The sequence below is a fragment of the Oncorhynchus gorbuscha genome, linkage group LG13 (assembly GCF_021184085.1).
Source record: "Oncorhynchus gorbuscha isolate QuinsamMale2020 ecotype Even-year linkage group LG13, OgorEven_v1.0, whole genome shotgun sequence".
NCBI lineage: Eukaryota > Metazoa > Chordata > Actinopteri > Salmoniformes > Salmonidae > Oncorhynchus > Oncorhynchus gorbuscha.
In genome coordinates this window covers 60594546-60738724 of record NC_060185.1, presented here as the reverse complement: position 1 = coordinate 60738724, position 144179 = coordinate 60594546, and the positions used below count along the sequence as shown (strand labels likewise).

At 44.7% G+C, this 144179-nt stretch overlaps 6 protein-coding genes and 2 long non-coding RNA genes across 14 annotated transcripts; 7 read left to right on the top strand and 1 right to left on the bottom strand.

Annotated features, from left to right (window-relative positions):
* The first annotated feature begins 12723 nt into the window (after window positions 1-12723).
* On the top strand, window positions 12724-16367 carry LOC123993241 (guanine nucleotide-binding protein subunit beta-2-like 1). Its single transcript, XM_046295158.1, has 7 exons — window positions 12724-12943; window positions 13535-13706; window positions 14264-14507; window positions 14829-14939; window positions 15388-15528; window positions 15816-15926; window positions 16259-16367. The coding sequence occupies exons 1-7, from the start codon at window positions 12835-12837 to the stop codon at window positions 16322-16324; spliced, it is 954 nt and encodes a 317-aa protein (XP_046151114.1). The 5' UTR covers window positions 12724-12834; the 3' UTR covers window positions 16325-16367.
* A 23427-nt stretch (window positions 16368-39794) lies between these two features.
* LOC123993240 (heterogeneous nuclear ribonucleoprotein A/B-like) lies at window positions 39795-44190 on the top strand. 3 transcript variants are annotated; one of them, XM_046295156.1, is made up of 10 exons: window positions 39795-39937; window positions 40346-40464; window positions 40495-40613; window positions 41459-41627; window positions 41794-41952; window positions 42041-42172; window positions 42421-42526; window positions 42678-42848; window positions 42943-43028; window positions 43475-44190. In XM_046295156.1, exons 2-9 carry the CDS (start codon window positions 40372-40374, stop codon window positions 43011-43013), a joined length of 1020 nt encoding a protein of 339 aa, XP_046151112.1. In that variant the 5' UTR covers window positions 39795-39937; window positions 40346-40371; the 3' UTR covers window positions 43014-43028; window positions 43475-44190. The 3 variants fall into 3 exon arrangements, with proteins under 3 accessions (XP_046151112.1, XP_046151111.1, XP_046151113.1); XM_046295155.1 differs by having other exon boundaries at window positions 40346-40613; XM_046295157.1 differs by lacking the exon at window positions 42943-43028 and having other exon boundaries at window positions 40346-40613.
* Window positions 44191-50190: 6000 nt separating this feature from the next.
* Window positions 50191-56853, top strand: LOC123993239. Its single transcript, XR_006831405.1, has 4 exons — window positions 50191-51276; window positions 51851-51921; window positions 52076-52217; window positions 55855-56853. It is a non-coding gene; the product is annotated as an uncharacterized LOC123993239 (long non-coding RNA).
* Window positions 56854-57350: 497 nt separating this feature from the next.
* Window positions 57351-69494, bottom strand: phykpl (5-phosphohydroxy-L-lysine phospho-lyase). 2 transcript variants are annotated; one of them, XM_046295152.1, is made up of 13 exons: window positions 69318-69494; window positions 69089-69207; window positions 62134-62293; window positions 61953-62027; window positions 61765-61852; window positions 61557-61673; window positions 61303-61385; window positions 60911-61136; window positions 60633-60787; window positions 60378-60467; window positions 60065-60195; window positions 58507-58549; window positions 57351-57754 (listed from the first exon to the last, which is right to left on the bottom strand). In XM_046295152.1, exons 1-12 carry the CDS (start codon window positions 69374-69376, stop codon window positions 58527-58529), a joined length of 1326 nt encoding a protein of 441 aa, XP_046151108.1. In that variant the 5' UTR covers window positions 69377-69494; the 3' UTR covers window positions 57351-57754; window positions 58507-58526. The 2 variants fall into 2 exon arrangements, with proteins under 2 accessions (XP_046151108.1, XP_046151109.1); XM_046295153.1 differs by lacking the exon at window positions 69318-69494 and adding an exon at window positions 62444-62539.
* Window positions 63695-68433, top strand: LOC123993238. Its single transcript, XR_006831404.1, has 4 exons — window positions 63695-64021; window positions 65094-65172; window positions 65310-65432; window positions 68298-68433. It is a non-coding gene; the product is annotated as an uncharacterized LOC123993238 (long non-coding RNA).
* Window positions 69495-69955: 461 nt separating the features above from the next.
* Window positions 69956-76346, top strand: LOC123993236 (protein FAM53C-like). The gene is given in 7 exon segments (XM_046295150.1): window positions 69956-70091; window positions 72517-72745; window positions 72845-72905; window positions 73022-73161; window positions 73163-73318; window positions 73320-73817; window positions 74866-76346. Coding segments are annotated over 6 exon segments (1179 nt in total). The 5' UTR covers window positions 69956-70091; window positions 72517-72664; the 3' UTR covers window positions 75109-76346.
* Window positions 76347-84995: 8649 nt separating this feature from the next.
* LOC123993235 (C-terminal-binding protein 2-like) lies at window positions 84996-120033 on the top strand. 3 transcript variants are annotated; one of them, XM_046295147.1, is made up of 11 exons: window positions 84996-85194; window positions 86606-86644; window positions 87410-87576; window positions 92913-93067; window positions 93898-94042; window positions 94364-94570; window positions 94996-95210; window positions 98357-98487; window positions 114935-115062; window positions 115440-115560; window positions 115762-120033. In XM_046295147.1, exons 3-11 carry the CDS (start codon window positions 87519-87521, stop codon window positions 115928-115930), a joined length of 1329 nt encoding a protein of 442 aa, XP_046151103.1. In that variant the 5' UTR covers window positions 84996-85194; window positions 86606-86644; window positions 87410-87518; the 3' UTR covers window positions 115931-120033. The 3 variants fall into 3 exon arrangements, with proteins under 3 accessions (XP_046151103.1, XP_046151105.1, XP_046151104.1); XM_046295149.1 differs by having other exon boundaries at window positions 115440-115581; window positions 115762-115904; XM_046295148.1 differs by lacking the exons at window positions 84996-85194; window positions 86606-86644; window positions 87410-87576 and adding an exon at window positions 90462-90590.
* A 12923-nt stretch (window positions 120034-132956) lies between these two features.
* spon2a (spondin 2a, extracellular matrix protein) lies at window positions 132957-143895 on the top strand. 2 transcript variants are annotated; one of them, XM_046295146.1, is made up of 6 exons: window positions 132957-133184; window positions 136894-137113; window positions 139172-139392; window positions 142039-142230; window positions 142555-142726; window positions 142869-143895. In XM_046295146.1, the coding sequence occupies exons 2-6, from the start codon at window positions 136894-136896 to the stop codon at window positions 143054-143056; spliced, it is 993 nt and encodes a 330-aa protein (XP_046151102.1). In that variant the 5' UTR covers window positions 132957-133184; the 3' UTR covers window positions 143057-143895. The 2 variants fall into 2 exon arrangements, with proteins under 2 accessions (XP_046151102.1, XP_046151101.1); XM_046295145.1 differs by having other exon boundaries at window positions 132958-133184; window positions 136889-137113.
* Window positions 143896-144179: the final 284 nt, after the last annotated feature.

Genomic DNA, 144179 nt, shown 5'->3' with positions numbered 1-144179 from the left:
ACATGCATTATTGAGCATTTCACACGTATAGTCCAAAATACTGACCTTTCACACTCGGTGGTCTATAGCATCTTCCCACAAGAATAGATTTTAGGTGAGGCAGATGAATCTGTAGTCATATTACTTCTACGTCTTCTGACTTGAGATCTTTCTCTCAGCCTAACAGGAATATGACTCTGGACATACATACAAACACCTCCTCCATTTGCATTTCTATCTCTCCAATGTATTCTATAACCATGTACAGCTACTACTGCATCGTCGAAGTAATTATCGAAGTGTGTTTCAGAGATGGACAGAATATGTGTGCTTTCTGATGTTCGTAAGTTCTACATTTTATGAACCTTGTTTCTCAGGCTACATATGTTAATATGGGAATTGTTTTTGTCCTTTTCTGGGTTGCTATTTTTAGTGATATTCTGAGAGGCTGATCCGAGGGAGACATGTCAGAGTAGTGTTGGGTTAGGTACTCTGAAAATATAGTTTTATCAAGCCACCAACTACGTCACACTGGAAGAAGTTGAGCTACAGTAAAGCTACCCTTAAAGGAAAATATAGTTGGTTAGCTGAAGTTGCTTTGAAATCTACCTCGTGAAAAATTATCATATCGAAATCTGAAATGTCATATAATAAAAATGTTTTGGGGGTTTTGCGAGAAAAGCCTATATTTTTTGGTTGAAAATATAGTGTTTAGTTCCAGTAGTTCCCTTCGCCATTGCAGGCAACAACAAAAAATGATAGACAACTGAAAACACTACAAAGATTATAATTTAGTTCAACTTCAACCAAGGTATTGCAACATGTCGTTGAATTACTAGTTGAATTTAATTTAGTGGAACTACTCCCCAACACTGCATGTCTGACCTCTCTCTCTCTCTCTCTCTCTCTCTCTACACAGGGTGACCGGGGGACGGTGGGGAAGAGAGGTCTGAAGGGTGGTAAGGGGGAACAGGGTCCTCCTGGACTGGACCAGCCCTGTCCTGTGGTATGTCACACTCAACTGTGACCTTTCGTCCATGAGCCTATGGACATTTAGCTCCTTTGACCCAGGCTTGATCAAATATGTAACAACTCTATGTAATTACATTTGTAGATACTTCACTATTGACTTTTTTCATTTCCATCTCTATTTCTATGATTTCTTACTACAGTGCCTTCAGACAGTAATCACACCCCTTGACCTTTTCCACATGTTGTTGTGTTACAGCCTGAATTTAAAAGCATTATTAAATTGCGATTTTTATTTTATTTTCTCCACTGGCATACAGTACACAAAATACCCCAAAATGTCAAAGTGGAACATTACGTTTTGGAATTTTTTTAAACAAATTAATCAAAAATGAAAAGGTGAAAAGTCTTGAGTCTCTAAGTATTCAACCCCTTTGTTATGGCAAGCCTAAATAAGGCCAGGAGTAAAAATGTGCTAAACAAATCACACTCAAGTCACACTCTGTGTGCAATAATAGTGTTTAACATGCTTTTTGAATGACTACCTCATCTCTGAACCCCACACATACAATTATCTGTAAGGTCCGTCAGTCGAGCAGTGAATTTTAAACACAGATTCAACCACAAAGACCAGGGAGATTTTCCAATGCCTCACAAAAAAGGGAACCTATTGCTAGATGGGTAAGGAAAGTTATTAATTACACTTTGGATGGTGTATCAATACACCCAGTCACTACAAAGACACAGCTGTCCTTCTTAACTCAGTTGCCGTAGAGATGAAGGAACCGCTCAGGGATTTCAACATAGGCCAATGAAACAGTTATAGAGTGTAATGGATGTGATAAGAGAAAACTGAGGATGGGATCAACAACATCGTAGTTACTCCACAATCATAACCTAATTGACCGAGTGAAAAGAAGGACGCAAATCCAATACAACACATTACTGAGTACCAATCTCTATGTTTTCAAGCATAGTGGTCGCTGCATCATGTTATGGGTATGCTTGAAATTGTTAAGGACTGGGGAGTTTTTAGGATAAAAAATAAATGGAATGGAGCTAAGCACAGGCACAATCCTAGAGGATTGGCAAACAGTTGCAATGTAGTACGCTACTCGTGTGTTTTCCACCAGACACTGGGAGATGAATTCAACTTTCAGCAGGATAATAACCTAAAACACAAGGCCAAATCTACGCTGGAGTTTTCTTACAAGGAAGACATTGAATGTTCCCGAGTGGCCGAGTTACAGTTTGTACTTAAAACTACTTGGAAATCATTTTCGCAATGCCTGAAAATGGTTGTCTAGAAATGATCAACAACCAATTTGAAAGAGCTTGAAGAATTTTGAAAAGATTAGTGGGCAAATGTTGCACAATCCAGAGGTAGAAAGCTCTTACAGACTGACCCAGAAAGACTCACAGATGTAATCACTGCCAAATGTGCATCTACAAAGTATTGACTCATGGTTGTGAATACTTATGAAAATGAGATATTTATGTATTACATTTTTATTTTTTGTTGCAGTATGTATATAAAAAATATATAAAAATATGTTTTCACTTTGTCATTATCATGTAGTGTGTGTATATATATATATTTAATCAATTTTGAATTCAGGCTGTATAATACAACAGAATGTGGAGTAAGTCAAGGGGTTTGACTACTTTCTGAAGGCACTGTATATGGTATTCTGTGTCTATGGGGCGAATGCACATTCAGAGTGTGTGTAACACTAGGTTGGCTCTTGCTGACAGGGTTCTAGTGGGACTAAAGGACTTTCTGATGAGGAGGTACAGTCCGCTCCTCCTCCTCTTCCTCCTTCTGGCCCTGAGGCCTCCTGTCCTTTGGTACAGTATCTCTACCTGTTTCTACCTTTCCACCTCTTGTGTGTCTGCCTTTTTTCCCCTTTTCTATCCCATGCACTATGTCCCTTAGTCCGCTGTCCCATTCCATTGTGTGTTTGCAATCTGAATTCTGTCTTCTTTTTTTTTACATCAGTAGGCAGGATGGTCACAGGAATCCATAGATCAGTATAATTCCAGCTCCATATTGTTGTTTTTCTTATAAAGATTGTGCTGAGTTGCGTTGTGGTCTCGGTGTGGTTGCCGGTTGTTTAATGTGCTGACTTGCATGTGGGATGGTATTGTGCTTTTAGAAGCTAAAATAACTATGCATGCTGGTGATTGCACACTCTACACATCAGCACCTACAGCCAGTGAGCTCACTGAGACTCTTGGCAAGGGGTTACAGTCAGTGTTCGAATGGGTAAGAACCAATCAAAACTGGTCTTAAACACATCCAAAAACCAAAAGCATTGTATTTGGTTCAAAGAATTCTCTTAGACCTAAACCTCAACTGGAGTGGTTCCATGAAGGGTGTGACATTGGATAGTCAGCTACCATGGTCAAGACATATTGACCAAGTTGTTGTGATGGGGTGAGGTATGTCTGTTTTTTACACAAACACCACCTGTACTAGTTGTTCTTGATCACTATCCGGTAATATGGTCAAGTGCAGCAAGGAAAGACCTAGCAAAGTTGCAGCTGCCTCACAATAAAGCAGCACGCCTTGGCCTTAACTGCACACATAGATCTAACATCGACAACGCATGATGGTCTTTCATGGCTGACGGTTGAGGAGAAATGGACTACCTTTCTTCTAGTCTTTTTAAGACACATTTGTGTGTTGAAAATGCCGAACCACTTGCAGTACACCTATTTGCATACACCTCAAACAGACATGCATACCTCACCAGACACGCCACTATGGGTTGCTTCACTGTACCCAAACCATAAACAGATTTAATGTGTCACTCAGTTATCTATAGCCATGTCATCGTGGAATGCTCTGCCATAAGAGGCAAAAAGCAGGTTTAGCTTTAAAAAAAACGGATAAAAAAAAAAATGTATCACAGCAGCTCTCCAAATATCTCATTTAACTGTATATAAGAATATGAATATGTACAGTATGAACAGTGTGTAAATAGTATTTTTGTTATTTCTTGGCAAAAATGTTGTTATTTCTTTCCAATATATAACTCTTATTTAATTATATGTGTTATTATTATTATTTGCTCCTATGCTATATATATACAGAGTATATACAGTATACTGTATATTGAATTTAATGTCCTTGGCTATAACTGTTCTGTACTTTGTCATGTTATTTGTATGTTTTATGTGGACCCCAGGAAGAGTAGCTGCTGCATGTGTAGTAACTAATGGGGATCCTAATAAACCAAACTAAAATGTAGTGTTTTCACCCTACATTACGTGAAACTGCCCCACTGACCATACCTGTCTCTTGTTCTCTTATCCCCAGGGGCAGGATGGACTGCCCATACCAGGATGCTGGCACAAGGTGAATGGTGGTAGATTCTAACACCCAGGGTTTCTTAATACCTGCCTGAGTAATATGTAGTACATTCATTCACAACCACATGCACTGTGATGAGGCGACATTCTCTATCAAACCAGAGCTTCGAGATAACAAACAATGAACAACGCAATGTTCATTGCCCAACTTAGATTATTTTTACTGTGCCAATAAGCATGTATTAAACCCAATGTATAAATGTTATTGGGGTGTGAGTATGATTATAATATGTATGTTATATAATCATCATCTTATGAGTGTGATTATAAGATGAGGAATGAAGCATGTATTATAGAGCTGTAGTGATTTGCTAACATTAGTGTTGTTCTTGACCTGTGACCCCCACTAATCCCTACTCTCCTTCTCTTGCAGTGATGACTAACATCAAGCATGGCCGCTGTACATATTGATATGGTATATATTGCAACTGAATACTACATCGCCTCTATGTTATTTTTTGCCTTTTTATGGGAACGTTTTATATAATATATAGAGATTTTTTGTTCATTATTTTGAGTCAACAATATTAACCAGACCGCATATATCGATCGATACAGATATTTTTTGTACACATAGACTCTGGATATAAAGTAAAATGGAGTCACTGAGACACAGACATCTTTGAGAAACATCAAGACAGAGAAATAAAGCAGCAAACAGACTCCAAACCTGACGGACATACAGACACATGCTGGAAAGTAGATGGATAGGGAGAGTGGTCTTACTAATGGAGTCTCGTCTGCCATATTGCTGCCTGGCCGTTCATTTTGCATGGGAGTGTGTGTGTGCTCGCGCCCCCCTGCTCAAACCCACGGATGGACAGACCCCCTGGTGTGGTAAATGGAGGAGTGTAGGTCAGTGCTCTCTTCTCCGCTCTCTGTTTTATAAAGGAGGAGAAGGACGAGGAGAGGAGGAGACAGAAACTCAAACGCAAGCGTCTCGCTCTCTCTCAGCCCAGAGGGGAGAGCAGGCCTGGAGGACAGAGGGAAGACACTGGAGAAACAGACAGTCATGGGAGCAAAGAGGACAGACAACCTCTATTGAGAGAGTCATGAAACAGTTCCGTGCAATTCAGTTCACTGAAGAATAGTGAGATCCTGCATTATGGAAAGATACCAGTAGAGGGCGACACAGAACACTACATTTACACTTTCACCTGAAGAGGAATCTCACCCATTGGCTGTTGTCGTTTTTTACCACACTCACAGTTGGTTCTGGGCTACAGAGGCAAGAATTTTCCTATGATTACATAATAATAATAATAATATATGTCTGTGGATTCAGCCGACGGATATGATGAAAGTGTTTTTATGATATGAAGTATGACAATTTAATTTGTTGCTCTTCTTTACTTTAGTGTTTCCATTTAATAAAGTGCATGATCAACACAAGTCACAGCATTATATAAAGTAGCTTCCCCCATACCAGCACACTAAGGCAATACGTTACTGAGGTATTTACTTTGCAAAGAACAATCTCTAACAGTCTTTCCATGTAAAAATGCCACAAGGCATCGTTTCTTTATGCAGATGGGTTTTTTTTTTTGTGTGCGTGGGTGACACTACCGGGAGTGATGACAAGTGTGATGTTTTATTTGATTTTGATCTAGTTCAGTTACATTTGCATTCCTGTGCATGGACGTGTTTGTATAATATACAGATGCATACTAAGTTCACTGTGTTAAATTCAACGTCAGAATTGAAGGAGCCATTTGCAGTATTAACAAATATGGAGTGATCCATCAATGAAGATGAATATGAAGTTCATTTGAATATTAAGTCACTTTGTGATTTTATATGGCATTCATCAGATGCCAAATAGAAATATCACATCAGTATTTTCTGACAGTGTTGACAGTACAGTGTTGAAGACACGTTTTATTTAAGTATTATCACTTAACCTTAGCTAAAGAGACATTTAGATGAAATACTGTTCTCTCAACAACAGTATGAATTCTTGCTGCTGACTTAAAATTGTATTGTTTGTTTTTCTTAACCAATGAGTTTAGTTATATAAGACAAGAGTTCACAGACTGAAGTACAATAATGTACCTAAAGTCATTGATTTAATCATAGTTATACTCGTTGATCTACATTGACAAAAAGGTAATCATTGACGGTTGGTTTCACTATACCTACTTGTTTGTTTTTTTATACATTATCACATCATGAATGACATTTTTTCATTTTTTTCTGATTTACATGTTTCTTTTCTGACTTTATGGATTGTCTTTTGGAGATGTATCTTCTTGGTGCTCGATCACTCTTTCTAACTTTATGAATTCTCTTTTAGAAATCTATCTACTTGGTGCTCGATCACTCTGCGTTTCTGTTTTTCTCAAGTCTTCCTGTATGACAACAACAACTGTACACACCACACACACACACACACACACACACACACACACACACACACACACACACACACACACACACACACACACACACACACACACACACACACACACACACACACACACACACACACACACACACACACAATCACACACACAAACACAACAAACACACACACACACAATCACACACACACACACAATCACACACACACACACACACACCTCAATTTCAATGTCAAGAGCACATGGCATATATAAGTAACTTGTCTTGTGGGTTTCACTATGCCACATTTATGCTATTAGGATAAGATAATAAACAACTAGTTCATTATATTGTACTTTATTAATGTACCATTTCCAGTATTTTTATTCACAAAGTGTTATATTTGAAACTGGGATGTAGTGCACAATCATATTTGTTGTTTTCTTCAACCCTGTCATTTAAAGGCCCAGTGCAGTCACTGTGAAAGTGTGAACAAATGTTATCAGTGTTATTTCCTAATAGTTCCTGATTGAAAATACAATCTACACAGGACCTTTCTATTCAACAGGTTTTCATGGGCGGGAGGTTGGTAAAATTGGTTAATAGACCAATATAAAGTAGACTTTAAACCTCTCCCCATTTTAATCCAAATCTATTACAGTAAGAGAATTAATTGTTACCAAGAAATTATTTGATATTGATATAAAAAAAAACGTCTGCATTGGGCCTTTGATGTTGGATATATGCAGTAATGTGTGTGGTAAATGTAAATGTAAATGTACACTACCTTAACAAACTGGTGTTTCTCTGCAATATTACAGGTTTATTTCTTTGGCAGATATCCTCAGTTTCTCATTTTTTAAGGAATAATTGCCATCCATTGGTGACACAATGTCTCAGTACAGTTTAGCGTGTTTTATAACAAAAATATTACAGTATTAGGTCGATTTTATGAGTTTGTTTATTTGGTTGTGTATTTGGTTGTAAAAATAATTAAGCTATTTTTGTAACTGCTATCTTTATCTTTGTATTATGTTACATCTGTTCAACTCAACATGTAGACTGAAATAAACTCCATAAAATATACTGTTACCTTCTTGCACCTCTTCCGGTCATTTGTTCTTAACAATCCTCACTCATATTTAAAAAATTGTAGGAAAAATAAAGTTATATAATTAAGAGGAAAATGTATTTTGCATTAGGAATAGTAGGCCTACTGCGTAATTCAGAGCAAAGGACCATAATGCATTCTGACTACAATCATTAGGCCACATTAGGCTACAATCTTGATCTGCTTGCAAACCCAAATTGACCCCCAAAAATATAGGGGATCCCACTTGAAATGTTTTCTTGCCTTTTTATTTAATCAAGTGACCCCATTTACATTTACATTTACATTTAAGTCATTTAGCAGACGCTCTTATCCAGAGCGACTTACAAATTGGTGCATTCACCTTATGACATCCAGTGGAACAGCCACTTTACAATAGTGCATCTAAATATTTTAAGGGGGGGGTGAGAAGGATTACTTTATCCTATCCTAGGTATTCCTTAAAGAGGTGGGGTTTCAGGTGTCTCCGGAAGGTGGTGATTGACTCCGCTGTCCTGGCGTCGTGAGGGAGTTTGTTCCACCATTGGGGAGCCAGAGCAGCGAACAGTTTTGACTGGGCTGAGCGGGAACTGTACTTCCTCAGTGGTAGGGAGGCGAGCAGGCCAGAGGTGGATGAACGCAGTGCCCTTATTTGGGTGTAGGGCCTGATCAGAGCCTGGAGGTACTGAGGTGCCGTTCCCCTCACAGCTCCGTAGGCAAGCACCATGGTCTTGTAACTGGAAGCCAGTGGAGAGAGCGGAGGAGCGGGGTGACGTGAGAGAACTTGGGAAGGTTGAACACTAGACGGGCTGCGGCGTTCTGGATGAGTTGTAGGGGTTTAATGGCACAGGCAGGGAGTCCAGCCAACAGCGAGTTGCAGTAATCCAGACGGGAGATGACAAGTGCCTGGATTAGGACCTGCGCCGCTTCCTGTGTGAGGCAGGGTCGTACTCTGCGGATGTTGTAGAGCATGAACCTACAGGAACGGGCCACCGCCTTGATGTTAGTTGAGAACGACAGGGTGTTGTCCAGGATCACGCCAAGGTTCTTAGCGCTCTGGGAGGAGGACACAATGGAGTTGTCAACCGTGATGGCGAGATCATGGAACGGGCAGTCCTTCCCCGGGAGGAAGAGCAGCTCCGTCTTGCCGAAGTTCAGCTTGAGGTGGTGATCCGTCATCCACACTGATATGTCTGCCAGACATGCAGAGATGCGATTCGCCACCTGGTCATCAGAAGGGGGAAAGGAGAAGATTAATTGTGTGTCGTCTGCATAGCAATGATAGGAGAGACCATGTGAGGTTATGACAGAGCCAAGTGACTTGGTGTATAGCGAGAATAGGAGAGGGCCTAGAACAGAGCCCTGGGGGACACCAGTGGTGAGAGCGCGTGGTGAGGAGACAGATTCTCGCCACGCCACCTGGTAGGAGCGACCTGTCAGGTAGGACGCAATCCAAGCGTGGGCCGCGCCGGAGATGCCCAACTCGGAGAGGGTGGAGAGGAGGATCTGATGGTTCACAGTATCGAAGGCAGCCGATAGGTCTAGAAGGATGAGAGCAGAGGAGAGAGAGTTAGCTTTAGCGGTGCGGAGCGCCTCCGTGATACAGAGAAGAGCAGTCTCAGTTGAATGACTAGTCTTGAAACCTGACTGATTTGGATCAAGAAGGTCATTCTGAGAGAGATAGCGGGAGAGCTGACCAAGGACGGCACGTTCAAGAGTTTTGGAGAGAAAAGAAAGAAGGGATACTGGTTTGTAGTTGTTGACATCGGAGGGATCGAGTGTAGGTTTTTTCAGAAGGGGTGCAACTCTCGGTCTCTTGAAGACGGAAGGGACGTAGCCAGCGGTCAGGGATAAGTTGATGAGCGAGGTGAGGTAAGGGAGAAGGTCTCCGGAAATGGTCTGGAGAAGAGAGGAGGGGATAGGGTCGAGCGGGCAGGTTGTTGGGCGGCCGGCCGTCACAAGACGCGAGATTTCATCTGGAGAGAGAGGGGAGAAAGAGGTCAGAGCACAGGGTAGGGCACTGTGAGCAGAACCAGCGGTGTCGTTTGACTTAGCAAACGAGGATCGGATGTCGTCGACCTTCTTTTCAAAATGGTTGACGAAGTCATCTGCAGAGAGGGAGGAGGGGGGAGGGGGAGGAGGATTCAGGAGGGAGGAGAAGGTGGCAAAGAGCTTCCTAGGGTTAGAGGCAGATGCTTGGAATTTAGAGTGGTAGAAAGTGGCTTTAGCAGCAGAGACAGAGGAGGAAAATGTAGAGAGGAGGGAGTGAAAGGATGCCAGGTCCGCAGGGAGGCGAGTTTTCCTCCATTTCCGCTCGGCTGCCCGGAGCCCTGTTCTGTGAGCTCGCAATGAGTCGTCAAGCCACGGAGCGGGAGGGGAGGACCGAGCCGGCCTGGAAGATAGGGGACATAGAGAGTCAAAGGATGCAGAAAGGGAGGAGAGGAGGGTTGAGGAGGCAGAATCAGGAGATAGGTTGGAGAAGGTTTGAGCAGAGGGAAGAGATGATAGGATGGAAGAGGAGAGAGTAGCGGGGGAGAGAGAGCGAAGGTTGGGACGGCGCGATACCATCCGAGTAGGGGCAGTGTGGGAAGTGTTGGATGAGAGCGAGAGGGAAAAGGATACAAGGTAGTGGTTGGAGACTTGGAGGGGAGTTGCAATGAAGTTAGTGGAAATACAGCATCTAGTAAAGATGAGGTCGAGCGTATTGCCTGCCTTGTGAGTAGGGGGGGAAGGTGAGAGGGTGAGGTCAAAAGAGGAGAGGAGTGTAAAGAAGGAGGCAGAGAGGAATGAGTCAAAGGTAGACGTGGGGAGGTTAAAGTCGCCCAGAACTGTGAGAGGTGAGCCGTCCTCAGGAAAGGAGCTTATCAAGGCATCAAGCTCATTGATGAACTCTCCGAGGGGACCTGGAGGGCGAAAAAATGATAAGGATGTTAAGCTTGAAAGGGCTGGTAACTGTGACAGCATGAAATTCAAAGGAGGCGATAGACAGATGGGTAAGGGGAGAAAGAGAGAATGACCACTTGGGAGAGATAAGGATCCCGATGCCACCACCCCGCTGACCAGAAGCTCTCGGGGTGTGCGAGAACACGTGAGCGGACGAAGAGAGAGCAGTAGGAGTAGCAGTGTTATCTGTGGTGATCCATGTTTCTGTCAGTGCCAAGAAGTCGAGGGACTGGAGGGAGGCATAGGCTGAGATGAACTCTGCCTTGTTGGCTGCAGATAGGCAGTTCCAGATGCTACCGGAGACCTGGAACTCCACGTGGGTCGTGCGCGCTGGGACCACCAGATTAGGGTGGCAGCGGCCACGCGGTGTGGAGCGTTTGTATGGTCTGTGCAGAGAGGAGAGAACAGGGATAGACAGACACATAGTTGACAGGCTACAGAAGAGGCTACGCTAATGCAAGGAGATTGGAATGACAAGTGGACTACACGTCTCAAATGTTCAGAAAGTTAAGCTTACGTAGCAAGAATCTTATTGACTAAAATGATTAAAATGATACAGTACTGCTGAAGTAGGCTAGCTGGCAGTGGCTGCGTTGTTGACTTTGTAGGCTAGCTGGCAGTGGCTGCGTTGTTGACACTACACTAATCAAGTCGTTCCGTTGAGTGTAATAGTTTCTACAGTGCTGCTATTCGGGGGCTAGCTGGCTAGCTAGCAGTGTTGATTACGTTACGTTGCGTTAAAAGAACGACAATAGCTGGCTAGCTAACCTAGAAAATCGCTCTAGACTACACAATTATCTTTGATACACAGACGGCTATGTAGCTAGCTATGTAGCTAGCTACGATCAAACAAATCAAACCGTTGTGCTGTAATGAAATGAAATGAAAAATGTGATACTACCTGTGGAGCGAAGCGGAATGCGACCGGGTTGTTGAGTGCGGAAGTTCTATTCAGTAGACGTTGGCTAGCCGTTGGCTAGCTAGCAGTGTCTCCTACATTAAGGACGACAAATAGCTGGCTAGCTAACCTCGGTAAATTAAGATAATCACTCTAAGACTACACGCTCTAAACTACACAATTATCTTGGATACGAAGACAGCAAAGACAACTATGTAGCTAGCTAACACTACACTAATCAAGTCGTTCAGTTGAGTGTAATAGTTTCTACAGTGCTGCTATTCGGTAGACGGTGGACGTATGCTAGCTGGCTAGCTGCTGGGCAGATAGCAGTGTAGACTACGTTAGGATGACGAAATACAAGTTGCAATAGAAGTGCTGACTGTTTCACTTTGTTGTCCTCTTTCTTTTCCTTTTTCTTCTGTCCTTCTTTTGTCCTTATTTTGTCTTCCTTTCTTCTGTTAACTAGATATTTTTTGTTGTTATTCTTTGTAAGCTAGCTAGCTTCTTCCAGGAGAGTCCCTAGCAACTGCTTAGCAACAAGTAAACAATTCTGCTAGCAATTCAGCTAGCTAAGATAACTGTACAATTTTATGAAAAATAGTTAATTTTTCAAAAGCCTGTCTTTTTTGGTTTGTTCCTTGTTTTGTCTTCTATTGAGTCTTGCAGTTTTCTCTTGATTTTTTTGATGTACTTCACTCTAAAAAAACATTTAAATCTCAATATATACAGGAGCTCATTTTTCAGCAGCTGCTCAATTTAGAACTCCGGAACTTTTTTCAATATAAGGGACCCCAAGTTTGAGAACCTCTGCATTAGGCCTACTAATAATTCCAGAATGCATTAGAATGAAAGACCTGTGGCCTATTTTCATGGCCACCTATAAAGCACTTACATTTATGAAACTGTAATACAATTTTGGAATCCATTTTTGGGGATTACCACATGATTGCTACAATTATAAATTTGCAATGGTCTCTTTAATCTTTCTAATAATATTATGTTTGACATGGAAGAAGAGTCAAATCCAAGTAAAAATAATAATAAAAACACACGGGCATGTAAGAGTTAAACATGTTCTTCCCAGTGTACTCCGCGCGCGATCGACCCCTCAAAGGTTCTGCATCCGGGTCTGAACTTCCTTTTTCTCTGTGCCTAAATGTGAGAGGACCTAGGGAAACCTAGCCCTCAAACTAATCTATATCCATCCTTGAAAAGGGCACACTAAAACTTCGCCGAAATGACTGAGCAGATGACAGTAAGGGGCACCCTGAAGGGGCACAATGGTTGGGTCACCCAGATCGCGACTACCCCTCAGTTTCCCGATATGATTCTGTCTGCGTCCCGAGGTAAGAGCTTCTCAGCCCGCTACAAATGGTCGGAGATATGGCTAACCCCAAGCATGTTACATTGCTAAATTGATGTGTAGCCGCGACGGCTTAAACAATGTAAATCATGAAAGTGAGCTCAATCAATGTAGGGGGCAAGTCTTGCGTCAAGCGCCATGTCTAGTGGACAAACTACTCTACAAGTAAGTTATATCTGAATGCTAGCCCTTGAGAACAGACGTCGCCTGCTATGCCGACACACATCCACGTGCACCGCCAAGTGGACAAAATGTTCATTAGGCTCGCAATGAGAAATGAATTTCTAGACTTGACAATTGAATTGTAACTACCATAGCATTCTATTAAAAGTTTCTGTTTTGAGGACGCCATGACTGTGCTAGTCTCTCGGTAATTGTTGAAGGAAACATACCGGTAGTTGGCTGGCTAACTTACCATACTTAACGCGTCGATAGTTGGACAGATTGCATGGCAATGCATTTTTGCTTCTGTCAATCGTCCATGTTAACTAGGCCAACCTTTGGTTGTTCAACTGCAATCTACCGAATCATTTATATTTTTATTTTAAATATATAATCAGCATTTCTCTTTCAGATAAGTCTATCATTATGTGGAAGCTGACTCGTGACGAGACCAACTATGGCATCCCCCAGCGTGCCCTGAAGGGACACTCTCACTTTGTGAGCGATGTAGTCATCTCCTCAGACGGACAGTTTGCCCTGTCCGGGTCCTGGGATGGGACGCTCCGCCTGTGGGATCTCACCACGTAAGTCTAGGGTTGTGGGGTGATGTAGTACCATACAGAGGTCTAAATTGTGTGCAGGCATCTGTACATCTGATTCTGGTCTGAACTGAAGACTAGGATCAGTTGCCTCATTTTGTCCTGGGTGATTCATTGCTGAGCTGGAACAAAAGCCTACAGACATTCTAGGACCAGAGTTATCTGCCTCTGCCAACCTGTTTACACCCCTCCAGTCATATCAGGTCAGTGAGGATGAGGTTATCAATCCAACCATTTGGGTAAAGGGGGTTCACCCCTGGTGCATAAGCCCAGGAAGGAAATGTTGTTAGTTTCATATCATGCTGCAGTCAAAATGCTGGTTCTAAAGTGATGAAACTTCCGATGCCATCTGTATCCTTGTGATGATAAAGAGGCTGTTTCTGAATGCAACCTGCGCTTACCTGTGAAAGATGAGACGTGGATATCAGAATCATGTGCTGCCCGGGTTTCAATGTTGACTTGAACAACGCAATTACACCGGTTATTAGTCATCATTAGTATGAAGATTTACACATGGACTCAACGGTTCTCTTCCTCTCCAGTGGCACCACCACCCGTCGCTTTGTGGGCCACACCAAGGACGTCCTGAGTGTGGCTTTCTCTGCTGACAACCGGCAGATCGTGTCTGGGTCTCGGGACAAGACCATCAAGCTGTGGAACACCCTGGGAGTCTGCAAGTACACCATCCAGGATGAGAGTCACTCTGAGTGGGTGTCCTGTGTGCGCTTTTCCCCCAACAGCAGCAACCCCATCATTGTCTCCTGTGGTTGGGACAAGATGGTCAAGGTACGGACAACGCTGCATACAGCACAAGTGACTCGCTAGGACAGTTGGCTGCGTAGATTATTAAACGAAGCAGAAGTCTTTTTAAATGGTTTGGTTACTGTAGATATAATAAAATCAAGCTCTCTGGTGTTTTCCTGCTTTGCCCTGTGATTACAATGTGACATAATCACCCTGAGCCTCGGCTCTGACGACAAGTCCTGCAATGATGATGGGTACAGGAACCAGGCTGCAAATGTGTTAGACATTGCACACTTGAAATTGTTCACCTCCAGCGGGTATTTTTCTAATCAGTGTACCCTAACGCATGGCCTTCCCCGCTAGGTGTGGAACCTGGCCAACTGCAAGCTGAAGACTAACCACATTGGCCACACTGGCTACCTGAATACAGTGACAGTCTCTCCCGATGGCTCTCTCTGTGCGTCTGGTGGAAAGGTATGATGAAAGCACTCCTAATAAATCTATAACGTAATAGCAAATAAGGTTGTCACTGTTTACCTGCAGTTTCTGCCTTTATTGAATTTGACCGGATTAGATTAAGGTCACTGGATGGGTCTGTGGTTGATGTAATAACTTGGGGCTAGTTCTTTGTGTTAAATTTGGTGTTGCAAAGTTGTGATGGAAATTCAAATGCCTTCTGTTTCACTATGATGATAAAGAGGCTGTTTCTGAACGCAACCGGCACTTTTGAAACGTAATTTAGTGTACTCAAACCTGCTTACTGAGATTTGCCATTTAGGGTTATTGTTGATGGTTTGTATCCCTGGTGAACGGCCATGGACTACACTTAATTGCATGCCCAAGTTGCCCTGCAAAGCAAGCGTGTTCGTTTGCATTGTCCATTGGCTGACCTTTGACCCTGAATCCCATTCTCCTCCCATAGGACGGTCAGGCCATGCTGTGGGACTTGAACGAGGGCAAGCACCTGTACACCCTAGACAGTGGTGACAACATAAACGCCCTCTGCTTCAGCCCCAACCGCTACTGGCTCTGTGCTGCCACTGGCCCCAGCATCAAGATCTGGGTAAGACTCCTACTCTCAGAATACATCAGCACAGTCGGTTGGAAAGACTGGTGTTGTAATCTGTAATCAAACTACATTAGTCAAGGAGCAATGATGGAAAATTCCAATGCCATCTTATTTCTATGATGATAAAGAGGCTGTTTCTGAGCTCTGCTAACTGCGTCTTCTGAAGCCATCTGTTGGACCTGAGAATGTGATTGTCATGTCCACATCAGAGTAGTTCCAATTTCATCACAACCCATTGTTTCTCAAAGCTATGCTCATCAGTCCCCTTCTCCCCCCTTCAGGATCTGGAGGGCAAGATCATTGTGGATGAGCTGAGACAGGAGGTTATCAGCACCAACAGTAAGGCCGAGCCCCCACAGTGCACCTCTCTGGCCTGGTCTGCTGACGGACAGGTACGTCCCACAGAGCTACGCTAGAACCCTGGGTTTACTTCTAGAACAGGGTTGTGTAATTTCAGTCTGCTCTCAGAAGATGGTGTCTCTGCTGGATTGTTTGTTGCCTTGCCCTGTGATTACAAAGTGACATTTATTGCCTGAGCTTTGGCTCTGATGAGAAGTCCTGCAATGATGATGGGTATAGAAGCAACAGTAGTACATGTTCATGCAATGTCTAGCACTTAGAGTCAAACCTAGTGGGAGCATTATACTTTAATATATTGTCAACAGCTTATTTTTTGCAACTTTTGCAACTTTCTTATTCTTCCCTTATTTTTCTCTCTTAACAGACTCTGTTTGCTGGCTACACGGATAACCTGATCAGGGTGTGGCAGGTTACCATCGGAACCCGATAAGGACCTTTTCAGATTTGATGAATAAAATACAGTTTTAAATGAACTTTTTTAGTGTCTTGTTTGTTCGAATACGTTTGCACTGTGTGGCACAATTTTAATGCATATTTTGTTGACCTTTTGTTATAATTGGGTTGTGATTCTGTAATAAAAGGGTGCGACATATTTTCACATTTGAGATGTTTTGCAATTGTCAGTCAACATGTTACTGAGCTTCTGCGTTTCTCCACTTGCGGTCAAGAGGTCTAAATCTCTTGCCAGTAATCTATCCTAGCAACAGTGCGAACGTCGATGGGACTGAGTAAACCTCTTTCGAAAAGGTTTGTAGCTAGGAAGCGGACACTTTATTAAACTTTGGCAGCTTTACTATGGGTCTTCCTCGTCAGCCTGTAATGTGGTAAACGCTATTCCATTATCAATTTGAACATGTTGCAAACTGGCGTTATATTCGCGTCATCAGATTTTGTGATGGCGCCGTATTACTCTGGCCCAGGCGAGAGCGAACGTTATGACAAACGCGTAAGAAATGTTTTATTTTGCCTTTATCTAACTAGGCAAGTCAGTGAAGAGAATTCTTATATTCCATGATTGCCTGTACAGGGGCAGAACGACATTTGTGCCTTGTCAGCTCCGGGGTTTGAATTTGTAACCTTCCGGTCAAACGCTCTAACCACTAGGCTACCATGCCGCCCCAAATCAGACGCCCCTCGGATTTAAGTGGAGAGAACTCTTGGTATTGCACAAACCTGACGCTATACACCACTGAATATATCATTCTCAGCTCTGGGTTCACTTTTACAGGTTGTACAACGTTAATTCACACATCTGTTGAACAAACATTCGTGCATTCATCGCCACTAGCCAGGTCCTGAACAGTTTGGCATCAGTGGCGGTCATCTGTAAATACAAAGGGGGTGTTGCCAAAGTAGAGGCTACGACAAAATAATGTGTGTCTATGCAATAAAAACGAACGATGCCAGAGTAATGAACCAAAAGGAATAGATGGACATGGGCAAATTTGAATGATTGTGTGCAGCGCTTTGGTTTGATCCACAGACGTCAGGAAAACTCAACATCATCCATGTACCCTTGTCATTAATCATAATGTGATCGTGTGTCTTGTCTGTGCAATTGCTCTTTGACAAACTGCAGCTGAGTCCGGAGCAGTGCAGTGACTGAGCAGTAAGCTGTTCTTCCCAAGCCAAACGGCCTTCATGAGCTCTGAATTTATCACCCTGTCCAACTGCACCAAGGCCAGGGAAAAACCCAGAAATGGTCAGTCACAAGGCAGAGCATTGGGTTTCCAGCCCTCTTCTCACCCCAAATGGAAGATATTCACTGGGCTTTTAGGTGTGGTTTGGGATTTGTCTTTAGAGACCTTGACAACTGTCTGAATCTTTACTGATTTCACCCAAGCAAATATTTATCCATATGCAACAAAATGTTGTCCATCCAGTTCAAATACCGGTAGGCCGAGTTATTTTATTACCTCCGCATACCTACTGCATATATGAGTTATTGCCCATTTGATCAATCAATACTGTATGACAGCACTTTTACTGTAGGCTACATGTGCATGTCACCTCTCCCCCAGCCTGTGAGCCAAGTACGGCACCTCTGACCTAAGGAATGCAATGTATGGCAGCATCTCGTTCTCAGTCGAGCGAGAGATTAAGTTCCTGTTCCCCAAATGTATGTTAAACACACACACATTAAATATTTAGTGCCTTCAGAAAGTATTCACAACCCTTTAATTTTTCAACATTTTCTGACAAAGTGTGATTAAAATGAATTTAATTGTAATACCAAAGTTGAAGAAAAATTATAAAATTTGTAAAAACATTTTTTTTTAAATAATATTTATCTTTGTAGTGACCGGGTGTATTGATACACCATCCAAAGTGTAATTAATAACTTCACCATGCTCAACGGGATATTTAACATCTGCTTTTTGTATTTTTATTGCACAGAGAGTGAGTCCATGCAACTTGTGACTTGTTAGCACATTTTTATTCCTGAACGTATTTAGGCTTGCCATAACAAAGGGGTTGAGTACTTGACAAAAGACATTTCAGCTTCTAATTGTTTTTATTCATTTGTAAACATTTTGAAAAACAGAATTCCACTTAGACATTATGGGGTATTGTGTGTAGGCCAGTGACCAACATCTACATTTAATTCATTTTAAATGAGAGGCTGTAACACAACAAAATGTGGAAAAAGTCTATGGGTTTCAATACTTTGAAGGCATTGTTCCTTTCTTCAGCACTTTTTTTAATCAAAGGTAAGCTATCCATTTAATGCAAGTTCAACCTGACCTATATTGCAAAGAGTACCATACACCAAGTACAACAGGTTTACATTGACATAGAAGTTGGAGGGGTTTTTCCTGTAGTCAGTGTGTTATACCCCTGTGATTTTCTCTCTGATACACCCGGGTGTCTCGCTCTTTGTTCAGCTGTGATCGAGCCCATCCCCGTGGGAGAGGCATCCAAAGACTACCTGGGCAGGTTTGTGAGACCCACATTGCTCAGGGGATTCACTGAGCTCTGCAAACAGAAGCCTGTTGCCCCCTGCCTAAGTAACAGGGTGTAATGAGAAATGTGGATGTACAAATATGCACCTTCAACAGTACATGTTACATTTGCTTTTAGTTTTTTTTTTCCTGAATAAACTAATTCAGTTATTTGTGTTTTTCTCCGAAGACTTGGCTGGCTGATTGGCTGGTCAGAAATAATAACAATAACAAACCTCAAATATTTGATGGTGCAACTGGGGAGGAAGCAGCATAAGCATAGAGATGGGGAAAATACCCAGCTTAGGTAGCCGATATTGGCGCTAGATCTGCACTATCGTCTAGGATTGATGAACCCAGCCGGTAATACATTCTTGTCACCCGTGGACTGGCTCGTACATAAAGCATCATCCATTTAGGCTGCAAACGCATCATTTTCCTCAACTAGCTTTAATGGCGGACCGTCGGTCCTAGCCGATAGCGTAGATCTAGTGCCCACTTTCGGCTAGAGAGGTCCGGCCGCCTGACAAACTGCCCGCTCAAACCCATCCCCTCCCCCTTCTCCAAACCATCTCTGGAGACCTTCTCCCATTCCTTACTTCCCTCATCAACTCATCCCTGATCACTGGCTGCCTCCACCCTGACTTCAAAATGGCCCGGGTTGCTCCCCTCCAAGAAAACAACCCAAATCAAATTTTATTTGTCACATCCACGTGGTTAGCAGATGTTAATGCGAGTGTAGCGAAATGCTTGTGCTTCTAGTTCCGACAATGCAGTGATAACCAACAAGTAATCTAACTAACAATTCCAAAACTACTGTCTTATACACAGTGTAAGGGGATAAAGAATATGTGCATAAGGATATATGAATGAGTGATGGTACAGAGCAGCATACAGTAGATGGTATCGAGTACAGTATATACATATGAGATGAGTATGTAGACAAAGTAAACAAAGTGGCATAGTTAAAGTGGCTAGAGATACATGTATCACATAAGGATGCAGTCGATGATGTAGAGTACAGTATATACGTATGCATATGAGATGAATAATGTAGGGTAAGTAACATTATATAAGGTAGCATTGTTTAAAGTGGCTAGTGATATATTTACAACAATTCCCATAAATTCCCATTATTAGAGTGGCTGGAGTTGGGTCAGTGTCAATGACAGTGTGTTGGCAGCAGCCACTCAATGTTAGTGGTGGCTGTTTAACAGTCTGATGGCCTTGAGATAGAAGCTGTTTTTCAGTCTCTCGGTCCCAGCTTTGATGCACCTGTACTGACCTCGCCTTCTGGATGGTAGCGGGGTGAACAGGTAGTGGCTCGGGTGGTTGATGTCCTTGATGATCTTTATGGCCTTCCTGTAACATCGGGTGGTGTAGGTGTCCTGGAGGGCAGGTAGTTTGCCCCCGGTGATGCGTTGTGCAGACCTCACTACCCTCTGGAGAGCCTTACGGTTGAGGGCGGAGCAGTTGCCGTACCAGGCGGTGATACAGCCCGCCAGGATGCTCTCGATTGTGCATCTGTAGAAGTTTGTGAGTGCTTTTGGTGACAAGCCAAATTTCTTCAGCCTCCTGAGGTTGAAGAGGCGCTGCTGCGCCTTCTACACGACGCTGTCTGTGTGAGTGGACCAATTCAGTTTGTCTGTGATGTGTATGCCGAGGAACTTAAAACTTGCTACCCTCTCCACTACTGTTCCATCAATGTGGATAGGGGGGTGTTCCCTCAAGTCCACAATCATCTCCTTAGTTTTGTTGACGTTGAGTGTGAGGTTATTTTCCTGACACCACACTCCGAGGGCCCTCACCTCCTCCCTGTAGGCCGTCTCGTCGTTGTTGGTAATCAAGCCTACCACTGTTGTGTCGTCCGCAAACTTGATGATTGAGTTGGAGGCGTGCGTGGCCACGCAGTCGTGGGTGAACAGGGAGTACAGGAGAGGGCTCAGAACGCACCCTTGTGGGGCCCCCGTGTTGAGGATCAGCGGGGAGGAGATGTTGTTGCCTACCCTCACCACCTGGGGGCGGCCCGTCAGGAAGTCCAGTACCCAGTTGCACAGGGCGGGGTCGAGACTCAGGGTCTCGAGCTTGATGACGAGCTTGGAGGGTACTATGGTGTTGAATGCCGAGCTGTAGTCGATGAACAGCATTCTCACATAGGTATTCCTCTTGTCCAGGTGGTTTAGGGCAGTGTGCAGTGTGGTTGAGATTGCATCGTCTGTGGACCTATTTGGGCGGTAAGCAAATTGGAGTGGGTCTAGGGTGTCAGGTAGGGTGGAGGTGATATGGTCCTTGACTAGTCTCTCAAAGCACTTCATGATGACGGAAGTGAGTGCTACGGGGCGGTAGTCGTTTAGCTCAGTTACCTTAGCTTTCTTGGGAACAGGAACAATGGTGGCCCTCTTGAAGCATGTGGGAACAGAAGACTGGTATAGGGATTGATTGAATATGTCCGTAAACACACCGGCCAGCTGGTCTGTGCATGCTCTGAGGGCGCGGCTGGGGATGCCGTCTGGGTCTGCAGCCTTGCGAGGGTTAACACCTTTAAATGTCTTACTCACCTCGGCTGCAGTGAAGGAGAGACCGCATGTTTTCGTTGCAGGCCGTGTCAGTGGCACTGTATTGTCCTCAAAGCGGGCAAAAAAGTTATTTAGTCTGCCTGGGAGCAAGACATCCTGGTCCGTGACTGGGCTGGGTTTCTTCTTGTAGTCCGTGATTGACTGTAGACCTTGCAACATGCCTCTTGTGTCTGAGCCGTTGAATTGAGATTCTACTTTGTCTCTGTACTGATGCTTAGCTTGTTTAATAGCCTTGCGGAGGGAATAGCTGCACTGTTTGTATTCGGTCATGTTGCCAGACACCTTGCCCTGATTAAAAGCAGTGGTTCGCGCTTTCAGTTTCACGCGAATGCTGCCATCAATCCACGGTTTCTGGTTAGGGAATGTTTTTATCGTTGCTATGGGAACGACATCTTCAACGCACGTTCTAATGAACTCGCACACCGAATCAGCGTATTCGTCAATATTTTTATCTGACGCAATACGAAACATGTCCCAGTCCACGTGATGGAAGCAGTCTTGGAGTGTGGAGTCCGCTAGGTCGGACCAGCATTGGACAGACCTCAGCGTGGGAGCCTCTTGTTTAAGTTTCTGCCTGTAGGCAGGGATCAACAAAATGGAGTCGTGGTCAGCTTTTCCGAAAGGGGGGCGGGGCAGGGCCTTATATGCGTCGCGGAAGTTAGAGTAACAATGATCCAAGGTTTTACCACCCCTGGTTGCACAATCGATATGCTGATAAAATTTAGGGAGTCTTGTTTTCAGATTAGCTTTGTTAAAATCCCCAGCTACAATGAATGCAGCCTCCGGATAAATGGTTTCCAGTTTGCAAAGAGTTAAATAAAGTTCGTTCAGAGCCATCGATGTGTCTGCTTGGGGGGGGATATATACGGCTGTGATTATAATCGAAGAGAATTCTCTTGGAAGACAATGCGGTCTACATTTGATTGTGAGGAATTCTAAATCAGGTGAACAGAAGGATTTGAGTTCCTGTATGTTTCTTTCATCACACCATGTCTCGTTAGTCATGAGACATACGCCCCCGCCACTCTTCTTACCAGAAATATGTTTGTTTCTGTCGGCGCGATGCGTGGAGAAACCCGTTGGCTGCACCGGATCGGATAGCGTCTTCCCAGTAAGCCATGTTTCCGTGAAGCAGAGAACGTTGCAGTCTCTGATGTCCCTCTGGAATGCTACCCTTGCTCGGATTTCATCAACCTTGTTGTCAAGAGACTGGACATTGGCAAGAAGAATGCTGGGGAGTGGTGCGCGATGTGCCCTTGTCCGGAGTCTGACCAGAAGACCGCTACGTTTCCCTCTTTTTCGGAGTCGTTTTTTTTGGGTCGCTGCATGCGATCCATTCCGTTGTCCTGTTTGTAAGGCAAAACACAGGATCCGCGTCGCGGAAAACATATTCTTGGTCGTACTGATGGTGAGTTGACGCTGATCTTATATTCAGTAGTTCTTCTCGACAGTATGTAATGAAACCTAAGATGACCTGGGGTACTAATGTAAGAAATAACACGTAAAAAAAACAAAGAACTCCATAGTTTCCTAGGAACGCGAAGCGAGGCGGCCATCTCTGTCGGCGCCGGAAGTCACCCTCAACTCCTCTGATGCCAAACACTACAAACCACTGTCCTTTTGTTTTCTTTCCAAAACATTTGAGTGTGCTGTCTGACCAATTTTCTCGCTATCTCTCACAGAATGATCTTGACACTAACCTGTCAGGTTTCAAGATGTATCATTCAACCAAGACTGCTGTTCTCTGTCACAGAGGCTCTCCGCACTCCCAAAGCTGACTCTTATGTTCTTATACTCCTTGATCTATCCGCTGCCTTCGACACCGTGAACTATCAGATCCTCCTCTCCGCCCTCTGAGGGCTGGGCGTCTCTAGCCCTCTCCTCTTCTCTCTATTTACCAAGTCAATCGGCTCCATCATATCCTCACATTGTCTCTCCTATCATTGCTATGCAGACGACACTACTACTTTTCTTCTTACCCACTTCTGACACCCAGGTGGCAACACACATCTCAAGCTCAACCTTGACAAGAGGGAGCCGCTCTTCCTCCCGGCAAGGCCAGCCCGCTAGGGTTGGGTGATATATCAAAATAATTAGAATTTATGTTTTAGCCCATTTTGGTCTCGGCTCCTTCTGTGCTGTGTGCACTGTGCACCTTCCCACTTGCACACAGAAACCTAGCACCTCCCCCTGCCACTCACAACAATGACAAAAGAGAACTTCAATCTTCTCTGACAAAAACTCGCTATTTGCATTTGAGGTTTGGTCCAACAAAATCGTTAATTTGCACACCGAAACGCTTAGAGACATTATTTTACTGTAATAGAACTTAACCTTTCTAACGCTACCCTTATTATGTCTCAACTCCCTAAAGGTAGAACAGAGCAGACCCAACTGAAGCGAGAGTATCAATGAACATGTTTAAAATGAATGCTCAGTTTCTGTCGCGCGCGGCATTGTGGTAAGAGAGAATATAGGAGACGGCACGGGTCAAAATGATTGATTGATGACCGTAAGTCATGATGACGTGTACATGTCTGAATATGGGCCTCCGGCCTCTCCCCCCTGTTCATGTGTTCATGTGTTAGAGGGTGTGTGTTATTTTATATATCTATGGTATGCTTTGAAGTAGTCCTGTTGTTTGATTTTGATGTCTAGGAGGCTGGTTGAACTGGGGAGGGTGGGGGTTGAGTGTTTGAACTTTTGGGACCGTGTATGTCCCCCCCACCCCCAGTTTTATCTCCCTTATTGTTGTTATCTATGAAGTAGGAATGTCCAGGGTTATGTATCTGGGGCCTAGGCTTTATAAATGTCCAGAACAAGCCATTTTTAAGACCTGAATATTAAACATCTAAAATATGTCTACAAGGGGAATTCTCGGAGTGCTCTGTAGCTCATGTCATGAATCCAACACCAAAATCCTGGAGGATATTTTGCTTGAGGCTCCAGAATGTTTTAAAGGATTTTTGTGTACAAGCGAGGGACATATTTCGTACATATTCAACCCAGGGGAATCTACGGTTAAGATATTCACAGACAGCGTGTCCCAACCCTTTTATCGTGCAGAACCCGAGCCTTTTTCTCCAGCGCTAAGGATGCGAGAATGGCTTAAAATAAGGCTAGCTTTGTGTCAAATGGAACGCACCCTGAGTGCTTCAAGGCTGCCCGGATATGCGTTGGAAGAACAAGTCTGTGGACGAAATGATCTAATGGCTCTGAGAGTCACCTCCATGGCTTATACCCTGGACTCCAGAGTGACAATTTTAGCATGTGAACAATTTGATAGGGAAAATGCTACGAAAACGGTCAGTTCATATGTATCCTCCAAAGCATGCAAGGATGTACATTTTTTTCAAATAATGTTCAGTTTTAAATGGCGCGATTACCACATTTTCCGAACCCTGATGAATAAGCTGGACAGTCATTTCGAAAATTGTGAACAATTACGGCGATGGCCGAGGTTATCGTTGAGACATACCCCGGAAAAACAACAAGGTCGAAGGCGGATCTTTCCCTGGCTGGAAAGTGGACAGAGCTTCGACGGAGCGCGGAAAAGACTTTGCGATGGGGAATTGGAAACGGATTATGTTCAGGGCTAACAGGACCCCTATATCTGGAAGAAATAGTAAAAAAAATGTTGAATTATAACGTGTGTTAAAATGTAGGTGTTAATTTTGAAAATGTATAGCCCCCATTTAACTAAGGGGTAGCGCTCTTTTCTCTCACGCTAGGGTCTGGCGCAGACAACTGTAAGATCTGAAAAAACATGTATTATTTTATAGTCTATTCCTACATGGGTATGTTATGAACATTACGTTTTATTAAAGTTTGTAATAATGTACAAAGACCAGCCTCCAAGGTTTTTATTTTTACATAAAACACGTGTGATGCATGTTTAAATATTATTCAAATGTGTTACTTAATTCAAACATGTCTTAAAGGTTGTACGAAATATTTTGGAATTCAATAAAAGGAATTTTAAAAACGGTATCTCACCCTTTAACTATGGGAAAAGCCTATTTAACAACGTCTTCCAGCTCTGTCGCGAAGTAAAATAGAATCAGAGTGTGTGTGTGTGTGTGTGAGTGGTCTTGGGGCGTAGCAACAGGCGTGTGTGTGTGTGTGTGTGGTTGTGTGTGTGTTACATAAATCCTAAGGTGGGGGGTTCAACCCGGGGTCCCAGAGCTCTATCTGTAGAGAATCGTTTGAATCCAAGGTTTACATTATCCGTCATATGGCCTGTCAAGATATAGGCCTACAGCCCGGGTTAAACACTGATATCTAATCAACACACAGGGATTCTACCAAACCCAATGCAGACAGAACGGTACTTTGAATTCAAAGCCTTGGTTGTTTTGTGGGAGCATGAATGGACAGCCCTCAAAAAGTCTGATCCTCATGTTCAAGCATTCCTTTCTAGCTTTGACACCCTAGAACCTCTGGAGCCAAGACAGGCCTTGTATGGCGGCCGTACCAATGCTTTGACATTGAGGTATGTAGCGCAACCCGATGAGACAATAGGCTATGTAGATTTTACATCCCTTTATTCGCATGTAATGAGTTCCTAATGCTATCCTATAGGTCATCCTGAAATTATTCATCGTGATTTTGACTTACCTCAAAACTATTTTGGTCTGATCAAAGCAACAGTCTACCCTCCAAGGGGTTTGTTTATACCTGTGTTGCCTTACAGGGGCCCTCAAGGAAAACTTTTCTTTCCCCTTTGTCGCACCTGCAGTGAAAACATACAACAAACCCCATGTGATCACACTGATCAAGAAAGAACACTGACAGGTGTATGGGTCACAGCTGAATTCTCTAAGGCTTTAGAGATGGGGTATCGTGTGGCCAAAATCTTTGAAGTATGGAACTTTTCAAAGAAATCAGACACTCTTTTTAAAGAGTACATCAAGACCTTCTTGAGATGTAAGCAAATGGCTTCAGGCTATCCTGCATCGGTCACAGATCAAGAGAGTAAAGACAGGTACATTCAAGACTATCATGACAGAGAAGGCATCCTTCTTGACCCTGACAGAAGAGGTCAACAAAACCAAATGAAATGTGTCGAAATTGTACTTAAATTCGCTTTGGGGCAAATTAGCGCAGAGGTGTAATATGCTAACAACGTCGATTATTAAAAACCCTGAAGAATTTTGGGAATTCGTTTTTTCGGACCAATACGAAATTTCACATTTTTCATTCTTGAGTCAAGACATTGCCTTGGTGCAATGGTGACGTAACAAGAAGTGGGTTCTACCCCCGGGTAATGTAAATGTATTTCTTGCAGCATTTACCACGGCCTATGGCCGACTTGAACTGTACAAGCTCATGGAGCAGCTTCAGAGGCGGATACTTTACCATGACACAGACTCTGTGGCCTATGTAAGCAAACCGGTGGATTGGAGCCCCCCACTCTGCAACTATCTGGTTGGCTTAACGAGTGAACTCGCAGAGGGTGACCATATCACAGAATGGTCATCCTGTGGGCCCAAAAGCTATGCTTTTAGAACTCTAAAGAATCACGTGGTATTGAAAGCCAAAGGAGTGACTCAAAACTATGAAAATGCCCAGCGTGTAAACTTGGAATCAATCATACGCTTGGTCGAGGGGTTCCTAAATGACAGGAATAGTGACTTGGATATTTTGAGCTCCTACAAAAAGATTGTTAGGGATAAAAATGGCTTCCATCTGAGGAATGCCCCACTCATTAAAAGATTCAGTGTTGTGTATGACAAGAGAGTGCTTTTGCCCGACGGGACCACATTGCCCTATGGCTACTGACTTATGCTACAAGCTACAGGGGTCTTAAAGCTTAAGATATAATGACTGCTGTAGAAGGTTTTGACCCCCGGTTGCAACTACCATTTTCGGCCTTAATCGCAGGGCCTTCGAATAGTGGTAAAACTTGTTTTGTAAAAAGTATTTTAGAGAATTCTGAACATGTATTATCTCAAAAGCCTGATAATGTTGTGTGGTGTTATTCATGTTATCAACCTCTGTATGATGAATTGTTGAAGACAATAAAAATCAAGTTTGTTGAAGGAATACCTGATACCTTGTCTGATGATGAACTTTTACCTCCTCATAAAAACAATCTGTTGGTTTTGGACGATATGCTATTTGCAGGTAGCGAACATCCCGAAATTGCCCGTGCGTTTACCCAATATACTCATCATAGAAACCTGTCCGTGCTTTACTTGGTGCAGAATGTGTTTCACCAAGGTAAAAATATCCGCACCATCAGTTTGAACGCCAATTACATGGTTTTGTTCAAAAATCCTAGAGACAAACTACAAATTAACACTCTAGCTCAGCAGATGTACCCGGGAAGGAAATCCTACTTTATGGAGAGCTACGAGGACGCTACCCAAGCGCCATTTTCTTATTTAATCTTGGATTTAAAAGCAAATACTCCAGAACACCTGAGGCTACGAACCGGTCTGTTCCCGTGGGAGTGGCCGGCTGCGTACATTCCTAACAATAAAGTAGCCGCTATGTCTCTGCGTTTAAAAAGAAACTTGCCCCTCTTGAGAAGCCTAGTTGGGGCTTCATCTAATGAACGGAAGGCCATCTTGGGTCACTGTTCTTCAGATCTCATATTATCCCTATGTGAGATTGCTTTGAATCTTCTCAAAGGACGCATTCCACTCACCCTGACACAATTGAAAGAATTAAAGAGACAAAAGACCTCGATCAAGCTCTTTGCCAATAAAAGGGTCAGTCTTCAAAAGAAACGACATAGCATACAACAGTCTGGCGGTTTTATTCTACCTTTACTAAGTATAGCCGTGCCCTTCATCACCAGCCTTATTGCAGCCCGACGTGGTGGTTGAACACATAGGGTGATGGCCAATAAAATGTATCTGGTGCCACAACAAGAGTTGGATAGACTTTAAAAAAACAAGTGCAGGGGCCTCCGAAAATATCAGACAAACAGCGGAAAATGATTTGGATACGGCCATGAAGGATATTTTGAATCAAAAAGGATTGAACCCCTATGATAAGGTCCAAAAATACACAAACCTCTTGCAAAGGTATTTGTCCTTGGTGAAACAAGGGGAGAGAGAGACAGGCCATTTAACTATTTCCCTACAGGACCCTTTCTTTAAAAGATGATGAGCCTCGCGAGAGCCACGCCCCTGTAATGCCTGTACCTGCGAGCTTACCGTCTGAAGATCAAATGCCTGTTGAAGATAAAGTTATGCATGACTTGTTAACCCATGTTCCGGCACGTAACAGGAAAAATGTTAGCTACATTATGAACAAGCTAAAAGACTCAAATGGGGCAGCTACTTGGAACGAAAAAGGAGAGTTTATCCTTCAGGGTGCGGTTGTCAAGGGTTCACATATACTTGACTTGCTTAAAAGTACCACATCTGCCCACAAGGTTGCTGATGACCGAAGACCTCCAGGGTGGCTTCAGTTTCTTAAGGCCCCGGCCATCCTCAACATACCCCTCTCGGGTGTACCCAACTATAAGATTCGGCAACAGATTCACTCTTTAAAACACAAACCTTCACCGAGATACAGCACCCCTAAAGATGCCCCAAAAATGAATGACAATAACCCATTTACCCCACTGAACGCCTCTGGACCTTTCCCTAATCCCGATCTCTCTGGGTGGTTAGCCTTTTGAATGACTTTTGAATGACTATGATTAAATTCAATAAATTTTATTTGAAAAAAATAAGCAATTTAACATTTGTGGCATTCTTGAAACATTTGGCGTGAGCATACGCCTTGATTACACGTTCTTAAAGGATACACATTTGAACACTTTTGATATTTTCTAATAAAACAAGCTACAACTTTATCATTACTTCTTAAATCATCCTTATAAAGAGACATAACATCTTCAAAAGAAACTCCCCGGCTCTTTGGCATAGGTAGAATACACAGTGTTGACCGCATGTCGTTGAACAGGGTATCTTGCACCTGTTTGATGTTATAGTATATCTTTGAGCCGTTTTTGGTCAGAAATTCTTTAATAGATTTGGGGAATTGTGAAAAACCGGGGGCAAAGCCAGAGGAATCAAAAAAAGTTTAGATTTTTCTTCCTCCTTCCTCTTCTAATGTCACAGCTAGCCAATGTTCACCCGGCATGTTTTTAGGATGGGTATTGACAATAAACATTGCAGGCCGCACCTTCCATTTCTCCATAGGTAATTCATCACAAGCCAACACTCCGCAAAATTGTTTTCCAATCAGTCGGCTCATCAGCCCTTCCAACTCTTGGGTATTTATGTCTTTGCTCAACGATCCTTAATAATAATCTACTAAAACCTGTCTTCGGCTATTCACCTCCAAGATTGAATCAGAGCAGGCATAAGCAATCATGCTAACGGTACAGGCTAAAGGTGTACGGAAACGCATTTCCAGCCTGAGGTTACATTGGGACACCACAGAAAGATTTCCTGAGGTGTCATCATCTGGGGATAAATTGAAAGCATACATTCTGTAACCCTCTGCAAAATCATTTCTGTCAATAGGTAAAGAGAGATCTTTTAGATGCCTCCCGGTAGCCAGGAATAGATTGTAAAATTCTCGCACAGATATGTTGTTATTAAATTGCGGTTGGAAAGCCTTAGCAGGGACCTGACGTCCGTCCTGACACAGAGCGACATACTCTGCATTGAAGTGTTGAAAATTAAATGGGTTTTTATTTAAGCTGCCCGTATTGGAGGCATGATCAACCAAACCTATAACCACGTATCGCGGTAAAGGGCCTAGAAATAGGTTTTCTTGACTGCAGATTCTGCTGCCCACAGGTATGCTAAAGGTTTTCATGGTAATTCTTTGGAGAGGGTAAAGGGCATTTTCCTTTCAGCAAAGCCTGTGAGTGACCCAGACGAACTGCCGGAGATACCGATACTTTTTAAATAAAAAGCGTGGCCCCCAACACTTTTAAGCTAAAGTCCCCATCCGTTGCAGACATTAGGCCAAACTCATCCTTGGCCCTGGTTAATTTTAGTCTTAAATCAACCGCATTTAAGAGTAAACGTTCTTGAAAGAAAATGTCAGAGTGTATAGGGCCTAGCAGATGAAACTCTCGAGATTCTGCACAGTAGCGAGCCCGTGCGGCCAGGCATTTATTTGCACCTGTGGATGGGTCTGTCGATTCCATAGAGCCTCCTGCAGTATCCTTGCTAAAAAGCCCTGCGCTGAATTGGGTCTTGAGAGTGTCTTCAGTAGTAGTTGAGTAAGCATTCCATGATGGCACGGTAGGGGTATGTGGCACTGCTTTGACTTATTAGACGTTCCCCCAAAGTCACATCCACTTGGGAGAAGATGGTGGCCACTGGGTAATTAATGAGACTCACTTTGGCATTGTTTGCAATATCAGTACCATCTCTTTTGGTCACTTTTAGATGCAAATGCACCAAGGTGTTGTTGAGGTCCAGATAGTTGTCACCGTGGCCTGGTATGAAAAACTCTATGGGGCCGTTGTCTGTAATGGCAGAGAGTGGGGCTATCTCCACATAACTGGACCTCTCTACTGAATGTTGGGTTAAGGGGGCCGTGAAAAGATCGAGCTCTGTTTGTATAGCTTCAGAGGACATGCGGTGTAAAAGAGCCATGGTGCTTGTTCTTTTAGAAAATACTTCCGAGTATTCTTTTTACCGTTTTTGGTCCAGACCTCCTCACTTTACCCCGTCTTTGACTAACTGAGTTTCTTTTAACCGTTAACCTCCGTTTTTTAGGCGCAAGCCTTCGCCTTATACCGGGAGGTCTCTTTTTAGGTCTTCGAGACAACATCATCAACCCCGAGCCTTCTTGACTCTCGACATCTGGTGACGCCCTTCTGGTTATCGCATTGGCGACAACCTCACTTACTATATTTTTTGCTGCTGATTTTAAATGCGGTTTGGCTATGCTGAAGCCTCTCTTCATAAACGGTAAAACCATCCTAAAGAGGTTACGAAATATCCCTCCGATCCCCGAACCATACATGGTGGGCGACCCATAATAGCCGGGTAACCCATTACCCACTTGATCCACATAGTATGTGACATACCGGTTAGGGTCGAGATGTCGGTGTTCCATCATTTTAATTTAGATGTATTATGTATATAAAATATATAATACTAATATTATATATGTAGAGAGGTTTTGGTGGGTCTAAAGTGGAGTTTTACAATCGTTTTACCATAAGTAAATTCAATGTTTTCGTTCTGATCCGTTTTAAGCTGAACAAGAATGTTTTCAATATATTTCTTGCTTACAGGTACGTAGTGTGGCTTGTCGTAGGTGACAGGGACTATGTCGCCGTCCTTTCCGTCTATATGAACCGTTCTCAGGAGTGGCACACAGCTGTCTCCGATCCTTTGATAGGATATGATGTCGGTATACACAAATATGTTGTAAAATCCTGCATGTATATCCGCGGGGAATGGGAATAATTTATCTCCCACATGCGTCCATTTATTGGGCCCCATCCCTAACATGTAGGCTAAATTACCTCCGGTCTTTATCCCCCCGGAAGCATCTCCTGAGATTTGTACCCTTTTATGTATAGGGTTGTACATCAGGAATATTTCCATACTGTTCTGCGATAGACGTTCATTCAACTCGGAGACGAGCCTGTCGACGGTTCTATAGAACCCTTTTTTAACCTTAATCAATTTCGCAGGTTCCGATAACTTTTTGAAATAAAATTCCCGGTCCTTATCTGTGATATTATACAAGCTATGGGGGTATGCAATCTCGCTGAGACCTACTTCCCAGGCCTCTGATAACTCTATAGGCTTTGGAATATTTGTTGTATAATTAGAACTGTGATTATTACGATATATATGTGCGGACGCATTACTGGGGAGAGTCAGGTAGAAGCCGCTGTGTTCCATTATGCCCTCCGGTGTACACCCGAATGAGGATGTATTTTATCATGCATGGGGGTTTAAATTAACCCCTGATGCCTCCACTACATCCTTCTCTAATACCCAGCTGTTGAATTTTAGCGGCCAGTTTTTCCAGCGGACCAGCACCCATTTTTGACCGTTCTCTCTCTTTTAATCTAGAATCTCCTCTACGTGAAACACCTTGTCTTTACCAACCTTCTGTAATTCCTGCTCATAAAAAGATCCCATTAAAAGTTCCCCGTCATAATCTTTTAATATGTTGACCGGGGGTATGCGCGGCAAACATTCTGTAACCGTGAAAAGCTCGTCACTGTATCCTTGCACATATTTTTTTATCGAAAACACCCCTCAACTTGGATATACGAACCAAGTCTCCCACAATACATTTAAAATGTATTTTTTTCTTACGGCGAAGGGGGAGCAAACCATACAGATTTTTAAAGACTTGAAAAGAGTTTTCCGAAGAGACCTCGGAGGGTTTCATCCTTATACTTTTATGATAACTATTGTTATACCCAATTACTAAATCTTGAACTATATCGATATATCTATGCGTGTTGTGAGCTGTAAAATAGCGCCACATCCGCTCCTTCAGAGTTCGGTTAAAGCGTTCAACCACAGAAGCTTTCAAATCCGATCCTGTAGCAAAATGTACTATATTGTGCTTTTTCATGAGTTTCTGGAAAGTATTATTAAAAAATTATTTTCCGCCATCGGTCTGCACTTTCTTGGGGGCGCCTCCTTCCTTCAAGATAGAATCAAATGCCCGGGTCACCTCAGCGTCGCTCTTATTCTTTAAGACCCGGACAAAAGCTATTTTAGAGAAAATATCTATGACCGTTAGCATGTAGCGATTTCCTTCATTTTTATCTGCAAGGGCCTGCATGTCACATAGATCAGCCTGAAATTGGGACTATGGGTGTGTAGAAAAAACTATATTTCTAGGAAAATGTTTTCTTACGGGCTTATGTAGAGTGTGAGCATCCTGTTCGGATAGCCACTCATTGACTTTAGCCTCGCTTAACCTGTGACCTGTTTCTTCGGCTAAAGCTCGCTGTAAACGTTCCTTACCCCCATAAGACCCTGGGTTAGAGGGATTATAATAAATGTTTTTCAAAATCTGCTCTGCCATGCTTCTTGCCTCTCTGAGGTACAATAGCATTAATGAGCCACTTTCAAATAACAACAACATTTCATTTTCATTTTTGGGATTTTTATTTTCATGAAAACATTAGGTATTACGTATACAGACAATCCATAATTCGTTGCAGGATACATGCCCCCCCTTTCTCTATGATCGAATCATGTAAAACCTTGTATATTTGGTTTAGATTAACAGATTTGTTTCGCTGAATTTTTACAACAGACACATCAGCTATAAAAGTATATAAACAACAAATATGATACATGATACAATTAAAGGGTGTTTCAAACAAATAAAGTAAAATCTTAGACAAGGTTGTTTCTAGTTCTTCAGAATCACCACCAAGCCGGGTTACCATTTGTGTCCATTGTAGACACTCGCCCGCATGTCGTACATGATTCATGATTTGGTCCATTTTCAAAACACGCTCTACATTAGCCCCGGAATTGGGGGTTGTGTAGAACGAGACATTGTTCACTTTATTTTCAATAATTTGATGCATAACACTTGTAAGTTCTCTCAAAAGAAAAAATGTATTTATTCTCTCTAACATCGTATACACATAGTTACCCATTGCTCTACATCTAAATTACAAAAATGTCACTCGGGCTCTTGGGGTTTATTGAGCCAGAAAGTCATCACATCAGACACCACCGCCTCCCTGTATTTGTTATCCTCCACCAGGGTGTGTCGGATTTCTTTGAGTTTCTCGTGTATGTGAATCGCCTCCTTCAGCTCGTGTAGGAATGCCTCGGTTACCCCGTAAACTCTGGGGATAGACGGCACAAGGCCCATAGCCTCCAGGGCTCTGACCAGCGATGGCATAAACCGGCAGGACCAAAGTCTTTTCACCAGCGCCTCAAAATTGTTGAAGAAATAGTATCTTGGGGAGTCGTATAGGTATGGATGCCTGCGCTGGCTGGGGTGATTAATCTCACAACCGATGCATTTTTCTCGTATATATTCTCCAATCACCACGTCTAAAAGCGTGGCTACTGAGGCCTTGATTGTGTCCACAAAAATAGTACTGACCAACCCATCAAACACGTCCTCAGGTTGTGTACATGTAGGGGGTGTCGAGGGTCTTGCCAGGGGGGAGTAGAATGGAGGGCTGCGGGACATACAATCCTTAGTGTCGGGAGCCCAGGCCGTTTCGGAGATTGGGTATGCGTTAGGAATATCCATGGTCAATGCGTAGGTTAAGAACTGTAGGTTTTAAGAACACTCCTTTTATTGTTGAACCAGCCCTCTGGGTATCTGGGCGGGGTTAACAACATTTATAAAGCCTAGGCCCCAGATACATAACCCTGGACATTCCTACTTCATAGATAACAACAATAAGGGAGATAAAACTGGGGGTGGGGGGGACATAGACGGTCCCAAAAGTTCAAACACTCAACCCCCACCCTCCCCAGTTCAACCAGCCCCCTAGACATCAAAATCAAACAACAGGACTACTTCAAAGCATACCATAGATATATAAAATAACACACACCCTCTAACACGTGAACACATGAACAGGGGGGACAGGCCGGAGGCCTATATTCAGACATGTACATGTCATCATGACGTACGGTCATCAATCAATCATTTTGACCCGTGCCGTCTCCTATATTCTCTCTGTGGTAACCCGAATGGCTAGCAGCATTTTAGCCACAGACCAACAGTACGTGCTAGTTGTCTAGTTTGTGTGATAAATGTGCAGTGAGTATAAAAATATTTATTTATGTAAGGAATTGGCAACTCATTCTCATTCTGAGAAATAAGCATTTTCTTGTCCAGGTTTGCCAGTTGGTTTCAATATCTAAACAAATTGAACAGGCAGTTGTTCTAACACTGTTAAACAACCATCACTGACAGAGAGGCAGCTGCCTACATACAGCCTTGAAATCATTGGCCACTTTAATAAATGGAACACTAGTCACTTTAATAATGTTTACATATCTGGCATTTCTCATCTCATATGTATATACTGTATTTTATACCATCTTGCATCTTGCCTATGCTGCTCGGTCATCCATATATTTATATGTACATATTCTTATTCCATCCCTTTAGATTTGTGTGTATTAGGTAGTGGTTGTGGAATTGTTATATTAATTGTTAGATATTACTGCACAGTCGGAACTAGAAGCACAAGCATTTTGCTACACTCACATTAACATCTGCTATGTGTATCTTACCAATAAAATGTGATTTTTAAACAGTTGGAGACAGGACACGGGGGTCTATTCATAACTGTTCTACCTTGTTAGCAAAGAAATGGATCCAAGTTGGCTAGACTTTTAATGTAAAGATCAGCTGGCTACTCACTACCATGTGAGCTTGTGCTTGAGAGATTGTTTGAGACCTGTGTTCATTTTCTAATTAAATGATTAGTGGGTCTTACATGCTGATCAGACCACTCGTGAGCGTGCGCAATAGGGCGCATGTTGATTTTGTCCACCCGCACCAGACGAGATCAGGACACGCAGGTTGAAATATCTAACAAACTCTGAACAAACTATATTAATTTGGGGACAGGCTGAAAAGCATGAAACATTTATGACAATTTAGCTAGCTTGCTGTTGCTAGCTAATTTGTCCTGGGATATAATCATTGGGTTGTTATTTGACCTGAAATGCACAAGGTCCGCTACTCCGACAATTAATCCACAGATAAAAGTGTCAACTGAGTTAGTTTCTATTAATCTTTCCTTCAGGCTTCTTCTTCATTGGACTTTATATGGCGGTTGGCAACCAACTTGAAGGTGCATTACCACCACCAACTGGACAAGAGACCTCAGTTCATCTTTCAATCACCCACGTGGGTTTATGCTCCTAAAAACCAATGAGGTGGGAGAGGCAGGACTTGCAACACGTAAAGTGTCACAAATAGAACCAAGTTCTATTTTAGCGCCTGGCTACGCAGACATGCGCAGGCAGTGTGGGTGCAATGATTGAATAACATGTATGTGTACATTTATTTTTCAATGCTCATGCTCGCAACATGAGCGGTGTGGTCAGCATGTTATGGTTGTGGAAGGCTTATATTTAGCCTAGGTATAATTTTACAAGCCCTGAATTCATTAGATTATTCATAACTGTTTGAAATGCAGTGTATTGACCTAATTGTGCAACAATGTTTTGTTTATATATATATATATCATGAATTGCCCATAGATGAAAAAAAAGAGATATGGTTTTTAGGCCAAATCACCCAGCCCTACTGCCCGTTCCAAGACCTCTCCATCATGGTTGACACTGCAAGTTGTCCCCCTCCAACATTAAAGAACCTTGGCGTGACCCTGGACAACACCCTGACCTCTTCTGAAACTATTAAAGCAATGACTCGCACTTGCAGGTTCATGCTCAACATCTGTAGTGTACGACCCTACCTCACACAGGAAGCAGCGCAGGTCCTAATCCATGCACTTGTCATCTCCCATTTGGACTACTGCAACTCGCTGTTGGTTGGGCTCCCGGCTTGTGCCATCAAACCCTTGCAACTCCAGAATGCTGCAGCCCGCATGGTGTTCAACTTTCCCCAAGTTCTCCCATGTCATCCAGTTTCTCTGCACACTCAACTCAGGGACGGATTAAGAAATCATAGACCCTGAGGCTATTTCCCCCTTCCCGTCACACCATCATCTGTAAAATCCATGCACCAAGATGCAATTTGAGGCATGATAAATTTAATTTCTAATAAAGCCATAACGTTTGCCATGCGGCATAGGTTACAGTTAAGTAGAGGTGTTTTTTGTGGTTCCACACATGGGATTTTTTTTTTTCTCCCACGGTCCGAAAAAAAAACACCTTTTTTAAAAACGCATGCAATTCTACATCATTTACATGATAGAAGACATTAGCTGAATATTTTTTAATACCGCACAAATTAACAAAATGAGTGGCTACTCTGTCCTTCTGTAGCTCAGTTGGTAGAGCATGGCGCTTGTAACGCCAGGGTAGTGGGTTCGATTCCCGGGACCACCCATACGTAGAATGTATGCACACATGACTGTAAGTCGCTTTGGATAAAAGCGTCTGCTAAATGGCATATATTATTATTATTATTATTATAAACGGCGATCAATCTGGTCTTGAATTCAAACAAACAATAGCCCAGGCCAATGAAATGACACACAGAATGTACTATATTAGGAGGCAATATTTAAGCAATAAGGCACAGGGTGGTGTGGTATATGACCAAAATACCACGGCTAAGGGCTGTTCTTATGCATGATGAAACGAGGAGTGCCTGGATACAGCCCTTAGCCGTGCTATATTGGCTATATACCACAAACCTTATTGCTATTATAAACTGGTTACCAACGTAATTAGAGCAGTAAAAATACATTTTGGTCATACCTGTGGTATACGGTCTGATATACCACAGCTGTCAGCCAATCAGCATTCAGGGCTCGACACACCCAGGTTATAAATGCATATATATCGTAGGCGATTAACTAAAATTTCCAGTGCCAACTGACTCACCTAATGATGAAGCCATAGGCTACTCACGGTGATGGTCGATGCGCTTGTCATGAGCCTATCTCAAGATGAGGTACTTTGAAAAAGAGTGCTGCTGTTAGCTACAAATTGGGAGTTGTTAATAAAAAGTGTTTGTAATGGTTCTACAGACAGATTACTCTTCTCTTTTCAGCAGTAGGCATTGACTTTCCAAACTGTACGTTTTTCCCACAATTGTATTTTAAAATCTGCAAAAGGCAAACCTAGAGCCACAAATAACCATAGAAATATAATCCATAGATGGTATATATATACCATATATGTATTTTCCTGTCATGGTTTGGTGAATCTATGTCAAATTGCATTGAAGCTGTTCTGGCAGCTCGTGGCACAACACCCTTTTAAAGACACTTTATGTTGGTGTTTCCTTAATTTTGGCAGATGCCTGTATGTGCTTGTGATAAAACTTAATCCACAGTTATTTTTAATGAACTATTGATCCTTTATGGCAAAATTATGCTCTCTGGCGTATTTTCAACATTGAGGGCGGTGGTTGGATAAAAAGTAATTTAGATTAGTATTTTTTGCCTCTTGGGCACACTACAGGTGTGGGCCCAGCCCCTGACTCACACAATTGACCAGTCACATTTATCTATCATGCAGTTTTTGTTTTTATTAATCAGTTACCCAATCAAGGCAGGGGCCCCCAATGAACCGTGAGGTCCCCCTACCACCTTTTCTCCCCCCATCTGATGATTGGCAGAGCGGCAGCAGACTGTCTATACTCATCGAGAGCAGACTCCTGAGCCTTCCTGTGGTTGGCAGTTGCAGAGAAAATATATCAAATATACACTACATTAAACAGTGTATAATATATTCAGAATGGCGCCGGAGGAGATGGTTGTCGTTTTATGGTCTCCTAACCAATTGTGTAATTGTGTTTTTTTTTGTTGCTTTATTTGTAACTTATTTTGTGCATAATGTTTTTGGCACCCGTCTCTTATAACCGAAAAGAGCTTATACTCACCTCGTACTGGATGAAGATTTTTTCTTTAACGAGTTGGACACAAAGGATTTACTTCAGACACCCGACAAGGCCCTAAAAATGGTCAGACTCCAGCCACCCTAGTCATAGAATGTGCGGTGGCAAGTGGTACCGGAGCTTCAAGTCTAGATCCAAAAGGCTTAACAGCTTCTACCCCCAAGCCATAAGACTCCTGAAAAGCTCATCAAATGGCTACCCAGACTATTTGTATTGCCGTCCACCCCACCCCGACATTGACTCTGTGCCGGTACCCCCTGTACAGTTTATAGCCTCACTACTGTTATTTTACAGTTGCTCTTTAATCATTTTTTACTTACTTATTTTTCTTAGCTGCATTGTTGGTTATGGGCTTGTAAGTAAACATTTCACTGTAAGGTCTACACCTGTTGTATTCGGCACATGTGACAAATACGATTTGATATACTGTATATATACTTATTTGTTTTTCCTGGCTTTTAGGCCCCCCACGGCATGGGCCAAGGGGCTTCAGCCACAGTAAGCCCCTGCATTATTCTGGCCCTGACTCCACTGGCTTCCAGTCCAAGCTTGCATCCACTACAAGACCATGGTACTTGCCTATGGAGCAGCGAGAGGAACTGCCCCTCCCTACTTTCAGGCTATGCTCAAACCCAACACCCCAACCCGAGCACTCCGTTCTGCCACCTCTGGTCTCTTGGCCACAGCTCCCCCTCCCTCCTCCCCTCATTTTGTTTGATTGTTTTGTAGTTTGCAGACTGGTTTCTTCAAGAATGTACCTAAAATAATAAAATGTACTGCAAGTTCTTACGTGTAGTGGGCGTGTACACTGAATCGGGGTACATAATTGGCCATGGCCATGATAGACAGCTTTAGGGATCAAATCAGAGGCCCCTAAATGAAAGGTCGTTTTTTGTTTAACGGGTACTATAAAACCAACCACGAGTTGGCGTTGTATGGGAGAATCCATCTTGGAGAGTATTTTCTGATTGTGTGATCACTAAGAGGCTTTAGGGGATTATTTTCCATCTATTCATCTTATTTTGTATTTGTGTAAGTACCATAAGAATAACTATTTTCGTTATTTCGGTGTCAGGTATAAATGTGGCTGTAATATTTGAGTAGTAAAACAGCTCGCATGGCCTTCGCATTACGTAACGGAGTGGTGTGGTTCATGCTAACGGTTTATCCGCGTGATACAGTTACATTGACGATATTTGGTTGTTACATTCAGTCCGTGCAAAAAAAATCTTTTGTTATACCCTCATTCGATGAGTCGATTGCCATGTCTCGCTGTCATTCCGGGAACATTGTCTCCCATACATTTACAAAAAACAATGTTGCCAGCCAAAATGGTGGGGAGTGTAAATTCACTGGCATAGCATAAATGGCGAAGCATGTACGGCGTGTGGGTTACATAACTGTGCAGGTCCTTTGGTAACAATGTTTCATTTTGTGCAGGAAAAGGGGAACCTAACAATTACAAAATGTCTGACACCGAGCAACAGTTTATGGAAACATCAGAAAACGGCCACGAAGGCGAGGATGATTTTAACGGCGCAAAGACAGCCGATGAAACGGAAGAGACCGAAACCCTGAATAAAGGCGAGGAAGAGACCGAAGCCTGCATAGAAGACGAGGCGGCAGTAGAGGGAGAAGATTCGCAAAATGGTGCCACTGAAGGCGAAGGTGGACAGATCAACGCCAGCAAAGGCGAGGAGGATGCAGGGTGAGTACAGAAATGTTTTCGATCTCGGCAGAGTGTTAATGTATTGTATCGCTCCTTTGTTCGGTCTGGCTTTGTTGGCGCCATGTGGGGAGCGAGGGGGGGGGCACTTCCAGCAGCGATTAAATGTAACACAATCGCTGGAGAGGGAGTATCTTTTTGCAGGGCTAGGTTGTTTATTCTGTTTAGGGCACACACCCGACTTTCTGGTCAGATATTTGGGGTTTGATGTCGTTTTGGCCATACAGTAGTAGGACCAGCCGATCTTCAACAATAATGGCCACTGATTTGTGGAGTACTAGATTCAGCCGCGGGGACAATTTTTGTTTTTCGGAGCGGTTGGCAAGTGGGCCAGAACGTAATTACACATTTATGGACTGCAAAAAGGTCAAAACAATTAAATATATTGTAACGACCCTGGGTTTTTAAGCGCGGAAATCGACTCTGCCGCACGAGCATGCTTTTGCGGCACAGTCGATAGCGCGCCGGACCTCGGGCTGCTGTTTCATTACAATATATGTGTGTTGACTAAAACATCATTTCAAACCTTGATTATATTTCTATACGATTATGTTTGGGAATATTTGGGAACAGATGTCTTACATCAATCACTTGAAGCTGGTCTCCTTGTGTTAGTCGTATGTCTAACAATGGAAAATTCACCCACTCAACAAAAAAAGATATGAACATTTTCTCTCAGCATTTGGGGGACAAATAAAACCAACCACAGGCCAGATTCGTCCCACTGGCTGCCAGTTGGGGAACCCTATACTATTGTTCTCCAACACTTTTAGAGCGGTTGTTACCCAACCATCATATTTAGTCAGTTATCCTTTTTTCTTTGCTAGGAAAATGTTTGTTGGAGGACTTAGCTGGGACACAAGTAAGAAAGATCTTAAAGATTATTTCTCTAAATTCGGTGAAGTGACGGACTGCACCATAAAGATGGACCAGCAGACAGGCCGGTCAAGAGGCTTTGGCTTTATTCTATTCAAAGAAGCAGTCAGTGTAGACAAGGTAAGAGAACATGTTTTTGGGGATTGTTACTTTTATCTAAGAACTGTAATGCATATTGAATGTCGGTGTTCCCATGTGGAATATTACAACTTGGCAACATCCCTGCAGTACTACAACTATTTGCTATTCTTCATTCTCTGGCTGCTTTTTCTTCCTCCTTGTCTAGGTTTTGGAACAGAAGGAACACCGACTTGACGGACGACAGATCGACCCCAAGAAGGCCATGGCTATGAAGAAGGAGCCCGTAAAGAAAATCTTTGTTGGTGGCCTCAACCCAGATACAGACAAGGAAGTTATCCAGGAGTACTTTGGAACCTTTGGCGAGGTACAGTATCAACATCTATCTCTGGGGGTAACACTGACTTAGTGGTAAGGTGGTGTTTTAACAGTAATTATTTACCTTTGATCTGCAGATCGAGACAATCGAGCTTCCACAGGACCCAAAGACTGAAAAGAGAAGGGGGTTCGTGTTCATCACGTATAAGGATGAAACTCCTGTCAAAAAAGTGCTAGAAAAGAAATTCCATAACGTCAGTGGAAGCAAGGTAACAATTGTAATGCAGTCAATGCATTGCAGGGTTGTGTGTGTGTGTGCACGGTCTCTTTTTGTACATATGATTGCAGAGTTGTGATTTCCTCCTCCTTTCAAATTAAGCTTTAGATTTCTGTATATAACAAATTCTGTGGTTTCTTCAGGTAACATCTATCCCTCACATTGAAGATCCATGCAGTGGGTGTGGCAAAGGTTTTTCCCATGTCAAACTTAAGTCTTCATGTTACTGATCTGTTCCAGTGTGAGATTAAAATAGCACAGCCCAAAGAGGTGTACCAGCAGCAGCAATATGGCGGCCGTGGCGGTGGTGGCGGTGGAGGTGGTGGAAGAGGCAGGGGCCGTGGAGGTAAGTAATCTACACAAAACACTTTGTGTGGATTTAACCTGACGAAATGGGTTCTAAAGTAGGCTCCTCTCACCCCAGTCCCAAGATCAAAGTGGTTGCTTATATAACTCTGCTCTATGTGCTTCTAATCACTGTAACGTAATCTTCTCAGGTCAGGGCCAGAATTGGAACCAAGGTGGCGGATACAACAACTACTGGAACCAGGGCTATGGGAACCAGGGCTACGGCTACGGTGGACAGCAAGGCTACGGTGGATATGGAGGCTATGGCAACTACGACTACTCCGCTGGATACTATGGCTATGGGGGTGGCTACGACTACAGTAAGCGATAACTACCCAAAAACGCAAATGTGAGAAACTTTGTTGGTCCTTGTCGTACGGAAGACACTCAGTCCCTTTCTTTCTTGTCCTCCAGACCAGGGCAATGCAGGCTATGGGAAAACTCCAAGACGTGGAGGCCACCAGAGTAGCTACAAGCCATACTGATCACATGTAGTGCAGGTATGCATTTTTGCATCATCTATGGTGATATGACAATCTAGCTGTAACCATTTGTGCCCTTTGACTCCAAAATTTCTCCCATCTAGTCTGATCCCATTCAAACGTTTGTTAACGGGGGGGAGTGGGTGGGGAGGGTCTGCAATTCATTAATAATGGTCTCATTCCATGTGCCAACCATTTTAAGATGCATCCCTACAAACACTACTTGATCAATAAGGGTTGAGGTGGTGGTTGACCCAGTATAAGCATTAGGGCCTTTGCGATGGGGTGCTAGGTATGGCAGCTAGGTGTCATGTCCCCTTTGACGTTCTCCCTACTCCGAGTGTTCATTTTTAATAGAAGTACACAACTGTTAAGTCATTCATAAACATCATGGTGTCCATGTGTAATACAAAATGCCATTTGGTTATGCTCAGTAACTGTAAGCACCATGTTTCTCTCTTAAGGTCTTAAGTAAATCAGAAAAAAGAAACCCATGGTCCGGCCACAGCGAACATGGGCTTTGGCTTTTCCTTTGGAGTTGGCAGAAATTTGGACTCATGCTCCATATGTACAGATCAAGTGAGGAACTGGGGAAGCAAATGTCACTTTTCCACCTTTTTATTTTTTATTTTATATGGTTTTGTCCATTTACATTTCCAGAGATGGAAGTGTTATTTTTACTGTACTTTTTGGTACCTTTTTGAATCTAATGTATTGTGTGGTTGTATTTTACATGTCTACTGGATTTGCCAACAAACCGGAGCAGAGCTTTCAGAAGCTTTTGAAATAAAACAATTACCTTTTTTTTGTTATTTCTAGGATTAGTAAAACATTTTCCCGTGCTGAGTGTTTGACGCGAGTTGCATGGCTTCAGATGTGGGGTGAGGTGAAATAAGAGATTTAAAAACTAATCAAAGATTTCATTGTAAGCTTGTCTAGTGAATGCTTGCATTTGGCTAGTAGACAAGGACAACCAGCATTAGTTTTTTGGCTTTTAAGGAGGTCCCCCTTGCTCTTCTCTGTAATTTTTTAAAAAGTGGCTTTACTAGTGTTACATACGATACAGTACAACTGAGCGCAAGCCTGTTAATGTAAGTAGAGGGCCTTCCCTTTCTCTCTGGAAACTCATTCCTCTAGTGTCTTGGGCAAATTGGTAGAAATAAACTTTTGGTTTATATTACACGTGGATCCTTTTGTTATCATTTATAAACCCTCCCCCTAATGCTGTTTTGGTTACTGTTAACTGCTTTGTACTGTTAAATGGATTACTTGTCCTGTCTTGGGGTAAGGTTAAAATCGTGCCATACAGATGGATGCCTCTCTGGGATGCGGTGGCAGATACTTTGCTGGCAGAGGGATAACTGGCTCAGTCAATGGGTTGAAAGCTGTCCTACGTAGCCTCCGCATCATTTTACTTTTCCGAGCTAGCTGATCTTACCCCACTATGGATCTGACGTTAAACTACAGTATTTGGTATGTTTTTATAAGTGGATAAGTCAAGGTAATAACTGTAGTCCTCTGGTAAGTGCACGCCCACCCCATCGTCTGTAATCTACACAGTCATGTGTACAAAGTCACTGTTGCCATGCAATGTTGCAGTTATCAAGATCAGCTGGAAGTGACCTCATCAGTCTGCCTGGGCCGGTGTCCATTTCACATCAAGTAGGCTGTTTACACAGGCAGCCCAATTCTGTTATTTTTCCCACTAATTAATTGGTCAAAAGACCAGTCCCAGATTGTTTCACAGAGCTGATCTGATGGGTGAACACCAATTTAGTGGGGAATAAGATATCAGAATTGAACTGCCTGTGTAAATGCAGCTTAACATACACTTTTCTACTGTATCAGTAGACCTTTGTGACTACTTCTTGATCCAGTAGTTGCTATGTGATTATCTATTTCCACAGGGAAGTATAAATGTGAGGATCACGACTTTTGTGTTTTATAGTAGAAATGTATTGCCTTTCCGTTGCATATGTCACCGTTTCTCTTATCCCTCATGCAGAATCAAAAGCAGTCACTAATTCCACTTCATGAACTGTCACAAAACATTCTTGTGTTGGTAGATCTAGTAGTGTAGTCTTAATGTCTTAACAATTTGGCTTTTTATCCTTAATTGTGGTATGGATCCTTGAGATTGGCTGTGTTGAATAAGTCTGCGTTCCTTCCCTTTTATTTTTCACCATGAGGACTGCAGTTTGTATGAAAAGCAAAATACCCAAGTTCTGGGACCATATCCACAAAGAACCTCAAAGTAGGAATGCTGATATAGGATAAGTTTAGCCTTTTTAGATCATAAATACCATTTCTATGGACAGATCCAAGATGAGCACTTCTACTTTGAGATGATTTGTAGATACGGGCCCCGGTGCTCTGCCCTATGAAATCCAATGTCTGAGAAATGCACTTTTAACGGTTAGTGAAATTTCCTGGAGGAGTACATCACACTACCTCTGACTCCTGATTGTGACCAATTCTTACTGTCTGATGCAATTAAATCTTTCTACAGGTTTGTACAAACCTTAGAAATCTCCACTGTCCAGTTTTTGATGACTGCGCTCCATGTCTGAAAAGGAAAAGTAGAATTGTCAACAGGTCCCTACACACCTGCTTAGGTGGTGTGTAGTATGGATCCTTCAAGACTGTTGTGTAAGTGCCATTGGCCTGGTTCAGAAATGGTCCCCCAACACTTCTGTGTCAGCAGATATAAGGAATCAGGTCAGTGTAAGCTCTCTGAAATTTAAGTTCTGCAAACACGGCATTTCTGGAGGCCAAGTCGACTTGGGTTTAAATGTTTTGTTGAGACTGGGTATCCTGTCTCAAGTATAATAAACGTATACTATACAACTGTAAATGTATTGTACTAAGTCAGGGCTATAGGGTAAGTGTTCCAGTCACCTGTGAGAATGTGGTGTATCCTGTCTGCCACCAAGTCTGTGTCTTCCATACTGAAGCACATGGGAGGTTTAAACTTGATAATGTTCTCCCAGGGGCCGTCTGTACTGACACAGATATACTCCTCTTTCAGTCTGGAAAGGGACACGAGACCAAATGATATTTCTGCTTAAAGGTTCTCTTTTAAAAAATAATGCAAAGATTTATACCAAAATAAGAATAGTGTTAACTCTTCACCGAATTGTGACTGCAGCAAACACTGACACACTTTGATATGATTGTATAGTTGTTGCTTCACAAGGCCTCGCAGCAGTGAATGACCAGTCTGACTACTCATCTGAAAACATCACCCTGCAGCTGGAAGACCCAGAAATGGCTCCCCACACGCCCAAAACCTGTTTGCACCTCGTCTGCCACAAACACTCCCCCTGCAGAGGGCCCATATCAGAGAAATACCAACACTCACTGTCGCATGTCAACGATAAAAGCAATAGCTTTTACGATCACAATGGCCTCAATCTTCACTCAAATGAGGTTCTGGCTCTTTATCCTTTTCTTCACCGATAAGAAAATGGTACAGTATAATAGTGCACTAATATTGTATGCTCAGAGGCAGTACCTACTCTGCTACTTTAGTTGAGTACCCCTTGGGCAAGAGTTTTGGCCTCCAGCACTGGGTGACAACTCGACAAAAAATATATATTTAGAGAAAAAATCTACTGAGACATGCATGTGAAAAGGAAGCGGAACAGTAGTTTTTGTGTGATGTGAGAAACCTTACTGGTCAAGCGCAATGTCTTCATGTTTGGGGTACTGGTGGGCAAGTGTAGTGCTATATCATTGGCCTCTGAACTGTTGGAGACATTACATTATTCTTATCTTAAGCGAATGCCATTGGGGCTGTGCTTCAGGAGGAAGTCATAGGTTGTAGGACATGGTGTCTTACCCTGAGTTGACAAAATAGAAAACAGCTTGTCGGGCAGAGTGGCAGTGAGGTCGGCGGCACACTGAATGATATTGTCATTCAGAAGCTCCATCTGCGTTGTGGCTGCTTGTGTGATGCTGGGATGACAGTGACCCACTCTAGGTGCGTAGGTGCAACAACAATCCAACGTTGTCAAAGTTTCATTACATACACTTACCACTAGGAGGTACTATCATGTTGATTATGTTGTATTACTAATGTTCAAAGGGCTTTGAACTGTGTCCTTTGCTCTCTCAAAATATTATTTGAATACAACATATTTATCAAGCCATGCACGAGCTGCACAGTGACGTGAGCCTACCAGATGGGCTAATTAATTTTATGCTCGTTTTGAGGCAAGCAACACTGAAGCGTGCATGAGAACCCCAGCAGTTCCAGACGACTGTGACCACACTCCATAGCTGATGTAAGATCTTTACAGGTCAACATTGACAAGTCCATGGGGCCAGACGTATTACCAGAACAGGTAACCAGAGCGTGCGCGGACCAACTGGCAAGTGTCTTCACTGACATTTTAAATCTCCCTGACCAAGTATGTAATATATTTTCAAGCAGACCACCATCGTCTCTGTGCCCAAGAACGCCAAGATAACCTTCCTAAATGACTACTGCCCCGTAGAATTCACGTCTGTACCCATGAAGTGCTTTGAAAGGCTGGTCATGGCTCACATCCACACCATCATCCCGGAAACCCTAGATCCACTCCAATTCGCATACTGCCCCTACAGATCCACAGAAGACAAAATCTCTTTCACTCCAAACTGCCCTTTTCCACTGGGACAAAAGAAACGCCTATGTGAGAATGCTGTTCATGCTCATTTCTGTGGACTACAGAAAAAGGAGGACCGAACATACCCCCATTCACATTGACGTGGGTCGTGAGCTTCAAGTTCCTTGGTGTCCACATCACCAGCAAACTATCATGGTCCAAACACACCAACACAAGTCATGAAGAAGGCACAGCTGCACCATCGAGAGCATCCTGACCGGTTGTATCACCGCCTGGTATGGCAACTGCTCAGCATCCGACTGGAAGATGCTACAGAGGGTAGTGCGTATGGCCCAGTACATCACGGGCCAAGCTTCCTGTCATCCAGGACCACTGACACCGCCTAGTATAAAGGAAGGTCCATAAAATTGTCAAACTCCAGCCACCCAAGTCATAGCCTGTTCTTTCTGCTACCGCATGGCAATCGGTACCCGAGAGCCACGTCTTAGCATGAGGTTGTAAGTAACATTTCCCAGGACATAGACATATCTGATCTTGGCAGAAATCTTAAATTCTTGTTAATCTAACTGCACTGTCCAATTTACAGTAGCTATATTACAGTGAATGAATACCATGCTATTGTTTGAGGAGAGTGCACAGTTATAAACCTAAAGTTATTAATAAACCAATTAGGCACATTTGGACAATCTAAAACTTTGCACATACACTGCCACCTAATGGCCAAAATCTAAATTGCACCTGGGCTGGAATAATACATTATGGCATTTCTCTTGAATTTCAAAGATGGTATTTTCTTTTACCAGATCTAAAGTGTTATATTCTCCTACATTCATTTCACATTTCCACAAACTTCAAAGTGTTTCCTTTCAAATAGTATCAAGAATATGCATATCCTTGCTTCAATCCCTAAGCTACAGGCAGTTAGATTTGGATATGTTATTTTAGGCAGAAATTGAAAAGGGTGGATCCTTAAGAGGGTTAACAACTTCTACCCCCAAGCCATAAAACTGCGGAACAATTAAGCAAATGGCTACAGACTTTTTTTTTGTACACTACTGCTACTCGCTGTTTATTTTTGCATTGTCACTTTACCCCTACCTACAGTTGAAGTCGGAAGTTTACATACACCTTAGCCAAATACATTTAAACTCAGTTTCACAATTCCTGACATTTTAATCCGAGTAAAAGTTCCCTGTTTTAGGGCAGTTAGGATCACCACTTTATTTTAAGAATGTGAAATGTCAGAATAATAGTAGTGAGAATTTCAGCTTTTATTTCTTTCATCACATTCCCAGTGGGTCAAAGTTTACATACACTCAATTAGTATTTGGTAGCATTGCCTTTATTTAAAAAAAACTTGGATCAAACCCTTACACAAGCTTCCCACAATAAGTTGGGTTAATTTTGGCCCATTCCTCCTGATTTGTTTGTAGGCCTCCTTGCTCGCACACGCTTTTTCAGTTCTGCCCACAAATTTTCTATAGGATTGTGGTCAGGGCTTTGATGGCCACTCCAATACCTTGACTTTGTTGTCCATAAGTCATTTTGCCACAACTTTGTTGTCCATAAGCCATTTTGCCACAACTTTGGAAGTATGCATGGGGTCATTGTCCATTTGGAAGACCCATTTGTGACCAAGCTTTAACTTCCTGACTGATGTCTTGAGATGTTGCTTCAATATATCCACACAATTTCCTCCCACATTATGCCATCTATTTTGAAGTGCACCAGGCCCTCCTGCAGCAAAGCACCCCCACAACATGCTGCCACCCCCGTGCTTCATGGTTGGGATGGTTTTCTTCGGCTTGCAAGCCTTCCTGTTTCATCAGACCAGAGGACATTTCTCCAAAAGGTACGATCTTTGTCCCCATGTGCAGTTGCAAACCAGTCTGTCTTTTTTATGGCGGTTTTAGAGCAGTGGCTTCTTCTTTGCTGAGCGGCCTTTCAGGTTATGTTGATGTAGGACTCATTTTACTGTGGAGATAGATGCTTTTGTACCCGTTTCCTCCAGAATCTTCACCAATCCTTTGCTGCTACTCTGTGATTGATTTGCACTTTTCACACCAAAGTACGTTCATCTATAGGAGACAGAACGCATTTCCTTCCTGAGCAGTATGACTGCTGCGTGGTCCCATGGTGTTTACACTTGCGTACTATTGTTTGTACAGACGAACATGGTACCTTCAGGCGTTTGGAAATTGCTCCCAAGGATGAACTAGACTTGTGGAGGTCTACAAAAAAAACATCTTAGGTCTGGGCTGATTTTCCCATGATGTCAAGCAAAGAGGCACTGAGTTTGAAGGTAGGCCTTGAAATACATCCACAGGTACACCTCCAATTGACTCAAATTATGTCAATTAGCCTATCAGAAGCTTCTAAAGCCATGACACCATTTTCTGGAAGCTGTTTTAAAGGCACAATCAATTTAGTGTATGTACACTTCTGACCCACTGGAATTGTGAGTGAAATAATCTGTCTGTAAACAATTGTTGGAAAAATGACTTGTGTCATGCACAAAGTAGATGTCCTAACCGACTTGCCAAAACTATAGTTTGTTAACAAGAAATTTGTGGAGTGGTTGAAAAATGAGTTTTAATGAATCCAACCTAAGTGTATGTAAACTTCCAACTTCAACTGTACATGCAGGCTGGCAGAATCATATTACTCTCGGCTCCGGGTAATGGTACCCGGGCCAAGTCCACTTAAATTTATCCGGACCGATTAACTTTTTCAGGAGAAAGGCCATTTGAGGATTTTATTCGGCAGGTGTTGAAACACCAAAGGGGGGAAAGTGATTTTATTTCACCCCAAAGTCATGGAATTTGCTTGGTCATTAAAAGTTCAAATTGGTGATGGTCTCTGCGATCCTATAGCTATCAGGGATGATTCCTAATTTTAGAGAATCTCTGATGCTATAAATGCTTTTGGTTTTAATACAGGCTATGGCAGTGTTTTTCGTAGTTACAGTCCACCAAATTGAAAAGTGTATATTCACTTCCATAATATTTGTTCTAGGCAATAAACATACATGATAGCCATACTAAAATGCAGTAAAATGGCAGTACCATGAAATAATGGTTGTTTAATTAATTATATCTGGTAGCTTGCTGTATGTGTTGGCTTCTAATGGTCATTTTTCATCTGTGTTAGCTAATTGCACTGTTTATTGTGCTGCACATTTTCTTCTGTTCCACTGAATTCTGTTTGGAAGTTTTATGACTAACTATTTATTTAAGAAATAACACAAGCATGTCTTATTTCAATATTTCATTTATTTCATGCTTCAATCCACTAGGGTTTTCAAAACCCTATTTTTATCGCATTTATTTCCATACGTAATTTGTCAAAATGTATTGCACCTGAATTTGACCCTGAAAATATTACTATTATATTTTCCCTTAGCTTTTAACCAATTAACAGAATCCGTGCAGTCATTTAATTTTCATTTCTGTAGCTAAATATGGAGGTAACCATATTAGTTCTAGCTATAAATAAATAAAAGATCTCTGCATGCAGCCTGCTTGCTCGAGCACATTGGTCAACAGCAAGTTTTTCAAAATGTACACAACTTCTAAAAGTGGTAGTCCCTGTTCACCTGAATTCTTGTTTTACTTTTGTAAGTAAAGCGGCAGTTTGTTGGGGAGACTAAAGTCAAGGTAAGATTAGCTAGCTAACTAACTAATTCAGCTGGCTAATGCTAGCTCTCTGGCTAATCCACTATGGACATGGTACATTTGAATTTCTTCCTGTTGAAGCTAGCTAGATACCATTTGAATATCTGAGTTAATGATTGTAAAGGGGTGTGTGTGTGTGTGTATATATTCTCTACAGGTGTGTGAGAGAGGAGATGATCACAATAATTTTAGAAAACATTCATGTCAACGTAGTCATGCTAGCTATGTGTGTTCAGTGTGAAAGGGAGAGAGAGAGAGATGATTGTGATGATAATCTATAAAAAATATATCAACATTGTCATGCTAGCTGTGTGTGTGAGAGAGATTGTACATGAATACACACATACATTGATTGTGTGTGAGACAGTAAGGTAGCCTACTGTAAAATTCTTGAAATGTGTACCTCCCCACACTGGATGTGAAGATTTTTCTTGATTAATCAGAGATCTTTTGTATTTGACAATAGGATACATTTTGCCTATCCCTGCTCCCCCTCAAAATTCTAACATTACACCTCTCAACTGCCCTTTTCAATTCTTTCTCCTTTTTTTTGCAGGAATCTTCTAGCTTGGATGGAGGAAACAAAGGGAGGAGTACATAATTTATCTAGCCTGTTGACTAAGAAATGTAAATAGCCTGTTTTGCTTTCTGTCTATCTATATCTCTTCATCCGTCTGCCTCACTGCCAGGTTGCTGAGGGGCAACATAATCAATGTACTTGCTAGGCTAACTTAGTGAAGATCTTAGGTAATGGTGACTCATGATTCATCTGTCTTTACAGTTCCTGAAACATGTCAATGACCTGATGCATGGCCTCTACAGCAGTGCTTCGGCACCCACTCAGTTACCAGTGACCTATTTTGGCACATCCCAGTGAAAGGAGAGAGCAGAAGCACCCTTCCTTAAATCTATAGTCATTGACAGTAAGTTGATGCCAAAATGTTATTTTCTCTTCTGTTTGATACTTTTTTCCCCATATGCATCACGTCTCACAGACTGGATTCCCCAAGAGACATGCTATTCAGCTTCCCATGATTGCCTGATCATACACGCTTTAAAAAAAAGTGGTATCTAGAACCTAAAATGGTTCATCGGCTGTTCCCATAGGAAAACCCTTTGAATAATATTTTTTGGTTCTAGGTTCCATTTAAAACCCTTTCTACAGAGGGTTCTACATGGAACTCAAAATAGTTCTACCTCAAACCAAAAATGGTTATCGTATGGGTGCATTACCATCAAACGCTCAAAAGTATCTGGAGCGCTGCACAGGCCGAAGCACAGGACCTTGAACTGCCAGTGTCCTTGGTTAGTGGAGAATGCAGTTTTGGCTCTGGCCTCTGGGGAGTGGCACCTGCCAGTAGCCACTGCGGAGGTCTAGTGAGGAGAACCAGGAGGACTCCCCAAACCAGGTCCAGCGACACTTCGATACGTGGTATGGGATACGAGTCCTTCCTGGTTACCTCATTCAGCCGCCTGTAGTCCACACAGAACCTCAGCTCGCCCCCCTTCTTAGGAGCCATGATGACTTGTGCCACCCAGAGGCTATCTGAGGGCTCGGTGAAGTCTGTCCGCTGTATCTCCAACACTGCCTTGTCTGCCGCCTCCTGGCGTGCCAGCAGGATACGGCAGGATGCATCTTGATGGGTCGAGCATCACCTGTGTCGATCTCATGCTGCACCAGATGAGTCTGACCCTCCTCTTCCTCACTCAGCGCAAAGCTGTCTCTGAATTCAAACAGCAACTGCCATAACCGTTCCTGAGGCTCGGGGTCAAGACCAACACAGTTCATTCCCCATATCTCCCTCACTGCAGACAGTGTCCTGTCCTTTCCCATCTGGGTAGCTGGGTTGGGGGGGCACGGCCCGGGCTCACGGAGGGATGTGTCGTGGAGGTAGCTGGGGGAATGTAACACACAGCCGTAGGTGACAGGGAGGCTGGGGAAATGTCACAGACAGATGTGGAGGAAGGGGGCAGCCATGAGTCTCTGCTGCTTTAACTATTGGAGTGAAGGGTTTCTTGGGTTGAGTGAATGTGACATTGGGGGGGGGTCATGGTGACTTCCGGCCCTCCCTGGAAGCTCAGTGTGCCCCCATTTAGGTCTAACTGGCAGCCTGTGCTCCTAAGAAAATCCAACCCCAGGATCCAATTTGTAAGTCGCTCTGGATAAGAGCGTCTGCTAAATGACTTAAATGTAAATGTAATGTAAATTAGAAGTGTAGTGTAAGGAAATCCAATTGAAATAGCACTGCTTCTAATAATAGAAGTTAGTAAAGTAAACCAATTCCTATTTTATCTCGCAAAACTCTCGTCCTAATTGGTGAGTCATGTAAAGTTTCCCCCATTTCTCTCTTGCTCATTCTCTGTTGCTCACTCAAACTCACACATGTGCACAGTTACAGAGAAGAGGAAGATATTTTCCAATTACACCCATTTCTAACAATGTTTGTTGCAGTAATGATATGATATACTATTTTTGTCTCTTTATTGCCTGTTTACGCATACTTTAATGGTAGCATTTAGCTTTCTATTTTTAAGAATGCCAAGCTGTCTTCAATGTGGGGGAACCTCTGTACGGGACAATGTCCTCAGGATTATGGAGCAGTGTGTTTTATAAAAAGTTTGAATATAACATGTATTAGGATTAAACAAAACTTTACCATTTAGAGATTCGTTACACATTTATCTAACTATTTAATTTTGATATCCCCTTTCTTAGAATGTTTCAGATTGATGACCAATTTAATTAATGTTCCACTTCAATATGAAGGGACAGAGGACCATTGCTACCACTTTTAGTAGATTCTGACTGTTAAAGATATTTTACTGTGTTACATTTACATTTTAGTTATTTAACAGACTCTTATCTAGTGACTTAGTTAGTGCATTCATCCTAAGATAGCTAGGTGGGACAACCACAGACATAAAAAGTCAAATGTTTATCAAAGTAGCTAGCAGTTGAGTCAGAGCTAGAGGAGGGAGGGGTGAAGTGCAAGTGCTGGTTCAGTTGTTTAAAAAAACAAATATTGGGGGAGGAGGGGTCCGAGGTGAGGTTTATTTAAGATACTGTTTAAAGAGGTAGGGTTTCAGATGTCTTGGGAAGATTGAGTGTAATCATGGAGGCTTCCCCCCAAAATCTACCGGGAAAAAAACATCCAAAATAATGTATCTTTCGTCTCTGTGTTTCACAAATGTCCTTTTAATTCGCAAGAGGCTGACTGTATCTCACCGGCGAGAAAGCATCCGAGCGAACGAAACAGTGCCCCTCTGTCTCAGTATGTGTAGCAAATCTATCTGATGCTGTCTGGTCAGAAAGAGTATGACATTGTTGCAGCCCGTAGCATTGAATGCAAAAGAAGCCAGCAAGCATTTGGCCCCCATTGATAATTTTTTTAATTAAATAGCCAATCAGAGTTAGCTCAGCTGTGAATGGTCCCAGCTCACCAAAAAAGGTGTAAAGGGAAGCCAGTTTGGATTTGGCTTCAGACCATTCACATCACAAAGTTAAACATGTAGCTAGAAGTAGTATGCTAATGTTAACTAGCTGGCCTGGTGTATCATTGCCTATGAAAGGAAGTTAAGCTAGTAAGCAAGTATTTTAACCAGGTACCCTGGATTCAAAACTAAAAGCGTGTACTGTACGACGGAGTCATAGACCGTTTAGGCAACATGAAAGAGGAGGATGGCATTGGCGTTTTTCTAAGTAGGTTGAATCAATTTTTTCTATTTGCATGCATGCAAATACGTACATACACACAGAAATCAGAACCATGGACAACCACATATTTAGCTTACGTTGATTGGACTAAATTGTTTTTGGTTTCTTTTAGTCACTGTATTAGACTAAGCATAGGTGATTTAGATGTTGAAATGGTGCTGGAATACTGGAGGCAGCTCCTGTTTTCTTTGTGACTTGGTAACTCTCCATGGTTCTAAATCAATAGTTTAGTAGTCTGAAAATGTAGGACACTTTATTTTTTTTATTTTTTTTTACGTTGCTTGACCATGCTGTAGGTCATGTAACTGTTTGTTACATGCAATGTGTTTTGTGGACTTTACCGGAAGGATGTTGCTCTCTGGCTTTGTAGTGAAACAACATGTGGTTGAATTTATTTTGTCAATGTTTCTTCTTATTGTCTCGGCCTTAGGCCTATATCACGGTGTCAAGGCATATGAACGACTAGGTTACAGAGCAAACAATTTATCACAACACATAGGTTGTAATATGGCTTCCCCATTGATTTTACCCATGCACCGCTACTGTGTTTACAGTTCTGTCATGTCCTGCATGCCCACATTATGCCAATCAATTTATTTTATTTGTATGCTTAAGTAAGTTTCATGAAAAGCCAGAAAATAAATCAGGAGGTTGGTGTGTTGCAGAACCTCTGGAAAGCCCTTAAATATGCCCCTGACCGCCATGGTGAAAATTCTTCAACTAGTACTTTGGAAATACTTTTAGCCAGCTGAGTCCACAAAGTTTCTTCAGGAATGACCTTTTCTAGTTGTCTTTTAAAATCTCAAATGTATAAAGTTGTAATGCACCGATTCTCTTCACTGCAGATCTGACCCATCGCATGACTCTTGAAGAGGGCCATGAGAATCTCCAGTACCCCATAACACTCTTAATCATTCATTGCCTTTATATATTCTGTGTCCCTGTCTTTCTATGCATGTAGTCTGTGGGTGAATTATAAAACAATTATTGTATGCAGATGTGCAGAAACTTGTGCTTTAGATTTGTTTTTGCCGTTGCTTGATCCATTTTAAATGTAAGAATATTTTGCAGATTAACTTAGCATGTGCAGTTCTTTATGATAGCTACATTAGCAGCGAATTATGATTTAATTTTGGTATTCAGGCGAATATACTGATAGGTCACCTTTGTCCTAGAGAGATTTACAGTTTTCAAAACATCACGCCAGGGTAAGCCTACACAACACCTTATTTGAAGTGTTTCGGAAAATCCCCTATGGGAAAACTTAGTTGCAATGGATTGCATTCGAAAACTATTCAGACCCCTAGACTTTTCTACATTTTGTCACTTTACAGCCTTATTCAAAAATGTTAAAATAAAAAATAAAATATCCCTCAATATAAACACAATATCCCATAATAACAAAGCAAAAGCAGGTTTTTATACATTTTTGTAAATGTATAAAAATACAGAAATTAATTATTGGGTATGACGCGACAAGCTTGGCACACCTGTATTTGGAGATTCTCCCATTTTTCTCTGCAGATCCTCTCAAGCTCTGTCAGGTTAGATGGGGAGCACTGCTGCACAGCTATTTCCTGGGATGCTTGAATGGGTTTAAGTCCGGGCCACTCAAGGACATTCAGAGACTTGTCCCGAAGCCACTCCTGTGTTGTCTTGGCTGTGTGCTTAGGGTTGTTGTCCTGTTGAAAGGTTAACCTTCGCCCAAGTCTGAGAACCTGCGCCAGAGCGCTCAGGACTTCATCAAATATCTCTCTGTACTTTGCACCATTCATCTTTCCCTCAATCCTGACTAGTTTCCCAATCCCTACCGCTGAAAAACATCCCCACAGCATGATGCTGCCACCACCTTCACCGTAGGGATGGTGCTCTTTCAGAGTGACTAATGGGTTCTTGGTCACCTCCATGAGGCTAGCTCTAGGAAGAGTCTTTGTGGTTCCAAACTTCTTCCATTTAAAAATGATGGAGGCCACTGTGTTCTTGGGGACCTTCAATGCTGCAGAAATCTCTTCCGCAGATCTGTGCCTCGACACAATCCTGTCTCGGAGCTCTACAGACAACTCCTTTGACCTCAGGGCTTGGTTTTTGCTCTGACATGCACTGTCAACTGTGGGACCTCATATAGACAGGTGTGTGTGTGTGTGTGTGTGCATTTCCAAATCATGTCCAATCATTTTAATTTACCACAGGTGGACTCCAAGTGGTAGAAACATCAAGGTTTATTCATGGAAACAGGATGCACATGAGCTCAATTTCGAGTCTCATAGCAAAGGGTATGAATACATATGTAAAAGTATTTCTGGTTTTAATTTTCTTTAAATTATCAAAATGGGATATTGTATGTAGATTGAGGATTTCATCCATTGTAAAAAGGCTGTTACGTAACAAAATGTGGAAAAAGTCAAAGGGTCTGAATACTTTCCGAATGCACTGTATTTCCACAGGGAAGTATAAATGCGAGGAGGATAAAAATTCATATGTACATTGTGTTATAGTACAAATGTATTGCCTTTCTGTTGTATATGTCACCGTTTCTCTTATCCCTCATGCAGAATCAAAAGCAGTCACTAATTCCACTTCATGAATTGTCACAAACCATTCTTGTGTTGTTAGATCTAGTAGTGTAATCTTAATGATAAAAAAATAAATATATATCCTTAATTGTGGTATGGATCTGTGAGATTGGTTGTGTTGAATACTTCTGCATTCCTTCCCTTGTCTTCCTCCAAGATGACTCCAGTTCGTCTGTAAAGCGAAAGATGCAAGTTCTAGGACCGTATCCACAAAATGCCACAAAGTAGGAATGCCAATATTGGATCAGTGTAGCCTTTTTGTTTTTGTTCTTTAAAAATAATGTTTTACTCCCTTTTCTCCCCAATTTCGTGGTATCCAATTGTTAGTAGCTACTATCTTGTCTCATCGCTACAACTCCAGTATGGGCTCGGGAGAGACGAAGATTGAAAGTCATGCGTCCTCATATACACAACCCAACCAAGCCGCACTGCTTCTTAACACAGCGCGCATCCAACCCGGAAGCCAGCCGCACCAATGTGTCGGAGGAAACACCTGGCAACCTTGGTTAGCGTGCCTTGTGCCCGGCCTGCCACGGAGTTGCTGGTGCGCGATGAGACAAGGATATCCCTACCGGCCAAACCCTCCCTAAACCGGACGACGCTAGGCCAATTGTGCGTCGCCCCATGGACCTCCCGGTCGCAGCCGGTGACGACAGAGCCTGGGCGCGAACCCAGAGTCTCTGGTGGCACAGCTGGCGCTGCAGTACAGTCCCCTTAACTATTGCGCCTAGATAAGCACTTCTACTCTGACATGTGTAGATACGGGCCTCAATGCTCTGCCCTATGAAATCCAATGTCTGAGAAATGCACTTTTAACGGTTAGTGAAATCTCCTGGAGGAGTAAATCACACTACCTCTGACTCCTGATTGTGACCAATTCTTACTGTCTGATGCAATTAAATCTTTCTACAGGTTTGTACAAACCTTAAATCTCCACTGTCCAGTTATTGATGACTGCGCTCCATGTCTGAAAAGGAAAAGTAGAATTGTCAAACAGGTCCCTACACACCTGCTTAGGTGGTGTGTAGTATGGATGTGTTAAGACTTGTGTAATTGCCATTGGCCCAGTTCAGAAGTCGGCAGATATACGAATTGGGTCGGTGCAGGCTCCCTGAACCTTCAGTTCAGCAAACACTGCAGTGGTAGAGTCTAAGTTGGGTTAAAAAGACTGGGTATTCTTGTCTCCTTAAAGGAAAAATCCACCCAAAATCACTCATTCTTTTAATTTACAGTGTTAAATATCACTATGTGAGAACAATGTTTTTTGTGAACAAATGTTTAATTTTGGCGTTAAAATAAGGTTGGCAGCAACATGGAAAATCGTTGTGGAAATCTTTTGCAGCTCCAGTCGACTACAAAATCCACAATGCTTTCTATGGGCTAGCTGGCTAGCTAGCTACATAGCAAACGTAGCTACCCACAGTACCAAAAACAATATCAGCATGTAAAGTAGCTAGTTCGCTGTAAAATCGACTATACTGCACTATCAATTTAGGAGTCTACAATTTCATGTTCAACCTGCAGATTGTTGTGCTTCAGCGGTCTGAGGCACTGCATCTCAAACTAGAGGTGTCACTACAGACCCAGGTTCGATTCCAGGCTGTATCACAATCTGCCATGATTGGGAGTCCCATAGAGCGGCGCACAATTGGCCCAGCGTCGTTAACTGACTTGCATAGTTAAAGGTGAAATAAAAAAACAGAGTGGAGTCTAACATTTGCAACGGCAAAATACTTTTGATCAGATAGCATGGGCAACGTTTTCCATGTCAATAAGCCGCACGGGACAAGGGGCGCTTTCCTTCAAGGAGTGAATGGGAGTTTGAGATAGAAAGTTAATTATCTAATATTGTATAGCTTTGGAATCGTGACAGTATGTACTTTCTAGGAAAATAGACACGTTTCTCGACATATATACTGACTTTGAGAAGGGATTACGTGATGATTATCTTAGTATCCGCGTGATGCAGCATGACAACGGGAACGCAATTGGGCGACAGTCTGTTGGGTGTTATACGTTCTTTCATTCATTGGATTCCTATCTCCTTTCTATAATATCTCTGGCAACTGCACTATGCAATGCACCCTGGACTAAAGAGGCAGACAAATAGAAGAATTTGCTAGGCTCTGTTAAATTACATATTTCTCGAGGTAGGAATATGGCAAAAATATAATCAATGGCTCACTTGACACTTGTATGATAGATGTTTTCGCGATCCAAAAGTCGTATTCCTATGAACTTCCAATGAGAGACTATCACAGTGTTACGTCATACAGGATGGATTTCTGCCTGCTTGAATGCCCATAACTCAGATAAACATGAAATGACCCAGGGAATCGATAGAACATCACTCACAGACGCACAAAAACAATATAATATTCAAAATGGGTGAACCTTTACTTTAAGTATAATAAATGTATACTATAGAACTGTGTAAATGTATTGTATTAAGTCAGGGCTATAGGGTAAGTGTTCCAGTCACCTGTGAGAATGTGGTGTATCCTGTCTGCCACCAAGTCTGCGTCCTCCATACTGAAGCACATGGGAGGTTTAAACTTGACAATGTTCTCCCAGGGGCCGTCTGTACTGACACAGATATACTCCTCTTTCAGTCTGGAATGGGAGACAAGACCAAAGGATATTTCTGCTTAAAGGTACTCTTCTAAAAAATAATGCTAAGATTTATACCAAAATAAGAACTGTGACTGCAGCAAACACTGACACACTTTGATATGATTGTATAGTTGTTGCTTCACAAGGCCTCGCAGCAGTGAATGACCAGTCTGACCCCATACCTTCTGACAACTTGCGCTGCTGCGTCTGTAGCTGGGGTCCTCTGTTCTTTGTCGGTGACCATCTCCAAGCCCACAAACAGACCCACTCCACTGCCAAGAGTAAACACAAAGCCAGTTATTGTATACTGTCTTCAGACAGTATCTCCGAATGGATCATGCTGTAGACTAGAGAGTATGAGGTTGACGGCAAGGTCATATGTGAGTAGTTATTATAGAGATATTCCCTTCACATAATCCACGTCGTAGGCACCCTACCGGACGTCTCCAATGATTGGATGTTTGGTCTGTAGCTGTCTCAGCCGGTCCAATAGGTGTCCTCCTACTCTTGACGAGTTCCCCCTCAGGTCCTCCTTCTCAATCACGTCCAGGACAGCCAGGCCAATGGCACACGACACTGGGTTACCGCCAAACTGCGCAGTCACAGGAGAACCACAAACCATGATTAGGGATGAGACTCCTAATATGAACGTTTGTGCACAGTTAACATGATTTAATAGGCAGAATATAGGTTGTAACAGCCACCAGTTTCTCACTGTATTGAAGTACTCCACTCCGTTGGCTGTGAAGGCCCCAGCGATCTCCGCTGTGGTTGCTACACATGACAGGGGATGTCCGTTGCCCATCGGCTTGCCCATTGTCACTATGTCAGGGCTAAAATCATCACCCTGCAGCTGGAAGGCCCAGAAATGGCTCCCCACACGCCCAAAACCTGTTTGCACCTCGTCTGCCACAAACACTCCCCCTGCAGAGCGCACGTATCTGTCGAGACAGAGAGATACCAACACTCACTGTCACATGACAAAGATAAAAGCAATAACTTTTACTATCATTATGACGATTTGGCTCTTCGTCCTTTTCTTCACCGATGAGAAAATGGTACAGTATAATAGTGCACTAATATTTTATGCTCAGAGGCAGTACCTACTCTGCTACTTTAGTTGAGTATCCTTTGGGCAAGAGGATTTGGCCTCCAACACTGGGCAATGATTCAGAAAAAAATGCAGAAACCTGTAGGTTACAAGTCAGTTTTGAGTTATTAGATCCATATAATTAGTACAATACTGAACATTGTTATTACACTGTTACTACACTAATCAGCATTACACCCCGCTCGGTGTCCAAATTGAGACTATTTTCGAACTTCCCTTCTCCATGCAAAACCTATTGTATTTACTGTACCTTGCGACCTTTTTGGTGCACCTTGTCTATCACATCCTTCACAGTATCTGCATATGCCTGGGCTGGGTTGGGATGGTCCTCTCTGAATATACCTCTATAGATGTCTGGTATGGGTGCCTGTAAGGATTAAACAGGAAAATTACAATTTTAGCTTTTTGTAGCACACGTCAAAAAAATAGAGGCATGCTATATCTATCCTCTTACACACCACGTGAACCCACTCTTTCTGTCCTGTCAGTTTCTGGAACTTGTATGGACTGATATCGATGAGCGAAGTCAGGTGCCCATGATATGCACTAGTATGGAGGAAGAGGGGGGAAAAGAGGAAGAAGTACATTTTAGAGAAGAAATCCACTGAGATTAGTAGTAGTTTTTGTGTGATGTGAGAAACCTTACTGGTCAAGCACAATGACATCTTCATGTTGGGTGTACTGGTGGGCCAAGCGTAGTGCCAGATCATTGGCCTCTGAGCTGTTGGGAGACATACATATTACATTATTCTTCCTATATCTTACGTGGATGTCATTGGGGCTGTGTTTCAGGAGGAAGTCATAGGTTGTAGGACATGGTGTCTTACCCTGAGTTGACAAAATAGAAGACACGCAGCTTGTCGGGCAGAGTGGCAGCGAGGCGGTCGGCATACTGAACTATATTGTCGTGAAGGAAGCGCGAATTGGCATTCAGAAGCTCCATCTGCGTTGTGGCTGCTTGTGTGATGCTGGGATGACAGTGACCCACTGTAGGTGCAACAACAATCCAACGTTCCCAACGTTTCGTTACATACAATTACCACTAGGAGGTACTGTCATGTTGATTATATTGTGGTACTACTGTAATGTTCAAAGGGCTTTGGACTGTGACCTTTGCCCTCACAAAATATTACTCACCAAATCAGATGCATTAAAATAATGTCACCAATAGAGAGCAACAGTAACGGCATCTTTTTGTAGGCACTAACTCCGCCATGGTTTGTTGAACAAAGCCTATGGGGAAAAAGTATGGAGTTGTTGGATAAATGCCGAAAATAAGGTATTTTGTAAATACAGGCTTAGGAAATCTTAAACGTTTTGTTCTATTGGATCATCTTTATCAGGTCACTTTTGGTGAATTTTGAAGCATTTACCCAGAGGGCATACGACATAATAAAGACGGCTTATAGACCAGATCACAACCAGATTAAGATGTATTTTTGACGTATGAACAAAAAGAAATAAGTCTTATGTTGGTTGAGATCTGGTTTTTGGTTGAAATCTGATTGAAATACTGACCAGTTATCTATATGCTACTCAATGAAAAGACATCAATCTATATAAACATGGGCATAGTGTTTGTGGGCCATGCACCCATTGAATATAAGACACTAGAAGCATTACAATTATTACAGTTAGAGTAATGTTCTTTTTCAGCAGGGTTTGCATGATTCAGACCGGGCAGAATAATATTACTCTGGGCTCCGGATATTGCTACCCTGGCCGAGTCCAATTCAGCTTATCCGGACCAATTAACTTTTTCAGGAGCAGGGCCATTTAAGGTTTTTATTTGGCAGGTGTTGAAATGAAAATTTGACAAAAAAACTAAAATGTGATCTATTTCACCCCCAAGTCATTAAAGTTGGTAGGTCATTAAAGCAAACATTCGAGATGGCGTTTTTTGTAGTTACAGTTCACCCAATTGAAAAGTGTATATGCACAATATTTGATCTAGGTGATAAACATGCACAATAATACAGGATGCCCATACAAAAATGCACTGCTGTTAAAATGCAGTAAAATGGCAGTACTGTGAAATAATGGTTGTTTAATGAATGATATCTGGTAGCTTGCTGGGTATTGTACTGTTTATTGTGCTGCACATTTTTCTTCTGTTCTCTGAATTCTATTTGGAAGTTCTGTTATGACTAACTATTTATTTAAGAAATAAAACCTAGGCCTGTCTTTTATTTCAAAAGCATACTACAATCCACCAGGATTTATAAAACCCTACTTTTAATCGCAATTATTTCCACAACTAATTAGTCTAAAATTATTGCACCTGAATTTGACCCTGAAAATATGGCTATTATATTTTTCCTTAAAGGCTTTAAGCAATTCACATAATGCGTGCAGTAATTTAACATTTAATTTCAGCTAAATAAGGAGGTAGGCATATCAGTTCCAGTTAAAAGTTGGATGGGAATCTGTGCCTCGCGCGCAGTAATAGATCTCTGCGTGCAGGCAGCCTGCTTGCACGAGCACTTCAGTCAACAACAACAGTTTCTAAAAATGTACACAAAAAACTTCTAAAATATTTTACTGCTAAGTGGTAGTCCCTGTTCTCCTGCATTATTGTTTTAACTTTTGTAGGTAAAGGGGCATTTTGTTGGGGAGAAAAACGTCAAGGAATAAATATTTAGCTTGCTAACTAACTCAGCAGGGCTAATTTTAACTAGCTAACATTAGCTCTCTGACTAATCCATCATGGATATGGTAAGTCTTCATTTTTACCTGTTGTAGATGTCTGTTGTAGCTAGCTTGCAAACAGATTGACATTTGAATATCTGTTCAGTTAATAATAGCAAATGTGTGTGTGTGAGTGAGAAAGATGATCACAATAACTTTAGAAAACATTGTCATGTCAAAGTTGTCATGCTAGCAATGTGTGTGTGTATGAGAGATGATGATTGCTATCACAATCACGTATACAAAAGATTGTCGTCATATCAACATTTTGTCATGCTAGCTGTGTGACTGTGTGTGAGAGAGATTGGTACTGTGTGTCAAATCAAATCAAATTGTATTTGTCACATACGCATGGTTAGCAGATGTTAATGCGAGTGTAGCGAAATGCTTGTGCTTCTAGTTTCGACAATGCAGTAATAACCAACAAGTAATCTAGCTAACAATTCCAAAACTACTACCTTATAGACACAAGTGTAAGGGGATAAAGATATGAGTCAGTGATGGTACAGAGCGTCATAGGCAAGATACAGTAGATGGTATTGAGTGCAGTATATACATATGAGATGAGTATGTAAACAAAGTGGCATAGTTAAAGTGGCTAGTGATACATGTAATTACATAAAGATGCAGTAGATGATATAGAGTACAGTATAGTGTGTGAGAGATGGTACATGAATACACATATAGGAAACATTGATTGTGTGGGACAGTAAGGTAGTTTAATTCTTTAAATGTGTACCAAAATATATGGTTGTGAAGATTTTCTTGATTCATTTTTATTTAACCTTTTATTTAACTAAGCAAGTCAGTTAAAGAACAAATTCTTATTTTACCTACCCTGGCCAAACCCTCCCATAAACCAGACAACGCTGAGCCAATTGTGCACCACCCTAATGGACTCCCGATCACGGCCGGTTATGATACAGCCTCATGCTTGAACCAGGGTCACTCGGGAGCCCATTCATCAGAGATCCTTCTATTTTTGTGTATTTTGTATTTGACAATACAATTCATTTTGCCTATCCCTGCTCCCCCCCTCTACACTCATTCTAATGTTACACCTCTCAACTGCCTTTTCAATTCTTTATTTTTTTTGCAGGAATCTTCTAGCTTGGAAGGATCGAGGAGTGAACAAAGGGAAGGAGTACTGAAGTTACATTTCTTAGTCAGCAGGCTGGGTAATTAGCCTATCACTCTCTCCATCTGCCTCACTGCCAGATTGCTGAAGAACATGGTCGATGTACTTGCTAGGCTAAGTCTAACTTAGTGAAGAGCTTAGGCAATAGTTAATCATGATTCGTCTTTGTCTTTACAGCTCCTGAAACATGTCAATGACTTAATGCATGGGGTCTACAACAGTTACCAGTGACCTATTCTGCCACATCCCAGCGAAAGGAGAGAGCAGAACCACCCCTCCTTAAACCCATAGTCATTGACAGTAAGTTGTGTGCTAGATGTTATTTTGTCTTTTGTTTGATATATTTTGTCTTCTGTTTGATACTTTTTTACTCTGGATTAGGTCTCACTGAGACTGGATTACCCAAGAGACATGTTATTCAGCTTCCCATGATTGCCTAATCTTACACTTTTGAAAAAATAGGTAGTATCTAGAACCTAAAACGGTTCATCGGCTGTCCCTATAGGAAAACCTTTTGAAGAACACTTTTTGGTTCCAGGTAGAACCCTTTGGTTCCATATAGAACTATGTTGGATTCCATGTAGAACACTTTCCTCAGAGGGTTATACCTGAAACGCAAAATGGTTCTACCTGGAACCAAACAGAGTTCTCCTATGGGGACAGCAGAAGAACTCTTTGGAAAGCCGAAGAACCCTTTTGGAACCTTTTTTCCCCCTAAGAGTGTAGTGTAAGTAAATCCAATTGAAATAGCACTGCTTCTAATAACATGTGTTTGTAAAGCAAATAAAATACAATTTTAACTCCCCCTTTTTTTCAGTTGCAAAACCTGTGTCCTGATCAACAGACACCTCCCTTGCTGAGTCATGTATAGTTTCTCACATTTCTCTCTTGCTCATTCTCCTCGCTCACTCAAACAACATTACAGTGCATTCGGAAAGTATTCAGACACCTTGACTTGTTCCACGTTTTTTTTACCTTACAGCCTTATTCTAAAATGGATTAAACCATTTTTTCCCTCCCTCAATCTACACACAATACCCCATAATGACAAAGCAAACACTGGTTTTTAGATTATTATTTTTTTCTTCATTTTATTCAAAAAAAAAAAAAAACAGATAGCAGATTTACATAAGTATTCAGACCCTTTACTCAGTAAAGGCAGTGATTACAGCCTCGCTGTAATCACTACAAGCTTGGCACACTTGTATTTGTGGAGTTTCTCCCATTTTTCTCTGCAGATCTGCTCATGCTCTGTCAGGTTGGATGGGGAGTGTTGCTGCACAGCTATTTTCAGGTCTCTCCAGAGATATTCTATTGGGTTCAAGTTCGGGCTCTGGTTGGGCAACTCAAGGACATTCAGAGACTTGCTCTGAAGCCACTTCTGCATTGTCTTGGCTGTGTGCTCAGGGTCATTGTCCTGTTGGAAGTTGAACCTTTGCCCCGGTCTGAGGTCCTGAGCGCTTTATAGCAGGTTATCATCAAGGATCTCTTTGTACTTTGCTCCGTTCATCTTTCCCTCGATTCTGACTAGTCTCCCAGTCCCATAAAGGCCTGATAGGTAGAGTGCTGTAGAGATGGTTGTCCTTCTGGAAGGCTCTCCCATCTCCACAGAGGAACTCTGGAGCTCTGTCAGAGTGACCATTGGCTTCTTGGTCACCTCCCTGACCAAGGCCCTTTTCCCCCGATTGCTCTGTTTGGCCGGGTGGCCAGCTATAGGAAGAGTCTTGGTGGTTCCAAACTTCTTCCATATAAGAATGATGGGAGGCCACTGTGTTCTTGGGAACCTTCAATGCTGTAGAATTATTTTGGTACCCTTCCCCAGATCTTGAGTTCTACATACAATTCCTTTGACCCCATGGCTTGGTTTCTGCTCTGACATATACACTGTCAACTGTGGGACCTTATATAAACAGGTGTGTGCCTTTCCAAATCATGTCCAATCAATTGAATTTACCACAGGTGGACTCCCAATAAAGTTGTAGAAACATCAAGGATGATCACTGGAAACAGGATGCATCTGAGCTCAATGTTGAGTCTCATAGCAAAGGGTCTGAATACTTATGTAAATAAGGTATGTCTGTTTTTTACTTGCAATAAATGTGCAAAACATTCTAGAAACCTGTTTTCACTTTGTGATTTTGGGGTATTTGTGTGTAAATTGATGAGGAAAATGTTTTATTTAATCAATTTTAGAATAAGGCTGTAATGTAACAAAACTTGGAAAAAGTCAAGGGGTCTGAATACTTTCCGAATGCACTGTACACCCATTTCTAACAATGTTACAATGGCGATTCTGATCCAACCATAAATGCATACATTGTGCCCCTGGCCTGATAGGATGGAAGTTCAACATGTAGCTAGATTTGCCAATTGCACCCATTTCTAACAATGTTTGTTGCAGGAATGATATGACAGACATAACTTTTGAACAAGATAATATTTGATTGTCTCTTTAAACATACTTGAATTGTTGCATTTGGCATTCTTTTTTTAAGACTGCCAAGCTGTCTTCAATTGGGGGAACCTTTGTCTGGGACAATGTCCTCAGGATTACGGAGCGGTGTGTTTATGTAAAGTTGTTTGAATATTAAACATGTATTAGGATTAAGCAAAACTTTATCATTTGGAGATGAGTTAAAAATTGTAATTATACAACTACTGTGTAATTTTGATATCCTCTTTCTTAAAATGTTTCAGATTGATGACCAAGAAAGTAATGTCCCACTTCAATATGAAGGAACAGAGGAGCAAACATGCCTTTGCTACCACTTTTAGTACATTCAGACTGTTAAATATATTTTTCTGTGTGTTATGTACTGTCCTGCATGCCCACATTATGCCAATCATTAATTTATTTTATTTTTGGAAAATGGAAAGGCTTTAGAAGGCTTTAAATAGGCCCTCACTCACCAGCCTTCTGGAAAGGCTTTAAATATTCCCCTGAACGCCGTGGTGGAGAAGGACGCAAAGTATGTGCATGAGCAAGTTGCTCTTTTTTTGAAGACATCTCTAAGATAGAACTGCCACAAAATCGTTTTAACTAGTACCATGGAAATATTTTTAGCCAGCTGAGTCCACAAAGTTACATCAAGAATGTCCTTTTCTAGTTGTCTTTTAAAATCTCAAATGTATAAAGTTATGATGCACTGATTCTCTTCACTGCAGATCTGACCCATCGCATGACTCTGGAAGAGGGCCACTACGCTCCAGATCGCCTTCTGTGCTCAGAGGTCCTTGATGACAACCTACCCCATCGCACCACTCGTATGAATCACTAATCAAATAAAACAATGGGCCTTTATATAGTCCGTGTCCCAGTCTTTCTATGCATGTAATTAATGTCTGTGGGTGAATTATGAAACAATTACGGTATGCAGATGTGCAAAATATTGTGATAATAGATTTGTTTTTGCCATTGCTTGATTGATTTTAAAATGTAAGAATATGTTGCAGATTAACTTTAATTGGTGACTATGGAAACAAGTAGAAATGTAATGAACAATGTTTTCAATATCCTACTTTATCCTCTGCAATACTTTTTACAGTAAACTTAGAAACAAAGGTGCTATCTAGAACCTAAAAGGGTTATTCGGCTGTCCCCATAGGATAACCTTTTGTTTCAGGCAAGTAGGACCCTTTCCACGGTTCTACATGGAGCCCAAAAGGGTTATACGTGGAACCAACAAGCCTTCTCCCTAGAACCAAGAAGAGTACAGCCGAAGAACTCTTTAGGAACCTATTTTTCTAAGAGTATAAGTAATAAATTGTAGTCAGGTGGTCATTACCAGGTTATGATGCGGTGTTAACCTCAGACTTTATTTTCGGCGTTTAACTTTATTCCAAAACTATTCATTTCCCATTAATTTTGCACATAGGATCGTTCAGCCATTCCTGAGGTATATCATTTCCGATTTGTTGTACTACAAGTTGGCGAGCTCTATAGATGTGTGTCTTACCGTGCTGAACGTTGCTGATACAGTCCAAGTACCGCTTGCCATTTTCGTCATACAAATACTGTCCTCTGGCTCTGACTATCTTCACGGGATCGTCTGAATAGAAGAGTCTGCAAGACTGCCTAGAAGAGACATAATTTAAACCATTTTATGTCAGTGCATAATTTCATACGAGGGCCAAGCGTTGTTGCTGCCAGCTTGAGTTTCTTCCAAGTCAAACACAGTTACATACCCAATCAGTTTCTTTCTCATTGCAAGAGTCTCTTCTTTCTTGAACATTTCCAACGCCATTTTCACTGCGTTTCTCTTAGTTTGTATTACTAAATTAAACTCCAGTTTCTAGTTGTCTTTCCCGTCATAACAACTTTCTGAAGAAATCACGTGGATTTTCATAACTGCGCATGCGTCTGTCTGAATGACGTAGGCGCATTCTGGATTATAATATATATATATATTTTAACGAATGATGTGTCTGTCTTTTTGTGTGTTTCTTTCCCATTCAAAAACTTGTAATTAATTCACAGCACCTCATCGTCACAAAAAATTGACAAACTACACTAAACATATTTTTGTAGAGAGCTGGAATCTCGCCGGGCACATTCATTTTCAAAAGGACGAATTAAAACTGGTAGTGGCAAAGACCAACCCAACCGACACATTGCTGACTATTATCGCAGAAGAATGCTGTACAGTACTCGATGCGTTTTTCTTTAGAATACTTTCTGTCTGTTTTTTTTTCTACTTTCAGAACAATAGGGGGGTGATTTTAAAGAATTAAAAAGCAAAACGTTTTTCACATTTAAGATTTACATTGAATTTCGGAGACAATATATAGTTAATTCCTAGATGGATTGTGATATAAATAGATTTTGTATAATAAAGATACAAGCATGTTAGACGTTTCAACCACCCCTTTTTAATGGTTTGTTCCGATGGCTATATATTCAGTGCAAGGCCATCAACTACCCCGTGCTGCTTTCGGTTGCTAAGGAGACAAGGTGGGCAGGTAAATGAATCATCGAGCTAGCTACGAAGCAGTCTTGTGTTGCTGTCAATAATCAACGTCATTTTAAGCTACATTTCTTATACCGATATGTAAATTAATTCCGTTACGCTGACAATTAGATGCGTAAGCATGACAACATAGCAAACTAGCTAATAATTGCTAGCGGAGTGATGAGCCAGACTGTCAGTTCCCACGGGCTGAATGTTCATGCTAGCTAAAGTTAGCTAGACTTGAGTCGGCTTGCTAGCTAACTAGGTGGCTGTCAAGTTAACGTTATCTGACCTGAACAGCTAATGTAGGCCAAATGAATAACCGCTAGCTTAGCTGGATATGCTTGTGGTGATACTGCAATTTGTTAGTCAAGACTGACCGGCTAGTTTGTCAGAACTTGCAAACTGTTACGTTTAATTACAAGCCAGCTGCCTGGTTGGCCCACCGCACAGACCGTATTGCTGCTGGCTAACGGTAACTAGCTAATTGCTTTCGTAGCTATCATTAGCCTCTAAGCCTCGTATTTGGGATGATGACCAAATTTAATGTCATACATTTGTAAGTTGCTTGCTAGCTGGCACCATGCCATATTGCTACTAGTTAGCCTATTCATATTAGCATGCAACAATCCAATTGGTCAAGATCACATAATTTGTTGTAGTGTTGGTAGGCTAGCTTGCCTACTACTAGGTAAGTAGTTACTAGCTGGTAACTAGCTAGATCAGAAGATGGAGACCTCAGAGTTGACCACAAATATCTCGGTTTACCAAGCACTCCTATTATTGATTTGAGACTTTGCTTTGTTAACTTCCAAAAAGAGTTGCCTGCTAAGTTGCAAGCAAACTTTAACGTCTTTCGAAACATGTTGAGGTTCCGTTAGGTTAACTGAATGGGTTTGTTAGTGAGTGGAACACGTGTGCCATTTAAACCAAACTTCTTATGATTAACATGACCATTCACGTTTTAATCACTAGCATTTGTAACTGTTTGATAGGTTTGACATGTAACGTGTGTTAGTGACGATTCTCCCACAACTAAGTCCAGTCATGGAATGTATTAATTTCGCTTATCTGTCAAATGGCTCGTCCATGCCACCAGCTTTTGACTTGTATTTAGTGTTGCGTTTTTCATGTGCTGTAGAATTAACTTGCCACATGGAAACCAAGTCCCTGTAGGCCACACAGCCCCCTAAGCCTAAGCACTTAAAGCAACAGTGGCTAGTAGGTGGTGGAAACTCCCCATAGTTCCCAAAATGAGAGACCTCTTGTCACCCACATTGGGATGACTGCATAGGCAGTTGGAAGTGGTTTATCAATTGTTGGTTTTATAACTTTTGGTTTCGTTGTGCACAATATTTATACAGAACAGTGCAAAGGTTGCAATGACTAGTCAAGTGTTGTATCTGGGCCGGTCTTATTTGGTGTGGGACTTTGTATAGCAGAGAATCGGTGTGTTCCCATAGGGTGTGTCTAGTTTCAATAACTGTTACGTTTGTTTTAAAGCTGACTGACTCTAGCATTTGCATGGGGGTGGAATGTGTCGGTGAACAACACTAACTGGCACCTTGTTTTGCCTGTCACTGCATGGTGCTTAGTTGTGCTCGGGTCCTTTTATGCGTATTTTGTTTTCTTTGTGCCTTGGTCATTTTAAGGTCCTAGTCCCATTTTCCACTTTCTCTTCCCCCTGTTGTCTGTCTCAGAGTGGGCATGGCATGCCTATGGCCCCAATCCCCCTCTGTTTCACACACTTCCCCCATCCTCCCCCTCTTTTCCTCCTCTCGCTCTCCCTCCCCCTCCATTCTCCTCACAGCCCTCTACAAGGGCCACACTATTAGCACTCACTTTGAATTGGACCCACTTGACTATAATGTGCCTTGGTATTGCCCTGAACTCTACATCTGTGCAGCTAATAAATTATTTTGTTTGTATTCTCACAAAGAAAATGAATGTTTTCTGCAATGTATCGGATTAGTGTTCTTAACATCATCGCTATTTGAGGTTGCACTTCTGCTGTTACTTTGCGTACCTTTCATCTGAGGCAGGAGCTAGCCTATGTCCTAGTCTGTCTCCTGCCTTACCAGATAAGACTTATAGAACACTCATTAAGGCGGTGGTCACTCTTCCTCCTTTTGATCTTCTCTCAAAACGGTGTCCAAATATCTGCACGTGAGTGTTGCATGCTTGTAAGAGGGAGAACAGATTCCAAGTACAGTAAGTATCCTGCCACTTTATGATTCGTGCACACATGCACATTCCTGGTATTACCCAACGCAAAGCTGTGGGATTAACAGAAAATTGACTTGCACACCCAATCATTCTGTATCCATGATGCTCAGATTGATGTGCTATTCCAATCCCTGGTAAAATAACTCTTGAATATGGTCTACTACTCAGCATTAAAATGTGGATTCTCTGCTTACTCTTTCCCTGTTCAGATGAGATGATGAAGCTGTTGATGACATTATCTCAGTGAGGTTGGAAGGGTCAGTCTGGCCAGTTGAGGTGGGGAGGGGACACCACTAACCTCCCCAGCAGTCTGACTGACAAGCGCCACCCCTTCCTCATTGGCATCAGTGTGTCACCATGGTGACTCTCATCACAGAGCAGCTCCGCAGACAGAATCTGGAGGAGCCCCCTTATCGCAGGGCTTTCTCTCTTAATGTGGTGAGCATGCCATGTGATACACACTGGCTGTTTTGTAGCTCTTCTTCTATGAGGAATTACCATTGCTATAAATCCCTTATCTTCGTTGCTTTGTTTCAGTCATTGCCTGAAGTGGGTTCTAGCCCCACGGTGTGTTGGCGCGGGTATGGGTTGACTCCAGGTAAGGATCCACTAATTCCTTAAACTTAATAAAGTTCTCATTCAAAGCTCCCGCTAAATCATTAACTTGGAAGGGCCAACATTGAGTCATGTTTTTGGTTTGTTTCACTTCCACAGAGAGCAGTTGGTCTATGTTCCCATCCTCCAAGACTCATCTGCAGGATGCCGTCTCTGTCCTGGACCCCCTAGGAACCCCTCTCCCCAGCACCTCTGCGACAAACATGTCCCTACAGAACTCCCCGCCACTGCCCCCTCCTCCCCCCCAAACGCCACTGTCGCTCCCTGTCCGTCCCTGAGGACCTGTCCCGCTACCGCACCCCCTGGCGCCCCAGCGCCTCCAAGATCTGGACCCCTGTCAAGCGCCGCTGCCACAGTGGTGGGGGGGGTGGCCGGCATGGGAGTTGGCTCCTTGGTGGGCTCCGTACCCCTCCGAGGCCCCAGCTCCTCCCTCACCTCCTCCCTGCACTCCTCCTCCAGTCCCACCTTCTTCAGCCTGGCCCTGTCCCCGGACTCCCCTATCCCTTGGAGTGTTTCCTGGGACCACTATGACCCGCCCAGGGAGAGCTACACAGGCTTATTCCCCTCTTCCTGCTCCTCCTCCCCGGCCACGCTGAGTTCCTGTCGGCCCCTGCAGCAGCGCCGCTTCTCTCTGTCCCCTGTGCACATCCTGCCCCCCCAGCCCTCTCCAGCTCTAGCCAGTCGCTACATTGGGATGGAGGTCCCGGCCCCCTCCCCCACTCCCTCCTCGGCCTGTAGTACCCCATCGTCCTCAAGGCGTGTCCTGCCCCTCCGTCTCCCACGCTGCCACTCTCAGCCCTGTGATCTACGTAAGCCCGGCCTGAAGCGACGCCATGACCCAGACACGCTCCCCAACTACACCAGGCCCGGCCTTGACTTCAGCAAGATGACTCAGGTGCGCTGGATGGGATGTACATCAGTTTTTAGGCCTATTAAATAAGATCAATGCAATATATAGAGCCAAAAATGCATAGCATGCACCATTTTAGTAGAAACTGCTCATAGTTCTCATTTAGTCAGAGCAAACTTCATTTGCCTGTGAGTGGCTGGAGGCCTAAAGCGGGCCCCCCAGCTCTCCTGCCTCTCCCCATAGACCAGAGTGTTTATGTTGGGATCATTAGCGAGGAGAAATGGGCCTCTGGCTCTCTGGTTCTCTGAATCGCTCTCCCCTCATGAGACAGAACTACCGCTCTCACATTCCTGTCCCAGCCAGACCAGTCTGGATTTGGGTTCAGGGAGTGGTGTTGGGACTGTGCTGCCTGGCTATGTAGCCTCACTGCCCTGACCCGGCGTGTATGTGTGTTTTTGGGCTGACCCTTGCATTCCTGTGTCCGTTCGTTGATGCATGACCAATTGCTTGCCCCTATGGACATTCACCACCACCCAGCCATCTATATTTAACCACTGGATTTGAGCAACACTACTGACTTCCTGTTCTGAGGAGTGATGTCATCACTTCTCCTTTCTCTTTTGCGATTTTTCTCTCACCCCCAGTTCATTTTTATGGCCTTCTGGGCATTGGACCTGGGGGTGTGACTGAAGCTGCTGTTGGGTTTTGCAGCTGGCTCTGTGTGTCCTTGTCATGTTTTAAGATGGTGGGTGGTGGTTTATGAAATGGCTGCCTTTCTGGTGTAAAAAGATAAAGGGACTGCACAAAGTTAGCTCTGGCTGGGGTCTCTGTGCAGGATGAGGAAATAGCCAGAACATTTGTCCAGACAGTCTGATACATTTGCATATGATTTTCATAGACTGTCCTTAGGTGGACATTGAGGTTCTCACACATGGTATTTTGAATAACCATGGAAAATACTAAAAGCTATTGCAGTTGTATGCCTATTAGTTTCATAAAAAGCTGATTTAAAATAAATATATATTAAAAAATAAATAAAATTGCACTACGAAGATGCTGTATTTATTGTTTTCTTCCATGTCCTGTGTTTCAGATTCGTAGTGGGGAGCCCCTGGTGTGTGGAGCAGCCGTCTGCATTGGTCTGGAACCTGTTTTAGGGGACTTCAGAGGAACCTTTTCACCTGCAGACCTCCTGGGAAGAACCAGCATTGGACCGCTGAGTGAAAGTGAGGAGGAGGAAGAGAAAATACATATGGGTGTGCTAGAGGCTGGACAGCAGAGTGTGTTTGAAAGAGACTGCACAGAACTGGACTTGAACCTCATTGAGGAGAACTGAAAGAGGTCCCTGGTGCTCTCTGTGATTGATATTCATAATCATATCCACAACAAACACACACACACTTTATGTAAATGTTTTCAATGAAGGTAAAATAAACAAATGCACACCCCTGGCTGAGCCCTCAGGAACCTGCTGCCTTCCTAGGGGCCACACCAGGGACCCTTCATATCACTGGCTGACTGTAGACTATAAGAATCAATATTACCATTATTGTGATCCTAGAGTAACTTTGACAACCTTGTGTTATTCAGCATTTTGGGACAATGTAATTCTACGTGACCATACTCTATGGGTAAATGTGTATACCCAGAAACCCAATAGAGATAAAGGCTAAGAAATGATGACTTCTGAAGGTACAAAATAGGCACTTTTTAATAATCTGGATAGTTGGTGTACGACTGATAAATACCATTATAAAAATGATGCAGTTAGATTTCTGTGGACACTCCTGTCGCCGTTGTACATTTCTGAAAGTATGGTCAGTTGCGTTGCTGATCGAAGGCCTCTGCAACTGTTACACAAGCAGAAGCCTGTACACACAAGCAGAAGCCTGTACACACAAGCAGAAGCCTGTACACACAAGCAGAAGCCTGTACACACAAGCAGAAGCCTGTACACACATCTGTTTTCATGGGTTTATTACTACTACTTTCTGATGCTTTTGATTTGGCCCTGTGGAATACCCACACCAGTAAAGGGAAACAAAGAGGGCTTTCCTCAGCTGGCGAATGGATCTTTACTGCTTCCTTTCCCCATACTTCTTGGACAATAATGCATTAATTTGTTCTCCAAACCACTTATCCATCATTGGATGAAATCAACATTGTACATTCATCATGCCTTAAGCTCACTATAAAAAATAAGCTGTTGCTGTTTTTTGTTCATAACATCCAGATGTTTTCGCCTTGGTCGCCCATAGAAATGGAACCTAGATTCTACATTCTATTTCTTTGGTCTCCGTTCTCTGTTTCCCACTAATGAACAGATCACACTTGCACTGTAATAGGATTTGAATAATTGACTCGATGCTGCAGTTGGATCCTATAGGGCACAATGTAATAATGTACTGTACAGTGGTCAGGTGGAAACCATTTTGTGTGAGAAGAAACCAGTAGCGATGCAAAGGATTGGTGGCCTTTTGGAGAAAATTTGTATTGTATGTTTTCAGATGGAAGTTGTCCTCTTACACAATTTGTGTACAAATAAAGTTTATTAGAGAATAATTTTGCAAGAAACCCCCCTTTGTCCTGTGTTTCTTTCAATGGGAGATTTTTTTTAAATGAATAGTTCACCCAAATTATAAAATTACATATTGGTTTCATTACCCTCTAAGCAGTCTATGGACAAGGTATGATGGGAATCCATGCTTTGGTTTAGCAAATGATAACGGGCTATTGTGATGCTCCATTAGCCATTACTGGATAGGTACTGTTTGGCATAGCAGCACAAAGAATTTTCGACCAGCCTTGATTTGGTGATACTACCTTCATTCTCGATTTGGCCATACATGTACCTTCTAAAATGTCTGTGTCCAGTTGCAGGGGGTTTGTTTTGAATTTATTAAAATGATTTGTTTCTCCATGAAGTAATCAAACAGTGTCTGCCTACAGATTGTCTGTTTCAAATCTTATCTCATTGATCGAGACAGGGGAGTGTCTTCATGACATGCGGCACTTGGGAGTGAACCCACCTGTCTTAATCAACGATTGAAGATTTGAAATAGAAATGGTCTACTTATTGCCCCCACCCCCACATAAACTACAAGATCTTATTTAACCACCATATTTGGTTTAGCTTCCAAATGATATTATTTTAGCATTTCTGGCCATTCTAGTCATAGGACCGATATTAGCTTATTTCATGCATTATGTCCAAATCATCTGAAAGTATCTAAAAATGCATTTTGAAGCTCAAAAAAAGTAACCTATAGATGATTTGAACATAAGCCGTGCTTGACTTGGAATAAGTGCAGGAGCTGTCTTTCCAAGTAGGTCCATTAGACTACGTTCACCAAAATTCACAAATGACATTATGCTATAGCTATAGAGACCTCTGATTATTCACTGCTAATGGTTTAGACACATTTTCCATGACTTTTAACCAACTTTTCATGACTTATAGCCTACATGAATGAACAAGTAAGCATTATCGGCACTGGAAAGCTGCTGTGTCTGATCCCATGCCATTGTGCCCTTGATCAAGGCACTTAGCCCCCCACATAGAACTGCACTGTTTGTCACATGTTGTCAACATGTGGTCAACCTTCCATCTGGAGAGCTTCTGGGTGTGCATGCTTGGCTTTTGATCCAGCCCGGAAACACCTAAGTCTGCTTATCAAGGTCCAGTTGAGGAGCTGATTTTTAGGCTACTATGTGGTTAATACTATGGTCTTAATAAAGTTATTCCCTCATTCAATAAATCATGGGTGAAATGGATAAGGTAGGCTACTTCAATGCACTGTATCTAACTAGACGTGTTAATATATAAGGCTCAAATATGGATTTTTCAGGGGAGATCTATGCACATGCTTAGTTAGCTATAGTTTACTAGCGAGATAACTGCTACAAGTTATGTTTTGAATTGACGATCTAGTTAGTCTGTCATTATTGTATACCTGCTGCTCGGGCAACGGGCCACTCACACTGGTGCACAAAAGGCAGCTTCACAGACATACACTGAAGGGTCAAAATGATAATGGCTGATATGTAGTTGTTTTTATTGGTTGATCATATTTAAAAGTGTGATTTCATGAATTACATTAAAAACAGGTTTGAAACAAATTCATATGACTTTCCATGACCATACAAACCCAAATGTGACATTTTGGAACAGTGCATATTCAATCTGCGCAATCTCGAACAACCTACTGTCACGCACAGATTCACAGACCTGTGGCAAATCAACTTGAACAGAGCGGAATCAAGAGAAGAATGCACACTCCCCATTGATAACCAAAACGTGGATTGCTGTCACACCTTGTCCGTAATGCTTACAGGGTAAGGAAACCAATTTGTAGAATGGACAAAAATATAAACGCAACATATAAAGTGTTGATCCCATGTTTCACCTAACATTGCCACAGATGTCTCAAGTTTTGAGGGAGCGTGCAATTGGCATTCTGACTGCAGGAATATCCACCAAAGCTGTTGCCAGATCATTTAATGTTCATTTGTCTACCATAATACGCCTCCAATGTCGTAGTTTTAAAGAATTTGGCAGTGTGTCCAACCCAGACCATGTGTAACCACGGTGGTCCCCAGGACTTCCGCATGTGGCTTCATCACCTGCGGGGTCGTCTGAGACCAGCCACCTAGACAGCTGATGAAAATGAGGAGTATTTATGTCTGTAATAAAGCCCTTTTGTGGGGAAAAACGTGTTCTTACTGGCTGGGCCTGGCTCCCCAGTGGGTGGGCCTGGCTCCCCAGTGGGTGAGCCTATGCCCTCCCAGGCCCACCCATGGCTGCGCCCCTGCCCAGTCATGTGAAAGGAAAGTATTTCAATTGAACGATTTCCTTATATGAACTGTAACTCAGTAAAATCGTTAAAATTGTTGCATGTTGCATTTATATTTTTGTACAGTATAATTTGGGTGAACTATCCCTTTAAGATGTGTTGGGTTTGCATATTGATAGGAGTCAAATGGGATGACCAAAAAAAGATTGGTGTATATGTTAGAAGATTTCTTTAGGCAACATGTTTGATTGCAAGATTATGTCAACATGAAAACGTCCACTCGAGAAAATGTTGCCTTAGTCCTGAGAGGATTGGGGAAATTATTGACTATATACTGTCACCTGGCGGTCAACACTGAGCTATCTAAACTTTCTAAAGGTTGGACAAATCATTGAGATATAAAGTTATTTAATTCCTGTAAGATATGTAGGAAGGTAAAACACAGACAATATACCAATGCATTGCTCTATATTCTATAACTTTACAGAGATCAGTGACCCAGTAAAAAATGTAGAATTAGCTGCGAAGAACATTGCATGATAAATCGTAATAGTTTCTTCAATATATCATCAACTTGAACACATAATATGGAGAACGTCATTGTGTGCAGTGTTGCTATGTCCGCAGTTTTCCAACAATTAGGCTACTTTGAAAACGATGTCACGGATTGGTCGCGGGTGTCTGTTTTTTGGCTACTTCTAATATATTTCACTGTGAACTGCTGCGGCTGACTATAAGGCAGTGTGCAGGCTGTTACTGAGTGAGTGAAAGGTGGAGAGGGTTGAGGGGTGAAGGGGTGTGTGTGCCATTCCGCCGCCATACGCAAGACCAAAAAACGCTGCCCCTCACAAAACTAGAATAGTCCCAGTAAGCAAAATGACATTGAAAAGACGTATAAAATACGTATTTTCCAGAAGTTGACGTTAGGTTCTGGATGGAAGGTGTAAAGGTATTTTCCGTATGTTTAAAATACATATTTTCGAGAACATTGAAAAGGCATATTTTCCGGACCTTGAAAAATAAGTATTTTGCAGATGTTAAAATCAGGTTAATTTTGGGCTCCCGAATGGCGCAGTGGTCAAAGCCACTGCATCTCAGTGCTAGAGGCATCACGATAGACCCTGGTTCAATTCCAGGCTGTATCACAACTGGCTGTGATTTGGAGTCCCATAGGGTGGTGTACAAGTTGTCCAGGTTAGGGTTTGGCCGGAGTAGGCCGTCATTGTAAATAAGAATCTGTTCTTAACTGACTTGCCTAGTTAAATGAAGATTAAATCAAAAATAAATTAGCTGGTGTAACTGAGTCAGGTTTGTAGGCCTCCTTGCTCGCACACGCTTTTTCAGTTCTGCCCTCATATTTTCTATAGGATTGAGGTCAGGGCTTTGGGATGGCCACTCCAATACTTTGACTTTGTTGTCCTTAAGCCATTTTGCAAGTATGCTTGGGGTCATTGTCTATTTGGAAGACCCATTTGTGACCAAGCTTTATCTTCTTGACTGATGTCTTGAGATGTTTCTTCAATATATCCACATCATTTTCCTACCTCATGATGCCATCGATTTTGTGAAGTGCACCAGTCCCTACTACAGCAAAGCACCTACACAACATGATGCTGCCATCCCCGTGCTTCACAGTTGGGATGGTGTTCTTCGGCTTGCTTAACCTCCCCCTTTTCCCTCCAAACATAACAATGGTCATTATGGCCAAACAGTTCTATTATTGTTTCATCAGACCAGAGGACATTTCTCCAAAAAGTATGATCTTTCTCCACATGTGCAGTTGCAAACCGTAGTCTGGCATTTTTCTGGGAGTTTTGGAGCAGTGGCTTCTTCCTTGCTGAGCGGCCTTTCAGGTTATGTCAATATAGGACTCGTTTTACTGTGGATATAGATACTTTTGCACCTGTTTCCTCCAGCATCTTCACAAGGTCCTTTGCTGTTGTTCTGGGATTGATTTGCACATTTCCACACAAAGTACGTTCATCTCTAGGAGACAGAACGTGTCTCCTTCCTGAGCAATATGACGGCTGCGTGGTCCCATGGTGTTTATACTTGCGTATTATTGTTTGTACAGATGAACGTGGTACCTACCATTTTTTTTCATAGGTCTTGGCTGATTTCTTTTGATTTTCCCATGATGTCAAGCAAAAAGGCACTGAGTTTGAAGGTAGGCCTTGAAATACATCCACAGGTACACCTCCAATTCACTCAGATAATGTCAATTAGCCTAACAGAAGCTTTTAAAGTCATTACATAATTTTTTTGAATTTTCCAAGCTGTTTAAAGGAACATTCAACTTAGTGTATGTAAACTTCTGACCCACTGGAATTGGGATACAGTGAGTTATAAGTTAAATAATCTGTCTGTAAACAATTGTTGGAAAAATGACTTGTGTCATGCACAAAGTAGATGTTCGACTTGCCAAACTATAGTTTGTTAACAAGAAATTTGTGGAGTGGTTGAAAAACAAGTTTTAATGACTCCAACCCAAGTGTATGTAAACTTCCGACTTCAACTGTATTTTACAGAGGTTGGAAATATGTATTTACGGACGTTGAAATCAGGCAGATTTTTGGTTCTGAATGAAAGTTGAAAATAAGTCATTTATAGACATCCATGTTTGGGCCAAATCAAGGTTGGTCCAGACTGGACAAAATCTGAACCAAACATAGACATCTATGATTGGTTCAGATTTGGTCCGTATCGGACCAAAACCAATGTCTGTGCATGTGGAAATCAAGGCCGGTCCGGAACTGCACCAAAAAACGAAGTCCAAAAGGCGTCAGAATTGGTCCGTGCTTACTGAGGTGTAGCCTACAGTGTTGACAGAAATATGATTTTATGAATGCCAATCTATGTGGTAAACCTACCACTTTAAAAACAGGCCATTGCATTGACTTTAGTAGTCCTGATTCCTGTGACTAATCAATTTGGCTATTTAAGCTATGAATATCAGCTACCCAGTTTTATCAGGAGTTATCGTGATCAGCTTATGATCAGCTAGTTAAAACATTGACGATACAAACTTGAAACCACTGATCAGGACAACCGGATGAAACTCATGGACAACAGTTGTGATTTCCCATTGCATATTGTCCATTTTACTTTGATTTCTTCTTTGCCTATATAATCATTCTACCTGACAGGTGTGGCATATCAATAAGCTAATTAAACAGCATAATCATTACACAGGTGCACCTTGTGCTGGGTACAATAAAATGCCACTCTAAAATGTACAGTTTTGTCACACAACACAATGCCACAGATGTCTCAAGTTTTGAAGGAGCGTGCAATTGGCATGCTGACTGCAGGAATGTTCACCAGAGCTGTTACCAGATAATTTAATGTGAATTTATCTACCATATACCGCCTCCTATGTCTTTAGAAAATTTGGCAGTATGTGTCATGTTTTGTCATTGGTTATCATGTCTTGTCTCTGTGCTTCCCTTCTATTCGTTTCCCTCTGCTGGTCTTATTAGGTTCTTTCCCTCTTTCTATCCCTCTCTTCCCCTCCCTCTCTCCCTCTCTCGCTCTCTCTCCTTATCGTTCCGTTCCTGCTCCCAGCTGTTCCTCATTTACTCTTTTCACACCTGTCCCCTATTTTGCCCTCTGATTAGAGCCACTATTTCTCCCTCTGTTTTCCGCTTCTGTCCTTGTCGGATCCTTGTATGATGTTCGCTGTTCTGTGTCCTTGTCTCGCCCTGTCGTGTTTTATCTTCTTCAGATGCTGCGTATGAGCAGGTGTCTTAGTCTGCTATGGTCGGTGCCTTCCCGAAGCAACCTGCAGTCTATGGTCGAGTCTCCAGTCAGTCCTCGCAACTACGAGTGGATTTCAGTTTTTCCTGTTTTGTTTTCTCCTTGATATATCCAGGATTATTACTTTTGTCATATACTGGAATAAAGACTCTGTTTTCGTTAAGTCGCTTTTGGGTCCTCATTCACCAGCATAACAGTATGTCCAACCGGCCTCACAACCGCAGACCACATGTATGGTGTAGTGTGGGCGAGCGGTATATTGATGTTGGTGATGGGGTTATGCCCTATGGTGGTGGGGTTCTTGTATGGGCAAGCATAAGCTACAGACGACGAACACAATTTAATTTTATCGATCGCAATTTGAATGCACAGAGATACCGTGACGAGATCCTGAGGCCCATTGTGATTTATTTCAATTGACGGATTTCCTTATATGACCTGTAACTCAGTAAAATCTTTGAAATTGTTGCATGTTCCGTTCATATTTTCATTCCTTATGGAGACACCCTTTTTCCATAAAACATATTAATGCACTAGAACTGATATAATGGCAACATAGCACTGGAAAATGACTAGGTGCACTGGAGCTCTATAGATGAATTCGCTCAGAGGTGGTTTAATGTAAACTGCATTCTAATGTCTTTTCTTATGGATAACAGTATCAAGCGAAGGGTTTTACTCATGCTCAGTTTTAGGATCTGGAGCGCTGCACAAGTGGAAATTTAAAACGTAAGTTAAGGAACTCCCTCGCGTGCTTGTGTTGTGGGAAAAAGTCCACAATTAAAATGACATTAAATGTGGAGAATGATAGGCTACATTTGCATCTGTTGGCCATCAAGTAGGCTATTAATTTCTATGCCATTGCAGACTACTGTAGCCTAACATTTGATACAATAAATATATATTGAAAGTGTTTCTTGCATAGATCCTCTATCCAACTTTCATCACTCAAACTCTCCTGTCGGATTTATCTATAGTTATGCACATGCGCAATTAGGATTTATTTACAATTATAAACTGGGTGATTTGAGCCCTGAATGCTGATTGGTTGAAAGCCATCGTATATCAGACGTGTACCACGGGAATGACAAAAACATACTTTTTACTGTCCTAATTACGTTGGTAACCAGTTTATGATTATTCATAGCATTCAAAACGAGCTAAATTGACATCCATTGATGGAAAATGATCTGGAGAGTTTAATACGGGTGATTTATCTTTTCTCTTGCGACATATTCATAAACTTGAAAGAATTATTATTTTGATGGAAACAGAATTTTGATTCTTAGCCTTGGTTGTTAAAAATTACATCAATATTCCTTCTTAATTTGCTCGCTAACATTATGGAAAAAGGATTTATTGGATAATTTAAAACAGGGTGGTTCGAGCACTGAATGCTGATTGGCTGACCATGGGTATAGCAAAACATGTATTTTTACTGCTCTAATTACATTAGTAACCAGTTTATAATATCAATACGACACCTCGGGGGTTTGTGATATATGGCTAATATACCACAGCTAAGGGCTGTGTCCTAGCACTCTGTGTTGTGTCGTAAGAACAGAAATTACCCGTGGTATATTGGCCATATACCACACCCCCCCAGACCTTATTGCCTAACTATACAATCGGTGGGTCCAATCCTGAATGCTGGTTTGTTAAGACCAAATCCCAGTCGATGTCTATTCCACAAGTTACCACCAGCTAAATATGTGACTTTAAAATGCCCATTTACCCTGTTCCTATCTGACGGTGCCATCCACTGTCTCGTCAGCCCAGCCAGGCACTTTATAAACTTGATCTCCACAATAAAAACAACAGCGGAGATTTGTATAAACCTTGCTGTTTGTCTGTCCGACATTTTGCAACATTGTTTCAATATTCAACTTTGATCTCTATCTGTCTCATAGAAATTAATGTGTAGGGAGTCGGGATGAGACAGACAGGCAGGCAGCGTTTTTCAGCTAGTCAACATCATGAATCAGCTAGCATATTTTTTATGGATATATACAAATAAATGTCAATTGAAAAACTTCTGTTTGAAGTGGTTGTGTTAGCTGTGTTGTTGGCTAGCTCCTCTGACCAGGCGAAATTGCGCATCATTAGCTCATAATTATGGATATCCAAATGTCTCTAGAAAACAGCTTAAACAAATACAAATACGGCTACTTTGCTGTTATTCTTGCTGCACTCTTTGACCTGACTGTAAATGAGCCGTAGTTGGCTAACTAGCAAGCAAGGGATAAGAACGTTGCCAGCCAGTATGGCAATAGATCATTGAGAACAAACGACTGGGTCGCGGACCACAGAACAACTAACTGATCGACTGGGTCGTGTCTCTGGCAACCGAACGACCAACCAGAGGGCTTGGGTAGCAACCTTAGATTTGTGTCGGGTCAACATCTTGTGGAAGGATGAAATAGTATGAACAAAAAAAATATATATAAATGATTTATTTGAATATGTTGGTAACCCATTGTATAAAAGTGATGATGTCCACGAAGCAGGGCCAAATGTGTCAACTCCCTTTGCTTCAAAAAAAATAATTCGTCCACAGTTTTCAGGCCTTGTGTCAGGTTTTCAAAGGGGTTTTCAAAGGTCATTGGATATACATTTTAGCTGGACCTGGCAACCCTGATTTGGGTGCACTGTTTGACCACCGCCGTGGAAGTTGAGGGCGCTCTGCCTTCCCCTCCTACCAATGCCTCGCACTCTGCCTGTCCGTCACACGTTGTGTACACTGGTACGGCGGGAGGCCTGACCCCCCACGAACCGGCGACTTCCTCTTTTTCAGATTTCATGGCGATCGGGAGAGAGGGAAGACCACCGAAGCACGCACACTGTCTCAATCCAACCGAAATACAATTATTTAGGTAAATAATTCGCCGCTCGTGCATTACTCAGTTACCGGGGTAGCGAATGATGCACGACTAACGTGCACGTTGGGGATATCCACGTTTCCTCCGTGATCTTTCGTTTCTGAATTTCAGATATTCACATTGTAGCGCAATTCGCTAATAACGAATCGGATGAAATGGGCTCCAACAGTACGCGTCTCCCACACATCGTAACGTTAGGCTAGCAAGCAAGCTAACTTGCGATGCTAACTATCCAACGGTAGTTTGATATGTTTGTTAAAATATAACGTTAAACTAGCCACCGTCAGGTCGAACTTTTCGTGTATTTTTGGGATGCTTAACATGCGTTTTGTTTAATCCAAACTTGGTTCCGATAATAAGTAACGATGTGTTTAATCTGGCACGGTTAACTGACCAACTAACCTTAGCTAATGTTAGCTTACTGGCTATCTAGCTAGCCAGAAGCGATAAACGGTCGTTATTAGTAGCCATACAGTTAATTTAATTGCTAATGTTAACTAGCTAGCTATCATGGCGGCTTCTGCAGAGTTTTGAAACTTGTAGCTAGCTGTTCGATAGTGAAATGTACTTTATCAGCCATATGTTGTAATGGGTTGAGCTCGCAAACAACTGTATTGGATACTTTGTATCAACCTTGCTCTTGTTAAATTATTAACTGCCATTGTTTCCATAACCCAGTCACTGTTGATTTACATTGTGATGGGTTTCAAGTTTGGAATGCATAACGTTAATCATCGCTACTTTTAGCATTTATACGTTTTGGAACGTTATCCCAACCTCTCAAATTATGTGATTCTATCTAAGTGTCATAGTTAGAGGTTTGAATGGATATTTTTAATTAGGGAAAATTAGGCTGGCTAATTCTTCCTCACATTATGCCAGTGTACGTCATCAAATGGTAGCCAACTAGTGTTAACTGTTCTCTCTTAAGTTGGAGTCCAGTTTGTAAGCATAACTTGTACACATTATAATATGGTAGATACCCCTCTCCAAAATGTTAGACACTAGTCTTAATCTAACAGTGATCAAGGCCTAACTACTGTTCCACAAGCACTTTTTGTTATAAGGCCTTTTGTCATTCTGCCAAAGTACTCCATGTTTAGCACTCACCTTTTTATATGGGTTTGGCCTAGAAGTGACTGACGTTATTGTTATGAGTGGGCCCTGGGCATGTGAGAGGTGGGTCGGTAGTTATGAGAATACATTGTATATAATCACACACTATTTCTTCTTTATATTGTGTCGTTTGGAGGATGATTTGAGTCACAGTCAACTTCTAATTTGCGTCTTGAGATGAAAAAGTTGAAGAACCCCTGTCAGTTATCTAATCAATGTGCATGTGTTCGTGTGAGAGAGCGAGTGAAAAAGACCCTCGGATAATAAGACTATTTTTTTTGCTTGACAGTGAGATCTAAGCAGACACACTGAACGGATTCTCCTGCTGGTAAGTCAGCCACTCCTCCATATGGTTACTAGTCTTTCCATTTAGAAAAATGGAAAGTGCACCATCTCTGTCCCTCTGGTTTCGGTCATTTATCTCACCCCATTGGATGGGTGAAAGCAAGGGTTATCAACTACATGGCTTTCACCAATCCAGTCAAGTCAGAGTACGTATAATCTTTAGGGAGAGAAGAATGGATGCATTGTCAAAGTACTGAAACAGGCCCTTGGTTTAAATTTACCACAGAGAAAGCAGAAGTCAGAATACACACTCACCAATACCACACTACATAGATAAGTGTTTATTTGGGTGTAAGTTCCGATTTAGTTTGATGCAATTTTGTACAATGCAAGTGTAACAACTTGGGTTGCTTATTTTGTACCAATAAAGTTTGAAAGAATTTGGGAGGGAGAGAGAAGACGCACTTTTGTTTGTGTAAGAACATAGGATTATAATTCGTTTAGTAGACACCTAAACCTTAGTGCCCTTTGTTATTGTAACATCTTAAGGCTGCTAAACTTGAAACCACATTTGCATCAACTAACCTCTGAGGATCCTGCAGCAGTAACGGCACCCTACACTAACTGTGATCGTGTGGTTTGTCCCTCTCTCAAATTGTCAAACTTTATTTGTACGAAATAAGCAATCCATATTGCAGAAGCAGTACAACAGAAATGACTAATAAAACCTTTCACGTTCTACCCGGTCACAACTCTGTCTCTCTTGCGCTCTCTCCCCGTCAATTGCTATATCTCTCTCTCTGTGCAGGTGTTGCTCAGTGGGCAGTAGTGGTTTCTAGTGCTGGTGTTCTGTTGAAGGGGCTCCTTAGCGCTCTGTGCTGTTGTCTTGCTGTGTCCTGGGTTAGGACTGCCAGCCTATGGCTCTAATGGACAAACACAAAGTAAAGCGACAAAGACTTGACCGCATTTGTGAGGGTAAGGAGCCATGTTTTGCGACACACTCAAACACGCGCACACAGACACTGACCTACAGATAACGCGCACACTCACACACTGACCATACACAGACTGCACATCTTACATCTTGTATTTTTCTATATTTTTGTATTGAATATTAAGATTTCACAATTCATTTTTATCAGGTTATAGTCAAATGGTAATGAGTATTCTCACATGATATTCTCACACCTCCATCACAAATTCATAATACAAAATGGTTTCTACAGGTCTGATTTGGTGTATCAGAACATCCTCCAGAGAGGATGTGCAGTTTTCTTCAAATTGATTGAATGTGTGATTATCACATGCCTATGTCTATAATATTTTGCACTTCCAGTGCATTCGGAATGTACCACTTGTCTTTTCACATTTGTTACATTACACCCTTATTCTAAAATTGATGGGGGAAAAATCCCCCTCATCAATCTACACACAATACCCCATAATGACAATGTGAAAACGGGTTTTTTGAAAATTGTGCAAATGTATTAAAAATTAAAAACAGAAACCTTATTTACTTAAGTATTCAGACCCTTTGCTATGAGACTTTAAATTGAGCTCAGGTGCACCCTGTTTCAATTGATTATCCTTGAGATGTTTCTATAGCTTGATTGGAGTCCACCTGTGGTTAATTAAATTGATTGAACATTATTTGGAAAGACCTGTCTATATAAGGTGCCACAGTTGACAATGCATGTCAGAGCAAAAACCACGCCATGAGATTGAACGATTGTGTCGAGGCTCAGATCTGTGGAAGGGTACCAAACAAATTCTGCAGCATTGAACGTCCCCAGGAACAGTTGCCTCCATCATCCTTAAATGGAACAAGTTTGGAACCACCAAGACGCTTCCTGTAGCTGGCCGCCCGGCCAAGCTGCGCAGTCGGAGGAGAAGGGCCCTATGGTCACTCTAACAGAGCTCCAGAGTTCCTCTGTGGAGATGTGAGAACCTTCCAGAAAGACAATCATCTCTGCAGCACTCCACCAATCAGGCATTTTTTAAGGGGGTAAAAAGGCACATGGCAGCCCGCTTGGAGTTTGCCAAAAGGCACCTAAAGGACTCTCACACCATGAGAAAAAAGATTCTATGGTCTGAAATCAAGATTGAACTATTTGGCCTGAATGCCAAACGTCACAAAGATGAACGGAGCAAAGTACAGAGAGATCCTTGATGAAAACCTTCTCCAGAGCGCTCCGGACCTCAGACTTGGGCGAAGGTTCACCTTCCAACAGGACAACGACCCTAAGCACACAGTCAAGACAACGCAGGAATGGCTTCGGGACAAGTCTCTGAATAAATGTCCTTGAGTGGCCCAGCCAGAGCCTTACTTGAACCCGGTCGAACATATCTGGAGAGACCTGAAAATAGCTGTGCAGCGATGCTCCCCATCCAACCTGACAGCTTGAGAGGATCTGCAGAGTAGAATGGGAGTAACTCCCCAAATACATGTGCTTGTAGCGTCATACTCAAGAAGACTCAAGGCTGTAATCGCTGCCAACGGTGCTTCAGCAAACTACAGAGTAAAGGGTCTGAATACTTTTGTAAGTATATATATATATTTTTTTGTTTTGCTTTGTCATTATGTGGTACTGTGTGTAGATTGACGAGGGGAAAAAACGATTCAATCCATTTTTAGAATAAGGCTCTAACGTAACAAAATGTGGAAAAAGTTAAGGGGTCTGAATACTTTCTGAATGCACTGTACATCAGCTGCTGATATGGAATATATTTTTATTAATGATCAGCCTATTGGTTTGTGGAGTGGCAGATGGGATATAGGTCTGGGAATTATTACATTGCTTTGGTGGCGATACGATATGTATTGCGACACTCACTGTTATATATGTTTTGTGATTCAGTGTTCCAAACATATTGCTCACCATATGTCTGCTGCAGAGAGTGGAGAGAGCATGATTATTAGTTTTCATCAGTCCTGGAAATAAAAGTGCTGAAAATAAATGTGTCTCCCTATTTCAAAAGAAGATGCAGAACAAGCTATTAAGGAAAAAATACTGGAGTTTTGGTGTCGGTACAGTCAACTAGCTCAAAAATAATATTGCAATATTGTGAAAATATAGTCCAAAAATAATATCCTGATATGTAACTGTATTGATCCTCCCCCCACCACTAGTAGAATAGTGTAGTGATGGCTTGGGGATAGTCAGGGAGAGCGCAAAATGCCCTTATCTCACTTCCTGTTTCTGTCTGTGGGGATTTCAAGAGGGGTTAGTGGGTGGCCAAGCTGGTGTGCCTGAGCTATGAGCCGTGAGAAAGAATGTCAAGGCAAGGTACAAATGATGAGGATGACTGAGTACATGACAGGCTAGGATAATAGACCAGTTAGATTACAACATGATCAGTGTTTTTTTAATTTTTTTTTTACAAAGAAATTAACTGAAAAGGTAGAATGGTATCGCTTTGGCCTAGATTGTAAAACAAATAAATTGGTATTGCCAGTCATGCCAAGCCTCAATTTGTAGTGTATACAAATGTCATAAAAAGGTAATGAAGTCATATAAAATATCTTATTAAATTCTGGACATATAAGACAAAATTCTGGTCTGTGCTACCCCAGTCCAAACTAAATAAATTGGTGTGAAATGCAGCCCTTGGGTGATGTTGAGATAAAATGGAGGGAGTTATCTGGGAGAGTCAGGTCCCCTGAGATGAGTGAGAGGAGCAGGGTGAGGGGTCGCGGCTGTGGCTACAGGGAAACGGGCCAGCTGTCTCTTTAAAAAACAACAACAGCCAAACCAGACCTAGCCACTGCCTGGCTATGCTAATGAGGTTAGTGCTGGTTGGCTGGCCCTCAATGGAGCCGTCCGTGATTGGAGCCGGACCTAGTGGGGGAGGGGCTGGGTGTGGATGACAGCAGGGACCTAGCCAGCCGAGAACAGTCTGACAGAACTAGAGAGAGAAAAGAAAGAACGATAGAGGGAGAGAGCGAGGCGAGAGAGAGGAAGACAGGCTGGCAAACTTCATAATGCAAGGTTAGGCGCTCTGTGTGTGTGTGTGTCGTTAAATGCGTTTGTGAATGAGAGCTTGAAGATGCAAGGGGGTGATATGGGCTTGGGTGTGGTGTTGCTGACGAGTGTGTGTGTCGTTTCCTTTTTGCTCAGCGTGTCCTTGTAGCGAATTGAGCAACTGTGTGTGTGTGTGTGTACGGCGCCTGCGTGTATGTGTGTTATTGTGTGTCTGGCTGGATGTTGGGTGGAGTAGTGCTGCATTATCATCCTACCCTGCCCCTCCCCCTCTCCCTGCTCTCTCTCTCTCACACTCCTTAAACCAAGGGTAAGAGAAAGGAGGAGGAGGAAGGGAAAGGAAAGGAGGGAGGGAGAATGAATGAAGCGCTGAATGAATTGCATTGTGTGCGCGGCCATGCTTGTGCTCCATAAGCCTTGTACGCAAGCGTCCTTTACTCTAAATATTTGTGTGTTTGCGCTTCTGAGGCTGCCTTTTGTTAACCAGTAATTGTGAATCCATTGTGATCTCTGGCATGTGGAGATTAAGATAAAGGAAAATGCTTTGTTATTTTTTTTAATGAGATGCAGATTCACTTTCTTAAGCCTTCTCGGCTAGGCCCATTTGGGAAATGCTTTGACGTCACAGGAAGCGTCCACAAATATTTGTCTTCCACTGCCTGCCTGCCACCAGTTCCTATCCTACTCCCACCTCTCTTTCTCCCTCCCCCACACTCCCACTATGACACAGGACATAGTGTTTGTGCATATGGATGTCGGTCTGTGTGTCTGTCCCTGCATGCGTCCTGCCCTCTGTCCATGTGAATGTTCCAGCGAGACACATGCACCCCCCCCCCTTCTTGTCCCTCTCCCCCACCCCAGACCATACACCTGTCACGCAGAGACTGTGTGTGTGTTTCTGGTCTAGGGGCCAGTGGTGTGGTCTGGTGTGTGTTACGTGTGTGTGTGTGAGAAGGGCAGTGCGTTCCGATTCAGAAGGCCAGTTCATAATTAGTTCAGTGTGAAGGAGAGGCAGAGCGCTAAGACACACACACACACGAATATGTCTTATGATGATGGTATCAGTGGTGATGTTAGTTTTTGTTCCAGTTGGCCACATTTCTCTAGTGACCTTTGGCACAGATGTTAGCCTTGTGCTTTGTCTCGCATTCTGCCACTTGGTGCTCAGTGATGATTGAGGATTTCGATGCAGACCCAGGACCACGGTGGACAAATGTAGCCATGTATCAGTGGGCGTGTGTTTACGGATGTGTGTACAGAACGTGTGTGTTTGGGGGGGCTCCAGAGGAGGGAATTTAGGTCATGACTCAGTCTCTCTCTCTCTACCCCCTTCCCCCTTCTTCCCTGCACCCCGCATCTCAACCCCTCTACTGCCCCTCCCCCAACCGTCACACTCGACCTCCCCTGGCACTGCAGCCAGCTACAGTGTAGCTCCACAAGCGTTTCCATCCTCCTCTCTGGCTGGAGTCAGCAATGTGGGTGGTGTGTCATTCAGTGTGTCTTACATGTGTCGTCATAGCATGTGCGTCTGATTTCCGTGGGGTTGCATGTATTGACGTTGTAGGTTCGTGCTGGTGTTGGACCCCCCCCCCCCCTGTCTCTTTGTCATCTCAGATGTGCTCTCTGCAGCAGCAGATCCAGTTACATATTACCATTGCGTAACCATCACACGCAGCCACTGATCCCTCAGGGTGCCAGTGTTGACAAGGCCCTGGCTGTTTGTGGGGACGGAGAAGAGAGCATCATGGGACTCGCTTTGGTAGTAGTAATCATGTTAGTGGTCACTGGTCAGACTCACTATTCGGGTTGAGCCTGCTCTGGCCCCGGCACTGATGATGCCAGTGGCTATTGTCATGCCTGGTCAAGTTCAGAGGGACTTTAATGGTGTGCACGTGTGTGTTGTAATGGTCAAGGCAATGGTGCGTGTAGAAGGTTTAGGGCAGTGATTCATTTAGCCCTGGTCCAGAGACTCCAGAAACATTGTTGATTCACTAACCTCAGTGAACAGTCCCATCTGGGAAAACATGGTGCGCTGTATGCGGTGTTTTTGACTTTATCACACATCCCCCAAAGGAAGCCATTTTGTCTGGGCGAACGATCAACTCAAAGTGGACTGTAAACGTCAGATGAACACTTATAGTTTGATGGTTATAATGTGGACATTAAATAAATAAAAAATAATCCACAACCATTAGTGTGTCAAGCACCATGCTCCAACCTAGCCAGCCATTGGAACCAAAGCAGCACATACGATTTTAGAATGCAACTAATTTAGTGACCTTTCATAATGCCAAATCATGTCTTAACTGTCCCCCTCTCCCCTGTGTGCAGGCATCCGCCCCCCCATCCTGAACGGGCCCATGCACCCTCGGCCCCTGGTGGCCCTGCTGGACGGGCGTGACTGCACCATAGAGATGCCCATCCTCAAGGATGTGGCCACTGTGGCCTTCTGTGATGCCCAGTCCACCCAGGAGATACACGAGAAGGTAGAGTGAGACACACACACTTTAGGAACATCTGCTCCTTCCATGACATAGACTGACCAGGTGAATCCAGGTGAAGGCTATGATCCCTTATTGATGTAACCTGTTAAAGACACTTCAGTCAGTGTAGATGAAGGGGAGGGGACATGTTAAAGAAGGATTTCTGAGCCTTGAGACATGGAGTGTGTGTGCCATTCAGAGAGTGTATGGGCAAGACAAAATATCTTTTTAAAAAGACTGCCTTTGAACGGGATATGGTAGTAGGTGTCAGGTGCACTGGTTTTAGTCTGTCAAGAACTGTAACGGTGCTGGGTTTTTCACACTCAACAGTTTCCTGTGTATGTCGAGAATGGTCCACCACCCAAAAGACATCCAGCTAACTTGACACAACTGTGGGAAGCATTGGAGTTAACATGGGCCAACATCCCTGTGGAACACCTTCGACAGCTTGTAGTGTCCATGCCCCAATTTAATCGAGGCTTTTCTGAGGGCAAAAGAGGGTGCAACTCAATATTAGGGAGATGCTTCTAATGTTTTGTACACTCAGTGTTTATAAGGCAACATACACTGTCTGGTTGTAAGCTTCCTGTTAATATGGCTATAAGCGGCACTTCCTGATTTCTAAAATATTTTAAAAGTTATTCAGGACTACCTCCTGACTGCCAGCCATGTGTTTATTTGAGTAGTTATGATACTGTCTAACCAGCAGTATGTGTGTTAACCCTGTAGGTGCTGAACGCGGCTGTATTAATTTGTGTGATGGCCTTGTCTGACGGTGTGTGTTAACCCTGCATTGCCAACTGTATAACGGTGTCTGTGTATTAACCCCGTAGGTGCTGAACGAGGCAGTAGGGGCTCTGCTCTACCATACCATCACCCTCTCCAGAGACGACCTGGATAAGTTCAAAGGCCTCCGAGTCATTGTCAGGATCGGCAGTGGCTTCGACAACGTCGACATCAAAGCTGCAGCTGAGCTGGGTGAGTCATGCCCGAATACACACACGCAGTATGCCGATGAACAGGTACACACACACACACACACACACACACACACACACACACACACACACACACACACACACACACACACACACACACACACACACACACACACACACACACACACACACACACACACACACACACACACACACACACACACACACACACACACACACACACACACACACTCCTCTCTTTCCTTCATCTCACCATCTCCCTCTCTCCCCACCTCCCCATCTCCCTCTCTCCCCACCTCCCCATCTCCTCTCTCCCCACCTCCCCATCTCTCTCCCCCAGGCATCGCAGTGTGTAATGTGCCAGCGTGCTCGGTGGAGGAGACGGCCGACACGTCCATGTGTCTGATCCTGAACCTGTACCGCCGCGTCACCTGGATGCATCAGGCCCTGAGGGAGGGCACCAGGGCCTCCAGCGTGGAGCAGATCAGGGAGGTGGCCGGGGGAGCTGCCCGAATCCGGGGGGAGACGCTGGGCATCATCGGCCTGGGTGAGTGGGGGTCATCTGGGCTAGGGAGGTTGATGGAGTTACTGGGTAGTGGAGAAGGGGGCTGATTTAGAGCAGCTGATTTTAAAAATCTTTTATTTACCTTTATTCAACTAGGCAAGTCAGTTAAGAACAAATTCTTATTTTCAATGACGGCCTAGGAACAGTGGGCAGGGGCAGAACGACAGCTTGTCAGCTCGTGGATTTCAACTTGCAACCTTTCGGTTACTAGTCCAGCTCTCTAACCACTAGGCTACCCTGATTAGTGACTAGTGGTCACTAGGCTACCCTGACTAGTGGCCCCTAGTCTGGCCTGTTTTCAATTGACAATTGGGGCTGCGAGAGGCCCTGGAGTTGCTTTGGGTGCCTATGTGCCCCACCATGGATATACAAACACTAGTTACCCCTGTGCGTTCCTCTCTCTGCAGGTCGTGTGGGCCAGGCGGTGGCTCTGCGGGCCAAGGCGTTTGGTTTCGGGGTGATCTTCTACGACCCCTACCTGCCTGACGGAGTGGAGCGCTCCCTGGGCCTGCAGAGGATGACTACGCTCCAAGACCTGCTCATCCACTCTGACTGTGTCTCTCTACACTGCAGCCTCAACGAACACAACCACCACCTCATCAACGACTTCACCATCAAACAGGTACACGATGTCATAAACACACATCGTACACACACATTTTATGTATGTTTTAGGGCTGTCAAACGATTTAAATAATCACAATTCATCTAAATGTTTTAATTTGCTGAAGTTTGTCCCTTAAGAAAAAATAACCCTATTAAAAAGCAGTTTGTTGAGTTACAGGCGTACTATGCTTTTATTGTAAGGGATGGAATCACAATCTGTATAAGAAATAAAATACTCACAATGTTTAAATTAGCTACATGTAATATTTTTGCATTGTAATTTGAGAAAATGTCATTAATATATCTGAAGTAATAGTGGAATGATAGTGTTTCACAATATTTTTTCCCTCCATAAAAGTGATTGGGCCCACACAAAATTGCATTCTATTGGTGCAGCCTTCTTATTGGTCAACAGAAGACGGACTTGCTCTTGTTGTTAAATTTCCTGAGCTGCATGCTAACCGAATCTATTAGTGAGCGATACTTTATACAAATCGTTCAGCCCCAGTCAATTTGACAAGAGTTTTGCCGGGCCCAAAAATACTACATGTCGCTCTTTTAAATATACTTACTCCCTCTTATTAATGTTCTTGACGTATTAACGCTTACACACACACACACACACACACACACACACACACACACACACACACACACACACACACACACACACACACACACACACACACACACACACACACACACACACACACACACACACACACACACACACACACACACACACACACACACACACACACACACACACACACACACACACACACACACACACACACACACACACACACACACACAAACAGTTAAAGCTTCAGGCATTCTCAATTAGTGTTCTCCCAATTTCTGATTTGGGGGGTTAAGTACAGGAAAACAGACCTGACTCTATGGACACAAGGAGCATTTTACACCTGTTCAACAATGATATGAATTCCACAGAAGACAATAGCTCAGCCAGGTCTGAGTTAATGTAATAACAGCTATTAGATGTAGCCTAGGCTACTTCAACATGAGCTAGTCACAAGCTGGTTCTACAAAAATGGAGATTATTTGCTTAAATCTTTTGACCTGAGAAATGCAAGAAAACCATGGATGTCCTGTTCTGGTTTAAAACCATTGTGGGTAGTTATGTCAAGAGGCATTCAACCATGACATTGTAAACATTATTTTGGTTAGCTAGCGAACTTTAGTATAAGTTGCTAGCTATTTTTTGTCCAAAATATGTTTTTGCTGTTATCTAAAGAAACACCTGAGAATGTGTGTATGGTTGAGCTTTTTTTCCTTCAAAATTGTGGCTCAAAGCTGCGCGCAAAGTGGATGTTTTTAAGGGTGTTTTCACATATTAGTCCTCTTTTAAAATAAGTGGTGTCAGTCCTGTTTTAAAGTGAACGAAATAAATCTAAAGAAGTCTGTTCTCTTTGTATTCACACTGCCGTTGAATGAGGACTCAACTCTTTTGCCAGTTCACTTCGCCTTTTTTGAGGTCTGAGTCCTCTTTGCATTCGCATTTAATGTTTTTGTTAGAAAGGAACCAAAGATATTTGTCCAACATTCACTCAATGAACTCTAGTAAAAGTACAGGACAAGCCATTCCATCAGAATGTGCAATCGGACAGCTAATTACATTTTGGTAGTTAACAGATTGCATTTTGGTAAAAGGATGAGACATAATAATTGTCATCAGAAGATAATATTAACATGTAAATATTATTGGAAACAGATTAACTACCAGTAAATTAATTGCCGATTTAAATAATGCTGTAGGCTACTGACCCTTCAACAGCTAGAATGGATTTTGTACCCATGTTGTGATTCTCACCAAATATGTTGCCTTTTCACACTATTCAAACCCCACATTCGAACCCCACATTCGAATAAACAGTTTATGAACCTCTCTTAGCCTGTAGGTCAACATATTGCAAACAGAGAATCTGAACATCGCGCCAGTACAAAACTCCACACACACACATTTTAGAATTTCTCTGCGTCCTTGACAATCGCTAATCAGCACACATTTATTTATGTGAACCGGCACATCCTCTTCTCTCTCCAATGTCAAGGGGTTATTGCAGAGGAAACGGTGTTCCAGTGTGTGGTGCGGTAAAAATTACAAGCAAACCCGGGGAGCTTTGTGTTTACCTTGTCCTAAAAAAAAGAAGGGGGAACCGGACTTCCGAATTCAAGCGAACCGGTCTCAGTTCGGTTTGCTTAGGGCGCTCTTCTGAGGGCTCCAAGTTCCTATGGAGTCTTCACACTCCACTGTGTTCCTTTTGGAGTCTTCGCACTCCACTGTGTTCCTTTTGGAGTCTTCGCACTCCACTGTGTTCCTTCTGGAGTCTTCGCACTCCACTGTGTTCCTTTTGGAGTGTTCGCACTCCACTGTGTTCCTTTGGAGCACTCCACTGTGTTCTTTGCAGTCTTCCACTCCACTGTGTTCCTTTTGGAGTCTTCGCACTCCACTGTGTTCCTTTTGGAGTCTTCGCACTCCACTGTGTTCCTTTTGGAGTCTTTCCACTGTGCAGTCTCGCACACCACTGTGTTCCTTTTGGAGTCTTCGCACTCCACTGTGTTCCTTTTGGAGTCTTCGCACTCCACTGTGTTCCTTTTGGAGTCTTCGCACTCCACTGTGTTCCTTTTGGAGTCTTCGCACTCCACTGTGTTCCTTTTGGAGTCTTCGCACACCACTGTGTTCCTTTTGGAGTCTTCGCACTCCACTGTGTTCCTTTTGGAGTCTTCGCACGCCACAAAAAAATGAGGGGAACCGCACTGAATTCACAAAAATTGTTTGAAGGGGACCAAGTGTGAAAACACCCTAAGAGACAGACGGCACCACATAACAGCAGCTGCAACATAGTGCAGGGTCCATGCGGAATAGGGTCTGTGTGGAAACACGTGCGCTTGAAAGGGGTCCGTGCGGTGAAAAATCAATGCCTTTTTAAAAATCTAACACCTTGTTAACAGCCCTAGTATGTTTGTAAATTCACGTTCTTACATGCATGTACAGGTGACTTCCAAAATAATGGAAACAATTGACTAAATGAGGGATACAAAGTATATTAAAAGCAGGTGCTTCCACATAGGTGTGGTTCCTGAGTTAATTATGGGAGTGCGTGTGTGTATAAAGTTAACTCTGTGTTTTGTGTGTAGATGCGCCAGGGAGCGTTCCTGGTGAACTCTGCGCGGGGAGGGCTGGTGGATGAGAAGGCTCTGGCTCAGGCCCTGAAGGAAGGACGGATACGAGGAGCTGCACTAGACGTCCACGAGACAGAGCCATTCAGGTACACACACACACACACACACACACACACACACACTCAGTCATTCACGAGACAGAGCCCTTCAGGTACACACACACACACTGGACGTTCAGTCGTTCACGAGACAGAGCCATTCAGGTACACACACAGACACTGGACGTTCAGTCGTTCACGAGACAGAGCCATTCAGGTACACACACACACACACACACACACACTGGACATTCAGTCATTCACGAGACAGAGCCCTTCAGGTACACACACACACACACACACACACACACACACACACACACACACACACACACACACACACACACACACACACACACACACACACACACACACACACACACACACACACACACACACACACACACACACACACACACTGGACGTTCAGTTGTTCACGACACAGAGCCCTTCAGGTACACACACACTGGACGTTCAGTCGTTCACGAGACAGAGCCATTCAGGTACACACACACACACACTGGACGTTTTGTCGTTCACGACACAGAGCCCTTCAGGTACACACACACACACACACACACACACTGGACGTTCAGTCGTTCACGACACAGAGCCCTTCAGGTACACACACACTGGACGTTCAGTCGTTCACTACACAGAGCCATTCAGGTACACACACTGGACGTTTTGTCGTTCACGACACAGAGCCCTTCAGGTACACACACACACACACACACACACACACTGGACGTTCAGTCGTTCACGACACAGAGCCCTTCAGGTACACACACACTGGACGTTCAGTCGTTCACGAGACAGAGCCATTCAGGTACACACACTGGACGTTTTGTCGTTCACGACACAGAGCCCTTCAGGTACACACACACACACACACACACACACTGGACGTTCAGTCGTTCACGACACAGAGCCCTTCAGGTACACACACACTGGACGTTCAGTCGTTCACGAGACAGAGCCATTCAGGTACACACACACACACACTGGACGTTTTGTCGTTCACGACACAGAGCCCTTCAGGTACACACACACACACACACACACACACACACACACACACACACACACACACTGGACGTTCAGTCGTTCACGACACAGAGCCCTTCAGGTACACACACACTGGACGTTCAGTCGTTCACGAGACAGAGCCATTCAGGTACACACACACACACTGGACGTTCAGTCGTTCACGAGACAGCCATTCAGGTACACACACACACACACACACACACACACACACACACTGGACGTTTTGTCGTTCACGACACAGAGCCCTTCAGGTACACACACACACACACACACACACACACACACACACACACACACACACACACACACACACACACACACACTGGACGTTTTGTCATTCACGAGACAGAGCCCTTCAGGTACACACACACACACACACTGGACGTTTTGTCGTTCACGACACAGAGCCCTTCAGGTACACACACACACACTGGACATTCAGTCATTCACGAGACAGAGCCCTTCAGGTACACACACACACACACACACACACACACACACACACACACACACACACACACACACACACACACACTGGACGTTCAGTCATTCACGAGACAGAGCCATTCAGGTACACACACACACACACACTGGACGTTTTGTCGTTCACGACACAGAGCCATTCAGGTACACACACACACTGGACGTTCAGTCGTTCACGAGACCGAGCCATTCAGGTACACACACACACTGGACGTTCAGTCGTTTACGAGACCGAGCCATTCAGGTACACACACACACTGGACGCCATTCAGTTACCAGACGCCATTCAGGAGACCGAGCCATTCACACACACACTGGACGACGAGACCGAGCCATTCAGGTACACACACACACTGGACGTTCAGTCGTTTACGAGACCGAGCCATTCAGGTACACACACACACTGGACGTTCAGTCAGTCGTTTACAGACAGAGCCATTCAGGTACACACACACACACACGACACAGACACAGACATTCAGGTACACACACACACTGGACGTTCAGTCGTTCACACACCGACCATTCACACACACACACACACACACACACACACACACACACACACACACACACACACACACACACACTGGAGTTTTGTCATTCACGAGACAGAGCCCTTCAGGTCACACACACACACTGGACGTTCAGTCGTTCACGAGACAGAGCCCTTCAGGTACACACACACTGGACGTTCAGTCATTCACGAGACAGAGCCCTTCAGGTACACACACACACACACTGGACGTTCAGTCGTTCACGAGACAGAGCCATTCAGGTACACACACACACTGGACGTTCAGTCGTTCACGAGACAGAGAGGCCATTCAGGTAGCCACACACACACACACTGGACGTTCAGTCGTTTACGAGACAGAGCCATTCAGGTACACACACACACACACTGGACGTTTTGTCGTTCACGACACAGAGCCATTCAGGTACACACACACTGGACGTTCAGTCGTTCACGAGACAGAGCCATTCAGGTACACACACACTGGACGTTCAGTCGTTCACGAGACAGAGCCATTCAGGTACACACACACACTGGACGTTCAGTCGTTTACGAGACAGAGCCATTCAGGTACACACACACACACTGGACGTTTTGTCGTTCACGACACAGAGCCATTCAGGTACACACACACTGGATTCAGTCGTTCACGAGACAGAGCCATTCAGGTACACACACACTGGACGTTCAGTCGTTCACGAGACAGAGCCATTCAGGTACACACACACACTGGACGTTCAGTCGTCCACGAGACAGAGCCATTCAGGTACACACACACACACACACTGGACGTTCAGTCGTCCACGAGACAGCCATTCAGGTACACACACACACACACACGACACAGAGCCCTTCAGGTACACACACACACACACACACTGGACGTTTTGTCATTCACGAGACGGAGCCCTTCAGACACACACACTGGACGTTCAGTCATTCACGAGACAGAGCCCTTCAGGTACACACACACACACACACACTGGACGTTCAGTCGTTCACGAGACAGAGCCCTTCAGGTACACACACACACACACACACTGGACGTTCAGTCGTTCACGAGACAGAGCCCTTCATGTACACACACACACTGGTTATTCAGTCATTCACGAGACAGAGCCCTTCAGGTACACACACACACACACTGGACGTTCAGTCGTTCACGAGACAGAGCCCTTCAGGTACACACACACACTGGACGTTCAGTCGTTCACGAGACAGAGCCCTTCAGGTACACACACACACTGGACGTTCAGTCGTTCACAAGACAGAGCCCTTCAGGTACACACACACACTGGACGGTCAGTCGTTCACGAGACAGAGCCCTTCAGGTACACACACACACACACACTGGACGTTCAGTCGTTGACGAGACAGAGCCCTTCAGGTACACACACACTGGACTTTCAGTCATTCACGAGACAGAGCCCTTCAGGTACACACACACACACACACACACACACACACTGGACATTCAGTCGTTCACGAGACAGAGCCCTTCAGGTACACACACACACACTGGACAGTCGTTCACGAGACAGAGCCATTCAGTACACACACAGACACTGGACGTTCAGTCGTTCATGAGACAGAGCCATTCAGGTACACACACACACACACACACACACACACACACACACACACACACACACACACACACACACACACACACACACACACACACACACACACACACACACACACTGGACATTCAGTCATTCACGAGACAGAGCCCTTCAGGTACACACACACACACACACACACACACACACACACACACACACACACACACACACACACACACACACTGGACGTTCAGTTGTTCACGACACAGAGCCCTTCAGGTACACACACACACACACAGGACGTTCAGTCGTTCACGACACAGAGCCCTTCAGGTACACACACACTGGACGTTCAGTCGTTCACGAGACAGAGCCCTTCAGGTACACACACACTGGACGTTCAGTCGTTCACGAGACAGAGCCCTTCAGGTACACACACACTGGACGTTCAGTCGTTCACGAGACAGAGCCATTCAGGTACACACACACACTGGACGTTCAGTCGTTCACGAGACCGAGCCATTCAGGTACACACACACACTGGACGTTCAGTCGTTTACGAGACAGAGCCATTCAGGTACACACACACACACACTGGACGTTTTGTCGTTCACGACACAGAGCCATTCAGGTACACACACACTGGACGTTCAGTCGTTCACGAGACAGAGCCATTCAGGTACACACACACTGGACGTTCAGTCGTTCACGAGACAGAGCCATTCAGGTACACACACACACTGGACGTTCAGTCGTTTACGAGACAGAGCCATTCAGGTACACACACACACACTGGACGTTTTGTCGTTCACGACACAGAGCCATTCAGGTACACACACACTGGACGTTCAGTCGTTCACGAGACAGAGCCATTCAGGTACACACACACTGGACGTTCAGTCGTTCACGAGACAGAGCCATTCAGGGTACGAGACAGAGCCATTCAGGTACACACACACACACACACTGGACGTTCAGTCGTCCACGAGACAGCCATTCAGGTACACACACACACACACTGGACGTTTTGTCGTTCACGACACAGAGCCCTTCAGGTACACACACACACACACACACTGGACGTTTTGTCATTCACGAGACGGAGCCCTTCAGACACACACACTGGACGTTCAGTCATTCACGAGACAGAGCCCTTCAGGTACACACACACACACACACTGGACGTTCAGTCGTTCACGAGACAGAGCCCTTCAGGTACACACACACACACACACACTGGACGTTCAGTCGTTCACGAGACAGAGCCCTTCATGTACACACACACACTGGTTATTCAGTCATTCACGAGACAGAGCCCTTCAGGTACACACACACACACACTGGACGTTCAGTCGTTCACGAGACAGAGCCCTTCACGTACACACACACACTGGACGTTCAGTCGTTCACGAGACAGAGCCCTTCAGGTACACACACACACTGGACGTTCAGTCGTTCACAAGACAGAGCCCTTCAGGTACACACACACACTGGACGGTCAGTCGTTCACGAGACAGAGCCCTTCAGGTACACACACACACACACACACTGGACGTTCAGTCGTTGACGAGACAGAGCCCTTCAGGTACACACACACTGGACTTTCAGTCATTCACGAGACAGAGCCCTTCAGGTACACACACACACACACACACACACACACACTGGACATTCAGTCGTTCACGAGACAGAGCCCTTCAGGTACACACACACACTGGACGTTCAGTCGTTCACGAGACAGAGCCATTCAGGTACACACACAGACACTGGACGTTCAGTCGTTCATGAGACAGAGCCATTCAGGTACACACACACACACACACACACACACACACACACACACACACACACACACACACACACACACACACACACACACACACACAGACAGACACCACACACACACACACACACACTGGACATTCAGTCATTCACGAGACAGAGCCCTTCAGGTACACACACACACACACACACACACACACACACACACACACACACACACACACACACACACACACACACTGGACGTTCAGTTGTTCACGACACAGAGCCCTTCAGGTACACACACACACACACACAGGACGTTCAGTCGTTCACGACACAGAGCCCTTCAGGTACACACACACTGGACGTTCAGTCGTTCACGAGACAGAGCCATTCAGGTACACACACACTGGACGTTCAGTCGTTCACGAGACAGAGCCATTCAGGTACACACACACACTGGACGTTCAGTCGTTTACGAGACAGAGCCATTCAGGTACACACACACACACTGGACGTTTTGTCGTTCACGACACAGAGCCATTCAGGTACACACACACTGGACGTTCAGTCGTTCACGAGACAGAGCCATTCAGGTACACACACACTGGACGTTCAGTCGTTCACGAGACAGAGCCATTCAGGTACACACACACACTGGACGTTCAGTCGTTTACGAGACAGAGCCATTCAGGTACACACACACACACACACTGGACGTTCAGTCGTCCACGAGACAGCCATTCAGGTACACACACACACACACTGGACGTTTTGTCGTTCACGACACAGAGCCCTTCAGGTACACACACACACACACACACTGGACGTTTTGTCATTCACGAGACGGAGCCCTTCAGACACACACACTGGACGTTCAGTCATTCACGAGACAGAGCCCTTCAGGTACACACACACACACACACACTGGACGTTCAGTCGTTCACGAGACAGAGCCCTTCAGGTACACACACACACACACACACTGGACGTTCAGTCGTTCACGAGACAGAGCCCTTCATGTACACACACACACTGGTTATTCAGTCATTCACGAGACAGAGCCCTTCAGGTACACACACACACACACTGGACGTTCAGTCGTTCACGAGACAGAGCCCTTGACACACACACACTGGACGTTCAGTCGTTCACGAGACAGAGCCCTTCAGGTACACACACACACTGGACGTTCAGTCGTTCACAAGACAGAGCCCTTCAGGTACACACACACACTGGACGGTCAGTCGTTCACGAGACAGAGCCCTTCAGGTACACACACACACACACACACTGGACGTTCAGTCGTTGACGAGACAGAGCCCTTCAGGTACACACACACACACACTGGACGTTGAGACGTTCACGAGACAGAGCCCTTCAGGTACACACACACTGGACTTTCAGTCATTCACGAGACAGAGCCCTTCAGGTACACACACACACACACACACACACACACTGGACATTCAGTCGTTCACGAGACAGAGCCCTTCAGGTACACACACACACACTGGACGTTCAGTCGTTCACGAGACAGAGCCATTCAGGTACACACACAGACACTGGACGTTCAGTCGTTCATGAGACAGAGCCATTCAGGTACACACACACACACACACACACACACACACACACACACACACACACACACACACACACACACACACACACACACACACACACACACACACACACACACACACACACACACACACACTGGACATTCAGTCATTCACGAGACAGAGCCCTTCAGGTACACACACACACACACACACACACACACACACACACACACACACACACACACACACACACACACACACACACACACACTGGACGTTCAGTTGTTCACGACACAGAGCCCTTCAGGTACACACACACACACACAGGACGTTCAGTCGTTCACGACACAGAGCCCTTCAGGTACACACACACTGGACGTTCAGTCGTTCACGAGACAGAGCCATTCAGGTACACACACACACACACACTGGACGTTTTGTCGTTCACGACACAGAGCCCTTCAGGTACACACACACACACACACACACACACACACACACACACACTGGACGTTCAGTCGTTCACGACACAGAGCCCTTCAGGTACACACACACTGGACGTTCAGTCGTTCACGAGACAGAGCCATTCAGGTACACACACACACACTGGACGTTCAGTCGTTCACGAGACAGCCATTCAGGTACACACACACACACACACACACACACACACACACACACACACACACTGGACGTTCAGTCGTTCACGACACAGAGCCCTTCAGGTACACACACACACACACACACACACACACACACACACACACACACACACACACACACACACACACACACACACACACACACACACACACTGGACGTTTTGTCATTCACGAGACAGAGCCCTTCAGGTACACACACACACACACACACACACACACTGGACGTTTTGTCGTTCACGACACAGAGCCCTTCAGGTACACACACACACACTGGACATTCAGTCATTCACGAGACAGAGCCCTTCAGGTACACACACACACACACACACACACACACACTGGACATTCAGTCATTCACGAGACAGAACCATTCAGGTACACACACACACACACACACACTGGACGTTTTGTCGTTCACGACACAGAGCCATTCAGGTACACACACACACTGGACGTTCAGTCGTTCACGAGACCGAGCCATTCAGGTACACACACACACTGGACGTTCAGTCGTTTACGAGACCGAGCCATTCAGGTACACACACACACTGGACGTTCAGTCGTTTACGAGACCGAGCCATTCAGGTACACACACACACTGGACGTTCAGTCGTTTACGAGACCGAGCCATTCAGGTACACACACACACTGGACGTTCAGTCGTTCACGACACAGAGCCATTCAGGTACACACACACACACTGGACGTTCAGTCGTTCACGAGACCGAGCCATTCAGGTACACACACACACTGGACGTTCACACGAGACCGAGCCATTCAGGTACACACACACACTGGACGTTCAGTCGTTTACGAGACCGAGCCATTCAGGTACACACACACACTGGACGTTCAGTCGTTTACGAGACCGAGCCATTCAGGTACACACACACACTGGACGTTCAGTCGTTCACGAGACCGAGCCATTCAGGTACACACACACACTGGACGTTCAGTCGTTCACGAGACAGAGCCCTTCAGGTACACACACACACACTGGACGTTCAGTCGTTGACGAGACAGAGCCCTTCAGGTACACACACACACACACTGGACGTTGAGACGTTCACGAGACAGAGCCCTTCAGGTACACACACACTGGACTTTCAGTCATTCACGAGACAGAGCCCTTCAGGTACACACACACACACACACACACACACTGGACATTCAGTCGTTCACGAGACAGAGCCCTTCAGGTACACACACACACACTGGACGTTCAGTCGTTCACGAGACAGAGCCATTCAGGTACACACACAGACACTGGACGTTCAGTCGTTCACGAGACAGAGCCATTCAGGTACACACACACACACACACACACACACACACACACACACACACACACACACACACACACACACACACACACACACACACACACACACACACACACACTGGACATTCAGTCATTCACGAGACAGAGCCCTTCAGGTACACACACACACACACACACACACACACACACACACACACACACACACACACACACACACACACACACACACACACACACCACACACACACACACTGGACGTTCAGTTGTTCACGACACAGAGCCCTTCAGGTACACACACACTGGACGTTCAGTCGTTCACGAGACAGAGCCATTCAGGTACACACACACACACACTGGACGTTTTGTCGTTCACGACACAGAGCCCTTCAGGTACACACACACACACACACACACACACACACACACACACTGGACGTTCAGTCGTTCACGACACAGAGCCCTTCAGGTACACACACACTGGACGTTCAGTCGTTCACGAGACAGAGCCATTCAGGTACACACACTGGACGTTTTGTCGTTCACGACACAGAGCCCTTCAGGTACACACACACACACACTGGACGTTCAGTCGTTCACGACACAGAGCCCTTCAGGTACACACACACTGGACGTTCAGTCGTTCACGAGACAGAGCCATTCAGGTACACACACACACACACTGGACGTTTTGTCGTTCACGACACAGAGCCCTTCAGGTACACACACACACACACACACACACACACACACACACACACACACACACACACACACACACACACACACACACACACACTGGACGTTCAGTCGTTCACGACACAGAGCCCTTCAGGTACACACACACTGGACGTTCAGTCGTTCACGAGACAGAGCCATTCAGGTACACACACACACACTGGACGTTCAGTCGTTCACGAGACAGCCATTCAGGTACACACACACACACACACACACACACACACACACACACACACACACACACACACACACACACACACACACACACACACACACACACACACACACACACACACACACACACACACACACACTGGACGTTCAGTCGTTCACGACACAGAGCCCTTCAGGTACACACACACACACACACACACACACACACACACACACACACACACACACACACACACACACACACACACACACACACACACACACACACACTGGACGTTTTGTCATTCACGAGACAGAGCCCTTCAGGTACACACACACACACACACTGGACGTTTTGTCGTTCACGACACAGAGCCCTTCAGGTACACACACACACACTGGACATTCAGTCATTCACGAGACAGAGCCCTTCAGGTACACACACACACACACACACACACACACACACACACACACACTGGACGTTCAGTCATTCACGAGACAGAACCATTCAGGTACACACACACACACACACACCTTCAGGACACAGAGCCATTCAGGTACACACACACACTGGACGTTCAGTCGTTTACGAGACAGAGCCATTCAGGTACACACACACACTGGACGTTCAGTCGTTTACGAGACCGAGCCATTCAGGTACACACACACACTGGACGTTCAGTCGTTCACGACACAGAGCCATTCAGGTACACACACACACTGGACGTTCAGTCGTTCACGAGACCGAGCCATTCAGGTACACACACACACTGGACGTTCAGTCGTTTACGAGACCGAGCCATTCAGGTACACACACACACTGGACGTTCAGTCGTTCACGAGACCGAGCCATTCAGGTACACACACACACTGGACGTTCAGTCGTTCACGAGACCGAGCCATTCAGGTACACACACACACACTGGACGTTCAGTCGTTCACGAGACAGAGCCCTTCAGGTACACACACACACACACACACACTGGACGTTCAGTCGTTGACGAGACAGAGCCCTTCAGGTACACACACACACACACTGGACGTTGAGACGTTCACGAGACAGAGCCCTTCAGGTACACACACACTGGACTTTCAGTCATTCACGAGACAGAGCCCTTCAGGTACACACACACACACACACACACACACACACACACACACACACACACACACACACACACACACACACACACACTGGACATTCAGTCATTCACGAGACAGAGCCCTTCAGGTACACACACACACACACACACACACACACACACACACACACACACACACACACACACACACACACACACACACACACACACACACACACACACACACACTGGACGTTCAGTTGTTCACGACACAGAGCCCTTCAGGTACACACACACACACACACTGGACGTTCAGTCGTTCACGACACAGAGCCCTTCAGGTACACACACACTGGACGTTCAGTCGTTCACGAGACAGAGCCATTCAGGTACACACACACACACACTGGACGTTCAGTCGTTCACGACACAGAGCCCTTCAGGTACACACACACACACACACACACACACACACACACACACACACACACACACACACACACACACACACACACACACTGGATGTTCAGTCGTTCACGACACAGAGCCCTTCAGGTACACACACACTGGACGTTCAGTCGTTCACGAGACAGAGCCATTCAGGTACACACACACACACTGGACGTTCAGTCGTTCACGAGACAGCCCTTCAGGTACACACACACACACACACACACACACACACACACACACACACACACACACACACACACACACACACACACACACACACACACACACACACACACACACACACACACACTGGACGTTTTGTCATTCACGAGACAGAGCCCTTCAGGTACACACACACACACACACACACACACACACACACACACACACACACACACACACACACACACACACACACACACACACACTGGACATTCAGTCATTCACGAGACAGAGCCCTTCAGGTACACACACACACACACACACACACACACACACACACACACACACACACACACACACACACACACACACACACACACACACACACACACACACACACACACACACTGGACGTTCAGTTGTTCACGACACAGAGCCCTTCAGGTACACACACACACACACTGGACGTTCAGTCGTTCACGACACAGAGCCCTTCAGGTACACACACACTGGACGTTCAGTCGTTCACGAGACAGAGCCATTCAGGTACACACACACACACACTGGACGTTTTGTCGTTCACGACACAGAGCCCTTCAGGTACACACACACACACACACACACACACACACACACACACACACACACACACACACACACACACACACACTGGATGTTCAGTCGTTCACGACACAGAGCCCTTCAGGTACACACACACTGGACGTTCAGTCGTTCACGAGACAGAGCCATTCAGGTACACACACACACACTGGACGTTCAGTCGTTCACGAGACAGCCCTTCAGGTACACACACACACACACACACACACACACACACACACACACACACACACACACACACACACACACACACACACACACACACACACACACACACACACACACACACACTGGACGTTTTGTCATTCACGAGACAGAGCCCTTCAGGCACACACACACACACACACACACACACACTGGACGTTTTGTCGTTCACGACACAGAGCCCTTCAGGTACACACACACACACTGGACATTCAGTCATTCACGAGACAGAGCCCTTCAGGTACACACACACACACACACACACACACACACACACACACACACACACACACACACACACACACACACACACACACACACACTGGACATTCAGTCATTCACGAGACAGAACCATTCAGGTACACACACACACACACACTGGACGTTTTGTCGTTCACGACACAGAGCCATTCAGGTACACACACACACTGGACGTTCAGTCGTTCACGAGACCGAGCCATTCAGGTACACACACACACTGGACGTTCAGTCGTTTACGAGACCGAGCCATTCAGGTACACACACACACTGGACGTTCAGTCGTTTACGAGACCGAGCCATTCAGGTACACACACACACTGGACGTTCAGTCGTTTACGAGACCGAGCCATTCAGGTACACACACACACTGGACGTTCAGTCGTTCACGACACAGAGCCATTCAGGTACACACACACACTGGACGTTCAGTCGTTCACGAGACCGAGCCATTCAGGTACACACACACACTGGACGTTCAGTCGTTTACGAGACCGAGCCATTCAGGTACACACACACACTGGACGTTCAGTCGTTTACGAGACCGAGCCATTCAGGTACACACACACGCTGGACGTTCAGTCGTTCACGAGACCGAGCCATTCAGGTACACACACACACTGGACGTTCAGTCGTTTACGAGACAGAGCCATTCAGGTACACACACACACACACTGGACGTTTTGTCGTTCACGACACAGAGCCATTCAGGTACACACACACTGGACGTTCAGTCGTTCACGAGACAGAGCCATTCAGGTACACACACACTGGACGTTCAGTCGTTCACGAGACCGAGCCATTCAGGTACACACACACACTGGACGTTCAGTCGTTTACGAGACAGAGCCATTCAGGTACACACACACACACACACTGGATGTTTTGTCGTTCACGACACAGAGCCATTCAGGTACACACACACACACACACACACACACACACACACACACACACACACACACACACACACACACACACACACACACACACACACACACACACACACACACACACACACACACACACACACACTGGACGTTTTGTCATTCACGAGACAGAGCCCTTCAGACACACACACTGGACGTTCAGTCATTCACGAGGCAGAGCCCTTCAGGTACACACACACACACACACTGGACGTTCAGTCGTTCACGAGACAGAGCCCTTCAGGTACACACACACACTGGTTACTCAGTCATTCACGAGACAGAGCCCTTCAGGTACACACACACACACACTGGACGTTCAGTCGTTCACGAGACAGAGCCCTTCAGGTACACACACACACTGGACGTTCAGTCGTTCACGAGACAGAGCCCTTCAGGTACACACACTGGACGTTCAGTCGTTCACGAGACAGAGCCCTTCAGGTACACACACACTGGACGTTCAGTCGTTCACGAGACAGAGCCCTTCAGGTACACACACACTGGACGTTCAGTCGTTCACGAGACAGAGCCATTCAGGTACACACACACACTGGACGTTCAGTCGTTCACGAGACCGAGCCATTCAGGTACACACACACACTGGACGTTCAGTCGTTTACGAGACAGAGCCATTCAGGTACACACACACACACACTGGACGTTTTGTCGTTCACGACACAGAGCCATTCAGGTACACACACACTGGACGTTCAGTCGTTTCACGAGACAGAGCCATTCAGGTACACACACACTGGACGTTCAGTCGTTCACGAGACAGAGCCATTCAGGTACACACACACACTGGACGTTCACACACGAGACAGAGCCATTCACACACACACACACACACACACACACACACACACACACACACACACACACACACACACACACACACACACACACACACACACACACACTGGACGTTTTGTCATTCACGAGACAGAGCCCTTCAGACACACACACTGGACGTTCAGTCATTCACGAGGCAGAGCCCTTCAGGTACACACACACACACACACTGGACGTTCAGTCGTTCACGAGACAGAGCCCTTCAGGTACACACACACACTGGTTACTCAGTCATTCACGAGACAGAGCCCTTCAGGTACACACACACACACACTGGACGTTCAGTCGTTCACGAGACAGAGCCCTTCAGGTACACACACACACTGGACGTTCAGTCGTTCACGAGACAGAGCCCTTCAGGTACACACACACTGGACGTTCAGTCGTTCACGAGACAGAGCCCTTCAGGTACACACACACTGGACGTTCAGTCGTTCACGAGACAGAGCCCTTCAGGTACACACACACTGGACGTTCAGTCGTTCACGAGACAGAGCCATTCAGGTACACACACACACTGGACGTTCAGTCGTTCACGAGACCGAGCCATTCAGGTACACACACACACTGGACGTTCAGTCGTTTACGAGACAGAGCCATTCAGGTACACACACACACACACTGGACGTTTTGTCGTTCACGACACAGAGCCATTCAGGTACACACACACTGGACGTTCAGTCGTTCACGAGACAGAGCCATTCAGGTACACACACACTGGACGTTCAGTCGTTCACGAGACAGAGCCATTCAGGTACACACACACACTGGACGTTCAGTCGTTTACGAGACAGAGCCATTCAGGTACACACACACACACACACACTGGACGTTCAGTCGTCCACGAGACAGCCATTCAGGTACACGCACACACACACACTGGACGTTTTGTCGTTCACGACACAGAGCCCTTCAGGTACACACACACACACACACACACACACACACACACACACACACACACACACACACACACACACACACACACACACACACACACACACACACACACACACACACACACACTGGACGTTTTGTCATTCACGAGACAGAGCCCTTCAGACACACACACTGGACGTTCAGTCATTCACGAGACAGAGCCCTTCAGGTACACACACACACACACACACACTGGACGTTCAGTCGTTCACGAGACAGAGCCCTTCATGTACACACACACACTGGTTATTCAGTCATTCACGAGACAGAGCCCTTCAGGTACACACACACACTGGACGTTCAGTCGTTCACGAGACAGAGTCCTTCACGTACACACACACACTGGACGTTCAGTCGTTCACGAGACAGAGCCCTTCAGGTACACACACACACACACTGGACGTTCAGTCGTTGACGAGACAGAGCCCTTCAGGTACACACACACACACACTGGACGTTGAGACGTTCACGAGACAGAGCCCTTCAGGTACACACACACTGGACTTTCAGTCGTTCACGAGACAGAGCCCTTCAGGTACACACACACACACACACACACACACACACACACACACACACTGGACATTCAGTCGTTCACGAGACAGAGCCCTTCAGGTACACACACACACACACACACACACACACACACACACACACACACACACACACACACACACACACACACACACACACACACACACACACACACACACACACTGGACATTCAGTCGTTCACGAGACAGAGCCCTTCAGGTACACACACACACACACTGGACGTTGAGACGTTCACGAGACAGAGCCCTTCAGGTACACACACACACACACACACACACACACACACACTGGACATTCAGTCGTTCACGAGACAGAGCCCTTCAGGTACACACACACACACACACACACTGGACATTCAGTCGTTCACGAGACAGAGCCCTTCAGGTACACACACACACACACACTGGACGTTGAGACGTTCACGAGACAGAGCCCTTCAGGTACACACACACACTGGACGTTCAGTCATTCATGAGACAGAGCCCTTCAGGTACACACACACACACACACTGGACATTCAGTCGTTCACGAGACAGAGCCCTTCTGACACACACAGCCCACTGAAGGATCCTAGCCCGATTTCGAACCCCCACAAGTCTGTTTGACCATGCAACCCCCTCCCTTTCCCCCTCTAACCCTCTCTCTGTTGTTGTAGTTTCTCCCAGGGCCCTCTGAAGGATGCTCCCAACCTCATCTGTACCCCCCACACGTCCTGGTACAGTGAGCAGGCCTCCATCGAGGCCAGAGAGGAGGCTGCCAGGGAGGTGCGCCGTGCCATCACTGGTAAGACCCCTAACACTCAGCTTCAGCTAGTTGACACCGCCTGGGCTTCCATCGCCATCCTAACTTTGTATTATTAGTTATTACGTAGTGATGAATTGATTATTTCAGTGGCTTTATGTAGCTTGAGTATGGCTGCATCTTTTGAGGTTCTAGAGTGGGCTGGTGTTATATCTTACCGACACTCTTTTTTGCACACAAGAAAAATGCTAATCAATATTGTGAGAGTTTAAAATGGTAAAAAAAAATATATAAAAAAATAGCTGCATGTGCAGGAGACACCCTGAGTGGCTTGTACCCGAAAATGGTATCCTGGTTATTAAAACGGAGATTGGGGGATTTACACGCTAAGCCCTTGTCCCCTGTCTGTCCTCTGTTAGGGCGTATCCCAGACAGTCTGAAGAACTGTGTGAATAAGGAATATCTGATGGCAGCGTCCCAGTGGCCCAGTATGGAGGCTGCAACAGTCCACCCTGAACTCAACGGAGGCGGTGCATACAGGTGAGACCCTCAGCGGTTAAGGTGAGCACAGGAGGACAACCAAGTCAGGAAGTGTATCGTGATTATTATAATTATATTTCATTTTATGCAAAATACGATATCTGTTCTTCACAGTAGATTTGGTTGTTGATGAATGTGCTGCAATGTTGTTCCCTCCTGAACAAGGTCCTGATACGTTCTCTCGCTCTCTCTACACGTCAGGTTTCCTGTGGGTCTGATCAGCGTAGCAGCAGGGGGTCTGACGGGGGCGGGAGCAGGGGTAGAGGCCCTGGCTCACGCCATCGCCCCTGTGTCCCACCCCCCCCACACCTCATCGCCAGGGCAACCCAGCAAGGCAGAGGCAGACAGAGACATCCCCTCTGACCAATAGCACCCCAACATTCCTCCGTCACCCCTGGAAACCAACAACCCCACCCTCTCCTCCCACCATCGTCATCACCACCAACCCTCCTCTCCGACCTCAGGCAGATTGACACTGGGGTTCCGGTTTGATCCGGTTCGATCTGGATCTGTTCAAGCACCGGTCCTTCAGAACACAGTACCAGCCCAGGAGTGACCTGCCGTCCACAAAATCCCCCTCCTCCGTAACCCTTCCTCGGACCCACTGAACCCCCCCATGGACCCCTATCTCCCCTCTATCCATATTCCCCCCACAACAACAAACCTTCAGCAATAACTCTCTTCTCAAGTATTCAATTGGATTGGTATTTAAAAAAAATATATATTTTGAGGAAAAACAAAACATTTAGTTATTGTTTTGAGTAGCATTTCTCCAGCAAAGCTGGACCGAGAGTCTGGCTGTTATGATCCGTGAGAGAGGCGTGAAGGGTTGGTCCGGCGTACATTAGTGGCTTTCTGATGTTACTGCAATCCTTTCTCTTATGTCTCTCTCTCTCTCTCTCTCTCTCTCTCTCTCTCTCTCTCTCTCTCTCTCTCTCTCTCTCTCTCTCTCTCTCTCTCTCTCTCTCTCTCGCTCTCTCTCTCGCGCTCTCGCTCTCGCTCTCATATATTTTAGAAAATGTGTACAAAAGTAAGACACACAACACATCGGGCTTCTATTGTCCCGATAATTCCTAGCCTGATCCTAGATCTCTATCTAGCTAGCTTTAGCCAAGTCAGCTGAAGCACATACAGATCTGGGTCCAGGCTACCTGATTCCCTGTCTGTTGGCTAGTGTAGGGATGAATAATGTCAGTGAAGAGCTGAAACCTTAGCTGGGCGTGTTACGTCTCCTCTGCCGCTACAGGGCTGTGCTAAACCCTGTGAGTCCTGTCTCTTCTCCTCGAGATGGTGAACCCTCTCCTTTGACAGGCGACAATTCTCTTTCCTGCTTTTATATCCTCTTTTGGTGGTCTTAACAGCCGAGCCCTTTTGTTCCAGCGCCAGTCACTTCCTGTTGAAAGGTCAGATGGATGGCGTCCTATGTTGTGCTCTGTGTCGTCACTCAACAGGCCCTTGCCCACGACGTTGTCTTATACTCAGCAACAGTTATGTGACATGTTTATTCTGTAAAGGCTGTCCCCTGAACCGGTGTGTAGCTTCAAGATCACGTGAGAACAGTTTCATATCAGTAGGATTGCCCCCCCCCCCCCAAAAAAAATGTCAAACTAATTGTTCAAGGGCCTTTTTGTTTCTCAGAGGCACTTAGCACCAAGTACACCCAGACACACACAGCGAGCTAGCAACATTGTTAGCAGTGGGCAGCACAGGTCAGCTGTGTAGGACTGAGGTTTGGCCAGCAGGGGGTACCACTGCCATCTGAATGCTCAGTCTGCAGGCTGTGCTCAGAGAGCGGGGCAGTGATTTGGCTGCAGCGCTGAGCTGCGTATAACCAGCCTGACAGCTACCCCTGGGTTTTCTTAACACGTCCACACGAAGCAGTCAGCCGCAGGGAAAGTGAAGTACAACTCTTTTGCCGTGACGTCATTAATTACCTGCTGACTTCCAAAGACAACCAGGACGGGTGACAAGGCAAGGACTCGCTGTCTTTCTCTCTCTCCCAGACCTCTCCAATCTTTTATTGCAGTCCATCCACCCAACCTCTCTCTCTCTCTCTCTCTCTCTCTCTCTCTCTCTCTCTCTCTCTCTCTCTCTCTCTCTCTCTCTCTCTCTCACCCCATCCAGCCCTTGAAGAACTCTGCTCTCCACTAGTGCTTTATCAGCAAGTGTGGATCCACCCATCCCTTTAAGAATGGGCAGTGTAGCCAGCGAGTTGATTCAACCATCCCTTTAAGAAGACGGAGATTCACCGTTCCCGTTAAGGCCAAAGGGAGAGTGTGTGGAGTCTTTATTCTTACATGATCATAGTGGCTTTTCAAAGGCGACCGTGTTGTCTGCATGTGGACCCCTCCCATCCACCCACCCCCATTGGTTGTATTGACAAGTCGTTGTCTTTCTGAAAGAGTAGTTCTTAACGCCGTCGTCTCTCGTTGTTTCAAGGGAATACCTTTTTATAGTACCTCAGTAACAGATATTGAATGTACGTTCAAACCCTTTTCTTTTTTGTACAGCTTTTGTAGAGACCACTTTGCTATTCCTGACCAGAAGGGTTGTGAAAATTGTAACAATGACGATGATAAATAAGAACCCCACTCAATAACCGAATTGACCAAACAACTTTTTAGGATTTGTCTGCAGTCACGTCCCCCCCCCCCCACTGTCAAAAATCTCAGGCACCGAGACCAGTTACTTATCTCTCATCTTCACCTTAAATGTTATACTTCATTTGTTTCTCTGTGGAAAAAAAGTGAGCACAATGCTTTCCCGTGATTCTCCATTTCGACATCAGATTGCAGTTGATCTGACAAGCTTCTTCAACCTCCCGTTCTACAGCACAATGAAACTTGGATTCAAATTCAAAGTGTCAGCATGATCCGTTTTTATTTTCTAGAATGTAGAACTGTATGCCTTTCTACTCCCTAATGTCATGCTGCTCTAGCTATTGTGCATGTGAGGTATTTCTGGAGGGCAAACGCTATTGGCCTAAAGATTGTCATCTTGTTGTCCGCCCTTTGCTCCCCAGTGCTTAACCCTTAACCCAAGTTGCCATTTTGTGGTGGTCAGTAACCAGTGATGTACAGTTTTTCCCCCCTTCCTACCAGAGTCTATGAGGACATGGACATGAGGACATTATAGGCTCCTGTGTCATGTGATGAGTATATATTTTTTTAAATATCCCCCATAGTTTGAATTAGGAGCTTAAATAGTGACCTTAAATTGCCATTGATGATATTGATGACATTTTTTTGGTTGTTTTCAGTTCATCAATGTGTTCAAATCCATTTTTTTCTTTTTTGACTCTTCAGTTGTAATCGCGCTCACTTTGTGTTCTACATGTTGTACTGACACATTTCAGGAACAAACGTTTGAGTTGTTTTCTTGTTGTCTTAGCCGCCCTGCTGTATTTAGCCTCTCCCTGTATAGTAGCTGTAGAGTTGCCATGGAAACACTCACTGCCTTAAACACAGTTGACCACAGTAGGTGGGGTAGGAGAGACACACAGTCAGACGAAACCCCGCAAACAACTCACACCGTAAGGACATTATTCAATCAAAAACTGGTGACAAGGTTTCCCGGATAAGTCAACAATAACATGCTCTCCACAGAGCTAAAAAGGGTATTTGATTTGACATGCATTTGAGTGTCTAAGTTTCACACTGCAAATGTTTCGTTGAGTACATCAATCAAAATGTGCATTCTCTCAGTCCAGAAAGAACATTTCTGGGTTAACCGGGTGAGACATTTTGATTGAATTTCCCCATACATGTAGCTGAGTAGGTCACTGTCAGTGCTACAGACTGAAGGAGAGTCCATCTGATATTTCACTCTGGGGTGTGAGAATGTTTCCCCTGCTCCGGCGCTCTGAAAGTCTTTCATGGCCAGCCCCGAGCCCCGGGGGCAACAGCGGACACTGATGTGGTCTGTCAGGCCAGCTGAAAAGGATAGATACAATTGGTCACTTTTCTCTCTCAGGGTTGAAATGCACACACATCCTCCCGCAGCCTCTTCCTCTCCCTGTCTGTTCTGTGTTCCGCGCTCCTCAGAAGGGTGAGCAGTCTCCTGACTTCCAGAAGGCCCTCACCATTCTCTCCCTTCATTTGTACACCGTGAGTTCTTGTTTGGTTTTTACCTTCTGTTCTTTGGCACTGACATCTAACCTTCATCTAGCAATGAATGAATAAATGTTTTAAATGAGCTGTGTGTAATGTTGAAATTTGGGAAATGTATTTTTACAACATGTGAACATGAGGTTTTTTTTGGGGGGGGGTGGTGTCTTTCACTCATCCTTTGTCGTGAATTCATTGATTTACTTTCACCAGACTCCTGTAACGTCTCCTGTAACGTCTCCTGTAACTAGGCTCTTAAGCTTTGTTTTTGTTTTGTTTACTTTTTGTATTAGAAACAATCATGTTTGTGATGGTAATTTCCGATGGTAAACTCCACACCGTATTTTAATAAAATCCAAAAAATATACCCTTTGCTTTCTCGCCCTGCTTTCTTCTGTGTTCTCGCTCTGTGTGAAACATGTCTGTCAAACCTTTAACTCATTTGACTGACCGTTGCTCTCGTGTGTGTGTGTGTGTGTGTGCACAATTTTCATGTGTGCATAGTGCAAGGTTTGCTATATAGCAGTGTTGATCCAGGTGTGCTGCCGGCCGCCTTCTTCTCCTGTTTATAAAGTCCAGCCCTTGGGATATAGGAGCAAGTTTTACAAACTTCTGGCTCCCTAACCAACTCTGTTTACAATCCCTGCTTGTCTGTCTATACCGGGCACAGGGGTGATGCAGTGCCAAGCAATCCAGCAGCTTTATAGGCAGGCAGGTGAGATGGGTACAGTCATAGCACTACAGGGATCGGGAGGGGGGAATGCCAACCCCCAAATTGCCACCACATGTACCATCCCTAGCCCCTGTTGAGACTAATGGTCATTAAAAAGCAGTCTAAACCTTTTGGTCCCTCATGGAGGTACTCTGCCCATCTAAGCTGAGCTAAGGCACCCTTAAAACTACGCTATCGTGGGTGCACACTTTCATGGAGGCTACTTTATAGGATGTAATGCCACCTTAGATTAACATGATGCACTTTATGCTGTTTTTAATTGAATTTGCACTCCCTACTCCCTTTTGAAGAAATTTCCCTCCGAGTCCTTTGACCTTGGACCAACACTTAAGAGTAGAGAGTTTGTTTTCCTACAGTGGTATTGTTTTCCTTCCTCACGAGGAACTGAGTTTTCCATAGACCGGTAGACAAAAACAATTTAGTCAAAGTCAGTTACCGTTAGGCACATGTACAGCCTATTTAAATATACAGCATATTGCAGATTCTAGAAGGCAAAATACTTTTCTCAGCAGAAACCAGCTTTTTACCAGGCTTATTCACTGGTCTCTGTGTTTCACTGTTTCCTACTCGGGGCTGGTTGTTGTGCAACAGGCTGGGCTGCTGTGCTGCATTCCCCTGTCAGACCCCACACTGGCCCTGGACAGAGATATTTATCGGCCCCTCGTTTGTGTTAGACGGGGAATGGGCATCAATACAACCTGGGAATGCACAGGTGGACCTGACATAATTGAGTTTAGAGGGAAGCTTGTTGGTTACTGCCATGGTGGGTTGAGGTCATATGATGGGAAATGATGGGGTATTTTGTTTTGGGGTCATGGATGAGGTAACTAGGGAAGGTTATATGGTCTAAAGCGGTGTTTCTCCGGTCCTGGAGTACCCCCCCCCCCCCCCACGGTACACACTTCTGTTGAAGCCCCGGACAAACATACCTGGTTCAACTCATTGAGAGCAAGTTGAATCAGGTGTGCCTGTCCAGGGTGACAATAAAACATTCGCACAATGAAGTTATACTCGAGGACTGGAGTTGGGGAAACGCTGGTCTTGGCTCGGACACACCAATAGCACTTGCCAGCCGAGAGTACTTAGCACCTCTGAACAGAGTTCCGGCTGTAATTTTCCAACCAAGTGCAAACTGATTTTACATTTAGAATCACTTGAGAATGTTGGCAGTCAGACATCCACCAGGGAGGGCGCTCTCTGAAACCCCGTGCGCCAATTGATCGGCAGACAAGCGGCAGATCAACATTCAGTGTGGTGTGGTCCTTAAGTGGGATTAAAAGTGTTTCTTGTTGACACGACAGAAGACGAGCTCACGTAATCTCTGTGCATGTATATGTGGAATTAATTAACCACGACAAGAGACTCCACAGGCCCTCATGCTCAATCAAAGGATTGTGTTAGCAACCCCAAGACAAGCGAACAAATATTTACCCATGCTCTCATTCCCATCTAAATATTAGTCTTGACAATGAATGGGCGGCTTGGAGATTGCATCATAAGGGTTGACTTTGGTAGAGTTCCCTGTTTATTCCCGATAGTCCTGAGTATGGTACGTACTGTCTGTTAACTCTGTGCCGCGTGTGTGTAGCCTATTAGATCAATGGATCAACTTGACACATTACAAGTGGATGGTCAATAAAGGTTGTTTACAGTGTCTGAATAGAAATAGAACAGTATTTATTGAGCCAACTTTTTCCATCCCTGGTATCCCTTATGAGGGTGTCTCAATAATGGAGTTCTAAACCCTGAACTCCAGCTGTGGCTAGTATGGCACAAACCCAGCTATCGTGGTTATGGTACCAGCCATTGTTTGTCAATATAATTCTCGCTATTGGCTTTTGCCACTTTTTACTTGGCAAGTGTGAACGGGTGTTTGACGAGGGGACTGTGTATGCTTATCTGTGTGTGGGTTCTACATTGATCATGTGTGGTTGACTCCTATCGACTAGCGCTCTAGTTATCTGCTCTGCAGATGTGTGTACTCTGCAGTGACTCAAATTCAGGGCAAGCCAGTGTGACGTTCCACTCTGCTCGTGGTCTGTATGTCTCAGTATTATGTGTATGTGTCTCAATGTGTAAATCTAAGTGTGTGTGTGTGAGGCGTTTTCCTCTAGGCCAATGTGAGCCAGCCAGTGTTGACGCCCAGCTCTCTGTCATTAATCAGCAGGCACGGGAAGTCTAGGTTTTCCCTGTAACCTCCCAGCAAACAACAAAAGCTCCCGCAACTATAGAGAACGCCCCTCCCCCCTAGAGTCTATGTTCACGGCCAAATCTAATTAGCATAATAACACATGCCCATCAACATCCGTCAGTTTAATCTAGAGATATTTGTTTTTTTGCAGGGGTTGCATCTTGATAAACCGCTACAGCTGTGTTTGTCAGACCAGCAGGCATTCCGAAAATCGGTCGCATTACAAAAACATCTGTAGCGTCTGAATGGTTTGGGCGACATTAACAATATCAAATCAAATCAAATTGTATTTGTCACATACACATGGTTAGCAGATGTTAATGCGAGTGTAGCAAAATGCTTGTGCTTCTAGTTCCGACAATGCAGTAATAACCAACAAGTAATCTAACGAACAATTCCCAAACTACTGTCTTATACACAGTGTAAGGGGATAAAGAATATGTACATAAAGATATATGAATGAGTGATGGTACAGAGCAGCATACGCAAGATACAGTAGATGGTATCGAGTACAGTATATACATATGAGATGAGTATGTAAACAAAGTGGTATATTTAAAGTGGCTAGTAATACATGTATTACATAAGGATGCAGTAGATATAGAGTACAGTATATAGGTATACATATGAGATGAATAATGTAGGGTATGTAAACATTATATTAGGTAGCATTGTTTAAAGTGGCTAGTGATATATTTTACATCATTTCCCATCAATTCCCATTATTAAAGTGGCTGGAGTTGTGTCAGTGTGTTGACAGCAACCACTCAATGTTAGTCTGATGGTCTTGAGATAGAAGCTGTTTTTCAGTCTCTCGGTCCCAGCTTTGATGCACCTGTACTGACCTCGCCTTCTGGATGATAGCGGGGTGAACAGGCAGTGGCTCGGGTGGTTGTTGTCCTTGATTATCTTTATGGCCTTCCTGTAACATCGGGTGGTGTAGGTGTCCTGGAGGGCAGGTAGTTTGCCCCCGGTGATGCGTTGTGCAGACCTCACTACCCTCTGGAGAGCCTTACGGTTGTGGGCGGAGCAGTTGCCATACCAGGCGGTGATACAGCCCGCCAGGATGCTCTCGATTGTGCATCTGTAGAAGTTTGTGAGTGCTTTTGGTGACAAGCCGAATTTCTTCAGCCTCCTGAGGTTGAAGATGCACTGCTGCGCCTTCTTCACGACGCTGTCTGTGTGAGTGGACCAATTCCGTTTGTCTGTGATGTGTATGCCGAGGAACTTAAAACTTACTACCCTCTCCACTACTGTTCCATCGATGTGGATAGGGGGGGTGTTCCCTCTGCTGTTTCCTGAAGTCCACAATCATCTCCTTAGTTTTGTTGACGTTGAGTGTGAGGTTATTTTCCTGACACCACACTCCGAGGGCCCTCACCTCCTCCCTGTAGGCCGTCTCGTCGTTGTTGGTAATCAAGCCTACCACTGTTGTGTCGTCCGCAAACTTGATGATTGAGTTGGAGGCGTGCGTGGCCACGCAGTCGTGGGTGAACAGGGAGTACAGGAGAGGGCTCAGAACGCACCCTTGTGGGGCCCCCGTGTTGAGGATCAGCGGGGAGGAGATGTTGTTGCCTACCCTCACCACCTGGGGGCGGCCCGTCAGGAAGTCCAGTACCCAGTTGCACAGGGCGGGGTCGAGACCCAGGGTCTCGAGCTTGATGACGAGCTTGGAGGGTACTATGGTGTTGAATGCCGAGCTGTAGTCGATGAACAGCATTCTCACATAGGTATTCCTCTTGTCCAGGTGGGTTAGGGCAGTGTGCAGTGTGGTTGAGATTGCATCGTCTGTGGACCTATTTGGGCGGTAAGCAAATTGGAGTGGGTCTAGGGTGTCAGGTAGGGTGGAGGTGATATGGTCCTTGACTAGTCTCTCAAAGCACTTCATGATGACGGAAGTGAGTGCTACGGGGCGGTAGTCGTTTAGCTCAGTTACCTTAGCTTTCTTGGGAACAGGAACAATGGTGGCCCTCTTGAAGCATGTGGGAACAGCAGACTGGTATAGGGATTGATTGAATATGTCCGTAAACACACCGGCCAGCTGGTCTGCGCATGCTCGGAGGGCGCGGCTGGGGATGCCGTCTGGGCCTGCAGCCTTGCGAGGGTTAACACGTTTAAATGTCTTAATCACCTCGGCTGCAGTGAAGGAGAGACTGCATGTTTCCGTTGCAGGCCGTGTCAGTGGCACTGTATTGTCCTCAAAGCGGGCAAAAAAGTTATTTAGTCTGCCTGGGAGCAAGACATCCTGGTCCGTGACTGGGCTGGATTTCATCTTGTAGTCCGTGATTGACTGTAGACCCTGCCACATGCCTCTTGTGTCTGAGCCATTGAATTGAGATTCCACTTTGTCTCTGTACTGACGCTTAGCTTGTTTGATAGCCTTACGGAGGGAATAGCTGCACTGTTTGTATTCAGTCATGTTGCCAGACACCTTGCCCTGATTAAAAGCAGTGGTTCGCGCTTTCAGTTTCACGCGAATGCTGCCATCAATCCACGGTTTCTGGTTAGGGAATGTTTTTATCGTTGCTATGGGAACGACATCTTCGACGCACGTTCTAATGAACTCGCACACCGAATCAGCGTATTCGTCAATATTCCAATCTGACGCAATACGAAACATGTCCCAGTCCACGTGATGGAAGCAGTCTTGGAGTGTAGAGTCAGCTTGGTCTGACCAGCGTTGGACAGACCTCAGCGTGGGAGCCTCTTGTTTTAATTTCTGCCTGTAGGCAGGGATCAGCAAAATGGAGTCGTGGTCAGCTTTTCCGAAAGGGGGGCGGGGCAGGGCCTTATATGCGTCGCGGAAGTTAGAGTAACAGTGATCCAAGGTTTTACCACCCCTGGTTGCGCAATCGATATGCTGATAAAATTTAGGGAGTCTTGTTTTCAGATTGGCTTTGTTAAAATCCCCAGCTACAATGAATGCAGCCTCCGGATAAATGTTTTCCAGTTTGCAAAGAGTTAAATAAAGTTCGTTCAGAGCCATCGATGTGTCTGCTTGGGGGGGGATATATACGGCTGTGATTATAATCGAAGAGAATTCTCTTGGAAGATAATGCGGTCTACATTTGATTGTGAGGAATTCTAAATCAGGTGAACAGAAGGATTTGAGTTCCTGTATGTTTCCTTCATCACACCATGTCCCGTTAGTCATGAGGCATACGCCCCTCCACTCTTCTTACCAGAGAGATGTTTGTTTCTGTCGGCGCGATGCGTGGAGAAACCCGTTGGCTGTACCGCCCTGGATAGCGTTTTCCCAGTAAGCCATGTCTCCGTAAAGCAGAGAACGTTGCAGTCTCTGATATCCCTCTGGAATGCCACCCTTGCTCGGATTTCATCAACCTTGTTGTCGAGAGACTGGACATTGGCAAGAAGAATACTGGGAAGTGGTGCGTGATGTGCCCTTTTTCGGAGTCTGACCAGAACACCGCCGCGTTTCCCTCTTTTTCGGAGTCGTTTCCTTGGGTCGCTGCATGCGATCCATTCCGTTGTCCTGTTTGTAAGGCAGAACACAGGATCCGCGTCGCGGAAAACATATTCTTGGTCGTACTGATGGTGAGTTGACGCTGATCTTATATTCAGTAGTTCTTCTCGACTGTATGTAATGAAACCTAAGATGACCTGGGGTACTAATGTAAGAAATAACACGTAAAAAAACAAAAAACTGCATAGTTTCCTAGGAACGCGAAGCGAGGCGGCCATCTCAGTCGGCGCCGGAATTTAAAATAATACAAATAATTCGGAACTTTCTTAAATCTCTCAGATATAGAACAGACACTTCAAAACATACTTCCTTTTTATGTATTTCCATGTATGAATCTTTTATTCAATGTGTTTCTTTGGGCTAAAGAAACACATTGAAACACATTTCTTTGGGCTTATACCTACAGGAGTCATACAATTCCAAATCAAATAGCCAAATGATCCTTGCTGTGACCATCTTCAAACAATGCCATATGTTAGCTTAGTAGAAACCCAGCCCCTGCCCCAGACCCCCGTATTCAAACTTTTTCGGCGGGAACCCCAGTTTTCCTCCACAATTTCTGGGGACCCCATTTTTTCATGACAACTTCTCGCTACCCCATCCCACACAAAATCTAATAACACAAAGTTAAAATCGGTACATAAAATATTTTACATCAAATAACCTTCAATTCACTACATTTTCATCACTTATCAAAATGAAAGGTACCAATAAATCCATTTACATCCCCAAGGTTTTTACAAAAAAAATAATATATATATATTTTTAAACGTTTGTATATTGTACTATACAAAAATCTGCACTCTTAATTTTTTGTTCCTAAAAAATATACTGAACAAAAATATAAACGCAACATGTAAAGTGTTGGTGCCATGTTTCATGAGAAATAAAAGATCCCAGAAATGTTCCAGACGCACAAAAAATAGTTTTGCACACATTTGTTTACATCCCTGTTAGTGAGCATTTCTCCTTTGCCAAGATAATCCATCAACCTGACAGGTGTGGCAATTCAAGAAGCTGATTAAACAGCATGGTCATTACACAGGTGCACTTTGTCCTGGGGATCACTCTAAAATGTGCCGTTTTGTCACACAACACAATGCCACAGATGTCTTAAGTTTTGAGGGCATGTGCAATTGGCATGCTGACTGCAGGAATGTCCACCAGAGCTGTTGCCAGATAACTGAATGTTCATTTCTCTACCATAAGCCTCCAACGTCATTTTTAGAGAATTTGGCAGTACCTCCAACCGGTCTCACATCCGCATTCCATGTGTAACCACGTCAGCCCAGGACATCCACATCCGGCCTCTTCATCTGAGGGATCATCTGAGACCAGCCACCTGGACAGTTGATGGAACTGAGGAGTATTTCTGTCTGTAATAAAGGCCTTTTGTGCGGAAAAACTTCTTCTGATTGGCTTGGCCTGACTCCCCAGGGGGTGCGCCTATGCCCTCCCAGGCCCATCCGTGGCTGCGCCCCTGCCCAGTCATGTGAAATCCATAGATTACGACTTAATGAATTTCGTTCAATTGACTGATTTCCTTACATGAACTGTAACTCAGTAAAATTGTTGTGCTGCATTTATATTTTTGTTCATCATATATTTAAAAATATATATACATATATATTCTTTTGCGACCGCACTGCAGTGCAACCCCGACTTTGAATACCACTGCTCTAGGGGTTAAGCGTTTCATTGGGTCATTACCTTTTTGTTTCCATGTGAATGTTCCAGTGATGTGCAAGAACAGATTCCAAGAGAACATGTCTTGTCAAACCGAACACAGCAAACAATTCTAGGGAGAGAGAGCATTTTTGTAATGTTACCCATAATGTTTCTGGGATGCTTAAGTGTCCAGTTTCCCATTAGTTAGAATAATATTCCTTGTATGGTTGCCATGTTCATGGTTGCCATGGTTGCCATGTTCTCAGAATATACAGTGATGTGCAAGAACAGATTCCAAGAGAACATGTCTTGTCAAACCGAACACAGCAAACAATTCTAGGGAGAGAGAGCATTTTTGTAATGTTACCCATAATGTTTCTGGGATGCTTAAGTGTCCAGTTTCCCATTAGTTAGAATAATATTCCTTGTATGGTTGCCATGAACTGCCGATCTGCAGCCAACAAGGCAGAGTTCATCTCAGCCTATGCCTCCCTCCAGTCCCTCGACTTCTTGGCACTGACAGAAACATGGATCACCACAGATAACACTGCTACTCCTACTGCTCTCTCTTCGTCCGCCCACGTGTTCTCGCACACCCCGAGAGCTTCTGGTCAACGGGGTGGTGGCATAGGGATCCTTATCTCTCCCATGTGGTCATTCTCTCTTTCTCCCCTTACCCATCTGTCTATCGCCTCCTTTGAATTTCATGCTGTCACAGTTACCAGCCCTTTCAAGCTTAACATCCTTATCATTTATCGCCCTCCAGGTCCCCTCGGAGAGTTCATCAATGAGCTTGATGCCTTGATAAGCTCCTTTCCTGAGGACGGCTCACCTCTCACAGTTCTGGGTGACTTTAACCTCCCCACGTCTACCTTTGACTCATTCCTCTCTGCCTCCTTCTTTCCACTCCTCTCCTCTTTTGACCTCACCCTCTCACCTTCCCCCTACTCACAAGGCAGGCAATACGCTCAACCTCATCTTTACTAGATGCTGTTCTTCCACTAACCTCATTGCAACTCCCCTCCAAGTCTCCGACCACTACCTTGTATCCTTTTCCCTCTCGCTCTCATCCAACACTTCCCACACTGCCCCTACTCGGATGGTATCGCGCCGTCCCAACCTTCGCTCTCTCTCCCCCGCTACTCTCTCCTCTTCCATCCTATCATCTCTTCCCTCTGCTCAAACCTTCTCCAACCTATCTCCTGATTCTGCCTCCTCAACCCTCCTCTCCTCCCTTTCTGCATCCTTTGACTCTCTATGTCCCCTATCTTCCAGGCCGGCTCGGTCCTCCCCTCCCGCTCCGTGGCTTGACGACTCAATGCGAGCTCACAGAACAGGGCTCCGGAAGGCCGAGCGGAAATGGAGGAAAACTCGCCTCCCTGCGGACCTGGCATCCTTTCACTCCCTCCTCTCTACATTTTCCTCCTCTGTCTCTGCTGCTAAAGCCACTTTCTACCACTCTAAATTCCAAGCATCTGCCTCTAACCCTAGGAAGCTCTTTGCCACATTCTCCTCCCTCCTGAATCCTCCTCCCCCTCCCCCCTCCTCCCTCTCTGCAGATGACTTCGTCAACCATTTTGAAAAGAAGATCGACGACATCCGATCCTCGTTTGCTAAGTCAAACAACACCGCTGGTTCTGCTCACACTGCCCTACCCTGTGCTCTGACCTCTTTCTCCCCTCTCTCTCCAGATGAAATCTCGCGTCTTGTGACGGCCGGCCGCCCAACAACCTGCCCGCTCGACCCTATCCCCTCCTCTCTTCTCCAGACCATTTCCGGAGACCTTCTCCCTTACCTCACCTCGCTCATCAACTTATCCCTGACCGCTGGCTACGTCCCTTCCGTCTTCAAGAGAGCGAGAGTTGCACCCCTTCTGAAAAAACCTACACTCGATCCCTCCGATGTCAACAACTACAGACCAGTATCCCTTCTTTCTTTTCTCTCCAAAACTCTTGAACGTGCCGTCCTTGGTCAGCTCTCCCGCTATCTCTCTCAGAATGACCTTCTTGATCCAAATCAGTCAGGTTTCAAGACTAGTCATTCAACTGAGACTGCTCTTCTCTGTATCACGGAGGCGCTCCGCACCGCTAAAGCTAACTCTCTCTCCTCTGCTCTCATCCTTCTAGACCTATCGGCTGCCTTCGATACTGTGAACCATCAGATCCTCCTCTCCACCCTCTCCGAGTTGGGCATCTCCGGCGCGGCCCACGCTTGGATTGCGTCCTACCTGACAGGTCGCTCCTACCAGGTGGCGTGGCGAGAATCTGTCTCCTCACCACGCGCTCTCACCACTGGTGTCCCCCAGGGCTCTGTTCTAGGCCCTCTCCTATTCTCGCTATACACCAAGTCACTTGGCTCTGTCATAACCTCACATGGTCTCTCCTATCATTGCTATGCAGACGACACACAATTAATCTTCTCCTTTCCCCCTTCTGATGACCAGGTGGCGAATCGCATCTCTGCATGTCTGGCAGACATATCAGTGTGGATGACGGATCACCACCTCAAGCTGAACTTCGGCAAGACGGAGCTGCTCTTCCTCCCGGGGAAGGACTGCCCGTTCCATGATCTCGCCATCACGGTTGACAACTCCATTGTGTCCTCCTCCCAGAGCGCTAAGAACCTTGGCGTGATCCTGGACAACAAACTGTCGTTCTCAACTAACATCAAGGCGGTGGCCCGTTCCTGTAGGTTCATGCTCTACAACATCCGCAGAGTACGACCCTGCCTCACACAGGAAGCGGCGCAGGTCCTAATCCAGGCACTTGTCATCTCCCGTCTGGATTACTGCAACTCGCTGTTGGCTGGGCTCCCTGCCTGTGCCATTAAACCCCTACAACTCATCCAGAACGCCGCAGCCCGTCTAGTGTTCAACCTTCCCAAGTTCTCTCACGTCACCCCGCTCCTCCGCTCTCTCCACTGGCTTCCAGTTGAAGCTCGCATCCGCTACAAGACCATGGTGCTTGCCTACGGAGCTGTGAGGGGAACGGCACCTCAGTACCTCCAGGCTCTGATCAGGCCCTACACCCAAATAAGGGCACTGCGTTCATCCACCTCTGGCCTGCTCGCCTCCCTACCACTGAGGAAGTACAGTTCCTGCTCAGCTCAGTCAAAACTGTTCGCTGCTCTGGCTCCCCAATGGTGGAACAAACTCCCTCACGACGCCAGGACAGCGGAGTCAATCACCACCTTCCGGAGACACCTGAAACCCCACCTCTTTAAGGAATACCTAAGATAGGATAAAGTAATCCTTCTCACCCCCCCCCCCCTTAAAATATTTAGATGCACTATTGTAAAGTGGTTGTTCCACTGGATGTCATAAGGTGAATGCACCAATTTGTAAGTCGCTCTGGATAAGAGCGTCTGCTAAATGACTTAAATGTAATGTAAATGTAAATGTTCATGGTTGCCATGGTTGCCATGTTCTCAGAATATAAGATATTAATGTTCTAGACACATTTCATGGAAACGCTACTAGAGCGAGACCGGGTGAGAGAGGGCTAGATAAGTGAATGGTGGAAAGAGGGGATAAAGCGAGACAGAGGGAAGGAGGGAGGGAAGGGGAGCGGAAATTGAAATAGAGAGGCAGAGAAACAAGGAGGTAAGGAAGATAAGAAGCGGTTGGAACGAAGTCACTCATATTTCTACTTCTTTCTTCAACCTTTCTTCCCTTCCAGTTAGTTATTCATTTATGTTATTTATTTATGCTAACCTTTATTTAGGCAGGGAGTCCCATTGAGACCAGGGTCACTTTTCCAGGGGAGCTCTGATTGACAAGACCAGCAGCAAATGACACAATAAAATGCTACAACAGATACTACAGTCAAGGCAGGAGCACAACCCAAAAAATACATCTGAAAAAACAAGTGCATTCCTCCGTGAAAGAGGTCCTCCACCAACAATCTGAATTGCCTGAAAGGTTTGTAGAGGGTTCACGGTGAGGCCATAGTGGCCAGGTAACCCAGGCTGCTTCTGCATGCTACCTCATTCTTCTTGTCATCCCTTCACAGAACAGCTTAAGGGAAGGAACGTCCTTAGCTTTATGATAAGCCTGGTCTGAGACCCTGACCTTTGTGGTAGCCCACACCTATGGTCTGGAGGATGGAGGATCTTATAAATGGACTCCACGGTCTGCTTTGAGAGAAGGATAGCTCAAGGCTTAAATATTTAGAGATTACATGATAGTTCAGAGATGCTTTTGAGTGTGTGTGCTTGTGTGTGTGTGTGTGTGTGTGTGTGTGTGTGTGTGTGTGTGTACCCTAATTTTAACTTGTAAACCTAACCCCTGAGCCTAAAATAGACTTGTTCCTTGCGGGGACCAACGAAATGTCCCCACTTCATTGTTTTACTATCCTTGTGAGGACCAGAAGTCCTAGTAAAACCAAACACACATACACTCATTCACACTGCTGCCCAACACCTGGATCAATAGCCAGCTCGGTAATGGAGCCCCTCCTAAGTTGCCCATGTGTTTACCAGCTGTGGCTGTGGGGGAATAGTTATGTCAAGACACAGACAGACAGACAGACAGACAGACAGACAGACAGACAGACAGACAGACAGACAGACAGACAGACAGACAGACAGACAGACAGACAGACAGACAGACAGACAGACAGACAGACAGACAGACAGACAGACAGACAGACAGACAGTGCTTTAATACACCCTCCTTCCTCCACTTCACTGACCAGAGGAAGTTTCTCCAGTGGAATCATTAGCTGGATTGACCACTAAGGCTTAACCCTGTTCTATTCATTGTTGGATGGAAGCACGTCCCTTTTCCAGAGCCAGACTGCTGATCTGTCATCATTCAACAACCAGACTATTGGGATTTCTCCGCCCCAAATGTAATAATTAAAATAGTTCGGGGAAAACGTTAACACTGTACAATCGGAATGCACCGACTGCCAAGTAATATCTATTAAGTTGTGGGCAGCATGGTGTTTGATGACCTTGTCAGCAATATGAGGTTAGGGGTTATTGAGTTTTCACAGCAACACGGAGACGGCGGGACAAGTTGTGTGTGTACACACAGAGAGAGAATGAGAAAAAGGGCGGAAGAAAGAGGGAGAGATACTATAGAGGAGAAGGGGGGTGCTGTGCACTGCCTTCCCATACAAGGAGAGGTAAGGGGAGAAAAGAAGGGGAGGGAGAGAGAAAGCTAGAGAGAGAGGGGGGGGGTAGAAGGGGATACAATGAGGGAGGAGGGTGGAAGAAAGGGAGATTTGGAGAGAGATAGAGTAGAGTGAGGAAGGAAGACTGTGATAAGGCTCCCTGCCTCCCGCAACCAGACGGACTGTGCCAGTGGAGAGAGAGAGAGAGAGAGAGGCAGGGAAAGAGAAAGAGAGCGAGTGACTGGAGCTGAGTATTCCTTGCTGTCGTGCTGTCTTTCTGTCCTGCTGATATATCCTCTGTCATTTACTGAGTCGTCCTTCCCAGGTAAGAAACTCAATCTACAACCCTAAAGGTTCGATTCAGACACTCTGAGTATGTGCATGAGTGTTAGTGTGCATGAGTGTGTGGTTCTGTCAGACCCGGGTTCAAATAAATGGGTATTTGGTATTTCAAATACTTTTTCTTTGACAGTATATTCAAATACTTATTTCAAATACTATTTTCAAGTACCTGGGTTAAATGCCTGGGAGTGTATTTGAATCAGTGGATTAGAATTGTTCAAATACTTTCTAAGTGTATTTCCAAATACATGAAAATATTCAACTACTTGTCTTTTCAAAAGAATATTATCTAAATAGTTACTTTGAATGTATGTCAAAGTAATTGAGATATTTAAAATAGTATTTCAACCCAGGTCTGGGTTTGGCATGTGTGTATGTGTATGTGTATGTTTATGTGCTGGTCCCTACTGTACATCTCTATTTGTGCATCCCTTAGTGTGTAAATTTGTTTTTACATGATGTGTGAGTTGGTATGTATTCGTGTGTATGCTACTGTTACCAAAAAGGCAAAGGTGATAGTGCTGTCTGCCTCTCTCTCTTCTCTTTTCTCCCTCCTCTCTACTCTTTCTCTTTCTGCTGAGGGTTTAGAATAAAATATCAAAGCCGGGTATCTGGTGAATGCTTCAGCATATGTCCCTCTCTGAAACCCTGCATTCATCTGCATGTTTCTCTCCTTCTCTTAACTCCTGCCTACACTGGCATTGCTGTGGTTTGTCTTCAGCTTGCATTTGGAAGAGAGGAATCATCTGACCTCCTTTCATGGCGCGTGTGTGTGTGCGTGTGTGTGTGTGTGTGTGTGCGTGTGTGTGAGTTCTGCACTGCATGAGGTTGGTGTAATTACACAGCGTAGGTCCACATGCAACATGTTTGGCATCACTCCACATCCCCTTGTTTTATTGTGTCTCGTGCACCAGAGAAATCCAGAAAAACTGCTTTGTCTAAGTCTGCTAGTGGGTCGACGGATGAATCGTAACGTGTGCATTTAGCTGTGTGTCTATGTATGAGGCTGCGTCTGGGCTATGTCTGTGTCGACTGATGATACTTAACGTGCTGTGTGTTTCCAGCCTGTGCTGTCTCTACACTGATGAGAATGAACGTGCCTACAATATGCTGTGCCTGTGTTTCTCTGTGTCTATGTGACTGATGGAGATTGACAGTGAGTAGTCAGTGCCGTGTTAATCTCGGCGTGTCAGTCAGTGGTATTGTTCATCCTCTCCGCTGAGTACTGACTGTACCGACGCACTTCCAGCCCTTACATGTCTAACCTTAGATTAAAAGAGATTCATTATGTTTTTTTATTTAACCAGGCAAGTTAGTTAAGAATAAATTCTTATTTACAATTACGGCCTACCAGGGAACAGTGGGTTAACTGCCTTGTTTAGGGGCAGAACGGCAGATTTTTTACCTTGTCAGCTCGGTTACTGGCCCAACACTAACCACTAGGCTATCTGCCGCCCCATCCCTTGACATAACGGCTATGTTTACACAGGCTGCACAATTGTCATGTTTTGTATACTATTTGTTGTTTTGACCAATCACGTCAGGTCTTTCCAAGTCAACTCTTTTTCAGAGCTGATCTGATTGGTCAAAAGACCAATTAGTGAAATAAATACCAGAATTGGGCAGCCAAAGATTGTCGAGCGATTAGCACCAGACAGCTTTCCATTGACACTGTTAGTCTAGATTCTAGAGGGAAAGGGGCGAGTGATGTTGAGAGGTTGTTGCATATGATGTTTCTATAGGTTAAGATACAGTATCTGTGCCCCTATGCAGCCAGCAGGCACATGATGCAGACAGGGCCAGTCGAACACACACACACGCACCCACACACACACACACACACACACACACACACACACACACACACACACACACACACACACACACACACACACACACACACACACACACACACACACACACACACACACACACACACACACACACACACACACACACACACACACATCACACATCACACAACACATTGTCCCTGAAGCCTATTTTCAGTTGTGGATACTGTTACCTCTCCAATATAGGCTGCTCCAAAACTCTACTCAAAGTCTTTTCTCATGGCGTACTGTGTTGTAGTGGAGGGTAAACGCAAGTAAACCCCGATCGGCAATCATACCAATTCTTCTTCTTTTTTTACCACTACATCACTGATGGCATATCACGAGTAGGCTGCAGCGATAGTTTACTGTCTGCAGCTGTATATGTCAGTGTGCATGTTACCCATTTACTTTCTCCTCTACACTTATATTTACAACCGCAAAGTTTAACAGGCATGGTAAAAATACCATGAGTATGGAGGCAGAGAGGAGCCAGCTCTGTCATCTGATCATCTCAGCGGCTGCAGGTCTGCTGTACCCATATTGCAGGAAGAAGGGACGAGTCACACTGGCGACACACACACCTACACACACACCCGCAAATTCTGAGGGCAGTCTGAGAATAAGCTGCAAAACCACTGTACCCTCTTCGTCCCTTTTTGGCCCAGGACGTTCAGTGTTCAGACTATAACCGAGAAAAAGAAACGCCAATGCAGTCATAGTCTATTCCCTCTCTGTTCAGAGCGGAAACCATGTTGTCTGCACACACACACCTTAGTGGGGACAGAAGGAATATGCACACACACACACGCATGAACGCATGCAGGCACGCATGTACACGCACACATGCACGCACACACAAGCACACACACGCACGCACGCACGCACACACACACGCGCACACGCACACGTACACTGAAAATAGCCTTGCCAGGCTGTTGTTCTGTTATTTTAATTCTACCAGCCTCCTAAACAGGGCGGTAAATCAGGATAGGGGGCAGGGGACTGAGGGACACAGAACAGGCAGCGTGGCTCTGGCAGTACGGCTGATTTACACTCATCTCCGGGAGCATTGTAAATCCCCCTTAAGCCCTGCTGTACAGTGGCAGAGTACAGGGAACCGGGGCTCACGCACACACGCTCACACACACGCACGCACACACACACACACACACACACACACACACACACACACACACACACACACACACACACACACACACACACACACACACACACACACACACACACACACACACACACACACACACACACACACACACACACACACACACACGTGTGTGTGTGCGTGTGTGTGCGCGCACGTTTGTGTGTGTGTGTGTGTGTGCATGCGTGCGTGCGTGTACGTGCATGCCTGCATGCACACACACACACACACACGCGCACACGCACACGCATGTGCACCTGCAGATACACAGATGTCTTTATAGACAACGAACATGTGCATATACGGTATGGATGGTCCACTCTCCCATTAGCACATCCAGTGTGACTCAGCAGTGGTCAGGTCAGGGTCATGGATGTTTTGAGGATGGTCAGTCAGTGAGGTCAGTCAGCAGGCTTTATGTCTATCCTTAGAATGTTGGCCATGTTTATTTTGGACCAGGGTCTTATCCAGACAATACAGTGACATTGATGAATGCTAACAGTTCGATGGCCTCTACCCTCTACCCTGCCCTCTGACTGCCCCTGCCCTGACCCAACATACTGGGATGACTGTCAAACTGTCACACATCCTGACCTGGACTCTTAGTGTCAGCGTCTTGATGAAACTCCATCCTACTCTGTTGCGAACACTTGTAATTGACATTTCTTCTCTTCCCTCTGTGTCCAGTTTAGATGATGTCATCGAAGCTCCTATCCTGCGGTTGGCTGCAGCAGCTGCTGGTGGTGCTTCTGAAGCTCACCCTATCCTTTGCTGGACCGACCAATGGGACAGAGTGTACGGCCAGAGGTCCTGCCTCCTACATCCTGGTATTTACGGGTCACTGGAGCCCCCAGACTTTCCCTAAACAGTACCCACTGTTCCGACCCCCTGCACAGTGGTCCAAACTCATAGGTGAGATGAACCACTAGGTCAGTCCAAAATCAGGCCCTAACCACTACCTCTAGACACTTCATGATACCCCCTTGATGATCAGAATACAGACACAGCGTATACTCCTTATAGTCGTCTCAGTGACCTATAATAGCCTCCTCTCTTTGCCTTTTCCCCTCATGACAACTGGTTGGTGGAATGGAAAGGACACATCACTTTTCACCCATAAAACCCTTTCACATCAGGGCTCACAAGGGAAAAAGGGTGAAGGAGCGAGTCTATTTTAAACAACAGAGACAGAGATATTGATCGATAAAAAGCGTGCGAGAGAGAGAGAGAGAGAGAGAGAGAGAGAGAGAGAGAGAGAGTAGTCCACCCACAGTTCTCCATACTCTCTAGAGAAAACCATGTTACAGAGAGAGATGGGGAGAGAGAGATGCTCAAGGAACTCTTGTGGTGAGTTGACAGACCAGGTAAAATACAAAGGCTGCCTTGTACTCAGCAGTCTTAAGAGTGGCATGTCTCTATTTGTGGTCACCTCCCTTTTCTTGCTGACTTCCTCCCTCTTCCTCTCCCCCTGCGGTCAGGGAGCAGATCAGGGATAGTAGGCCTGACATGGATACTGGCTCGGCCTGCTCCTTTCTTCACCTGATCATGTGCTGGAGGGCTCACAGCTGGCCAGTTAACCTGTTCCGGGCCTCCCCTTCCCCCCATGGCCCGGCCCTGCGCTCCCAGTCCACCTCCACACACACAAGGGGGAGAGAGAGAGAGAGGCTAAATGCTACCAGATGATACAGGGCGGGTACCCCACAGGTTCTCTCTCTTACTTACTCTCTCTCCTTCACTCTAGCTCACTCTCCCTTGCCCTCACCCTCCTCCTCTCAATTTTGGGGCTGCTGGGGTCCTGGAGGCAACTAGAGGCTAACTAGAGGGTCAGATGTCTTCCCTCACTAAAGGAGGGAGGAAAGTGGCATCAGGTTCTACTTGGCTCTGCCCTGCCTTGCCAGCGTGGATGGATGGCAGAGGTGTGCGTGTGCCAGACTTGATCTCTGCATCACTGTATGTGGCCGCTGTGGGTTTGTCTGGCTTCCAGAACTTCCAGCCATGCCCTGTCAGCCTGCCAGTGGGTGATGGCCTGTTGCTGCATATAGAGACAGTAACGTTGCACATAGGCCCTGGGGACATGGACACGCCTCTGATGACTTAGACTGGAGGGGGCCAGGGACAATGAGCCCAGGGAAGACAGTTATATAAAAGAGTTATTAGTCACTGAAGAAGAAAAACATGACTCATTTTGGGTCTGGGAGTTGAGGAGGGCGGTCGTTAATTTGCGGCAAGAAATTGAAACGTTACGTGAATCTGAATCTTAATCTGTATTATTGGGTTTCAGGAACTTGACGCTTGTGGGAAACCTGCTAGTATGGAAATTCAATTAAGTGCATAAGTGACGGGGGTTGAGGAGAAACAGGATAGTGTGTGAAGTGTGTTTTTGTGGGTGCGTCGGGAGTGTGCGTGTGTATGCACTTACCTGTGTGTGTGTGTGTTTGTGTGTGTGCGTGCGTGCGTGTGTGTGTGTGTGCGTGGATCCTGAGGTTGGCTAAGGCAGAGTTGTTATAAAAGAGACTGAGACTGTGTGGTTGTTAGTTTGTCTGACTGACCCTCTGCTAGCCTTATCCTGATCCCGGGCCAAGTGTGGCTTATAATGAGAGTGACAGGACAAAGAACAGACATCTGACTCAGAATCAGTTCTTAATAAGGACAAAGCGAGAACAAAGGCAACAATCCCTAGTAGAGAAAGCAGCGGAAATGTGAGACATCAGAAAGGGGGGAAGGAGGTAAATGGTATGGGGAGTCAAGAAACAGAGACAACAAGAGAATGAAAATGAATTTGTAGTTTTATATAAATTATTTTTTATATTTAACCTTTATTTAACTAGGCAAGTCATGTGTGTGTAAAGAGATCATGAATGCAGTGAGATTAACTCAATCTAGATGAGAGTAATGGCATCAAGGCAAGGAGAATGGAAGAAAAGATGCATTTTCAGTGCCTTTCACTGCCTCTCTGTCTTCTCCCAACAGCTATCACTCACAATGGGCAGCATCGGCTGTTTCAGGAGGGGGCGCTGGCGAGTATAGGGGTGCAGAACTTTGCTGAGGTGGGGGTAACTGTGGAGCTGGTGAAGGGGGCGAAGGATGCCAGGAAGAGACGGGAGGTCGGTGCCATGTACAGAACAGCGGGCATCCCCACTGGCATCGGACACAGCTCCACAGAACTGCTGCTGCAACCTCGGAGCCCACTGGTAGGCATCACACACACCCACGCAGGCACGCAATGCATGCACACACAAACACACACACACTTTGTTGCTTTACATAAACCTCTTCACAACCTTTCCACCATCCGTTCTGCTCTCCGCTCCAACCACAAATCCTTACCAACAAACACACTCCTTAACTCAATCCATTGTCAACTCATGACCCGATCCCACCACAGGCAAACCCCTTGACTCACTCCACCCTCCCTGGCCAAACACTTAATCACTCTTCTACAGTGCTCCAATCAGACTAAGTTTAGCATCCAGCCCTACGGCCACAAACGCCCACATCCGTCCTGCCTGGTCTGGACTATGTCTGCTGTCTCCCCCGCTGAACTCAGGGTCCAGGAGGGGGCTTCATGGGGTTGATGCTGGAGCTGGGAGGGAGGCTGTAACAATAGGCAAGGGCTGGGGCTTAGACTGGGTCTTTGGCTGGGGATTGGGTTTGGGGTTGAGCAGGGGCTGGGACTGGGGTTGGGGTTGAGCAGAGGCTGGGGCTGGGGTTGGGGTTGGGGCTGGATATGGGAGTGAGGCTGGAACGATAGGCTGGGGCTGGAGCTTGTGGCTTAGGCTGGGGCTGGGTTTGGGGCTGAGGCTGGGCAGGAGGCTAGCCATTCTAGGTGGATTCTAGGCTGTCTGGGGCCTGTGTCTGTTTGTTTATCTTTGCCCTCGCACTTAGTTGATGACTGAAGTGGAGAGGGGGGGGGAAAGGGGCAGAGAGAGAGAGAGGGAGGGAGGGAGGGAGGGAGGGAGGGAGGGTAGCTCCTGTGGGTTTGGAAATAGAAGGGCCACAGAGTGGAGCTGGTGATCTACATTTTGTTTATTAGTAATTCCACTGCCTGCCCGCACTTGGAGCCCGTTGTGCAAACAACCCCCACGAAAAGCATCTCTCTCCACTGCTGCCTGCCCCATCCTGAAGGCTGGAGTTTGTCTGGCATTCTCTGATATAAATGTGAGGTATGTGGTGTGTGTGTTTTTGCTGGCCTGGCCAATCTGTTTTTAGATCAGTGGGTAGCAAGTGGGAGAATGGGGGCATGGAGATGTGTGTGTCTTTGTGTGGAACGTGACAATGATGGCTCAAATTGTCCTTCTCTGGAAATACACAAAGAGATACACACGTAGGCTTATGCTTATTACACACACACACACACACACACACACACACACACACACACACACACACACACACACACACACACACACACACACACACACACACACACACACACACACACACACACACACACACACACACACACACACACACACACACACACACACACACACACACACACACACACACACTCTTTTCCACAAAGCAAACACATTTGCAATGCTCCAGACATCCCCACATGATTCTCATCTCCATATTCATAAAACCTCATTCTATTTCTGACTAGCACATAATTGGAACCAGACAGATAACAAACAATTCACCAACTACCAGAACCAATCGAGTCTACTCTACACTAGGAAACCACCGCACTTCGACAGATTAGTGCGACCAGTTCTGCATATTTCTTTAAGCTTCTGGTACTGCCAGGTTTGGACGGGTTGCGGTTGGGGATTTTTTATTCTCTGAGCCTGGGACTCCTCTGTGGGCCCTGGGGAGAGCATGCCTAAATGGAGTGTGAGTGTGATTATGGGACTATAAGTGGGTATCAGTGTGTGTCAGCGAGTGTCTCTGGCCTTCATGTAAAAACCGCTGCCCCCGCAGTGGACAGATCAAGCCAGAACGTGTTACGATAGATACGCCGCCTTCCCACTCGCTGCACAGGCCAATGAAATGGATATAGCAGGAGGGATTCCTGGAAAAACCACCGTTTGAGAGAAGGTTTAGAAAGATGAGAGGAGGGATGGAGGGAGGGAGCGAGGGAGTGAGGGCGGGAGGGAAGGAAGGAGGGATGTGAGCGAAGGAAGGAGGAGGTCAGTGAAGGATAATTGTCAAAGCGGATGGAATAGTAGAGATGCCCCTGGGCTAGTCGGTAGTCTCTCTAGTCTCTGTTAACTCCTCATCCCTCACTGTGTGTCACAGGATAGAAACACACCACTGATGTCATCCTCATTTACTTGCTGCTTCCCAGAGTCCAAACTCTCCACACCACTCCACCCTAATGCACCTAGTGCACTTTGATGTCTGCCCCATCCCACCCCATACAAGCCTGTCCACTCTACCCCATCCTGTCCCACCTCAGCCCAGATCCACAAATAGCATGCGTCCTGTCCCGAGGGAGGCTGTGCTCCCTTCCTGGTCTTTAATGTGCTGTTTTCTGGGCGCCTGCCACCCCGGAGCCGGTTCCCAGGACGCTTCCTGCATGAGGTCACTGTCTTTCAGGAAACATCCATCACAGAGGAGAGAGGGGGAGTAGAGGAGCATGGAGTTGAACCCCACACAGGAAACAGCGGGTGTGCTGGAACGGGTGGACACACACGTCAGGCTATTACACAACCAGGATGTGTAAAGCCAATGACCGATTTTGTCCATGCATGTGTTAGCTTCAGCTATAATCCTGTTTTATTACCACAGCCAATATTACACACACATGATCTGAATACTGTACTGTAACTAAACTCTCTCGTTTCATTTCTCTACCTCATTTCATCCCCCCCCCCCCCCCTCTATGGACACAGCTCTCTCTGATGGTGAAGGTGATCCCTAGCCCTGATTGGTTTGTGGGAGTGGACAGTCTTAACCTCTGTGAGGGCGGCCAGTGGAAACAGGAAATGACCCTTGACCTCCAACCCTTGGACTCTGGCACGGACAGCGGCTTCACTTTCTCTTCACCCAACTATCCCACCGTCCCTCAGGAAAACATCACACGGGTGAGACAGACGACTTCTCCCTTCGTTTCACTTTCACCTAAGGGGGAAAGAGGGCCACGGAGGTTGCCCCTTGCTCTATAATGACTATGGTGTAGGAATGCTACTAACATTCCCCTAACAAGGAAGAAAGTGTAATTGAACTTTTTCCACTAACACAAAGTCACAGTTAAAGCACACAGCTTTGAATTATTAAGAAGTACCGGTAATAATCTGAGATTAGTGTATGTTTTAGTGTGTGTTTTAGTGTATGTTTTAGTGTGTGTTTTAGTGTGTGTCTTAGGGTTTGTTGTTGACAGTTTTCTATATGTTGTTGTCCCCCTCCAGATAACTTCCCAGATGCCCAACCACCCAGCCAACTCCTTCTTCTACCCCCGTCTCACAGAGCTCCCGCCCATAGCCTCCATACGGCTGACCAGACAGAGCCGTTCATCTGCCCGTCAAACTCCCATGTCCAATCACATTCTGCCTCACCCTATCCACCCTCAACGCTTCTCAGGTAGGTTTACATGCACACATCCCCCGTCTCTTTCCCTCACTTTCTCTTTCTTTCTCCCTCTCTCTCTGTGATTATATCGATTCACTTCATTTCTGTGTTAATTCATTCACCACATCTCTTTCCCTCTCCCTCCCTATCTCAGAGACACCATTAGACTGTGAGGTGTCTATGTGGTCGTCCTGGGGTCTGTGTTTGGGGCCCTGCTCCAGGGGAGGGGTCCGCCATCGTACCCGCTACATCCTCCTGCGGCCGGCTAACGCCGGAACACTCTGCCCCGAGCTGGAGGAACAGACCGAGTGCACACCACACAACTGTCTGAAGCGCCAGTGACCCCCGACAGAATAGGGTGAAGTTGCCCCAAGACACTGATTTAAAGTCAGTTTTAAGTTTAGGCCAGTAAGGTTAGGATTCGGGACTGTAAGTTGATCATAGATCTGTGCTTAGGGGGAACTTCTAATTGGAGCCACACCCCTGGCAGTCTCCATGGTAACACTGGGACTCAAACATACACAGACCACAATAATGTAAGCAATGGACTCTTTCACTGCAGAACGCACAATCTCTAGACCCAAATAAGTCTTAAGTGGCCGTGACTTGCTGGTGTGGTCTTTATGGAGTACTCTGGCAATCTAAAGACCAACTAGTCCTGACTTGTATTGAGAAACACTGTTGTTGACTGATTGACAAGTACCCACATGACAAAAGAGCACAATGCCATTATCAGTGGACATGAGAGACAGACAACTATGTAGAGGATCTTCACTGGCACACACACACACACACACACACATGCCCTTGTACACAAATAATACACTCTTACTTTGTGTAAACCAGGACATTGATTTACATGGGAATCCTATACGATGCTCAGCCATCATTCAACATAACCACACAGACAGATTTATAAATACCCATTTCACAAGACACAACTGATGATGGCTCACTGTAGCCCAGTACCCCATGTCAGAAAACCCTAGCCAATATGGAGCGAGGCGGTTTCATCAAAGAAAAAGGGATACAGGTTTAAAAAAACAAAACACAAAACAAGAGCAGTTATATCTGTAGTTCTCTCTTAATATGTAGGACATATTTTGTATATACTGTATGTTCTGTTGTATCATTGTATCTTGTGTAACCCATGAAATAAATATGGAGGTGTTTTCTGTAAATAGAAACTCCTGTGTTATTTGGAGAGCCAAAAGGAGCCAAACAGTCTTAACATGCTAGTCATGTAAAAGCCTTGTCCAAATGTGAAACTGCTGTCACACTGAAGAACGCCCTTGAATTATGTCTAATAGGAGTTCCAGTAATCCACAACGACATGAACTTATTTGTGTCTTGTATGCCAGAGTGTAATTTTAACAATATCGAAACCTCTTTATTGGTCTGGCCAAGGCCTTTGGCTACTAAATAAAGACATGGAGTCACTCATAAATATCATTAAACGACATGG

Excerpts from the sequence above, each read along its gene's own strand:
- spon2a (XM_046295146.1), top strand. The coding sequence starts at position 136,894 with ATGATGTCATCGAAGCTCCTATCCTGCGGTTGGCTGCAGCAGCTGCTG. Across the intron at positions 139,393-142,038 it reads TGCAACCTCGGAGCCCACTG|CTCTCTCTGATGGTGAAGGT; the intron begins GTAGGCATCACA and ends CTATGGACACAG. Across the intron at positions 142,727-142,868 it reads CCACCCTCAACGCTTCTCAG|AGACACCATTAGACTGTGAG; the intron begins GTAGGTTTACAT and ends TCCCTATCTCAG.
- LOC123993241 (XM_046295158.1), top strand. The coding sequence starts at position 12,835 with ATGACTGAGCAGATGACAGTAAGGGGCACCCTGAAGGGGCACAATGGT. Across the intron at positions 12,944-13,534 it reads GATTCTGTCTGCGTCCCGAG|ATAAGTCTATCATTATGTGG; the intron begins GTAAGAGCTTCT and ends TTTCTCTTTCAG. Across the intron at positions 14,508-14,828 it reads GTTGGGACAAGATGGTCAAG|GTGTGGAACCTGGCCAACTG; the intron begins GTACGGACAACG and ends CTTCCCCGCTAG.
- phykpl (XM_046295152.1), bottom strand. The coding sequence starts at position 69,376 with ATGGCGTTGGAAATGTTCAAGAAAGAAGAGACTCTTGCAATGAGAAAG. Across the intron at positions 69,208-69,317 it reads ATGAGAAAGAAACTGATTGG|GCAGTCTTGCAGACTCTTCT; the intron begins GTATGTAACTGT and ends TGTCTCTTCTAG. Across the intron at positions 62,028-62,133 it reads TTCTATTTTGTCAACTCAGG|CTCAGAGGCCAATGATCTGG; the intron begins GTAAGACACCAT and ends GTCTCCCAACAG.
- LOC123993240 (XM_046295155.1), top strand. The coding sequence starts at position 40,372 with ATGTCTGACACCGAGCAACAGTTTATGGAAACATCAGAAAACGGCCAC. Across the intron at positions 42,527-42,677 it reads AAGAGGCAGGGGCCGTGGAG|GTCAGGGCCAGAATTGGAAC; the intron begins GTAAGTAATCTA and ends TAATCTTCTCAG. Across the intron at positions 42,849-42,942 it reads TGGGGGTGGCTACGACTACA|ACCAGGGCAATGCAGGCTAT; the intron begins GTAAGCGATAAC and ends CTTGTCCTCCAG.
- LOC123993235 (XM_046295147.1), top strand. The coding sequence starts at position 87,519 with ATGGCTCTAATGGACAAACACAAAGTAAAGCGACAAAGACTTGACCGC. Across the intron at positions 87,577-92,912 it reads ACTTGACCGCATTTGTGAGG|GCATCCGCCCCCCCATCCTG; the intron begins GTAAGGAGCCAT and ends CCCTGTGTGCAG. Across the intron at positions 94,571-94,995 it reads GCTGGGCATCATCGGCCTGG|GTCGTGTGGGCCAGGCGGTG; the intron begins GTGAGTGGGGGT and ends CTCTCTCTGCAG.